The following is a 133,012-nucleotide window of genomic DNA, read 5'->3' as shown; positions in this document are numbered from 1 at the left end:
AGTGAACTTCAATTAATTAATTATAAAAATTGTAATGTGTTGAAAATTTTAACCCTTCTAATGACTTTTTTTTTTCAACGAACAAAAGGTTCCAGCCAGAACCAGGTGTTTCTGGTACACCCATAAAACTGATGCACATCCGCAAACAATGGATGACAAAACTGCTTCTTTTGGCCCACTGGGGGTTAATTTACACTTCAAAAAGATGACTTGATGGGACGCCGGACATCTGTGCAGCAGCACAGATGTCTCCAAAGCTAATGTTAGCATCCACAGTATATATTTCTTAAGGATTTCTTTTTTTTTTTTTCAAATAAGCTACAAAACTGATTTTTGGTTTCTGAAACATTTGAAAGCTGGATGGGTATAACAGCAATCTGCACCAATATGATGTTGAATAAGCTAAATAAATGAAAAACAATAAATATCTCTGTTGTTGAGAGAATGGTTGTATGCCATGTTGGACTGGTGACCCACCTCCCGTCCAATGAAAACCAGCATTAGCCCAGTAAAACGAAGACTTTCTATGGAACTATTGTGACTGCTTGGGAAATTTTACACCAAAATATGAACACAAATTAATTTTTGGATATTTTAAGTCATGTGTTGCTCTGGAAAGCTTCTAGTAAATAACCTTTTAGATTTATTGGACACCTTTGGTCTCGTTAAGTCAGTGAATGGCCCAAACTGGAGGTATACTGCCAGAAAATGATATAACAATTTTTTTTAAATACATTGATAACTATATTACAGATGATATTCCATATTGAATTTAGCCAATCAAGTATATCACTTAAAGAAAGTGTTTCTTTAACTTTCCTTTATCACCAGAATAAAAATTACATTTTCCAAATTCTTATCACATGTATTTTATTTCCCCTTTATATTTATATTCCCTCTTTATTAGTATAAGAGGAAATCGTCCTTTTAAAAATGCTCAACACTCAACATTTCCATTGAAGTAATATATGTCAATATTTTGATTTTTAGTTACCATTTTGTCCAAAATATTGGAAAAAATCAGATTTGAAGGGCTTTTTGAATAAATCTACATCTGTCCATATATAAAGCGTTTCTCATCTGGGTTTAAAACATATCACAGAAATGCCGTTTAAGGGTTTTTACTGACATGTCTTTAGCAATGGATTCTGGGAACAATGTTTTAATTGTGCTTAAAACATTGGGCAGCTCTGCAGTAGTTTATGTCCTACATCTCTGATAGGAGGAAAGGAAAAATGTACTCTGATAGGAGTCCATGTCATCCAGCTAAACCCCTTTGTTTGACTTCTAGAAAAAGTCCAGCATCACAGATGTAGGTGTGAAATGGACCTCAGCCTAAGATCTGGCTCACATGTCAGTGCTGTGGTTAAGTTTCTTTCTTTCAGTCGAGGCGGCTGTCAAATGTTAAGCCCCTCTGCATATACGCCACCTCGCGACAGTGATCCACGCTGTTATCACATCATATCTGGATTATTGTGACTCTCTTTTTGATTGACATTAGCCAAGCCGTCCTCTCACATACACATCTGGTAAAAAAAAAAAATGCTACTGCACAATTTTTAACTTGTACAAGCAAATGAAAGCACATGCATGTAGTTACAACTTCCCTTTACTGGCTTCCTGGATAATCCACTTTGGATTTTATTTATTTCGTCTTTAATTCGTTAAATGGTCTGCCCCTTCTTATTTGCCTGATCTGCTTCACCTTTAGATGCCATTGTGTGCTCTTAGATCAGCCGACCTCATGGTGTTCACTGGCATTTTATAAATCCAGAGGAAACGGAGCCTTTGCAGTTTTGGCTCCTAAAACGCGGAACGAGTTGCTGCTGCATGTCAGGCAGGCTCCATCGCTTCCTGTTTTTAAAGCTCTTTGAAAAACACACTTTTTCTCCTTGACTTTTAACCTGGTGTACCAGTGCTATTTTTGATTTTCTATGGCTCATAATAATTTTGAGACAAACTGTCAAAAAGTGTCCTTTGTTAAGAATAGTAATCTGTGTCCTAAATATGCAATGTGTTTGACAAGTTTTTAAAACTGATTAGAAATGTTCTTTGCCCTGGTGACACGGTGATAATATCATGGTCATGAATTTAGTGTAAAAAAAATACCAATATTTGTAGTAACTCCATATATATTCTTTAATGCTCTTAGTTTTAGAGAGAGGCATTGATAGATAGTTATGACTAGGGCTGCATCTTACTGGGAAAATACTAACATTACCATTTTTTTTTTTCAAATAGTGCAACATACATTGTGACATGACAAAAATACATAAGTTTTCAACGGATAACCTCCTAATAGCACCTTAGAATATGCTGCACTCATGCCACCTTTTTGTGAAAGCATGCTTCTCTGTATTTTGGAGTTATTCTTACTGTTAAGGCTGCATAATATTAGAAAATCTTATGATAATGTTAGTAAATATTGCAATAAGGATATAAGTTGCCATATATGCCTATTTTCTTCTTTTCTCTCCTCCTCATCCATTTCCATCACTCTCTGACCTTTAGCAGTGCCATTAGTGTCTGGTGTGAACATCTTCTGCCATAAGACTGTCCAACTGGATAAATACTACATTAGCATGAAAAATGCAAGTTCATAACACTTGGAATGTATTGGCCAATAGTTATTTCACTCCAAACAGTCCTTTGCAATGAGAATATTGCACACATTGATGACGATGTATTTGAGGTATACTGTGCAGCGCTTCTTTTAATCAAACTTTATCTTTTACTGCCTAATAAAACTTTGGATGTTCATTCTGAGTTCCTCTCAGGATTCTCCTTTAAGTAGTTAAATTGTATGCTTGTTTGTTTAAATAACTTAATTATTAATAGAAGCAAAGGTGGAGCAAACCGTTGCTTTGTGCCAGGGTTTTTGAACAGCTTATAATACTTAACTTGCTCTACACTGGACTTAATTACTCACCCAAGACGTCACACCAAACATAAACATCACTGCTACAGAGATAAATAGCCAGTGACCTGTAGTATTCAACCAGCCCCAAGTGCAGTGGAAGTATTTCTAGCAGCAGACATGGGATCGCGCAGGACAGTCCGTCCATATATATGAGGCTTGACTGCAACACTGGATTAAACATTAAAACTAATCTGAAGTGAGCTGCTTAGGACAAACTGTCAGTACAGGGTTAATAAAAAAAAATCTTAAAAACAATCATCGTTTTCATGTGTTTTTGTAGTAAAATGACTCGATTCTGTGAAACTACGTCTCCTGTTATTTCCAAGCCACTCATTATGCAGCGTGGCAGAATGTATTGATAAAATCAATGTAGTGGTAGAAAGGTTAATGTTCTGGGTTTGTAGTCGACGCATTAAACTGGGCACAAAACAGTTAAACCTGCCTGTTAGCATCACACACTACCATTTCCAAATTATGACGCCTGCTCATGCGCCTACAAGTTTTTGTAACATTTCACATTTTTAGCATAAAAACACGGTGGAGCGCCCAGCGCACCTACCACCAGGCTTAGCAAACTTTCTGGGGGAAACCCTGAGTATTCATACGAAAAATACCCAATGCAGCTCTGACAGTTCGGTACACCTGTACCAAACAAATACAGAGCTGTTTTACCAATAAACATCTGAACAATGTTCATGTGCGGAGCCAAGTGCAATGCAATGTTCTGAAGAGCAACTTTAACAAGAGTCCAAAACAAAACTCCCAGCAATGACTGAACTCTGCTATTAGGAAACGTTATGGTTTCTCAAGCAGCTGGAGAAACAAAAGTGGACCAAGCCAGAACTTTAAGCCATGATATGAATCTTTCACAGGTTTCATAGAGCCCCACTTAACTGAATCCCTCACTTGAACATGTCAAGATTTTTCTTGACAGAAGAGAATTGGCTAGAATCAAAACAATATGTATTATCTGCATATGATCTTGTACGTTGAATTGTCTTCCAAAAATATAAAAACCAGAATAAGACGAATTACATACTTGGCTTGAAAAATCAAATAAAAGTTTTCAGAGCCTTAGATTGTGTTCATTCCACTTCCTTTAGAACAAACTATGTGCTGTTCTTGTATCTCTGGTGATTTAGGGGTTAGAGAAATGAGACACAAACACACAGAGGAGTTTAAATTCCTCCAATCCTGCAGGTTTGCATCATTTGAACTGGAGAAGGTGGTTCTGTCTGTCCATTCAAAGCTTAGTACTCGAGCTGCTTGACATGCAAAAACCTATTCTTCTGATTCATTCAAGTGTCCCTCTTAATACGGGTTCCTTCCTGCTCGCTCGCTCTCTCTCTGTGAGTCTGCGTGTGTGTGTGCCTGTCCCACACAAACTCACTCCTTGCCAGTTTACACATGTTCAGCAAATACTGAAGCAGAAGAATTGATTGCAGGTTCGTAAAAGTGAATAAAAGGACATATTCTTTTTCACAGCCAACTCTCTAAATTAAATCACATAAGGAAAAATGTACTGTACCTACATCACTTTTTGAGAAACACCCCAAAACGTTCTGAGTCCAGTGTCCTGTGACAAAAATAAATAAATCTGACCACTTGCCTCATGATTACGCAGATCTGCCTTTAACTCAAACAACCAGGGAACAGACAGGAAGATCCTGTTAAAAAAACAAAAATGCATCACAAATTACATTCCAGAACCCAGATATACTTTGTCTTCAATTAAAGGAAAACTGTGTTTTATATTTGAAGAACCAGGACACATAATGCCCAGATCAACTCTCATACACAGGCTTGTTTTTCATGAGTTCTGATTATTAAAAAAAGAAAAAAACTGAGCAGGGCTTAAGCAAACTTGGCAGCTACTCAGGACCTGCTGCTTCCAGGCTGCAAAAGAAATTGAGTTCATTGAGGACAAGCTGACAAATGCACCAGTGGATCAAATACTAAGGAAATAAATGTGTTATGTAAACAGACTAATTTAATCATTTGTGCTGCTTATATCTAAGCTTGAAAAATATGTTATTCTCACCTTAACTGTTTGCAAATAAAACAGGTGGTCATACAATTTGTTGATAATTAACACGACATCATACTCGTTCGTGTAGAATGTAAAAAAAAATTAAAAACTAAGAACATTTGGAGAAACAAATCAACCTTAGATAATGAATGAAAATGCTGTGGTGGACTGAAACAAAATGAGTAAAGAAAAGAAAATTAAAGAAAAGAAAGGCTTGTTCTTTGTACTTAAAGGCCAACTGGAAGCACACACAGATACATATGAAAAAACAAATAACCAAAAACAAATAGAAACTGTACTGTACATAACACATAGCATAGATTATGAATTCAATTGTTTTCAAATAAGTACAAATTGTAGGGGTTTCTTTTATGTTCATGACAAAACAGAATATTTTCAAGAACGTGGACAGTTGTGGAGAGAATGATTTGTGCAGTGATGGTCATAGAGTCCAGCAGCTCAGACTATGAGTACTCTGTGCACTTAGGATGCAGCAGCCAGTGCTGTAGCTGTGAAATGCCGGGAGTGGAAGACATTATTGAAAAGGGCTGTCATGTTTGCTAGAGTTCTCCGGTCTCCCACCGGCTGCAGTGGATTGAAGGGACATCCTGGGACAGTTAACTGGAAACAAACTCGATTCTCATTAGGGCCTAATTCAACCTTAAAGGTAAAGGTAGGCTTTGATTTGTGTTACTAATTTTAAAATGTTAACATTTTGCAAATTTGAATATTCCAATTCATTTGAACTTGCATTTCTCTCACAGGATAAAGGAGTCATTTGGATGCGAGAGGACATCAAGTCCACCAATGTTTTTAAACTAATCATTAATATATTATTCATAACTTTAAAATTCTACTTGTAGATCTTTGACGTTGCATTAATAAAGCTAATCTGCAGTTATCAGGTTAAAATGAGTTGAACAAACTTGTAAAAAATCAGCACAGAAGTCATGAAATATCAAAAACTGATATTTCTGTCTCTTACAAACCTGCCACTGAAAACAGCCTTTTCAAATCTTCCTTACTGAATTGTTTTTTGTCGCTTAGTAAATGCAAAGCTTGGCTTCAGAATTCACCAAGTCCACGTTAGTGAAGTTGTCATTATTGTAAGAGCTAGCCCAACATAAAAACTGGACATTTTGTGTGTTTTAGGAACTGAGCCTCATTCTGTCGTGACTTTTATTGGCCCCTCTGGGACATTTTATTACAGAATGATTGGAGACACAAAACTGTGGGGCTGAAGAGCTTTGAAATGTCCCATCTTTATATCACCAATGTAAATTTCTCCGATATCCTTATAGCAGTTAAAATGTTCACATTGAAAGATCACTATAGGAAAAAGCTATGTGCCTCCAGGCTGATCCTGCAAATGGAAGTAAACCATTTGCTGTGGCTTAAAACCAGTTTATGTCCATTTTTTGGAACCCACCCCCATGTCAGACTGAAATATTACAGCAAAAATGCCCATTTATGGTTGAGTTTAGTCTGAACAATATCCCTTTGGTTGTCACAGTGTGTCCCATCATCCTCAGGAATGAAGATCCATATTCAGTTTTTCCTCACAGTTTTACTTAAATTCAAGATGCTTTTATAATATTTTATACTTTATTATATGTATCCAGTTACCTCCAGTGTTTTCTCACAAATCCAATCAACATGTGTATTTCCTAAGTTCCTCTTATAATTCTTATAATTGATTGATTTCTCTTATTCCTTATTTTTATTGCTTACATTTGCTTGTTTTATCTGTTTACTTGATTTCATTATTCTGATCATTTCATAATGAATTTCCAGCATTTTTTCTGAACCGTACATAACTTCTGTTTCGCCTCGGTCAGTTTTATCCATCCATCCATTTTCTTCCGCTTATCTGGGGTCGGGTCGCCGGGGCAGCAGCTTCAGAAGGGAGGCCCAGACTTCCCTCTCCCCAGCCACTTCTTCCAGCTCCTCCGGGGGATCCCAAGGCGTTTCCAGGCCAGCCGAGAGACATAGTCCCTCCAGCGTGTCCTGGGTCTTCCCCGAGGCCTCCTCCCGGTGGGACGTGCCCGGAACACCTCACCGGGAGGCATCCTCATCAGATGCCCGAGCCACCTCAACTGGCTCCTCTCGACGTGGAGGAGCAGCGGCTCTACTCTGAGTCCCTCCCGGATGACCGAGCTTCTCACCCTATCTCTAAGGGAGAGCCCAGCCACCCTGCGGAGGAAACCCATTTCGGCCACTTGTATCCGAAAGTCAGATCCGGTCAGTTTTAGAACCATTTTAAGTTGCATTTCTCTCCATTCTTACTCTTGTTTTTGGTCTGAGTGAAGCTTTGACAGATCTCCAGCCCACTACTGCCCCCCGCAGGTCATAAACAGTCACAGCTCAATTCCTATTTATGCACTGCTCATTTCTAGACTCAGTGGGGCTTAAAGGCTACAGAGCATAAAATAAAATCTCTTACCAAACCAGCTTGCTATCACCTTAAAAACTGAGTCAGAATGAAGAGCTTCCTGTCGAAACAAGATGTTTTCAGAAGGACAGACTGCAGCTTAAGTTTCTTCACTGAAACATTTGAAAAATTCAATCAGGAAACTGTAGCTTATCCAATATGCTGCTGCCAGACACCTGAATCAACACCAGGAAGATGAATTATCTCACACATGTTCTTAAATCTGGACTTCAGTTTACCCAAGAAAATATTTTAAAATTATGATGTTGGTCTATAAAACACTAAACATTCTTGGGTCAAAATACATTTCTGGGTTGCTGGCCAACCGTGAGTCACGTTGACATGTTTTTAGATGTTTTCACTAAAGTTACAGTATAATTTAAACTAGTATGAATAAACTGAAGCAGATAGGTGAATAGTTAAGAGAGGGTCAATATTTCTGTCAACATTTCTTGCCCAAGAACTACTGGAATAGTACTAATTTTGACAAGTGACAGATAATTTCATATTACTTTGGAGCCTTATATTTAATGGACATGTTTCAAAAAGACAAATGAATTATATGCACACATAATGACGGATGTGTAAATTAGTGTGAAACGTAAAACGCACAAAGCAAGAGTTTACATCTAAATCTCACCTTAGGCTGGGAAGAAATTGTTCTCATTACAGTTTATATTAAATATACAGCAAAAAAGCTTCCCTTGTTTAATGAAAAGCATCCAAAATTTCGGAGCCCATAGGGGACATGGAGGATTTATTTTTCTTTTGCGTTACCTCCCAATACTTTTATTTACCTTTCAAAACTAAGTTATTTAGTTTTTTTCTTTTTATTCCTAAGTTGTTTGACACAACCATGATGTGTCAACACCATAACTGACAATTTACAAAACTTTGATGAAATTTTGTGAAATAAAAGCTTCATTTTGGTATAATGTAAAGATTTCATGGACCTGATGAACTAGAACATGATGTAATTCCTTCAGAGTTACATCATTAAATTGAGGTAGTTTGGCTTTTTGTCAACTCCGTCAGATGTCGACTCCCATCAGTTTTTGTGACTTTTTCAGTGAAATTGTTGACAAATCTCACTTAAATGTGCAATTAATTCATTTGAATGTATTTTACATAAATTTCATTACTTCACATGTATCAAGTTTTTCATTTTACTCACTAGTTTGTCACCACCTTCAGATAGACTTTTTATTTTTTGTTTTAAATAATTTTTTTTTTCTTGAGAAGCATTTGTCTGTAAAATGAGTAAAATGTCACTAATAGGGTCATTAAAAATTATTTTTTATTTATTTTTGTCAGATTTAAAAAAAAAATTGCAACTGGGAGCCTGTACCTTAGCATCTTTACATTTCCAAAACATTATTTGTCATATTTGAATACATAAGGTTGAGAAATAACACACAAAAAAGGAAAATTAAAACCCATTTTGTCCCCATTCTCAAGAATCACTGAAACACGTTTTCACTGAGGCTCTTTAAATGTGTATATATTTAACCGTTGTGCGGGCGAGGACTGAGGCAACTGATATAAGTGATATGGGTGTGGGGTCGGTTGGACCCCATTTGTAAACACAAGGGTTAAAACTTTTAATTTATATCCGTGACCAGCAGACCAGCAAATATTGCAATAAGCATATTGTGAGGGAACGCAAAATAAACATTTTTCCTAATGTCCCTAGAGGGCTCCATACAACATAAAACCAACCTCGCCGCAATATTGTTTCACTGTAAAATTTAAACCATATGGCTAGTATGATGTCTGTGAAATTTTCCCAAAATAAGGTCGGTGCCTACGTAGCTTGCAAATTCAGAAGTCTAATAACTAACAACTACATGTGTAGTATAATATTTGCATCTTAATATACACAAATTAATTTATTTATAAATAAATAAATGCAGCACTAAAATGTGAGAAAAGCATGCATACCCAGTAGAAATTTGTCTACAGAACCAGCAAAATTTTGATTGCTAACCTCTAATTAGCCCGCGGAAGGAAGCGTCAGAGGCGGAAAGCCTGAATTTATTCACCCTGTAGGTGGTGAATAATAGAGTCAAACTGGGTCAAGCTTTTCTTAGAAACAGCTACAATATACATTTATGCTATTATAAAGCGCTTAAGTGCGCACTTTTACAAAAATACACGTCTTTAATTTTTCTTACCTGAAACACCTGTGTCCCGTGAAAACCTGGGTGGGAAACCCAGACGGTGACACTTGGCCCCGCCCCCTCGCTGCTAAGCTCGCGAGGTAATTCGCTTTCTTCTGAATATCATAATATAAAAGGAAGAAACAATTCATTTCTGGTACAAAATTACCTTAATAACGACCTTCCTGCCCACACTTCTCAGTGAATGACTGAACAGTAGGAAGCGTTTCTGGGTTTTCTGGACTAGACCTGATTTACACATAGTCTCTGTTAATAGACAAGTTAAACTATCTTTGGTTGTGTCAGCTAGACACCGTCTCTGTGTCACTGACCCAACATTTTTTTTAATATTTAAAACTCAAGACAGTTTTTTAATAGAAAAGCAGGTTTGCGAATGACTTGTCAGAATCAACAGACTTGCTAACCGTTTAATTAGAGACATCTTGTTATTGTTACTATTGGACTAGCCAGTTCTGATCCCCCCTCCCCCTATGGGCTTAAAACTACTCAGAATTATTAAAGCTATACATTGTGATCCATATTAATCAGTCACTGAAAATTTGTTGACTGCTTATTCGTGATGCTAATATCCAATTCCACCACATACCCAAGGTGCTCTGTTACTGTTGTCACACAGTTATAAAGGAATTGGAAATGGTCAGCAACAATGCTGCAACCACACCATTACAGCATTACCACTTCTACAGCCACAAAATTGGATACTTTACAGCTTGATAGCTTTCTGAGCTCTTTGGGCTGGTAAACAACAGCATTCTTCTTCTTTACAACAGTAGAGCAGTGTGTGTCTGTTGAAGAAAGAGCTCTGCTGTCTCTACTGGTTTTCCTTGAAGCCTGTGGGATGAATTGTTCATGATGGAGAGTTGTTTGCTGAGTGACTTCCTGTCCCTTACTGATTCGAATGTCTCCAGGTTCTGTCCAGTGATTTTCTGGCCGTACTGATGAGTTTATTGAGTCTGCTGGCATCTCTTGGCAGTGATGCTGCTCCCTTGCAGCAGATCACAGTATAAAAGATGGCACCTGCCTGCCAGCTCAGACTGGGAGGACATCTCCAACATCTCACTGCTTACATTACAGAAATGAGGTCAGTGTTAGTGATCCTGCAGCCTGTTAAGATGTACAGCCAAGTACTTCTATAACTTTACATGACAATTGCTGCAAATCAATTTGCAGCAATTAAAAAAAGTTGGGGTTGAGCATTAGCACATTAGGCTTCTATTTGAAACAAAATACAAATCCACCCGATGTTTGGCAAAATATGACGGTGTATTAGACTGATTATAGGTATAAAATCGTGGGGAATAAATTTGTCAAAAATCTGGAGATTAATCTCAGAAATTAAAAAAAAAATTTTGGAAATTTATAAGATTAAAAAATTTTAAATTTGCAAGAAAAAAAACTCAAATATTTATTCATTTGGATCAATTAATCTCAGAAAAACGTGGAAATTTTTTCAAAAGTTGAAAATGCTCATCTTTTGAGACTCAGAAATGTTCATGTATTTCTAGAAAATTTCTGAGATCAATCTTAAAATTTCTATATTTTTTCTAGCAAAATTTTGGGTTTTCAAACCAAAAAATGTCCCAGTTTTTTCAAATCAATCAATTTCAATCTAAAAAATGTCAGGTATTTTCTAGCAAACTTAACTTTTGGAGCTCAGAAATTTCCTTGTTTTTTTTTCTGGACCATTTCTGAGTTTTATGGCAGACATTTACTCCTCCTCTTATTTTTCTATCTATAATAGGCTCTCATACGCCATTGTAGCAAAACCCAGAAACCGTGAAAAGTTTCAGAGGGACCCTTTTAAAAAAGTCTGAAATACAACTATCCAGGACTGCTTACAAAAATTTAAAAAAAAACTTCATTCTTAGAAGAAATATTTAAACAACAAATGGCAAACAAATACTTTAAAGTCCTGTCTTCAAGTTCAGTGATCCATCATCTCCTGAAGTTCTTTGGAGCTAAATATATATTCTAGCCGTCTCCTATTATACTTTAAGAAATAAGTTATTGGTAATCAATTATGCATATTTTAGGTTTCTGCAGCTCAGACTTAAGCCAACTTAAAGCATAAACAAACGCTGATTTCTTCTGAAGCTGACTGCCTTTCATGCATCCTGCCACCTGTGTTTAAAATAGACAGAGGCATAGAGGGATGTCTCACCTTGCTTTTCTTAGCACTCATCATATCCGATGACACCTTCACTCCCAACACCTCTAGCATGTCTCATCTGCACTGTGTGTACGCTGCTGTACGTGCTCCACATGCATCGCTTTCTTACTTAATGTGTTGACAGGCTCTCTCTCAGAAATGAGACTTGCAGCGCCACAAATAGGAGTAAATACCTTATCTACAGGTGGGTGAAATTATGTGCCATTTCTGTTCATCTTTGTTAAGAGCCACAGTTGAAGGAAAGTGTGGAGGCTTTTAAATCTCAGGGTTTTACATTTTTTTAACCTGATTTTCCCCAGTCTTTTTCAATTTGTGCTTCATCTTTTACAAAGAAAACATTTTGTTTTCATATGAACGGACAGAGGGTATTCTTATGTCTTATCATTATGTAATTCTTCAAATATGGTGTTATAATCCCAACCCCACATATACAAAAACAATCCCAAAATGGAACTCGGATCCTAGAAAAACATCCTAACCAACTTATTTTTGCTCCAGTTTGTGTGTTGAAGAGCTTCTGGGATTTGCTAAATGTTGTTCTAACTACCGTTAGCAGCAGAAGATCTCGATAATGTATTCGTCGGCTTACTGGTGCCAACATGTTTTCATTTTCCATATCCAATGCTGCAGGTGCATGTTTGCCAACACCCTGTAAAGTAGCATGTGTGCTGCTGATGTAATAACATACCAACTTGTTGGGGTCAGATAAAGAAATCTCACTTTCTGCAAAGAAGTTTGCAGTTATAGAAGTCCTTGGCTGAGCAGCCTAGACAACAACCACACTGACCTCATTTCTGTAATGTAAGCAGTGAGATGTTGGAGATGTCCTCCCAGTCTGAGCTGGCAGGCAGGTGCCATCTTTTATACTGTGATCTGCTGCAAGGGAGCAGCATCACTGCCAAGAGATGCCAGCAGACTCAATAAACTCATCAGTATGGCCAGAAAATCATTGGACAGAACCTGGAGACATTCGAATCAGTAAGGGACAGGAAGTCACTCAGCAAACAACCCTCCATCGTGACCAATCCAGTTAAAGGTCAAAGCAAGGATCACCACACGTCGTCTTGAGCTGTGAATTCACCATAGCTTTAAATCATTTCTCAAACATTAGTTCCGCTAACGTTATTAATGGAAGCTAACGATAAAGCGCTAGCTTCAGTTCAAATGATACATACCCTTAAAAGACTACAAACCTGGAGCACCAATTTATATTAGAACTTACATGTTCTATAATGTCCTTAAGAGTTTCTGTTTCTGTTCAAATTTTGCTCTCTACTCTCCAAAGTTTTACTTTGTTTGTGAATTTGTCTCGTTTGAAATGCTACCGAGAGATGGGGAAGAGAGGGAACGAGAAAAGAGGAAATGAAGCTTTCAGTCGATGACCAAAACCTGAACACAGATGTCTATATTCATTCAACTGAAAACTTAGCTTAAGGAAAGCTAAGTGTGCAAACATTTTCAAAAGTAGCTAAATTGCTAAACAAAAAATTAGCTGAACTGTGCCTATAAATTACTAAGACTACACGATTTTATGCTTACATAATATATAAAATGATTTATATAATTATTACTCTATTTATATATATGTAGTCTAATAATGTAGTCGACTTCCTATTAGTTGGTGCCAACAGTACCCATGCTTTCAGACACATTGGTCAAACTGTGTGTATAAAAAGGTTATTTAAGGACAACCTCATAAATAACCTCAGTGCTGCTTATTGACTCCTCCTGTGTAGCAGCCGCAGGGTTTGAAATAGGGCGACATATGCCAAGTGAGCTGGCAAGGGGAACAATGCTCTCAGTAAGTTCCTCAGTAATATGTGCCATGAAGTGGTGGGAGGAAGGGCAATTTGAAGAAGAAAACTGTGAACCGAAAGGCCTTAGGTAATGATTTACGGCCTTGGCTTGAAGTGAATTTAAAATATATTGAATGCATCAGTCCGCTTCTCCTCTGACTGGGAGCCAAGAGACTCCTTTTGCTGATTGAGAGCTGGCCTAAATGAAAAATTGAGTGCTGCGCATCAGGAGTGATTTTGGTGAGAGTTCTTGCACTGCCACTGCTGCTACTGCTTTGCATCCTTCACACCTCATTTTCCCTTCATTCCTCGTTGGCTGCCTCTCAAAGAAAATAACTTTGTCGCTGGAGTTTAGTATTTTTATGAAAAAGACGACTTCTTGGAAGTGATGGCATGGGGCAGTTACCAGGCTTTTGTGATATAGAAAGCAGATTCTGGGTCATTAAAAAGGGTTACAGGGTCAGATGTATCCAGCTTGTATCTGTTTCTTTCTAAATCTACTGTCTGCTGAGAGAGGAGACATACATGAAGGGATTGACTGGTTATAATGAGGCTGGGTCTTTACAATTAGTCACCTGCATTGGTATTAAAGTAACCTGCATCTTAAAAACAAAACTTAACAAAAAGGAGCAGTGACGACTCAGTGAGGGAGTCGTGGATTCAGTGATGCGGTGAAGTTCAGTTCATCATGCCGATGGGCATCAGCGTTTCTAAGAGAACCCAGATGATTACATCCGGTCATTAACTTTGCAGAAATCTCTTATATGGAATGCGTGTGGAGACAGTGAAAAGGAAAACTCAAGAAAGTGGTCTTATGATTCTTGTTTTCTTTGTGGATATCCCGGTGCAGTGGGCTGGGCTGCACAGTGGCACAGTTGGTAGCAGGAGGGTCTTTTTATTGGGTCTTTATTCATGAGGTCTGCATGTTCTCACTGCTCGTGAGTCCAGGCACTCCAGCTTTGTCCCACAGTCACAAAAATTCACTGTTGGGTTAATTGGGCTCTCTAAATAGTCCTTAGGTATGAGTGTATGAGTGAGTTTATTTGTAATACCTTGTGGGGACCATTTTTCTGACACATACCAAGCTGTGGGGACCCACTGTGGGGACTGAAGCCTGGTCCCCACTAGGGGAAACACTGTTTTTGGATCAGGGGTTAGATTTAGGAATGAAGTGTGAATTGAGTTTTGGTTAGGTGTTAGGGTAAGGCTGTAGAAATGAATGGAAGTCAATGGAAAGTCCCCACAAAGATAGCCACGCAAACGTGTGTGTGTGCGTGTGTGTGTGATGCGATTGTCCTGTCCAGAGTCTACCCCACCTCTCACCGAATGACTGCTGGAGATATACACCAATGTGATGATGTGCAATGTTTTTATATTCTTCTGGCAAAAGCTTGTGTTCTGCCATCCATGTAGATAATAGTTTGATACTCACCACTCACATAGGAGTTGTTGCGTACTGCTGAATCTGCAACAACAGTAAGGTGAAGATCTCGATCCATTTGGGCATCTTCAGGATGTGCCGGGGAAACCAGTTCAATCCATTCAGCCCCTAGCCCCATGACATACAGGACGTAAAGAATCTCCTGCTGACAACTTGGTGCCACAAATCACGTTTCAGGTTCTGGGTGAAGTCCTCAATGGGTTTTCAGATAACTGATAATTCAAAAGCCAGACTTGCTGATTTTTTTTTTGTCTGAAAAGTTGGGAAATCAAGCAACAAAATCACATCCAGACATGACCTTCTCTCTCATGGCAGGTCAAAAGGAGGCACTGGTTGATTTTCAGTCCTTTGTGGAGGTAGACAAGATCCGTTTCTCATGGAAGTATTGGCCAATCTACCAGAGTTAAAGAAATTGGGCCGATTTATCATCGCACACCTAATAAAATCTGTAGCTGCTCTACGTTACACCAGAGGAGTATCCGTCGTCGGCTTGAGCTTGTAGTAAGCTACAGGAGAATGAGTTTTAATCCAGCGTCAAATCTGCAAACACACCGGATGAAGAAGAAAAATACAGACCTCAGCCTGACTAAACAAAAAAACTCGACGAGTTCAAGCATCACTGTAGGGACATCTTCACGTTCCCAGTGCAAAAGCATGGCTCATTAGCACATTAAACCCAAGACCAAAGATAGAAGTTTCCCATGAAAAATAAACTCAGCAGTCTGCTCTGCTTATCCCTCTGGGCAGCCGATCCAACAGCCACAACACATCCAACCACGTGAGAAGAGATTTATGCTCAACATCAGTCATTACCACTAAATGGTGATTAGTGGTGCTCCCACTGACAGCCTAAAGAAGCACATCTCAGCACTTTCAGCTGCGGCTCCTGGGCTTCCAGTAATGAAGCGGCCGCTCTTATTGTCCGTCCACCGATGGAAGCCGTGTTTGGCCCAACTGCGTTTCCATGGAAGTGCCACCTTGAGAGACTCCCTCACCCATCCATCCCCTCTCCTCGCCTCAGTCCCCTCGTTCTCCCACCAACGTTTCTCACCCCGTCTCACCCCTGTGTGGCAGCGGTTGCTGTGAAACACCAGCCGCTGGGCTGGCACGAGGCCCAGATGGTATTGTTCTCCACAAACAACTTTGATGTGAGCATAAAACACAGGCCAAGCAGGGCAGGGCTCCCAGAAAGCGCCTTTAAACGCTAAACGAACAAGCAGCGGTTTGGAATCCCTTCTTTGCCATCAGCTTTTCTCAGACCGCACTATAAAGAGGTCATTGTTGACGGATATTCAGTGCAGGGAGCCGTTAAAGACCCACATGGAGAAAGAGGTTGAAAAAGTGAATGTGAAGAATGCCGGGGTTTTTTTGGTTTTTGGTTTTTTTTTACAGGACGGCTACGAGTTTTCGGCAGTTTGAACATGAATTGGTTTTTGCTTTTGAGGGTCTTTGGTCTGAATGAGCCAGCAGTGCAGCTGCACAAGGCCAAGATCCCGCTGCATGTCTGCAGGTTTATTTGCTTTTTTTTTTTTTTGCTTCGCAGCCTGAAAGTGTAAACACGAAATGCTGAGTCAGCTGGAAAGTCATGTCTTTTTTAGGAGGAAAAAGAACAGACAAGAAAAGATTATCTGAAATCATCTGTTGTGGCACAGCAGTGGAACCGATTCAGTCCTGATTTATTTCCAAAACATTAAAACTAGGAACAAAGATAAAATGACCAGACATAAAAGACATATATTCTGTTTTCTATAAAGATCAGTTTAGTAACATGGAGGGTTTTACCCCCCAGAAAATTAACTGCTTTTCAGGGGGTTTTCTCCCCATTTACAACTCACAGATGTTCTCTATCCAATCGGACTCACTTTGAGCTAATTTTGCAAAGACGACTGAGCAAAGAATTTCAGTCTAGGGTTGTGCAAAGCCAGTAAAGAAGCAAACCTGCACACACAGAGATGTAGCTGCAGTTATATGCGATTCTATAAAATGTTCTCTCAGGGGGACAAAATTCAAACCAAAAAAAAGAAAAATCTCTAGAGATTTTCAACAGTTTAAAAACTGTTGCACACGTTTCTGGATTTAATGATACGCAATCTGGTTCAGTCTTCAGACAATGTCCTGGAATTACTAACTGCTCTAGCTCATCATTCCTTTGACTAAAATCTGATCAGTTCTATAGAATTGCAGCAAAAGCAAATGAGGCGAATTAGCAGAGTTTGCCAATGTCTGATGGACACATCAATGTAGAATATTGTCTTTCCTTCCTGGAAGTTTAGCTGTTAGCATGCCATGACCGTCATGCAGTAACAGCGTCTTCAGAGGTTTCTCTGGATTTGTTCCAAGAGTGACTGCTACTGGAGCTCCTTCCTGCCCACAGTGACTCTTTGAAGATACTTGGATGATATGAGTTATGACATCTAATTTCCCTTTGGGATGAACAAGGAAAGTTTTTTTTTATTAAACTGAAGTAGTTCATTGTAGTTAAAGGGTTTATTAGCTAAAAGCAAACAAAAAAACAAAGGAATTACATTAAATTGTTATTCAGAGCTTTCCAGGTTTTCATTAAATCCAGAAAAGTCATCTTTGAAGGGGTAAAAAGAGTAAACCACCTTTGTAGCCTATTATTAACAATTGGGGTTGGTACCTGCAGGAACTTGGAGACATGGTATAAGAAGAAAACATAAAAGAATATTTTTAATATTAGACTAATAGGAGGATTATCATCAGTCTCCAAGGAAGCATTCAGCTTGGGTCTTAGACAGAATTTCAGTTTGTTCTTGGACAAAAGTGGCTTTTTTTTTATTTTTATTTTTTTACAAAGGCATCAACCACAAGTCGTTACCTCAACATGTGCAGGCGCTCTTACAACCACCTGCTGCCACTGTTGGAAAAGCTCTGCACCGGTGGCCACAGCATTCCTCTCAGCAGAAGAAAGACTCTGAACTCCAACACGTCTTGAATTCGTCTCTTCTGCGAATTGAAAAAAGTCCGAATAAGTTAGAAAATGGTTCTTTACGGAGCAACGATGACATGCACGAACATTCGAACTCGTCTTGGTCGAGTCGCGGTTCAAACATCGGCACACGTCGCTCTCCGTTCGATGCATAATCAGATTGTGCGTTTGCCCCGTTAAAACTGCAGGTCATGAAATGGGTCCATATGTTGGTAATTCTTGGTGTAGCTGGAAAAGCAGTTCAAAACCACTCATTAAGTCAAGTCTATCAGTATCATTTAAACGGCCTCCGTTTCCACTCTATAATCAGCACCGCGCCTTGCTTCGTGCCCCACGTCAAGTCAATAGAAATAATGAGCAAAATGAGGGGACGCCACAGCCCCCCCCCAAAAAAGATAATTAATGCCTCATATACATTTGCAAGCCAATAATGTCCACTTAAACATGCATATCTCTCCACATGGGCAAAGTCAAAGGTGGTTACACACAAACCAAAAGCACAGCTCAGCAGATGAGGACTCCAGCTTTTCTTTTTCCTCCTCTTTCTCTAAACAAGGGTGAAATGAGGACAACATACAGATCTCCACCTCATGTTACTGGCTGGATCTTATAGCGGCAGTTAAATTCTATCACACAGCGGTGGGTTATTGATCTGCAGATAGATGCGGCCCACCGCAGGGAGGGAGTGTCGGGTGACACGCCGACTGCAGATGCTCAGATAAACAGAGATCAGCCAACGGAGGCGGCGTGAATTCCTTTAAGCTTCAGAAAAACCTCCATATATACGAGAGAGAGAGAGAGAGAGAGAGAGAGAGAGAGAGAGAGAGAGAGAGAGAGAGAGAGAGAGAGGCGCTGAAAGGACGGGGAACTGATTGGCTGTTGAGGCTTAAGTTGCATTTCCAGAAAAGACAATTATAATAAAAACATTGCGTATTAAAAGCAATAGTTAAGACCCCCGTTTCCTAGGTGCTCAATGTGTGGCACGGGGGCCATTTGCAGACCCTTGACGCCTTTCAAAAATGACTCAAATTTGGCCCACAGTACAACTTTTATTTTCAATTTGGGAGGAAAGGTTATAAACTGAAATCTCATCAAAATGCATTTTGTAAATGACTACACTTTCTGCATCGTTTTGCAAGGACAAAATCTATCCAGTTCCCAACAGAATGATCTAATTTCTGCTTTTATTGCTCCAAACTGACTAAATTTGTTGCCATTTATTTTCAATAAACGCCTGACAAATATTCCTTTTATTGGGGAAATCTGCAGAACCCTTAAAGAGGCAGTATTGTGTTAAATCTACTTATTTGAGCTTTAGATAATGTTATTCCCTCATCAAAATCATACCTGGAGTGTTGCCTTGATTATGGTTAGTCTCCCGTGGCAACCAGTCTGCTGTGCAAAACACCTGAGTGGACCAAGCCCCGCCTTTTTTTTCAGTCGTCTTTTTCTTTCCGTTGAAGTTTGTGGTTGGAACGCAACAAAACGTGAAAAAGATGGAGAGGTAATTGAATTCTGATTGAAGTGATAGAAAATCAAAGCTTGAGCAAAAATCCTGGCCCGACTCCGTTGCTCTACATTCATGGAAATCCAACAATGGACTTAAAATTTGAACTTGGCTGAAATGATTTTTGCATTTTTACTATTTGTGCCAGAAGCCGTTTTGAAATTTGTGTTTCTCTCTGTGTGAATAACTTGCTTCTAATGAGCAGCTGTAGAAAACTCTACTGCTCCTCTGGAAGAACCTATAGGAAAATACAATCAGAACTTTTACTTACCTGCCAAACGTCTGTGACCACAACGAGCAACGGCAAAGGACGCAAAATAAAGATCAAATTGAGGCAAAACACAATCGTTTAGTTGGCCTAAAAGGGCCATAAATAAAATTTTTATTCTCTCAAATTATTAACAAGCCACAGGAAACCTGCGGCCGTCTACCACAGCACTTAAAACATCTCGTTCTGGCACAGTTCACAAAGACATGAGACCCATGTGAGATCCTCGGAGACATCTGAAGGCTCTCCTCCTTACTTTCTTAGAAAAATAAAACATGGTAATACTGTACCAAACAGGTGGCAAGAGAACCGGAGGGTTCATTCCACAAAGAGGGGCGGGGAGGGGGGGTTTCAGAAAGGATTATTAATGTGGCTAGGGAAGCTTGAATCAAACAGCAACGACAATATTAACTATGAAAAACCTCGAAGCTTCTTGTATTTTTTTTCTTATGTTGCAAAGCTGAAGCACAATGTGATTGCTTTCAACTCTTCTCACAATACTGTTATCCCTCCCCGCCTCATCCTTCCTCTACTGTTCTGCTTTAAAAAGAAGTGTGGAAATAATATTTAGGATGATAAAACCTATAGCAGCAAAAAAATAATAATAAAGAGTAACAGAAGAATAACGGCGAGAAGCGAGCGGCGACCCCTGGGCTGAGAAGGAAGGCGTGGGTTGACTGGAGGTCCGTGAGGGGAGAGGCGGCGCGGCCCGAGCTCATCTCCCCTCGCCGGGCGCCCGGCCGACGGCGGCCATGATGCGGCCGAAGCGCTCGCACAGCTCCAGGGTGGAGTAGCTGGGCAGCTTGGGGGGATCGTGGAAGCTTTTGATCTCCGTGGAGCAGTCCAGCAGCTTGGGCAGGAAGTCGGTGAGCTTCTCCTGGAGGTTGGCTGGGAGACAGAAAGGAAAAGGCGGTGAGCAAAACATCGGGCTGAAATCGCGAGCTAAACATTTGCGGATTTCTGCCACGCGGAAGCCGGGTGAGGTCAGTGGGACTGGACCGGACTGCTCTGGGTGATAATGCTCTGCCTTCTGCTTTTCATGAACAAAGGACAGGAAATCAGACAAGCAGCTCTCTGGGGACAGATAAAAACTCCAGACGCTTCAGTCCAAACTTTCCCACCGACGGTCCAGAGCAAAGTGGCTTCTGGATCTTCACCCAAACATTTGCTTCTGTGAATGAGATGTCTATACGACTTGTAGAAACAGACATCTCTGGAACTTTCCCCCCCATTTTTCTCAATTCATAACCAAATCTTTATTGTGAGATCAAAGTCACCTGGTGATCAACCAACAGTAAGTGGAAAATAACTGAAATAGAAGGAAAATAACACATGCGATGTTCCCCAGGGTTGAATCCTTGGACCTCTCCTATCTAATATCTACATGCTTCCACTAGCTCAAGTTATAAGAAATACGATTAGTTACCATAGATACATACGCACATGGTGCACAGCTCTACAATACGTTGTCACAACGTAACTCTGAACCCATCCAGCTACTGAACACATCATTAATGGCATTTGCAAAACTTAAAAGCGGATGTCAGAAGATGCTCTCCATCCAAACCTCGCTCAGCTTCAGCAAAAACTTTACAGTTGATTGAGACAAACCCCAGATTAATTCTGCGGGTTCAAATTCACGTTACACTTTGTGTTTAAACAAGTTTTAAAGTTCTCCTTTCACCTCGACTATGCAGCATGTTGTGCTGTGGTGTTAAACAGGAGCATCTCAGCAATAAACTTTCAAGTCCGTGGAGGTAACATGACAAATCGAATCTAAATCTTTTTTGAAGTGGAGTAGCTTTTTTTTTTTTTTTTTTTTTACAGCCTTTGTGATGTTTTACTGTAAATCATCCTAACTGATGGTAAAAGTCCAAGAACTGTGCACATGACGGATACAGCCTACAAATCACTGCGTTAATCTGCACAGCTGAAAGTGTTTCAGATGGACAGGAGGGCCACGGTACGTCAACGCTGATCCAAAACCTCCAAACGTCTGATCCCCGTCTCCTGATCTTGCTTGCCTCGTTTGTTCTGAAACCGGATCTGCAACCTCCGCCGTCTGACTAGTCAGACCTCCAGAAGTCATTCCCTGGAGAGCTCACCTTCCATCTCCTGGCCCAGGTAGGAGCACCAGCGGTTCCTCATGTCCTCCACAGCGAGCAGGTCCTTCTCGGCCTCCTGCGCCAGCAGCAGGGGGATGCACGGCACCACCAGCTCGTTCATGATGCCGAGGCCCGTGCTCACCTCCGGCTCCTCTCCGGACTCGAACATGGCAGCCGCTTGCTCGTTCAGTTTCTGCGGGGAGGAGAGAAGCCGATGAGTTCAACACAAAAGTTTAACTGGGTGGATAAACGGTTCGAATGCAACCCGGCTCCGACTGGAGTTTAAAAAGAGTTGCTTTAATGAGAGCGACGGGTGACGCTCCTTCGGTTTCCACGGAACGAGGGAATGCATTTTTTTTGTTGTTTTTTTTTCTGCAACCAGATGGGTTTCCGAGCAGCTGAGGTTGTATTTGTTTGGAGCGAGAAGAAAGCTAGTGGTGTTCTTCAAACCAACTTCACTGTCATTGAGGACACCGGCGTCTTTATGGATCCTCTGGATAATATGCAAGTGTTTTAAGGGTGACAGTGAAGAGGTTCATCCAGCTGACCAGCAATGTGCAGCAGCTGCTGTACTCCATAAAAATCAGCCTGTCTCTCAATAGGGATATGACTTCTGGTTATCTTAGCAGTAAACTACGACTCAAGATTTTTTTTTTTTACACCTTTATTTTAAGCAATTAAAATAAATCAAAATGTGTTAATCATCAGACATGATCAAAATGATTTTAATTGTTTGTGGTGTTAATTGAGTCATTTTGGTTTTTACTGAGCTCATTTTGGAAAATGAAGCCCTGAGCACTTCAGGAACGTTGCAAACACATGGAGCCAATAAAGCAGAGCAGGGGTGCATCAAGAAATTAGCCCCTAATTTCCTTAATTTTGGGAGATTGGTGATCAGCCGATATCGTCCACTGACCTCATCTACTTCGGAAAAGGCCTAAAAATCAACCACGGTTCTCCGGGTCACGTCTGAACGACTTCAGTATCGGTCAAAATGGGAATCAGCAGGACAGGCTTATCAAAGATCAGTAGTCTGCGATCAGTGCACCTCTACCTGGGCTACAGAGCTCCATGCAGAGTGTTGGATTGGTCAAAAGTTTGTCGCTGTGTTTAGAACTCAATAAAAGAAATGAGAAAAAAACACTTTAATGTCTCCATTTGTCAGTCTAGCACAGAAGAGCTCTGCATTAAGCCTGCTAGCAGACAACAGGGGCGGGGACACAGCAGACGCCGCCGTCCTTCACAACATGCGGACAATTAAATCCGGCGTCAGTTTTTAGTTGATGATTACGCTGATTAATTGCTGTGGCTCTAATCCGAGTGGCCATATCATTCATTTAACAAAACAGCTTTTTTAAATATTACCGACAGGCTCTAAATGTGCTGGCTTTACGTCACCGATGGAAAAGAGAAACGTGAAATCCGATTGTTGTACAAGAAAAAAATGAAATCTGAACTTTAAGCAGCTGAACAACGAAGGAGAAAACGAGGCTGATTCACTTTGTTAATGTTCGCAGTTTTTTTCTTTCTCCCTCCTCGTCTCTCAGAGCCCCGTTTTATTTTGTCTCCTCCTCGAGATGTTTTTCATTTCCTTTATTAGATTTGGGTCTGAAGCGGGTCTTGAAATCCTTGCCTGAATGCAGATACAAGCTTTTTTTTCTTCTTTTTTTCTTTCCGTTCTTGGCCCCGGAGCGTCTTGTCGTCACACACAAACTCGCTGACCTCCTTCTCCGAGGAACGACCCGCTTTTCTTTTTCTCTCTCTTTTTTTTTTTTTCTTCCTGCGAGCCAGTTTGGAATAGGGAGCTGCGGGGCTGGATTTGCAAAACGTCCAAGTCCATTAACTGTGTCAACGTTAGCTGTGTTTTCGATTAAAACAAGAGGTGAAGGTAAACAGCTGCATGGACGGCGTTCTGGCCGGGGATCTGAGCTGACCGGCCGGGGCGGAGGTTAGCTGAGGACGCGCTTGTGTCTCATGGTAATGTGTTTACACTTGCTGGGCCTCCTGCTTCCTATTCCCACTACAATGATTACATTATGAGCACAATGCTGGTGTAAGGTTACCGAGTGCAGCAGCAGCAGAGAAGGAGAGACAGAGAGAGAAGAGGTTCTGAGGACGGAATGGATCGGGTTGAGGGAAAAAAAAAAAAAAACCCGGCCCTGACCAATAATACCGGAGCGCAGGCCGTTTTGTGGGGGAGAAATGAAAAGAGGCTCACATCACGATGCTGAAAGGATTTTCATCAGTCAGTATCAGATTAAAAAAAAAAAACTTTCTGTGGAATCTTTTGTGGGCTTGAAGCAAGCCAAAGCAATATCTCACTGAAAGCAATCTGATTATAGTAACCAAGCTCATCGCTGAGGGGGTGGAGGGAGGGGAAAACATCCAGCTTTGTTAGTTTCTGCTGAGTCACTTTAGCGACGGAGGTCTAATAGGGAGGAAAGGGAGTAACAAAGAGGAGGCGGGGATCATAGGTATGAACTATTTGACACGCAGATTTCAGGGAGAAGATGACGTCCTTCGATTGCAGTAATGTTCCGAACGGGACGGAGCGACAGTGTCTCACCAGCAGACACTCTCTGCGGTGATAACCCAGCAGCTCCTCGTCGTGTCCGCGGTACAGGCCTTTCAGCAGCAGCTCCCTGTTGTACTGGTACGAGTAGATGAGGTACATCAGGGCCTCCACGTAGCTGCACAGGAACACACACACACACACACACACACACACACACACACACACACACACACACACACACACACACACACACACACACACACACACACACACACACACAGAAATACTCCGGTCAGATAACAACGCTGGATCAGAGAAAACGCTGGAAACTAAAGAGAGATCCAAGCGAAGAACTCAATGACCCCAGTCTGCACTGCCATCAAACTGGGAGAGGCAATGACTGTGAAACGGTGCCCCCTGCAGGAGAAGCTGGGACGAGACACTTTGCTGACCCCAGCACTCCAACGTTCCCATTACATTCTGGTTTGTATTCTGTCCTAAAGCAGGTAAACTCAAGAACTGTCTGCACTTTTTATTAAAAGAATTTGTAAGAATAAATACAAAATAGTGACAATTATTTCTAGCATATTTTTTAAAAAAGCTTAAAATGGTCAGGCTTTAAATTTGTAACTTGACAAAACCCCAGATGGGATGGAAAAGAGACAGAAGGCCAAAGACCAAGAAGAAAAAAATGGAGAGTAAAAGAAAAAGAAAAATTAAAGAGAAAAAAAAATACGGAATGACAAAAAGAATGACAGAAAGAACAAACTAAAATAGGCAGAAAGGCAAAAAGACAAAAACCAAAGAAACAAAAAAAACTAATAAAAAGAAGGATGGAAAGAAAAGAAGAACAAAAGAATGAGGAAAAAAAGAACAAAAGACAAAAGAAAGACTAGGCAGAAAGACAGAAGAGATTGCAAACTGTGTCGAGAATATTTCATCAATCATCCATACAGTTTCAGAAAATAAATCCTAGCCGTTTTTAATATTTTATCAATTACTTCAAAATGTTCTCCAAGTTTGGACTGAAGCAGATGCCATGTTAGAGTCTAGAGTTTTAATTTGGAAGTGTACGGTGACAGTTACTGAACCCCGACTTGTATCCGACTCAGTGGCTTTGGTTTTTGATTCACTGCAAAGAAATCAGAGAGAAATCCGAGAGCAGTTCAGCGTACTTTGACTTCTGGAACAGCTCCAAACCAGTCACCATCAGCACCGTTGTCTCTCGGAAGTTCCTGTAGTCCTGGTGCCACATCTGTCAAAGGAGGAAAAAGAAAAGGTTCAAACAAATTAGATTTGTGGAAAACAATTACGGAAAATATTCTTTTAAAATACAGTGGAGGATCCAAGTGGCATGTCCAACACTGCATCAGGCTCCCAGAATATCCATGTGACTCCATATTGGTCAAAACGAGTAATATTGGCAAAAAGGGAAGAATAAAAAACAGCTAGCAAGAGGAGAAAAGAAAGTTAAACAATTTAATTTTGCTGTGATGACACTTGGTTATGTTTGTATTTGGAATGTATCCGTTTTAATTTGCATTTTATTTTTTTCTTTCAGATTCGATTGTTTCTCTTTGCTTTTCTAATTGGTTATTTTGTAGATCAATATTTCTGTTTACTAGTCTGCATTAATTTCTTTTGTATGTACTATTGTTATTAATTTATAGTTATTATAACTAAGAATTTTTTTTAATCCTTAAAATCACAAAGTCTTTAATACACAGAAAAATCTAGACCGGGTATCTTTGATCACAAAAACCACAATTAACCAAAAAAAAAAAAAAAAAAACCTGTGACGTGGCAAACCAAAACTAAATCAAAGTAAAAAGCCATTTGTTTTTTCAGATATTCTAGGTTTTAGCTGTAGATAGTGAATTAGATTGAACACAAACTTTTTCTCCCCCATTTGTTCATTTTTGATTTTTCCATACTCATCCAGACTTTAAAATCTTCGGCATACAACAAGTGGAACAGGCAGAAAGTCTCCTACATCACTCCATGCACATCCAGCACATGAAGTGCTTTAAAAAAATTTTGTTGTATATTATACATTTGTATCAACTCAATGGCTGGTATTCAGGAATAATTGTTTTCTCATTTCAAGCAGTGTGAAACGGTGAGATGGGATTAAAAAAAAAAAAAAGTCACTTCTCACCTCATATTCATCCATGTTGACCTCCTCAGGCTTAATCAGGTCCAGTTTAGCACGTGCCACTTGCATAATGCTCTTACATCTGTGAGGGAGGTGGGGGTGAGAGGAAGACGAAGCGGTGTGAGCAGCGAGACGCTGAGTCATGGCGAGGTACTATACCAAATGAAACGGTCGGCGCTGCCCCAAGGCCCCAACACGGCCTAATGAATCACTCTTAACTGCTGAGAGGAGAAGTGAAACGCTCCTCCGGAGGCTCCTATTGAGGCCACATGCACGCATAAATCTAATTATCTTGCTCAAAATAGAGGAGAAGGGAGAAATCAATTTTGTGCTCATGAATATGGATTGAGGCCAACATGCACAGTGGAAAACTTTTTAAGAGATAGCTAAGCACAACGCCCCCAAATGACTTTAACAATGCAAGAGATAAAAAAAAAGGGGGGGGGGGGGAGTGAGTCATTTAAAAAATAAAATAAAACATTTAAATAAAACATTTCTATACACATGTTTTTCTAGATTGCTTTACTTCGTAGAAGAACTGTTCATGTAAACATGAAAATGTGGCCTGTGCTGACAAATCAAAAGGACTACATGTGCTCTGCGAAATTAAGGACTTTGCTGCCCTCTGCAGGACGGAAACAAAAACACAATGTTGGGTAAAACTATTAAATTAAACCTGCATCTACCAGCTTCCTTCTTTATCCAAGCTCGGCATCAGAAAGTATCTTACGTTTTATCAGCGTGTTAATCTGTCTGCTTAGCATCATCACAAAGTATATTTAAGCTTTGAGGTTATAGTGTGACAATGCATGGAAAAGTCAAGAGTGGTCTGAATACTTCTGCACGGTACTGATTTTGGAGAAGTGCAATAAGATTTGAATCCATGGACCTGAACAGAGTTGTGTACCTCTCATCAAAGGCGAGGTTCCTGTCAGCAAACTGTGTGAGCAGAGTCCTCTCCAGGATCTTTTTGGGCGCCTCGTTTTGGATGAAGTAAACGATGACGTGGTGTAACCTGTAGTCCAACTCGGGCGGCGTGTCTTCCTGGGCAAACCGCAGGAGACGGGCGTATTCCAGCTTGATGGCCTGACCAGAGACAAAGCACAGGAACGTCCAGGGTTCAAGCTCAACACAGCAGGGGCCCACCGCTTCTCTCCCAATTTGGGAAATGACTAGGGGTGCACCGATTGCAGTTTTCTGGCCGATCACAGATCTTTACAAAGCCTGACCATACTGATTTTTTTGTTTGGTCTGAAGAGTTGATAAGTTGGCAACAGCGGGGTGACAATTAACTGCACATATGCCATCTTTCATGGCAGAGCAAAAGGCAACAGTGGCTGATTTTCAGACTTTTGTGACAGTAGAGGAGATTGTGGATACAAATCTGTTTCACTTTTAAGTATTGACTAATCAACCAATCGCAGATCTCCCACAAGTAAGGGGATTGGAGCCAGCTTCTCGGTGCACCCCCAAAAATCACAGAAGCCTTTCACTCTGATGCCATATAGACGTAAAATCAGCAAAACGTCTGCATTTAAAAGCTGTTAAATATAAATGTGTGTTTCACATTAAGGATTTTATCTCCATTAAAGGGTTGAGAGGTTTATGGTTTAGGTGAATCTCAGTAAATTAAGGTATCTTGAAGCTAATCTATTTCAGGAATTAGATTCAAAAGGTGAAACTAATATAAAGATTAATCGTACACAGAATGATATATTTTGTAATCATTATGACTAACGGCTGTCCTCAAAATTCAGTTTCTTACAGAATTAGAATATTTCGTCGGATCGATGAAACGGATAACATGGCCTATTTAAATCACGGTGAAGGCTGCTGACTTAGCAACTATCCAGCAGGAAATCTGACACCCTACAAGGACTCATGATAAATTTTACCGAACAATAAATTGTCCCAGAAATGATTGGAATAAATGACAATATTGTCATTTTGAGACCATCGTCAAGGAACATTTATTTTATTTGGTTGAAAGAAACATGAGGAAAACAAGCATGCAAAAGGAAATTTTTGAGCCCAATTTACTTTATCATGCAATTAATTTATTGCTTACATGGCAGCCTTAGCTCCGACTGTCGTAATCCTTACATCAAGCCACTCCTGAACCACACAACACTAGAACAGTCTTACCCGAGTTCAGGAGAAACTAGACTGTTGCTGATTGGCTCGAAGTCCTTATTTTAGATTAAAGTAAATGTGTTTAATTCAGGGTGCATTGACACCAGATTCTGTTCCGTCCGCTTCAACTAAACGGACCAAAAAAGAAAAAAACCCTGGCCCACCGACAAACCGAGGTTTTGGTTGCAGTGAAAGCCGGTGCCGTTTGAATGAATGTATGTAAATGCCAAGCGGACCGGAAACTGCTCCGAAAGCAGAAAGTGGATGATAGCGCGTGAGATTCTAGGTAAAAACAACCAAAACAAACGTGCAGGTCCAGCGCTAGAAGGAGAAACAGCATTTTATCAAAGACAGAAGACTAAAACCGCTAAAATCTGACGACACTCCGTTTTGCTAACATTTTGGTCTCCAATCAAACCTAGTCTGCCGGACTATGAGGTGTGAAAACACCTTTAGAAATCAAGTTTATCAAGGCCACCAGGAAATGATGCTGACAAGCACAATGCAGATATTGATTTTTTTTCCCCACTCAGCAGGACTTGGCACCTGCCCACACTGCCCAATGTACAGCAAACCTGTCTGACCTTACCCCACAGAGAAACTCTATGAAGCACTGAGACTCCTGACCCAACGGATCAGACCCAATGGAGTGTCAAGCTGATCAAACACTTCAATAGATCAATATTTCTGCATTTCAATTTCTAAAAAAAAAAAAAAATTGATCATACGTAATATTCCCATATTCTGAGAAGCTGAATTTTGGACTTCCGTGACTCTGGGTGGAATAAGTCATTTTATCGGTTCCACATTTTGATTTAAGTCACTGCGATGAATTTACTGTGTGATGCAGAAACGATCATAAAACAGGAGGTGAATGGTTGCATGACGTGAGAGAGAGTGCAATGAAGAGAGGTATAAGGAGAAATGGTACCTTAAAAAAGGCTGCCTCAGGCCCGTTCTTTTCATATATGCTGCTGGATTTGCCAATGGCCATAATAATACCCTGCATGTTGGGGGTCATCATTATCTACCCAGAAAGCAGGAACCATGTTAAATAAAATATCATTCAAGTGAAATATGATTAAATATACACGTTTCATGGCTCTCAGGCAGTGCAGTAGAGCCTACAGGAGTTAGGACATGCTATTGGTTAGCCAGCACCGCATGCACGGTTAGTGACGAGGAAGGACCACAGCCAGTGTGTTCAGGGGCAGGATGCACGTTCCTCAAAAAGGATGGTGTGTAAAAACCGAGGCAACTGACGTGGGATGAAGGTTGAATCTTCCTGCTGTCTCAGAGTGACACTCAGTAGGAGCTTGGCAAATGTTACAGTAAGATGGTGGTGTAGCGGGGTTTTCCCATCAGACCGTCAGTTTCCAGAACAACACGCACGCACGCACGCACACACACACACACACACACACACACACACACACACACACACACACACACACACACACACACACACACACACACACACACACACACACACACCACACACACACACACACACACACACACACACACACACACACACACACACACACACACACACACACACACACACACACACACACACACACACACACACACACACACAAAAGAAGAAAAAACTTGTAAAAGCGCAGTGCAACCCTGCCGAACCACGCAGAGTGTAAAAGACGTTTGGGGTCTTATTGACCCTGTGTCTCAAGACCGCAGGAGAGTTAAAGAAAATCTGAGATTTAAAAACAAACTAAGAACATAAAGTCAGTGTCGTGTGTGGGATCTCTAGTCAGATCATTCAAACTGATTCACATGAAAAGTCCTCGCTTTTTCCTTCTAACAGCGTTTTGATCATTTCAGGGTGGACATTCAACCCAGAAAACTACCTTAGAAAGGAGCATTTTGAATTAAAGGGGACGTTTTGTGGAGGGAGAGTACTGAGCATTTTTTCTTGGATGCTTTTTCTCAGCATTATATCAATTCGACTTTTCTACAGTTCAGATTTTAGAATTTGACAGGGTTTAGTCGGTCCGAGTTCTCTAAACATCCAAACACCCCATTCTACTGCGGTATGAATTAACACAGGAAAACAGTCAGACAACTCAGCCAGCTACTAAATAGTGAAGAAGAAAAAAAAACAACCAACCATCCTTTCTATTCATCTTCCATTTAGTTGGAGGCTAATGCATGACCAATAATATGTTTTATTTTTGAGGCACACCAAAGTAGACAATTGGAGCAAAAGACATAGGAATCCACAGCAACCTCCCCTTCTGCTGTAATTGATCACTAAAGACAGTACTTTTTCAAAATAATCACAAATATAGAAATTGTTCGGGGCTGCTGCTGAATACATCTGAATGGTCCTGATCCTTGTTTACACTGCAGAAACTATGTATTGTATGCTCCAGATCCATATTTGGTTTGAAGCACAATTTTAGTGCAAAATGATCCTTTATTTGGCCCCCAGGTAGTAACATTTCTTTGTATTGACATCAAAGTGACAAACTGGAATCAATGTACAAACTTCAGCAAAGGATATTAATTACTTAGGGATGCAGAGATATGAAAATTTGTGCCGATGGCGATATTAATGTTAATGTTATGGCTGGTAATTGATATTAACCGATATTATATACATTTCCTTATCCTTTCAACATTGCAAAATGACCTGATCCTCAGACATTGCTTTTCTGCTTCAGTTAAACACCCGACAATCTGGCGCTAAATCACTATCGCATGATAAAATAAGCATCACATGATCAACCTCCTACGCTCCAGAAAAACAAACGGGAACAAGATTGAAGTCAATATTGGTCGTTAATATCTTATCAGACCAACACCATTATGTGTTGACGACAAACGACAACAATCGGTTAACGTACGTATCAATGACTGAGGAACAAACACGGAAATCAAATTGAAATTAATCCTATTTTTGCTCTTTCTGTAGCTAGACAGAATCCTGTGCCTTTAAGAAATGTCGCCACCGTCTCCAAAAACAAAATTGATTCTATAAAGAATTGCAAAACCTACTGCTGGGAATTCTGAATCAATTCAAATGCTCAAAAACCTATTTTGAAATGAGTTAAGTTGCATGTCTTTGCTGCTCCCGATTGCGAGTAAATTGCATCGCATTACGTATCCCCCTGGCCGCCATAGAAAAATTATTTGATACTTTTTGACTAAGAAAGGGCCAGATAGCTAAGCACAAAAAATGGTGCACAAACCTATTTTTGTTTTAACACAAACTGATGGGAAATCTTCTAGAATAATTTTAAATAAATGTTTCTTTACACCGTCTTTTAATCTTTCTAGTCACAATTTTAAAAAAATCTCTGGAATTTTTGAATAGAAAAACTGGTTTCTGAATTGAAAAATTTTTCTGTATCGAATTGTGACAGAATCGAATCACTAGACGCTGAAAGATTTGCACCTCCAGCCTGAAGCACCAACACCAATTCAAGCAGTAGCTGTAGGAGGAACGAGCGTCTTTGTGTCTGTGTGTTTACTTTACATAACCAGTCTTACCTCGGCATCAATGCGGAGGAAAAATAAATAAATAATGAACACTTAACAGCCCAGGATAGAATAAGACTTCCAAGACATAAAAGCTGAAGAAAGCAACATGAAAACACTCCCCCAGAGAGGCAACCGGCTTCCTGCCACAGAGCCAAAACGCAGATTGGCTGAAGTGGAGATTTTTCATGTGAAGGCTTTGCGGACAGGGCAACGCAGGGTTAGTGTTAGTGTCAGTGCGAGTTTTCAGCCTGATGCCAAGTCCTGAGTCAGTCAGCAGAACAAAGTACAGCTCAGAATCATACATAGCCACGTGAAGAAGAGGCACATTAAACAGCCTTTTAACGTCTGCGAGCAGGAAGAGACGGGAGAGAAGCCGAGATGGAGCTGCAGCTACCTCGTCATCATAACCCCCCTCCTCTGACTCAATGACAAAGGTGCCCACGTGAGGAATGGCCACCTCTACGGTGCGCTGGCAAGGGGCCTCGGCCTCTTTAACCTGGTCAGAGGGAGGGGCGGGGCTCATCTGGGCCTCAGGCTGAAGGGCGGAGGGAGGGGGGGCTGACTGGAGAGGAAGTGTAACAGGTGAACAGGAAGGACAGATGAAAGGACAAGATATGTTAGATGGAGGAGGGAAAAATAAAAAATTTTAAAAACTAGGTGAAATATAAGAATGCAGCTCTCATAATTTGAACACATCCTCAGTTGCAGCCCAATTAAAAACTGAAAACTCATATTTCCTCATCAATAATAATGTAAGATTTAAAACGGCTCATCAAACAGCCCTGAATTTTAGTGTCCAATATGGCTGCCGGGGATACGGAGTGTAGTGAAAGCTGCATATACACACTTTTTATTAGACGTTATAATGGTCTGGAATTTGTGACACCAGTGACCATTGTGCAGTTAAATATCTGTATATTATTTTTTTAGTGTTGAAGACAAACAGTGGAGAGAAACACATTGTTATCAGCTTGTGTTGCAAACAGCAGCTGGAACGAAAACAAAGAGAAAATCCACCGTTTTCCAACTAGAAACTCTGGAATGATGAGCAAAACTGGGGAAAACAAGGAAAATTCAAATATACCATGAGAGGAGCTGGATGTGCATTAATCATTAATTGCTGTTAATTAAGGTGGTTAAAAAAACGATTAAAAATTTCAGAAGTTAACTAAGGTTTTCTTTGAAAAATGATTGAAGTGAAATGCCTTTTAGCTTCAGAATGTTTTTATGTACAGAAATGAACATTAGACTTAACTACAGTGCTCTTCATATTCATCTACTGACAGCAAATAACATTCGCTGAAAGTTTAATGGTTAAAAAAATAAAAATAAAAATGACAAACTTTGCAATTTTCTATCACATCTATTTTGCTTTGGCTAAAAAAAAGGTGCTAATCGAGGGACATGAATTATTGCCTCAAATTGCAGCAGCCGTCTTCATTTCTATGCCAGCTATATTTTGCGGAGTCTTTAAAATAAAACTATCTTAGTACAAATCCCTTATTCTGCTTATAAACATTTGCAAAACAACAATAATTTTAATGTTTTACCATCTAATCCAGACCCAATTTAAAAGCCAGAAGTTCAGTGTAACAGCTCGAAATGAGAGGAAAATGTAACTTTGAAAACAAAGTAAAAACTAAAGATCTGAACACAATTATGATGTTATCTGCTTTGATTTATTGAACCATAGTTTGAGGTTTTGTCAGAAACATTTTTTCTCAGCATGGAACTAAAAGACTTGTTCAAACAGAAATCTATGGAAAAAGGAGTTTCCTTTTCTCTTCCCCCCCCCCCACCAAGCCAGGCACGGAAAATCAAAAGGAAAAAAAAATTCCACACATTTCAATGCTGTGCAGGAAACCTGCTGAGTATTTATTTAACCAATATGGTGAAACACTGGTTATTAAAACCCACACACTGTGTGTGTGTGTGTGTGTGTGTGTGTGTGTGTGTGTGTGTGTGTGTGTGTGTGTGTGTGTGTGTGTGTGTGTGTGTGGGTGGGTGGGTGGGTGGGTGCGTGCGTGCGTGCGTGTAAAAGTTTTTATTGATAGTGGATTTTCTCTTTGACACAGACGTTGCGTGTTAAATGAGGGACCTGAAATGGAACGTTTTGGTGAAACGCGACGTTTCCTAGAAGCTTTAGTCGCGACACCGCCGCCCTGCAGCCCATACGTACAGCGTTCAGCAGGACCTCAGGGCTCCGGTCCTCCTGCTCTGCGGCCGCTCTGCTTATGGCCCTCTCCGTGTCCTCCTGCAGGTGCTTGAAGTCGCCTGTGGGCGACGGCTGCTCCAGGTACTCCGGATCCTGCTGGGCTACTGCAGAATAGCAACAGATAAATGAGAGTGCAGTAGAGAATTGGCTTAGCAAAAAAAATAAATAACTGAAATAAGGAAGCGAACAGACTGCGTAAGGTAAAACTCTTTTAATAAATTCCTAATGAGCGTTAATTTCAAATCCGCTCTGATGAGTCTCATGGCGCCTACCAGTGTTATCTGGAGGGCTGGATTCAATGCTCATGGGTTGTGGGGAGGAAGTGGAGGTGGAGGTGCTGGACAGGGCTGCAGACGCAGCTGCTGCAGCCAGAGCCAGCTTCTCCTGCTGGGCCTTGCGGGCCTGCATGGCGTCCCACTCTTCGATCTCCTTGTCGAACTGCTCGTTGTCCTCCTTCACGTACTGCTTCAGGTCTGGAGGCAGCTTGTCCATGCCGCTCAGGATCTGGCCCGTCTCTTTATCAAACTCTTCTGCAAAACAGTGGGGTACTGATCATCATGTGGGAAAAAGGTGTGAAGCTTTATTAAATAGAGAAAGTCTCTATGCATGCTCGGTCTAAGGGACTGTCGTCAACAACAACGCTTGCAATTGTCGCTACGCGCCCATCCGGGGGAGGGGGGGTGTGAATGCTACAAGTTACTAAATGTGTTGCCATTGACCATATAAACACGCAAATTTGACATTTTGAAAATAAATTTGCTCAATGGAAACATGGATATTTTTTTAAAGAAACTCTAGTTTTTTTGGCAAGTTTCGCCACTGGGATGAGGTCGTATTTGAATTGGTTTATTTCCCAAAGCTGCAATGAAAATGACTTTTTTTTTTGGCATCACAGAAATCATGTAATCAACAACTGGATGTTGCTGGTGGCGCAACCCAGGAAGCAGAAGACAACAGGAAGTAGTTGGAGGATCATGTTTTTTAATGACTTATTACGTAAACAAGCGTCTGAAGTTCTGATGCCTTGGAGTTTTGGTTGTGTTTTTTTTTAATACAGGAACAATCTAGAAATGTTCGTCAAACATGACACCAGTGCTGATTGTACCTTCTATGAGGAACGGCTTCTTGTCGTTAATGTACATGAGGCAGTAGGCACTGGCGTTGCGGTAGCCTCCAAACGAGTCCCTGACCAGCTCCTCCCACGACGACTTGGTGACCGAGATGTCGTTGTACTTCATCCAGCAGCGCTGGTGAGGATCGTAAATGTAGGCCCAGTAGTGGCCGGCGTTAGCCTGGCCTTCATGGACCAGCACTGCATGAAGCCGGTATGGAACCTGAGAAGAAGAAGAAAAAAAAAAAGCCAAGGGCGTTAGAAATGCAGACGAGAAAACGGAGCGTCAAGCTGATAAGGTTTTTTTTTTCTTTTGTTTTGATTTAAAAAAAAAACTCTACTCACCTGCATCATAGATTTGTCTGAGTACATAAGCTCAATGGTTCTGTGGATTCTGGTTATACTGCCCTGTAGATCTGATGAGAAGAGCAGGACGTTAATATATTGCGATAATTTAATGGAACACGCAGCATAAAGTTTTGTTAGGAATATGGATGCACCGATCCACTTTTTTCAATTCCGATACAGATGTCCGAGGTTTAGCATCCACCGATACCGATCCGATACAGAAAAATGGTGCTGAATTGACCTGAAATGTTTCAAACACACATAAAAGCACTGCAATACATTTATTTGATAATTCTCCAACAGTACAGCACACTTGAATGCACCAGTCACAAGCTTGGTCAAACATGTAAAAACAGCACAATTTGTCAATGAAATTAATTGCATAAAAGCCAATTTAAAATAAACTAACAAAAACAAAAGGTCCACTACCTTGGTCAAATATGGAAAAAATAAACTGCAAAAAAAACCTTTTAAATGGTTCAGAAAATGCAACTGGGAATTCTAAATATGATGTAAAATAAATAATAAAGTGACGTCATAGAATTAGCCTGAACAGATCTACCCTTATTGTCACCAATATTCGAGCTAGAATTTATTATGGACATTGGTACCGACATAGATATTAATATTGGATCGGTGTGTCTCTAGTTAGGAAGCCGCGACGAAGACGTGACGGGAACGTACCGCGGGTGTCGTTCTCCACCTCGCTCCTCCAGCGGTGTAAGCAGCCCTCCAGCACCCTCAGCTCTTCTTCTGTGATGTGGCGCGGTGCGGGGTGCATGGGGAGGTCGGGCGGCAGTCGAGACTGGGTGAAGGGCTTGTGCACAGGAACTCTCTGCTGCTGGGCTGCAGGGGGCGCCGCGGCGGGAGCAGAAGCAGGGCCCGAACTCTCCTGGGGAGGGGCAGTGTCCGGCTCAGCTGTGCTGCTGGGACGGAAGGAAACAAACAACCAATAAGTCTGAGCTTTATGGAAGAGGAGCAAAATAAAAAAAAGTCATTAACTCAGAAGCGTCTATGACTTGATCCTTTTTCCACATCAAGTGTTTGGATGAGGAGTTGAAAAAATGAATATAAATCAATTCAAAACTGTTACATAATTTTAGTCCACACACCAAAATGCGCATTTGCTTTGAAGTAGTACCCACAGTTTTACTTTTAAAATTGTACTTCCTTCTGTTATTTCCGTCACTTGAGCTTAAGAACCTTTGGAAATTAATGGGCAATAAACTCTTTCCAGCTCTAAACGTGACTAATAGCATTTCTACTAAATCCTTTAGTTTCAAAATATTTGATTGAATAAACAATTATTATTATTATGTTCTCTAGCCTTCACTTTATATAAAATTCTTGTAGCTTTTTGTGCCACAAAGGTTTAGTGTTGATTTTATATGTGCTGCCCCATATTTCTCCAGAGATAGAACAACAAATAAATAATATAATGTTGTTGATAGTTTATTTAGAAGTTTAATACTTTGGCATAGGTTTTTTTAATGCATTTTGTACGAGACGCTTTAAACCTGAAATCAATAGAAAATCTGTGTATTGAAAAAGCAATACTGGCATGAGATCTTTCTCCAATCTGACTGAATATAAGAGACAAAAGGAAAAACTTTCAGCCTCCACAGGCGCAAAGACCCGCAGTAGTAAAAGTAGCAACAATTTTTAAGCCCTTTTGTGGTTTTGTGCGTGTGCAAAATTGTTGAAAACCCAAGTTATTTTCTTTACTGGTTATCAGATATGCAACTACCTCCATTCTGGTGGTTCTGTGAAGCCACAGAGCCGCGACACAGAATGAGCCAGAATGAAGTAACACACAGATTAGTATTTAGGGAGGTTGTGTTTACACAAGGCTTCTCCCACATCAACGTTAATACTAGCAGGTTTAGACTGTTTAAGAGCTGAATCCACAGAGTTTTCATGTGAACTTTCCAAATGGTGCCCAAACAAGCTGCCTGACTATAATTGTAGCTAAAAATGCATTTTAAAAGTGATTCTTCCTAAATGTTTTACAGTTTTTGAGCAAATTTTGTGGAAAAATCCCAATAAATCCCTGAGAGTTCAATAAGCAATCAGGATGTTTTTTGGAAACCACATCAATGACGTTCATTCTAAGAAAGCATTTGCTCCACCCTCATAGAAAACTCTGTTGGAAAGCAGTTGGAAATAGTGGTTGTTTAGTCATCTTCTTTTGGGTTTGCCTGCTTAAAATAAATTCCATACTTTAACTCTCCTTGAGTTATGAGAAGTAAAATCCATCCATCCAATATTCATTCAACCCATGAATATTTCCCAAAAGCCAAAACCCAGTGTGCTGAAAAGCGCCTCGGGTTTTTTTTAGCTGAACTTGCCTCGGTGGTGGTAACTGTTGCCCTGTCGTGCCACCAGGGGGGGCTGATGTGTCTATGTCCTCCACTGGGGAGGTGCACACTGGCTTACTGGAGGCGAACTCCATGGCATACTGGAGGACATCTGCCAGAGGAAACCTCTTGGGGCCTGAACCGTAACTCAGATATCTGAAAGGAAACCGAGGCGAGCCATGATGGAGGGAAACACAGGAGGAGAGGGGGAATAAAGGGAAGATGATGAAAGCTTCCAGTCAGAGAGAGAAACCTCCGCCCAGGGCTTTCTAGGGGAACTCTGCCGACCTTGCTAGGGGTCAACAGGTTTTAGTAGAGCGTACCTCTCCAGGCGCTGCTGCAGCACCGTCAGATGCTCCTTCAGCCTCCTGATCTCCTCCCTCTTGATTCTGGTTATTTCCCTGTTTCTGTCCATGTATCTGAAGCGCAGAGCAGGATTTATTTACAATTACACTTCATGTCAGCAAACGGTTTAATAATGGTAAATGTTAACATTTCACCATCACCTGTCCATGTAGAGCATGGAGGGAAACTCCAGCTTGTTGTGGATCTTCTCAGGTCGTCCCAACGCCTGATTGAACTCGAATCTCGACAGTTCAAAGGTCAGCACGGGAGGGAGCTCCGTGAACCAGTGCTGAAAGAAAATGTCACATTAAGGTGATTTCGCTTTGCTGCTGTATATTGAAGGATAGATAAAAGTTTAAAAAAATAAAAGACAACTTGCATATGTCTAAGTGTCTTTACTCTCTGGAAGGAACAGTGGGATTTTGTAAAGAGATGGTAATAAATACCAGAATTACTTTTTAAAAAATACACACATTTCCTCTTGTTACCGAGTGCAAACAGTCTTGGATTACTCTTTAAAGCAACACAACTGATTTTTATGCATTAAACATCGATATAAAAAATACAACAATGTTTCCTGCTAAAGTGAAGTCTGTCTTGTGATTGTTGCCCAGTTGCTGCATCGTTCTAAAGTGGAATAAGCCCTGATATGAAGGTGGAGGCTTTTAAGTTCACAATCTGTCTCACTGTTGGATATTTCAAATATGACAGGAAGTGGCTCTTAAGCTATTGCTGGACTCCATCAGCACAGTAAACCAAACATTTGTCAGGCTGCTGGTAATAACCCAGTTTGTAAAGCAGTGATGAAGCCCTGACCATAAACGGAGGGAATCGTGCATTTTCCAGTCACATCCTCTGGCAGATGTCCTCCAGTATGCCATGGAGTTCGCCTCCAGTAAGCCAGTGTGCACCTCCCCAGTGGAGGACATAGACACATCAGCCCCCCCTGGTGGCACGACAGGGCAACAGTTACCACCACCGAGGCAAGTTCAGCTAAAAAAAAACCCGAGGCGCTTTTCAGCACACTGGGTTTTGGGGGGGGGGTATCGCCTCCTACTGGTCCGGCATGGTAGTACAAGTATCACAATGCAGCTTCTCTCATGATTAGTTTTTTTTTTCTTGGTTATGTAAACAATTACAATTTCTACTGCAAGTCTTACACATGTTTTGTAATTGTATCTAAAGGTTGTATTAAAAACTGTCAGTTATTTAACGCTAAATCGTACAAGATGATACATTTTGCATTTGGTGGTTTACATTTCTATGCTGCTTTACAGGAAACCGTCTGATCCGATATGATGTCAAAGGAGTCGTCTCTACTACACCCCACCTCGGTCCCTCCACCCAGTTCCACAGGGCTGTACCCATCTGTACCTTGACCTGATAATTAGCTGCTCACAACTGCTCTGGGATAGTGAAGTGAAGACTGTGTCAAAGCAGAGGGCAAATCCAAAATAGAACAAGTGTCACAAAAAGAGCAAGGGCTTTGGAAAACAATCTGACAGATTCCTTCAGCTTTTCAGTTTCAGCAACTGAGCAAAGGAAATCATGAGAAGAAATACAACCAGCTGGTCTAGACTTAAACCAACACTTATAACTGCAGCATAATGGATTGTCCCTCAGCACAGTTATGAAAATAATAATGTCCACCTTGTTTCATCTCTTACCTCCTGACCAGATCTGGCAGAGTTCTCTGCTGAGTGCAGGGACTCGATCTCCCCCTCCACCATCGCTGCCTCCAGACATTCATGGAGGTCCTTGAAGCCGTTCACCTGCAGGGGGTACTGGCCAAACATCTCTGTGTTCTCAAACTTTTTCCCTGAGGGATTCCACACAGAGGAGACGGATTGTACGTCATCAGACTCTCTTAGTAAAACTAGTCCAAAACTCTAGCCTCTGACAAGGGACGATAAAAAAATATATATTTTTCCATCATAAGCAACTGACTTTTTATGCCTTTCAATGGCTGATCACTTTTTTTTTCTAATCTGGATACAAATTTTATTGATTCCAATAGAGTTTAACGTATACAGTTGAAACCAGAAGTTGACATAAACTGAATAGTCTTGATTTTAGCTCGGTTAGAAATACTGAAATTATTTTTGTTGTCTAAATGCCACAATGACGACAGAAAATGTCGGGTCCGTTTAATAATTTCTTAAAAATATGTTTATATACAGAAGGATTATGTCTTCTGGTTGCAACTGCATTACTAAATAAAAAATAAAAAAAAGAATAATGCAAAATAAAATTATTTGTTCCACTCAAACATGCTAGCATTTCTGGAATCATGCAGCGCTGGAGGAGAACGTGTTCCCTGCAGCTCCACAGCTGATTCTCTTCAAATCCTTGGCAGTTAATCTGCATTTTTTCCCCCTCTCCCTGCACTGCTTATGACTCAATAAGACATTCTGCGACTACGCCCCAATAACCTGGCAACTTCTTAAAGAGAATTTTGAACTTTTCTGAGTAAATCTCATCTCCTCCTTTTGCCCATGTTAACTTGAGGGATAGAAGCCACCTAATAATTATAAACACCTGGGTGTAGAGTTGGCCACACCCTCCCTCGTTACCTAAATGAATTTCACCAGATATGCTCCTTCATCCGGCTTGAATTTGGAAGACATTGCATAAAAACAACAAAGCAACTGCTCGTCATTAATGTAGCAAAAGCTATGCAGAAATCATTCAGGGACCTTGCTTATATTTCAAACAACAATAAAACTTTTTTTTTTTTTATCAAATTCTTAATATATGTTTCACCTGGTGTCTGATACTTAAGTTGTGATTCCACCGGTACTTCCAAAACTCCTGAAGGCCGGCGGTGAAGATGGAGCAGCTCTTATTGAGATAACTGGACTGGTATTGTGATGGATCGTTTCAGGATCAACTTAAAAAGTAACAATTATCACCGAGTGTCTGTATTGTCGTTTTATCAATACCGTGAAGCACGCGCCACATACTGATATCAGTCCAGCCAGAAAAAAAGAGGAGGGAGCGTGCTAGCAGACATACAGATGAGGCGCTGAAGGACATTTTGCGAGCAGCAGAGTCCACAGACCCGGCTTCTGGTGGCTCTGGGCCAGCGTGTCGTGCATAATAAACACAATGTCAATCAGCCATCAAGGTCTTCCGCGATCAATGTAACTGCTCTGCTGTTTTACATGGAGCTCATCTCATTAAGACAAGGGCACCTTTCATTACTGGGGGCAAGGACTCGCCTGCTTTGTGGATACCGACATCAGACCCCACACCAAAGCTCTATTTATGTCCGATTCTTTACTATTACTGTTTTAAATTAAAAACTCGCTCTCACCTTCTAACACACCCACGGCGAGGAAGCGGCCGTAGAAAAGCTCCACCATCGGATTCTTTGGCTTCTCTCCCACGCTGTAAAAGAAATACTTATTTCAGAAAACACAAGCCTCAGCGTGAAGCGTCTCCCTCATTTAATCGCCCAGCACCACATCTGCTTGTTTGAGGTGAAAATCGGGGCAGATTTCAAACATTCGGCGATAATTTAGTGGTAAAAAAACGAAAGCATACGTGTGCAGTGAATGGGACAGTTTGAATAGAAATATTAGATCTTCAAAACCTGAATTGCTGGGGTGGGATTGTTCACTAGGGGTGCACAGGTTGCAGTTTTCAGGCTGATTTTGGCCTGAAAACTGCAGGCCAAAAATTATAGACTTTTGTCTAAGTCTATAATTATACGACAAATTCAACAAGTTGCCAACAGCGGGGTGACTGTTTTTAACCCTGGCAGACATAACTTGGGTGGTTTTAGTCCTTTGGCAAAGGTAAGATCAGATTCACATCCAGGTTTTGGCCGATCTCGCAAAATTAAGAAAACTGTGGTGGATTTACTGGCGCACCTCTGCTGTTTACTGTTCAAATTTAAATATCAAGCACCGCATTGTGAAGTAGCTCCGTTAGTGAAAAGCAACTGAATCTTCTCACGATAGCAAAAAGGAATCTAACACTAGAGTTCGACTAATTGCTTATTACACTGAGGTGCGTGTTTGGAGTCAGAAGAAAACCGCAGCATAAAACGAGGCAGTTGTGGGTTTGTCACTTTATGTATCCTCAAACTTTAATGTATTTTATGTCACAAGTAAGTTTGCAGAGGTCCATCGTATAAAATCCTAATAAAATAAAATGAATGTTGTGGTTATAACGTGACAACACGTGAAAGGGTTCAGGAAGTATCCGTCACCACGGCAAGGACAGGTTACCTGTCTTCCTCAGCCTTCATCTGGAAGGCGTCCTCCAGCCAGTCGAGCAGCTTGTGGGTGAACTCGCTCACATCCTGCTGTTAAACACACATACACACACACACACGCGCGCACACACAGGTAAACATTTTCAGTATTACCCTTATAACCATCAAACCAGTGCAATCCCTGTGCTTTACACAACGTCCATCAGCTTTCGAAATAAGACGACTCGTCTTTGACAAGGAGTTCACAGACTGGCGAACCTCACAGATAACCTGCATTCCCTGAGGCCTGCCCCTCTCTCTCTCTCTCTCTCTCTCTCTCTCCAAGTCGTCAGTATCAACTGGTAATTCGGGTCAGTGCCTATCAGACGCGGCTAAAACTCAGGGGAGAGAGGAGACTGATGAGCAGAGGCCAGAAGTCGACCTCACTTTGCTTCTGCAAAAGTGCTGGCTAAGAACAAACGGCCAAGAGAGGAGCAAAACGAACAGTTATGCGCATTTAACGTGTTTGTCAAATTCAATGATGAAGAGTCCTGTGAGGAGGAAGAGTTCACAGGGGATGAAGATTAATAGTATGTAGATTAAAGAGGTTAAGTGTACTTGCTCCAATGAGAAGCACGAAGCAGACATGAAGCTTGTAGCTGCCGCTAACATCGTTTGAAGGAAGTTGTTCCTTCCCACTGTCACCACACGTCAATAAGAGGAGGGAAGGATTTCTGGAAAGTTAATGACTCCTTGAAACTGGGCTTATGGAAGACGAATAACTTCTTTTAACAATTGAAATAATAAACTGGGCCTAATTGCATTTTAAAAACAGGGTCAAACTGGAACATATGTAAGTGAATTTGAAGCTATCCACAAGCTGGACTGATATGATAACATATTTATGTTTATTATTTAGATCCTTTTGTGTTATAATGTGACTTAAGATGAAAAAAAGAAAAAGAAAATTATGGACAAACCTGATAGAAAAACAGTGTTTCTTCAGTCAGAGCTGAAGATCACCACGTACGATAACTCTTTGATGAATTTTCGATTAATATGAGTTACAACATAATTTAATTTCCTTTTGGGATCAATAAAGTAGTTTTGCATTTGATGAAAATTGGCTCCAAATAAATAAACCGAAATCAATTGGTGGGTTTTATTTAGGGGTATCAGAACCAAATGGGGTAAAATTGTTTTTGTAATGTGGATAAGTGTGGAAACCTTCAAGGCCGTGCGAAAACTTTTCTTACAAGAAAATCAAAAAGCAACACAAACACTGCAAGAAGATGCCTACGCTGGTTGCCATGGTAATTCTAAATATCTGATCAGAAACCAGGCTCTAGTCAAGTTTGCTTAAAACCTGTTGCTCCTCAGAAGACACAAGCTGCATCAACGCGCTGATCTCTGACTTGGCAGCTGGACAACACGTTGCTATGGTGAGCAGGTCATTGCAGAAAGAGGCTTACCTGCTGTGACTCACTGGATTTGAAGGCGTCTTTGAGGATCTCCACTGCCCGGGACGGATCCACGTATTTCCTTTTGGAGCCCACCATGAGCGAGAACAGGTTCCTCAGTTCTTGCATAAAGGGCAGATTTCTGTGCTCCTAAGTTGTTGCAACACAAGTAGGAGAAAAAAGAAATAAAAATCAATCAATCGATTAACATCTTAATCTATCAAACTAAAGGTATGACAGGATTCACTGAAAATTGAAATCGAAAATAAATAAATCAGTGCTTTTCAATCACATCTTGTGATTGAAAAGCGCGTAAGAATAGAAAACTAAGGAGAGAAATGGTACTTCTTGCGAGATGAAACCGTTGATTTCAGAGTCTGTGTCGAACTCCTGGATCAGTGCTAGTAGTAGCAGAAGTGGTGAGCGTTTTCTGGGGATATTTTTGGGTCCATTTGTGGTTTTGGAAGCAGTTTCATATTTCTCACACTGCATATGACTTTCTACAGTCTTATCCCTCGTAGTGCCGAGTTTTTTCCCCACAGAATTCATGCAGCATCTTAGGGGTTTGCAACAGAAGAGAGCCAGTGGCGATAAATTTGCACTAACTCATGATAGATGCAAAAAAGGTAGTAAGTTTATATTAGCAGCTAGTTAGCGGTAGCCTCAACTGCCTCAAGTCGCACAACGCAATGAAGATGCCTGCATGTGACTCAAACTTTTGCCTGGCAGAAAAGTCCCACAAGAAGAAAAAAAAAACATAACATGCAAGATTAAATTTAAGCCCTGCCATTAACATATTTAAGTCCAAATTACATTTTCTAAGCAAATTTAAGGCCTTAATTTTAGATCTGGATAGCAGTTTTTTTTTAAGATGAATCAGAACAGACAAGAGAATGAGACACTGCCATGGCGACATGAATGCAGAGTACAAAATAATACGGGTTTAAAGTTTTCACATCACACGTTTGCTTTAATCAGCTAGAATCCAATAAATATGCAAGTGACTATAAAAACAGCATTCCTCTGGGAGATATATTAAATTTACAGGAAATTAAGTCGACTAAAATGCCGGACAAAAAGTCGAGAAAAACTCGATTAAAGGTGACTAAAAGGCAGCTAAAACTGAATTGAAATTTAGTCACAAGACTAAAATTACATTTCAAACAAAGCAGACCATCCGAGAAAACAAACTGTGGTCGGTTTAAAGCGGACCAAACAGCCTGACTTTCCTCCACTGGAGGGAGTGAGGAACAGGGGGAGGCCGGCGTTGCTGATGTAAGTCCAACACACCAACAACCTCCAGCAATCTCACACGCAAGCAAAGCGCCAGTGATTAGAATGAAGGGTGTCGAGATGAAGAAGGGTCAGCCCCAAATTACGTTTCCGTAGCAGAGGATTAGATCAGATCAGCAGCAGGCCGACCCTATAGGACCGCTCTCTGGAGCCGAGTGTGTGGTTAAAGTAATTTACTCTAATCCGAAAGCTGTTCCATCATGGATACAGGATGTGAAACGTTCAGCCGACATGACCCAAGCGGTGTCCCCAGAACCCAACACAGCAGCTTCTGAATTGTGGAACTCCATCCGTCTCCACAGGAACTGCTAGCTCCAGTTAAGAGCAGCTGTGCTAACAAAGCTTAGAAGATGTTACTTCAGCTTCACTTCCACGTTTCAACTCACCTTCTGGTTGCGAGGCAGATCAAGGACTCTGGCGGGTGGCGAGTAGTTGAGAACCAGCCTCTGGAACTCCAGCAAGTTGAACAGAGACTGGAGAGCAAGAAGAAATGAAGCTGTGTTAGAAACGTTCCACGTGAAACATCAGCAGCTGTAGAATTGAGGATGCAATGCCATTGGCTGAGAAAAAAAACAAACTAAAGAGCTTTAACACAAAAACAGGTAGAAAAAATACCTTCTACAAAGTGTCTTTATTCCAGATATGTTTATAAGTCTTGGTTTTATTCCAAATTGAGTGTAATGCCTCTAGCGACTGAAATTTTCTTGTCCAAACCACATCATCCAGGTCTCCAAACCTACCCTGTTTATCGTCAAGCCTGAATTACCACAGGGACATTTGATAATCATCTTTCAACCTTTTAATATTTCGTAATACTTATCTGTTAACATTCATTTTTCCATCCAAAAATCTACTGATTCATACTTTGAAAATTTTTCAAATCCGATGTTTATCTCCTTAGAAACACAAGTAGGCGTTTCTGCTCTAAGACAAAAATCAGAAAAAAAAACTGTTGGTGTTGAATTTCTGAATGAATCAATGTTTTTCAGTTTTTGTAATGTCTAAGCCAACACTTGTTTCTTCTGTCTTCATATTGTTCACTCCATTATATACTGCACTAATTATGCTTTGGAAAGTTTTCTTCTCACTCTGAGCTGAGAACATTTTAATAATATTGGGAAACTGTTTCCTAAATACACATTTAAAACTTTCGTTCTGAATTTTAGTCGAGATGTTCAAATTTAAGGAACAAATTGCACCATAATGAACAAAATAAAGGAGTTGAAAGCAAATAAAGGAAAATGTTAAACCTCTGAAAGAACAAAAGAGGAAGCGCTTTTATTTTACCCAAAACTATCCTTGTGATGTTGCAGCTAGCTTATCAGCGAGAGAACAAATAGCTTATATATGAAGAGACTTTCATGTGGTAGTTATTCTGAAGCTACAGCTAGCGTGAACACATCGTTATGAGCCATTAACGTCCCATAATCCCTCAATATCACTAGCTATTAATCAAGCTAATCCTTTTGCAGTAAAACGTGCAGCAGCAGAAGTCTGTGGCTGCGTTAAAGAGTCGATTCTCAGACCAGGACTACAAGTCTAAAGTCTTGTGGATTTGCTTGGGTTTTTGCCACTTTTGCTATGGTGACTTATGAGAAAACACAACTTCTTCTATAGCATTACTGCAGTTATACAAGAAGCCCCACTGCCAAGCATTTGTACGCTTAATTTATTCACACGTCATCTTTCTATAAAGACTCATCCGACAGCGCTCCAAAACAACAATACACTAAACAGTGCGGCTAAAATATTGATATGTAATTAGATGGAAAGCAGAAGCCGCTTAAAAACATTTAAATTGATTTTCTCTCTGCTGCGTCAGATGTTGTGCCGTAGCTAATTATTGTAGGTTGAACCGTGGTGGAAGAAAGCTGGAAAAATGCTTGCTACCGATTTATTTTAGGACGTTCAATAGTGGGGCTGATAAGCTGATCAGAAGTCAAATAAGTGAGCTGCAGGAGTTCATGTCTGTCCCTTTACGTGTCAGTGACTCATGAAGCAAAAAATAAATAAAAAATTAGATTCAAGACTCAAGTTTTATATACCTTTGAGAAAATAAGCCAAAAAGTGTAGATCTCTTGAGATTAAGGTTGTCCCTTTGGGGTTGCCATTGTGTATTAAATTGACTGGTTGTCTTGGTAACATTAAGCAGAGTCCACATGACTTCAACAGTAATACCTCGGCTCTAACAGATATATTAGACAATAATAGATTTAACTTCTACTGCCTGCGACCACACTTTGATTATTTTATAGCACATGTGCCAAACTCAAGGCACGTGGGCCAATTGCGGCACGCCATAACCATTTATCTGGCCCTCAAGACTCTATAGAGTGATGCATAAAAAGAACTTCAAAATGCACTTAAAAATTGTTATATCAGTCAAATCAAATCAGTTTTTATTTGTATTGTGCCAAATTACATCAAAGTGAAAGGATGCTAAAGATTTCATTTAAAAAAAACTGTTGTAATGTTTTAACAGTTTGTTCATTGGTAGTTTTATCAATACATTTTGCCACAACCTACTCTTTGAGGAAACGCATGATCTTGACGTGGCATGAAATGAAAACGAGTTTGACACCCCTGTTTTAGACAGATCTTACTATTAGTAAGATAACTAGAGTTGAATGAGTTATTTTAACCACAGAAAGCAGAAAAGAGTTAGATACTTCAAACACTGACACATGAAAGTACTGATCAAATCTAATCTGATAAATTAGTGAAATTACAGTGGTATGTCGTTGTGTTGTCTTTGGAAGGTTGGGACTTTTTCTCTACCAGGAAAAAAAAAAAAGGAAAAATAAAGTTGTTTACTTCAAAGTGAGCAGGTCAAAGCAGTGCCGTCTTCTTAGCCATATGGATAACATTACAGGCAAAAGCCAAGCATCATGTGATGGTGTATCCAGTGTTCATTTGGCATATTTCAGCTCAGATCACATTTTACCACCAAGTCCAGCAGCACATGAGATGTGATTAACCTTCCCTGGATTTCTGACATTATAACAGCTGACATAATTCCAGTAATTAGAGTTTCACATCACTACAACCCCATGGAACTAAACAAGAATAGATCAAACAGGATTTAGAAGAAAAAACAAACACACACACACACACAAATGTTTTTAGGTTTTGATTATAGTATTTTCAGTGTGAAGGATTCCAAGACTGAAGAGAAATTAAATTACTTCTGAATTTGAAAGCAAGGTTGATAAAAGGGGAAACCATGTTAGCAAATGTAATGCCCTGACAAAATATTTCCCGCATACATCACTGGCGTTAATGCATTTTAATATTGCCATAATACTCATTAAAGGGGCAAGATTATGCGTTTTCCGCACACAAGTATCATTTTACAGCACAATCGTGTAACTATGTCATCTCCATTTGTAATAAAAATGCTACATATATCAAATTGGAACTAAGAACAAATTTGACTATAATTTACCGCCTTGAAATTGGGCCTCTGCCCCTTTAAAAACTCCACTTTCAGGAAGTCATAGCTTCTCCATTAACCCTTTAACAAAGCTTTTACTACCGTTGTGCTGAGAAGTAGCTCCCAACATGAGCTCAGCAGATGAACAGTTCCACCTAATTGCTGCTGGCTAGTGTGATGGAGCTGAGTGGGGGATTTGCGGTACAGAAAGCTTGGAAACTGCAGCAGCTCCGAGGAGGAGCTTCGTAATTTGAAGGTGGTACTTGGTCCCACCAAGCGTTTTCCACAGCTGAATGGTTGCCATGAGAGACTAAAGGATTTCTCAAACATGCACGAAGGAATCAAGGCAAAACTACAGGTATGTTTTTGATGAAGGAATAACAGTATAACATAATGTCAAGCTCAACAAAAAAATTTAAAATGAAACAATTTTATTTAATACTGCCCCTTTAAGATATCTCCACCACCACCAAATATTCATACAACAGGCTGAAAAATAATTGCAGTTCCTCCTAGTTGGAATATAATACTCATCAAACATTAGGTATTACTATTGCAAACACTTATATTATGTGGATGATGCCATTCCTTTTTGTGCAACTCTAGTTTGGACCAATAGTTTACCTGTATGACAGCACTGAACCAGCAGGTATTGCCGACGTTCTTCAGACCCACTGGGCAGCTGTCTATCCTCTTTCTGTCATGTGGGTTGGGCGAGTCGCTCCATACTTCTGTGTGGGTACGCTTTAGACTCGCTTTGTTCTCTGCTATGCTGGCCTCCAAAACCCTACAAGAACAAAAACCAGGAAACATAAAAAAAAAAAGTTTTTGACTTTGACAACAGAGCTTTTCATAACAGTTTTATTACAGTTCGTCTGCTAAAATTAAAGGGAAAGTCTAGATTTTTGGAGTGAAGTTCTATGATGTTATCAACAGCTCCTGTACCTGATCCAAAAAGATGGCGTGTTACTGTGAGTTTGAAGGTGAGACTAACATCTAGTCAGACGTATTATTGTTTTAGTTCTTTTTTATTTATTAAAAACAACTCAAACTGAAATTGTTCCTGTCAACAGTCTACTCTTCAGACGGTTGTTTAATTTGTTGTAGTTTTCTCCACCCATCAGCAATCATGCAGGTTACACCAATCCATCCATTTAATCAAGCTAGGATCATTTTTAAACAACAATCACAAGACCTGCAAACGGCAGAGTTGACATTTTAGCCCAAATTTAACCTTTATCCGACTTTCACACAAAAAATCTGATTTTTCTTTTACAATCGTATCAAGGCCACATATGTCGGGACGTTTTGATGATTTTAAAAGCGACTTTAGTCTGAACAAATGTCACATATAATCAGAAATTAACATTGGATGTTAATTTCTGCGCTGTCGGAAGTGGCGAAATTGGCTGTGAATAATGGATGAAGCGAGTTTGGCAGATCTTGTGATTGCTGCTCTACTTGGTAATTATGGGCTAGCAGGTTTCAGCCACATGCCTGTGTTCAACCAACCAAACACAAACTTTTTTTAAAACATAGACATAAATGTTGTGAATTATAAATGTATTTGATAACTACACCAGTACAGCACACTTAAATACACCAATAGCTTCACAAGTTTGTAAGCATGTACAAAAAAAACAACTTTCATTTGTTCAGTCAGTTTTTAGTAGCATAAACAGCCCATTTAAAATAAACAAAAAACAAACTGACAAAGAATAGGCTGACTGCTTGTAAAAAATAAACCGCAGCAAATAATTCAGAAAGTGCAATTAGTAATTTTAAATATGATGTAAAACAAATAGAGCATGACATCGCTCAGAGCACAAAGCATAGAGTTAGACAGAATAGAATCTCCACTGTCTTTGTCCTGAGCTCACCTGCTGATGGCCTGCTCCTCATCAGTGATGCCCGTCTCCCTAAACGCCCTGCTGGACTCCTCCAGACTGAGGGCGATCGCCCTCTGCAGGTCATCTTTATCGTCCCCCGTCAGGTCGATTACATCTGCAGCAGCAGCAGCAACAACAAAAGGCATCAAAGGAAATTTCATGTTCCGCAAAACGTTTGCACATATTGCTATTAGAGTCATCTTGGTGTGATCCCACTCTGAGGTAATGTGCTTACTTGTGTCCGCCTGGCTGCCGACGCTGATATATCTGTCGCTGGCCACCTGGGAAGTCTGGTAGTAGGTAGTCTCATCTTGCTGAGGAACCTTTGAGTTCTTCTCTGTTAAAAACGCCACGGCCTCAGCCACGTCTCCATTGCTCACCTGCAGTGAAAGCAAACAAACAAACAAAAAAAATAGAACGTTAACAGAGCAGGAAAAGTTAAAGACCTATTTTACACTTTCTATGTTGAATCAAATACAAACTGCATGAGATTTTGACTTAAGAGGGATATGTGTCGTTTTAGCAGTAAACTATAAATAGGGGGGGAAATGTTAACCCCGGCTTTACACAAACAGGGGGGAAGAGACACATTTCGAGAGAGAGCGAGCGAGAGAGAGAGAGAGGTGGCCTTTGCTTTGAGCCGTACCTGCAGAGCCTGCTGAAGCAGCTGAATGTCTGTGGTGCCTGTGACCTCTCTCAGCTGGTTTAGTAGCGTCTGCTGGTGCTGTCGAAAGAGAGAGACAGAAAAATGATTAAAAAATGCAGCTCCAGGCGAAGCTTGGCTGAGTTATTGGGTTGATTATTCTCTTTACAAATGGAAAACAAAGATGGGAACCAAAGAAAGTCAGCAAACTGTACAAAAATAACAGCAAAATGCCAGCTGGCAGCGATGAGCATTTCTAGTCTGTGATTTCAGGATGAACAAGTCATTCAGTCCTTACATCTTGTGTTCAACGGAAACCGACTATAATTCTTTGTCGTTACCAAAAGTCGATGTGTTGTTTCTGATTTGAAGCTGTTGACAGACAAGCCTTCATCGCAAGATGCTGCAACTCTTGAGTAATGGGAGCAGACAAGTTGGAGGTTTGGCATTTTGTACCTCTGGTAAGGCACAGACCCTTCAGTGGATGGGAAAGTTCGCTACATCAGAACATTTTCAGCAAATGTGTTTTTATCTCTCCGTTAGCGCATTAGTGTCCAGTTTGAGCATCTGCTGCTGTGAGACTAACTGGCTAAATATAACATTGGCATGGAACGTGTAAGTTCATAAGTTTTGGAGTAGACAAGCCAACAAGCATTGCACAGCAAATGACCAGCAAGTGAAAATGTACCATTGCTGTTGTACTGATTTATAACGAAATAAACACAAGGTTTTTAACTTAATAATCGCATTTTTAAACAAAGCTACATCGAGAAAATAAAACATTTTCAATAAAAAACAAGTTTTTGGTGAAAATTTTGGTGAAAAACCACAACACTGTGGAGTTAAATTTAAAGACGTTGTAGAAAACTTCAAACTGTTTTACAAACTAATCCACAAGCATTCTTTTAGCCGGAATACAGAAAATAATTCTTATTCTGAAAGAAGCAGTAATATTTGGGAAACATTTCACTTCATATTCACTGTTACAATATGAAGAGTTGCATGTACAAAATGTCAACATCTGTATATTTTACCCACCTAGTGTGAAACCTGTGCATGTTTGGATGAAAACAGCTGATTTTCTGGCAGAAACTGAAGAAAGACAAAGCTCTTCCTCCACAGCTTTCAGTCTCTCTCTGTTTTTAGTTTTTATAGTAACCAGGCTTGAGAAGCTCACTTCACACAGATATGTTGTGGGAAATGGACTCATGTTCTTTCCAACTACTGCTGAGCTTCACTGTCTTTTCCATCACAGTCTTGCTAGATACAGTACTCTCACCGCTACCCGTAACATTCATGCATCACTAATTCTTGTTTTAATGTAAAATGCTCTGTACCTACTGCCATCTAGTGGTAAGAAAATTACATGATTACGCTGCTAGTCACTGCTACAGCAGAGACACTCGAAGATGGCATTATTTGCAGATAATTCATTTTCAAAAAAATCTTTTAAAACCAATTACCGTATTTTTCGGACTATAGAGCGCACCATACTAGCACCTTCAATTAAATAAAATAAAATAAAAACTGGAAGCTGCTCTCGGTTTTCCACAAGGACCCAGCAGAGGGCAGCAGAGGGCTGCGTCCTACTAAATCTGCTGGATACATTAAGGACGCAGCACTGCGTCTCAAAAGCTGAACCATGGTTTTGTTCACACCGAGTTTACTCCTATTGTGCCAGATCGACAGCCCTCAACTTAAAAGCTGCATCATATGAGTTCAAAAACATTTCTCTGTCGTGCCTGCTGCTAGCATGATGTTTGTTCTAAATGAAAATTAGCGTGTTCTTCTTTGATTTACAATTTTGACTTCTAATGATTCACTTCTTGCTAGAGAGCCCCCTGGTGGTTGAAGAAAAATCCACAGAAAAGCCGAACCGGGCTACAATCTGCATGGTTCAAAGCTTAGGAAAAAAGCAGCAGCTTATAGTCTGGAGAATACGGTACCGCAGGTGAAATTGAATAATTTCCACGTCACACCTGACGATCACTCACGGCACACTAGTATGCCGCGGAACAATGGTTGAAAAACACTGATCTATGTAATTAACTAATCAAAATTTAAGTGTTAAAATCCCAGCAGTTGGTCTGATGTGTGAAACAATTCGACCTGCTAATCTCTACTGCAAATACTGATGTCCAGCTGAATGAGCAGTGCCTTTATTTATATGTATATTTTTTAAATAAAAATGATATTTTTATTTTAATAATAAAAATATATATTTTTTTTAAATAAATAAAGAATAAATTAAGTAGTAGGACAACCTTAGGAGAAAACATTTGTGAGTCACAGCTGTGGATCGTAGATCTAAGTCTCCAGTTGTTGGGTTGGGAAAATCTGTTTGTTTACACAGACGGTACAACTGGAAGGACACACAGCAAAAGGCGACTCTTGTCGCCATTTATTCTTGAAATAACCAAGTCAAATGAAGTGTGAGGAGAAGATTTGAGTTTCAAACTAGTTTACTTAAAGAAATCTAGCAGGAACGGGTCTGACTCTCCATACATTCTCAGTATCTGTTTATAATGGAAGCGAATTCACCCCTTTGCCAGAGGCTGACATGACAATGTAACTCTGTCAGCGTCAGAAAGATTGATGGATGCAGGTCCGGATGGAGTGGATGGTGTCTTCCTGATCAATGAGGTATGCTGTGGGTTCAGCCTGAGACAGTTTTAGGCCATGCCATCTACAACAGCAGTGACTCAGACATGCACACATACACACGTATTAATCTCAGTGAAACACCTTTGGCACCAGAGCAACACTGGGGCTCAGCAGAGGGTTACAGAGCAGGGTGGACCCAGTCTCTGTTTGGTTCTGTACCACAAGAAAACAAAACAACCCGACAGGAAAGTCCATTCCTATGACAGGTCATCACATGAAAACGGCGCTACACCCGACACTTCCTAAAACCCTCTGGACAATACAAACACTGAGCAGATTTTTTGAAATGCGTTAAATAATAAATAATAATAATAATAATAATAATAATACATTTTTGCTAATATCTGAAATCAGTGTTAGGAGGCGTGGTCTGCACTGTTTACAAACACCAACCACTAAAAATAAGGTGCGTTTTAAATGTCATTATTGTTACTCAAGTTGAAACTGCAGGCCCCGTGAAGGTCAGGGCGGTTTGTGTTACGCTGCTACTTTTAGGTTTGAGTCATTGGTGGAAAGCTTCCGTAGTTATTTTACCCCAAGTCACGTCAGATTCACAAGAAGTGTATGAAGAAGCAGGACATTTAACCGTGATTATGCAGCATCCAGCTGCACATAACTGGAGCGACAAAACGTGAAACCGGCGTTTCAACAACCGGAGCTACGCACGGCGGCCACGCTAAATCCCGTGAAAACACGGATCTAAAGCAACGGAGTGGACTCTAAAAGCACCTTGGTAAAATGAGAGCGTGATGGGATGTAACATAATAATGTGCCTTACCGGCTATGAACCATCACAAGCTTTGCTCGCTATCCGACTACTCAATCGCATCAGGGCTCGGCTGTATGCCGCCTTCGCCGTTGGCCACGCTTTGTAAACAAAGACATCAGCTATGTGATGAGTAACCAAGGAAACATTCGCACTCGTAGACGCAGCGTTGCTATTTATGCAGCACTGCATATATAAATACCACTGATTAAGGAAGCCCACCCAAAGACTCTCCAGCACAATTCCCGTTGGTTGAATTAAAACACGTATTTAATAAGACGACGAGGAAAAATACCATCAATAAAGCCAAAACAGCCACTGGGCTTGCTTTTCAGAAAAACAAACGGCATAGGAGTTTATTCTCTTTCGACATAAATTAATTTATTGTTTTATAAATGACACTTTGAACAGCAGCCAGCTTTCACAAAGACGGACTTGGCTCAAATTGGTCATAACACGGTCCCGTTAGCTTTAGCTATAGCTAACAAACAGCTAGCATAATATTGGACAGCTGCGTAGCATTGGGCCTTACTAAAGAGGAATTACTGAGCAGTTCTAAACAGTTTTCTTTACTATAGGTTGCCAAAAAACCTCATTAATCCGCAATTAAGTATCAGTCTAACTAACCGAGACGCAGACTTGCGGACTCCTGTTTGTTGTTGAGTCATAAAACTATGTAGCGATGCAGTTAGGCTAAAGTTAGCTAACCGTTAAGTTATCTTCTACAACAGGCTTACCTTCTGAGAATGCTGCTGGAGGACATTCTGCTCCACGGTCATGGCCGCTTCGGAGATAAATGCTGTTAAATTCAAACCAAGAGCAACAAAACACGCGCGGTACCCGTCAACTAAAAAAGCGAATTCAAACAAGACACTACGACGTCCCCTCCTTAATCAGCGACATTACGGCCGCCATGGCAGAGTGACTAGCGCAGCTCGTCAGCAGGCATGACAACATTGCTCTACGCTCGCGAGAGAGCAGGGATCGATTCTTCATGTCTGCCTAAACCGCAAATACGTCATTACCATTAGCCAGGGCAAGCAGGATCTGGTACATATTCTAATTTTTCTGCGGTCGGAGATATTAGCTAGATAAATATGCATTTAGCACAAGGTTTTTGTTTGTTTTGTTTGTTGTTTTACAGAAAACATTCCGTTCGCCATCTTTTCAATTATCTTTTTATCTTTTAAAATAAAATAAAAAAAACAGTTTTAAACTCATCAGCTGACTAAACCTTCTAAAGATTGTGCTTTGTGTTCTTGTTGAAGCCAGTCGTGCTCCAGTCAGCTGAAAGCACGGAAACAGTGGTCTATTAAAAGGAAAATTTAATTTAATTAATTTAATTTAACAGGCAGTAATTAAATTTGAAGGGAAAAGGAATGAGATACTAAATAAAAACAAGTTAATTGCTAAAACAGATTAAATGAACTGAACAGATCTGTTTTATAAACAGATAAAATGAACTTTAACTTTAAGAAACACTGGCAGTGACGTCCCGATTTAAAGGCTTCTGATCTCAGTTTGTCAAATTATTTCGAGTTGTTGAACATAGCTGAAACTAAACCTTGCTCTTCTTATTTCTTATAATCCTGAAAATACTGAGGACAAAGTCTCTGTTGGTCTGATATGTCAACAAGATTTCTAATAACTTAGCTGGGTGGCCATTTTTCCATTGTTTTTTTTTTTTTAATGGTGAAATGAAAAGTGTTTTAACTGATAATCTCCACCATTGTTCTTGGTTTTGTTGTCAACATTTAAATGTTTATTCTCTTAATTCCTTATCTTGAATTAAGAGAGAAGCTTCAGCGTAACACAGGTAATACCACCCAGATCCAATTTCCATTTTCTTTAGCGTGACAGTTGCCATTTGACCTCTTAGATGTTCTCTAGCCGTAATTACCATTGCTCCTTTTCTTGTTTTCTCACAATATTCATAGAGCACGCCTGAGGGGGAAGCATGCCGTGTCCTCTCAGAGGCAGGCTATGATGAATCGGTGAGGGTTGTGTCAGGAAGGGCATCTGATGTAAAACTTGAGCTGAAACAAATATGCAGACGACCAAAATGACTGCCGCACCGAATCGGTCAGGGCCCGGGTGATGACGACGGCCTCTGATGCCAACAGAGTCACAGGTCTGGAAAATGACAGTAAAAGAAAGAAAATGGTAGGAATGTTTGTGGTGAACTCCAGACCAGAGGAGAGAAGACAAGGGAATCCGGTGGTTATGATGTTATTCCCTCATCATAAGCATACCTGTAGCGTAGCCCTGATTCTTTCCTGCATGTTTGAGAAATCCTTTAATCTCCCTTGGCAACCATTCAGCTGTGCAAAATGCCTGGGTGGACCTAGCCCCGCCTTTGAGGTGCAGCTCCTCCTAGGAGGAGTTGGGAGCCTCGCAGAGCACCTTGCCCAGCAGCAATTAGCAAACACCTGGTGGAACTGCACACATTATGCTAGCTACTTCTCAGCGCAACACTAGTAATAGAAGATAAATGACACGGTTAATAGAGGAGCAATGTTGTGATGATTTCCTGAAGGCGCAGTCTCAAAAAGAGCAATATTTTTTTTAAAGAGACAGAGGCTCGATTTCAAGGTGTTAAATTGTTTTAAGTCATATTTGATATACGTAGCATGTTTATAACAACTGAAGGTAACATAGTTACTTGATTGTACCATAAAATTGCCATATGTGTCAGTAAAATACAGAATACAGCTTATTTAGTGCTTCATAGGACACTCAAAAACGCTTAAACAGAAGTAGAACTCGCTGTCTCCCTCTCCCCACTCGCTGAACTCAGTAACAAAAACAGAGTGTTACTCAGGAAAAAAAGTAATTCTTGGATTCTAAAAGCTGATCATAAAAGGTCTCAATAGTTTATGAGTGTGGCTATAACTCCCCCTGTTAGTGAGTCAGATTTTCTCCAGATGCAAGCAGCACGCCATAATATCTCTAATCCAGAAGGAATGGAGGGGCGAGGAGGGGGGTCCCTCCATTTAATCAGAATCACCCGACGAGCCAAGACAAAGGCGAAAGCCAAAAATGTCCGGCTTTGATCTGGGCAAGTTTGAGTCTAGGAAAATGTCAAAAACAAGCTGTTAAAAGGATTGAGTTCAGTTGGACGGCTAAGAAATCGTGACATGTTGGGAATACCGACGACCAAAACTCAGACGGCGAAGGAGAAGTCCAATAAATATGGAACAGAGCACAAGGAGAAGTCTTACACTTAACGCAGACGGGACTAATACGAGATACATTTGGTCTCGTTTAGCTTGAGAAATATGAATGCTATGTACCACTTTGAGTTGCACTGGGGCGTGTCGAGCACAGACTGAAGCGGAATGAATCCCAAGCCTCATCTGGAGATCCTTTCATTCGACAGGGGCAAGGAATCTGTTTAGAGTTGGTGGAAAAAAAGCGGATGGATGGAGCTAAACTCGGGGTAGCATTGGTAGAAAACATGTTAGAGGTCGAAAAAGAGGTGTAGGTTCGCCTTCCAGCAGGAGAACGACACAAAATATACAGCCTGAGCATAGAGGTAATGATTTAGATCTAAACAGAATGGCCCAGTCAAAGTTCATACCTAAATACCACTGAGAATCATGTTCAGACTATTTTGACTGGGCAAGAGTTATTTTGCAAATAAGAACGGGCACACATTCTTGTTTGGACTTGTGGCGACACACCCCAAAAGACAGGCGGTAGTCACTCAGTAGGGCTGCAGTGGGAAAAACACGCCACACCTTTCAGATTTTGGTTTGCAAAAAAAAAAAAAAAGAGAGATCTGAAAACCATAAATCATTTTCCTTCCACTTCACAATGATTTTCTACTTTAAGCAGGATTGCAACATAAAATGTAAGACCTAAAATCCAAAGAAATGCATCCAAGTTTGTGGCTTTAAAGAGACGAAATGTTAAAAAGCTCAATTGGACGTAGATAATTTTTACAAGGCGCTTTGCTTCATAATCGATTGACTGACTAAAGTCTCATCCCAGAATCTTGGAAACATCGATATGTTTATGTTCTGAAATTGTAAACATCTTCCCATACGGTAGACATTTTTTCCACACAAAGGCGCTCACGTTAACAGCAATTTAGTCTTTGGTTTCATTCACTGAACTAATTTTGTGAAAATAACACCACCTAACATACAGTTCTCCCAGCCCGGCTCTTATTATTCAAACAGAGAAAACATTCTTCAAGATGAAAGACACCCAGTTTCTGGCACTGAACTGGGTCACTCCTCAGATGTTCAGAAATCCTTGTTGTAATATCTAACAGTGACACAGTCAGAAGCCTTCACTGACGTGAACTGGGTCGGAGAAGTAGTGCAAATAAATATTAATGACATTCAGAAATAATAATAATTTTTAAAAAACAGGCAACAGCAGTGGAGGTCTGAAATACAAAACAGGATTTGGTCCACCTTTATTGTAAGTTTTATGTAAAATTAGTATTTTTTATTTATTTATTAAAAAACAACAAAATAACACTTCTGAAAAGAAAAGTGGAAACACATCGTCTCATTGAAGTCGGCGCCTGCTATTGCTCTCTTTCGTCAGCAGATGGCAATATTCTCCTGTGGCGCAACAGGGCGCTGGACCGCACTTGGACGAACTGAATATTCTGAATCACATAAGTCGTGTTATTTTTCATTTTTAGCTTCGTGGCTCAGTCAATATTTTTACGCCGAGAAACTAAATGAGCTCTAACCGCTCACTGCAGGTTCCCGAGATTCTCCTCACCGCCTGAGGAGACGCACCACGCACACACACACACACACACACACACACACACACACACACACACACACACACACACACACACACACACGCACGCACGCACGCACACGCGCACGCACACACACGCGCGCGCGCACGCACAAGGGCAACAACCTTAGAGCAAGAGGTTGATGTGTTGGCGAGAGAGAGAATCTCTCAGGAACCTGATCAGGAAAGCAACAACGTCGATCAACCGGCGCAGACAAACAGCGATGCGACGAGGGAACACTAGTTTGTTGAGGATCAAACTGGATCCTGAAAGTTAGCCTGAGGGCTGTGAAGATGACAGCTTCAGCCACACCGGGACATTTCAAACCCACTTTCTTTCTGCCTGACTCAATAATGCCACATCAATGCTGCCGCATCTCATTGTTAATGGCTTCTGATGGCAGAGACGGCAAATGGCCATTTTGTTAGATTATGAGAAGAAAGAAAAACATGCATGAATATAGTTGTGTTAAAAATAAATGGGTTTGCTCCTTATATATGTCTTCTGATTATGCTTTTAATCACACCTAAGTGTTTCAGAATACATTTTAAATGTTACATTTTACTGACTCGCTGCCAATGGTTTTAGACACTTAAAGGTGCAATGTGTAGCTTTTATTTTTTTTTAAATGTTTTGTTGTTGTTTTTTTGTTTTTTGTTTTTTACATATTTGTTAAAATTATCATTATGCCATGACTGTATAATGTAACACTGATAGTCTGTGAAAAACCTAAACTCCTCTGCCTTCTCCCAGTGCTCCCAGAGCACTAAGCACAGAAATATACCACTTTGTTAGAAACACCCAATCAGAGCCAGGGGGAGGGTCTTAGCACCGTCAATCACTCTCAGGTCTCCCTTGCTCTCTGCTAGGCTAAAGCTGGCTTACCACAACATAGCCAGCCAGAAATGCTAAGGCTAGTTAGCATGGCCACCGATGGTGGCAGACAAACAGTTTTGTTAAGTACATTCAGCAGCGCTTACACGAGGTTGCTCGGCAGCTCTAAGACCCTCCTCCCGGTTCTGATTGGTTGTTTTTGACCTGGAGTGATGCATTTTTGGAGACCACAATAATAGCACTGAGAGTTTGATTTTTCCACAGACTATTTCATAACGTACTGTCACAACATAAAGACAGTTTTAATAAATATGAAAAAAATATATTTTTGTAATATATCATACTGCAGATTTAATAGTAGTTATTTCTGCCCATGGTGGCACAAACATTTCTAGGTTTAGAGAGAAATTTCTTTTTAATACAAAAAGTAATTGCTCTCTAAACAGGTTGGTTTAGAGAGCTTTTTCCGTTCAAAAAAATTTATTTCCGTTTACTCCGTTTACTTTGTTATTGAAATCTGTTGGGGGTTTTTTTCATTTCAGAGTAAAAAAATAAATAAAACAAGAAAAAAAACTGACAGGGACAAATATATTACTCTTAAGACGTTAATTAAGACGATCTTCATCCCAAGATCAAATTGGAAAACAATTCAGGATCTTCATACAAGCTCCAGTCAGCATGCTGACTAATTAAAGTTCATGTTGAATATTTAAAGTTCATGACATGACAGGGAAGATTAAGGATTTTCCTACCACATATATTGAAGAAGATATTGATGAAGATATTTTTTAAAAAAAGGATTAATTGAAGTTAGTATTTTATCTCACCTTTCTTACAAATATGTCTCAAGGTTCTCGGGAATATATCAGAATTTGTGTTCATCAGCTTTTCACATTCTTTCCAGAAGACAAGTCCAGTCCAGTCCGGTCCGGTCCGGTCCAGTCCAGTGCCCAGCAGCCATTTCTTCCTTAAAGACATAAACAAATGAAGAAAACACTAAATGTAGCTCCCATTGTTTATTTCCCCTTCCAGAAGCATTTCATTTTATTTGAATTCAACAGCTCTATGACAAAGTGCCTCAGGTTATTGACTTGAGCCATTGGCAAAGCTGCGACATCTCAAGCCTTTCCTTTCACACTGATCAAGACGGTGAAATATCACGTTTCCATTGCAACAGCAAAAGAATTACTTTCACTCACAGATGCATTAATGGGGTTTGTTTTTCTGCTCTGACATTAGCTGCAGTTTGAATATTCCTTCATTTCAGCTAATGCATGCTTTGGATAGCAACCAGCTCCTTGGAATCCTGCAGCAGAATAAAGCAGGAGGAAAAAAAATGACCGGATCAGGCCAAGGAGGACGACATGCAGTCCTTAATTTTGTTGAGTTTTAAGCAAATGACAAAAAAAAAAGGTCATCATCTAACTTTAAACTAAACAGTTTCTGTTCTTTGGCAGGTAAGCAACTATTTCCTTTTGCTAAGTGAAGTGCAAGAATATTTGAGAAGTTTTTTTAATCGCTTACTTTAAATAGTTTAAATACACTAAGATCACTACGCCTGTAAGCAAAAATCGCAAAAATCCGCAGCGACACGATTTCTTTATCGACATGAGTGACTGAAAGCTCACTCAGCAAGGAAGAAGTAAATACTCTAAAAGCAACGTAAAAAGACAACACTGCAAAAATTCAGTCTTACCAAGTATTTTTAGCCTAGTTTCTAGTCCAAATATCTTAGTGAACTTGAAATAAGAGGGCTGCACAGTGGTGCAGTTGGTAGAGCTGTTGCCCTGCAGCAAGAAGGTTCTGGGTTTGGTTCCCGGCCCCGGTCTTTCTGCATGGAGTTTGCATGTTCTCCCTGTGCATGCGTGGGTTTTCTCCGGGTACTCCGGTTTCCTCCCACAGTCCAAAAACATGACTTTCAGGTTAATTGGTCTGTCTAAATTACCCCTAGGTGTGAGTGTGTGTGTGCATGGTTGTTTGTCCTGTGTGTCTCTGTGTTGCCCTGCGACAGACTGGCAACATGGGTGACCCTGCCTCTCGCCCGAAACGTTAGCTGGAGATAGGCACCAGAAACCCTCCCAACCCCCTTGATGGACAAGGGTGTAAGAAAATGGATGGATGGATGGATGGATGAAATAAGACAAAACTAACTTACAAGTAGTGTTTTTAGCCAGATAAAGGAGTCTGTTTTAAGTAAATAATTCCTTACTATTGATGAAAAAAAAATACTAGTTCCATTGGCAGGTTACTTCACTTACAAGACATGTTTCCCATGTTGTAAGTTTGTTGTTTTTTTTTCTGCCAATGAAACCAGTTCGTTTTTACCAATTTTAAATAATTGTTTACTTAAAATAAGCCTTCATTTCTTGCTAAAAAAAAATTACTTGCAAGTTAGCTTGTCATGTTTCAAGTTCACTAAGATATTTGCACTAGAAACCAGGCTAAAAATATTTGGTAGGATTTTGTGTTTTTGCAGAGAAATTTTCACACATGGACAAATACTTTAGCTTTTGGAGGCGTGTCATTTGGGCTGATGAAACTAGAACTTGACTGTTTGCCCATAGAGACCGTCATAACTGTGTGGTACGGGTTTTGTAGGATCATATTGTGGTTGTGTTTTGCTGGGCGAGGGACCGGTGCACTTTACATAAGCGACAGCATCATTAGGAAAATCGTATTATGTGCAAATACTGAAGCAACACCTCAAGATGGCGGCCTAGTTAAAGCTCTACAATGAGCAATGATCCGAAGCAGACCACCAAATTAGTTACGCCGTTTTTGGAGCATCCATCACAAATTCAGTTCAATTCAGTTCAAAAGCAGCTGGAGCCACGGATCCCGTAGAAAACGTGGGCTGAGCTAAAAAAAAGTGTGTGTGACTAAGCTAACCTACAAACCTGACCTAGTTGGACGCGCTGTATCATGAGAAAAAGGGGGAAAAAAATGAAATCAGCCTATACATTGTGAGGAGCTTGCGGAAGGCTGCCCAAAACATCCAACCCAAGTCGCACACTTTGAAAGAAAAACTCTACCAAATGTTGAGGAAATGTACGCAAACTTCTGAATTTGAACGGGTCGACTGTTTGTATTTAATAAACGACGACATCTTGGCACGCGTCTGTCCATTATCATCTCTGGGTGTTTAGGTTTCAATCCCTTTGGAGTTCTTTACTATTGTCTAAAGGTTTTGCCATATTCACTTCTTCTCTCTGTGTTTACTGTTGTTGTAAACGTGTTGCCGTATCTGTTTTGTTCCTTAGTGTTTAGCTTCTGAGTTTGTTCTTGTGTTCTGATCTTTGAGCGTTTGGATTTATTTCTGTCAGGTCAATGTTAGTCTGTCTCCTCTCGGTTTGCGTTTGATTATTCTCCTTCCCTGCCTGTTTGTTCCCCTCCACAGCTGTTACATGTTCCTCTAATTAAGCTCACCTGGATCCAGTGTCCACTCTCTGCCCAGCATACAGGCTCACTTGTTTTTTTGCTTTTTTTTTTTGTTGTTGTTCTTTGCCTTTTTCTTCAGTTTTTCTGCTTCTGCTTTTAGTTCCCGTTTTCCTCGTCGAAGCCCCGTGCATTTCTTTCCTGTCCACTTCATTAAAATCTTCAGTGTTCTCGTTCCAAGTTCATGTCTGGATTTTGGTCAAACTCTCAACTTGCAAAACACGATGCCATCGCCTCCTAAGTTTAAACAGCAGCGTCACAAAGACGTCAGCTTTTCTTTTCCTTTTTTCTTTCTTTCACCAGTAACAGCCACTTCCACGTAATTTCAATGAAAACTAACACGAGGTTAACAGGAACTCAAAACACAGTGGATTATAATAATCGCTGCAGCAGCAGAATGTCACTATCAATACATCAGTCATATTCAAGTATTTTTTTTCTTCTTCTTCTTCTCTCTCTTCATCAAGGCCCAAGTATTTTCATTTCTTGCCAATTTTCTTATTTTTCCTCACAGGATATTTATTCGTCCTGAAGCACGAAAGCACAAAAAAGCAACGAGGAAGCTGGAAGCTTTTTGCCTTCAGCCTGAAGAATGAGACCAAATATGAGGTCCAGGTCTCCAGACCTGTCAGATAAGAGTGCGTTTTGCAGGAAATGACAGAGTCACACGGAAAGACGGCTCCAATATCCCCCCCCCTCCCAAAAAAAAAAGCGGCTTGTAATGCTTTGGTAAGATGTTAATATACAATACAGAAAATGCAAACACGCAGCAGGCGTCGCAACATGACAGGAATTACAATTAAGGAAGTGTTTTTGACCCCCCAAAAAAAAAAAAAATAATAATAATAACCAACACTAAACAATCAGGATTGCAGGTTTTCTCTTGTCGGTGTTTTCAGTCTCACAATGCAAGGTGTGCATTGATTTTGTGACAGTGTAAGGAATGAAGCAGTTAAACCTTGTCTTTCTCTATGTAGGGCATCCTGACAGAATCATTATTTTCGGAAGATTTTAGTAGGTTGTTTTTTTTTTGTATTCTTTTTCCTCTTTTTTTAAAAGCTTTTTAGGCTCTAGTGGACTTTATTGATCAGTGAATAGACAGGAAATGAGGAGAAAAGAGACAGAAGAAGCAGAAAGGCAGCAAATGACCCGAGAGGTGAGCATTTTGTGTCCTTCCTATAAAATCTTCACCATTTAGTTTTTCCTCACAGGTTTCTGCGAGAAAGCACATCGACACCGACTCATTCTCATCCATGGACGATGAGTTCAGCGAACAATTTCCCCAAACATGGGCGTCACGTAGAGAATGTCTTTATTCGCTTAATATGTAAATGCCAAATACCAATAGTCATATAGACTATCTGAAAGCATAATATTGATATGTCAAAAATGCTTAGTGTGTTTCAGCTTAGCAACCAACATGTCCTATACTGGTGTACAAGTATATAGGACATGAATTATGTTCAATGTCCCGATCCCGTGTGAAAAATTATTTTTATAATTATATATAGTTTTACAGTTTATTTCAGTTTATAAAGACCCGACGAGGGCAAAATGAAGACAAAAACAAAGTTATTAAGGGCTACAACCTTTTAGCAGAACTTCATATCAAATATCCTAAACTGTATTTTTAATGTGTCCACTGGAGATGTTAAAGATGTCCTTTATTTAGGGGGAGGGGGGGGTCACCTAGCTTAATTATGTCCAACAAACACACAAACTTTTTTCTGGTGGAACGGCGGTCAAAAAGATGAAGAAATAAATATAATTTGGAACTGCAGCGCGTCTTGTCGAGCACTAGAAAAGAAAAACAAGAGTGAAGCAGGAGTTCTGCTGAGAGCAGAGTATGACCCGCTGACGTTTACACTGAGTGGAAGACGTGAGCGGATCCTCAAGCTTAGTTGCGTTCGACTCGTTGGACTCGAAATGCAGCACAAGGTTCACGTCTCGATCTGGTGCAGACCAGACTGGTTGACACTGAACTGCCCTTTCTCAGTCTACCGGGGATTTCGAGAAATGTTTACATGAGAAGTTCGTGACCCAGCAGTTCAACCAGTGTGTCACGGTTTACAGGAAACTGGTGGTAAATGCATTTTTCCCTGACGTCGACGTTGGGGGTTTTTTGGGGGGGAGGTGTGGGTGGTTTGCATTAAAGTCTGATTTTATTTTTTAAATAAAATAAAATTAAAAAAAAGATCAAATTAAGGACAAAGTGAGGACAAGAGCAAAGTCAACCGTCTCTGAAATCATCCTTGTCTACAGGAGAGGAAGCAGCAAGACGTCGGTCTTCACCAACTGAAATGTTTTTGGGTATGTAAGCAAGACCTGCAAGGAAAATGGACCCTGGAGGAGATAATGGACGCTGGCAGACAGGAGACTGTCATTGCTGGTCCCCCCCCCACCCACCTCGCCCCGCAACCAGTTTGTAAAACATTTACCCTCGTGCTTATCTGACATGGCAAATATCTTCCATGTCCTTTCAGTGGCAGCCAAAATCCCTGGAGCTGACAGCCTGCGTGGCCGACCTCAGGGACTCTCGCTCATCATGAATATTACATTGGGCCTGTTTGCATGCTTGAACATGGACATCGGCTAGGAAGCGTCACCACGACGTTCTCAGAGTGACTTGCAGCCGTATTCACGTCCCTAGAGCTCCCCCCCCCCCCACCACCACATTTTGTCATGTTATAACGACAAACTTCAGCGTAACTTGTAGGATTCGACATAATGGGCCGACACAAAGTAGCATTTTAAAGTGAAAGCAAAATTATACATGGATGTTTTTTTTACTAACTAAGAACAGAAAAGAGCGGTGTTCGTTTGTCTTTAGCACACGAGATTTAATAAATAGAACCACCTTTCGCCATAGTTACTACAAACCGTTTGGAGTATTTCAATACCAGATTTTCAGATTTAGAGACTGAAAATTTCGGACAAACATGATTGAAATTATCGATGTACAAAGCCACAGGTTGGCAGCTGGATTTAGGACGGCGCCATGCTAACACATGAGCACGCTACTTCCTGTTGTCCTTGTTTATGGCTGCCGACTTGCTGGGAAGTGAACCTCGTCCAGGTTTTAAGTCTACAGCGGAGTGTTAGAACAACACTAATAAAAAATAAAAAAAATTCTAAAAAACTAAAATTACGAAAATAAAGTCGCAAGAGGACAGAGAATGTAGTCATGAGAATTAAGTCTGAGTACATTGAAAATTATTTCAACTTCATCCCTGTAATTAATTACATTTTTAATTTTATGGCCCTAAAACTCCCTTGTACAAGTCTTTTGCAGCCTCTAGCAGTTTTTTCTCCCTCCGAAGATCCACCTCCATCCATCTTCCTGAGTAACGCTTAGCCCTATTCCCCCCTGTCACAGATGAAAAACAGCACGCAGCATGACGCGGCCACCTCCGTGTTTCGTCATGGGGGTTGGTATAATTAGGGCGACGTCCAGCAGCAGGTTATGATCTCATCCGGCCAGTCCACCACATGCTCGCTCTGTCCGTCTACACGGCTAGTTGCAAACGAACAAAGTGAACTTCTCATGGCTTTCTTCTCTTGGCCATTATGCCATAAAGGCCACGTTTTGAAAAGAACATGACCTTTACTTACCTTGTTACCTCTTGGCTCCTTCTCTGATTAATGCTCTCCTTGCGCGGCATGGCAGCTTGTAGGAGCTTATCCATGTCTTAGTGGGTTTGTAGATTTTTAGCTCAAGATGTTTGGTGTTAAAAGATGTTGAAATGTTGAGGCGACGTGGTTTTCTAACCTAACTCTGCTTTAAGCCCTGACCCGTCTGCTGCGCTCTTTGGTCACCGTGATGATTTTTCCTCACTAATGTTCTCTGACAAAAACCTCTAAGGTCAAAAATAAAATAAAACAGCTGCATTTACGCTCTGATTGAATTGCATGGGAGTTGATTTGCGACAGTGGATTTCATCTAAGGGTATCCAAGTAAAGAGCTGAATACAAATTGTTGCATGTTTTGGGTTTTTATCGCAAAATACGTTAAAACTTTATATTTCCCTCCCAGTTTACAACTACACAACACTTTGAGTTGGTTAATCAGATAATTAATCAGATGTGAAGGGGGGGGTGAGGTTGTGACACCTGAAAGAAAGAAAATTTAAAAAAAAAAGGACTCAAGTTTTGCTGTCACATGAACGGGAAACCTAAGAAGAACGGCCTGGCTGGCTGAGACGGGGCGGTGTGTGTGTGTGTGTGTGTGCGTGTGTGGCGGAGTGTGTTGTGTGTTGTTGAGGAGTCGGGAGCAAGCAGGTTGGTACAGCTGCAGGCAAACAGTCGATCCCGTGTCCCCGGGAAACCAAACGAGTCGGGTCAGGGGCCGAGAGGCCGCGACCCCTCGGGTTGAGGAAAAGACTTCACAAAGAGGTACATCTTCAAAAGCCCGGGGCCCCGGCGGGGAGAACCAGGCGCCAGGTTGGGAAAATAACCCGTGCTGACCTGTTTTCACGGTGCACGACTCCCCCCAGGTGTCTCGCTCCAGCCTTCTCCTCCTTGTTGTTGTCGTCTGCTCTCTTCAGCTCCCATCCAGCATCTGCAGCAGGCATTGCATTCTTGCCAGATGAAGTATGTTGGGAAGAAAGGAATGCATCCATGTATTCTTCCTTTATTACTTCAAATGGGCTCACAAGGCCCATAAAATGCTAATTAAATCACAGGACTTTAAGTGTGTGTGTGTGTGCGTGCGTGTGTGTGTTTGCACAACGTCTGAGGTCCGTTCAGAGTTCAAACCCTTTGGAGGAGAGAGGACAGCGATCACACATCTGCCAGCTTTGTTTTCCAGCACAGATTGCCATGACAACGCAAGGCGGGCTTCATATGGTCTCCATGTGAATAAACGGAGCACCTGCTGGGAGAGTCCATCATTAACGACTAATCGACAGACATGCCTGGCTTACTGAAGGGCCCCGCGCGTTCCCATGTAGATAAGCCCTCGGCTGCGCATGCTAAGTGCTGCCATTAAGTTGTTTGTCAAGAGAAAAAGCTGTAATGTCAGGAAATAGTTTGTTGGGGCGCCCTCGTGACTACGGAGGGTCTGTTATGGGGGACTTCCGAAGTGCCTGACCTAAACACGGTCGAGTCGACGGCGGCCGGGGCGCCTCACATCCTTTCGGCCTCCCGCCGAGGTCAGGAAATCAAAGACAAACGGCCGATTGTCAAGTTTTACACCTTGACCTCCGCTTAAACCCCCGCGCCTCCCCTCCTTTATGTTCGCCGCCGCTTCGGCAATCGGGAGGAAATCGAGAGGTTAGCGGCGGTTCAGCCGTGATAAGAATCTTGGAATGGAGAAGTTCATGGAGGGGGAAAGGTTACCGAGAGTTTAAAGAGAGAGAGAGAGAGAGAGAGAGAGAGAGAGAGAGAGAGAGAGAGAGAGAGAGAGAGAGAGCAGTCAGTCATGGGGAGGATTAAATAAGAAGAAGAAAAAAAAAAGGGGGGGGGGAGGACTCAGCGCGGAGGAACTGCGCTGCGGTTTCAAAAGTGCACTGCAAGACAAAAAGACGTCTGTTTTGCTCGCTGGACTTGGCGTTCAAAGCCAGTTTAAAGGGGGAAGTCAGGCTATGAACTCATCTTCACCTTTCGAAAGCCTCACGCTAAAGCCGTTTCTCCTCAGAACGACACGCGGAGTCGTCGGACTCGGCCTCTTCCGTAAGCGCTCTGTAAGCACAGAGACGTTACAGAGTCGTAGTGAAAGATCCTCTCCATCAGGGTCAGACACATCCTTGGACACTCGGAGCACATCTGGTGACCTTTTCTGCGTCCTCCCACCGGTCCGTGTCTTTCCTGCTTTTTGTTGAGACTCAGCAGCCAGATCAGGAGCACGAGACGGTTTTTTTTTTTTGGGGGTGGGGGGGCAAATACAGGACATCCTCTCACTTCACTTTAATAGGGCGGTGTTTGATTACAGGAAGTGCTGTTTGGCTTTGATGTCCTTTTAAAAATAATAATAACTTTTAATATGAGGCCAGAGTCATTGATGGCGGTGCTCAATTTCCCTAATGGTTGCTTTGGTTTATTGAAATTCGATGGAGGAGTAAAACCACACACACACATAAACAGGCTTTATATGTATAAAACCCACGGCGAAATAAAAATGAGACTAAAATAAATAACATAATATTCTGGCTTTAGTTTTAAAAAAAAATTAAATACAATAAAATAGAAGCAACAATTGAAAGAATGATGAGGAATCACCATTTATGGTTTAACTTAATTAAAACACGTCTAAATATGCAAATGTGCTTCCAGTTAAAAGCAAATGTGATATTTTGAATATTTTTTTAAAGTGCAGTAGAGAGTGCTGTTATCGGAATTAGCTTCCATACCTGTAGCGACAGCAACTGTCACAACACAAAGAGTTAATATTTTTAATAACTCATAATAATGGACAAAATGAAAAAAATGAGAGTGGTGGACAGTTAATGACGTCACCAGATCAGCTGATTTTATAATCTTAAAAAAACTCAAACGGAAAACTGTATTAGTGGATATCAGGCATCTCCACTAGTGTCACAAATGTTTACAGCTGTGTGTTTTTCTCAGCTGAACAAATATGGAGCAAGATAACTGTCAAAAAGATGTGCCGCACACATCATTCCAACACATCTCACTCCATTAAGGCTCCTTTTACAAGCTAATATGGCTAATCCTCAGCAAGGTGGAAAAATCTTTCAACTTTTCACAACGGCTCCAACTAAAACAGTAATATGTGTGAAATTCAACACCAATTTGTCAGGTGTTCATTTTCTACACCCTCACAAATAAACTGTGGCGTTTATTCCTGTCCTCTCAGCCTAACAATGTCTGAATCACCTAGGAAGTTGTCAGGCGTCAGCGTGTGAGATCGCTCAGCTGCGAGTCCCCACTGATCGTTTCCAAAACACTACAAGACCTGGAAGAAAGCTTTGTGGAAGTGGCAGAACTGTCACAAAATGAAAATGTTTACTCCTCTCTCAGCGGAACTTGAGCTGATCAGGTGGATTGACGCAGCCTGGAGCAACATAGAAGTTCTACGGAGTAATTGTCAAAAAGACGTGTGCATGATTTCGCACGCATCTTTTTGGCAGTTATCTTACTCCATCGTTTAGTTGCTTACCCGCATGAAGGCCATTTTTTCTGTATTTGTGAGGACCCTTATTGGTAATGTAGACCCCCATGTCTCCTCTTCTTGTACTCGATTATGCTATCTTGGCTTCACTTTAAAAGTGATTTTTAAGCAAAATTAACAGAGGGCTCATGCCATAGAATTCAAAAGCAACAGGTTGAATATAAGGGGGAGCAGGAGGGCTTCACCAATTTGAAGAAATAAAGTTATAACTCTTCAAAATGTACAGTGAGTTAATGTTTCTGGCTCTTTATCCAAAACAACTTTCAGTTTCTGGCAGTTACTCAGTAATACTCTGTGTATTTAACGGTGCAATAACAGTTTAAAGTTTCAAAACAACAAACTTATGCCAAATCCCATCTGTGCAGACTTGATGCTAAAAAATAGGATAAAAAATGGCTGCAAATACAAAACAGTCATAATTTAGTCTTTTGAGGTATGCGTTACTAAGGCAGAAGATCCAGTTGTTCAAAGAACTAGGAAGGAACTGTTTGATGGGGATGTAATACGGCTGAAAGGCAGACCAGCAGTTGTTTATGTAGATGACTGGATCTGTTAGGACTTTCAGCGTGAAACTTCCGCCGTACAATTCCTATGTTTTTACGTTTCAAGAAAACTGCAATCGGTGCAACCCTAATTTAGCTTGGAGAGGCGATTCTGACTGCGGTCTGGCTACAGCAGCAGACAGCCCGACAGGCTGCCTTACTTGTTAAAGTACAGAGTAGAAATGCCGCTACTACAAAATTATCTACATTTTGCCCGAGTGTATACTTTAAAATGTTATAACGTCACAATTATTTTTTTTCTTCACTGCATTAACAATTGTTATGCTTTTCATTTTTTAAAATACTACATAATCATATGCAAATTTGTTTCAAATATTTGTAGGACACGCTAAAAATACTGGTGAGTGTTATATATTTACTCAAGGTTAGCATATAGTCAGAACCTCAGACCAGCCCAGGGTTAGCCAAAACAACGAAAGTCATTGGCTCCACTTTTACTGTCGCTACATGAGGTGACCATTCACCCTTAATCAGGCAAAGGCATTATGCGACATCTAACAAACTCACTCAAATGTTGCTAAAGCTGATTAATTCATACAGATGCTCCTTTTCAGTTTTAACCATTAGATACTCCAACAGACAGTTATAAACCATAGTTCTGCTTGTAATGCCAGCACATATGCTCTCTGGTGCTCCTTCTAGTGACCCCAGGACCAAATCATGTCCACATCAAGCAATTCTCTCTGAATTTATTCTTTTCTCCACAAAATAAAAAACTGCGGTAATTTCATATTTGTGCTAAAGCTTTACCAAATGTTTCAGAAAAGAACTTGGAGGAGAGCAAAAGTGGAAAAACAGGAACCCATTCATAACAGGTCATGCATTTTAGTACTTTATTTTTGAAGATATCAGTGCAAATGAACACCAAAAAATGAAAACATAAAAAAAATGAAATATCATTTCAGATCTTCACATGAAAAAGAAAACAAAAACAAAAAACCCATCATTTTATATATATATTTATATATATAGATATATTTGCTGCTACAAATGTATTTCTTAGATGCACAATGCAGATCTATGATTGTACGTCAATCCCCCAACTAGAGCCCCATGCTCATTCACAGAGCTTTTCGTTAACCAGTAACAGGAAAGAAAGAAAAAAATTAAAATCACAAAAATATTCAATCCACATTTCTTTTTCACACCTCCCCCATCCCTCCCTCCCTCCCCGGCATCCCTCCCCATCAGCTTGTTCAACAGTCTGCTGTTGTTAAGGGGCTGCTCAGAAAAGCCGACCTTTTTGCTCTTTGATTCAAGAAAAAAAAAAAAAAAAAAAAAAAAAAAAAAGAAGACCTATTTTAAGACTTGACATTTTCCCCCATCACCAGTAGGGATACACAGGTAGTTCCCATGCGTCTGCATGCAACAGGCAGCAGTGAGGAGAGTCAGACATTATTACACAACACAGCGCAGGATAGATTATCATTTACCACATAGAGACACATGCAAAGAACAAAACAACCAAAAAAGAAAAAAAGAAAAACAAAAAAGAAAAAAGATGGGCATAGTATCCTCTGCCTTCGTATGTACACTTGTACGCATATAATCAGTATTTACATTTCAGGGCATTAAAAACTAGGGCAATATCTTTTTCTTTTTTCTTTGTTTTTTTTAAACATTACAAAATAGTCATCTTCCATACTGAAAGTACTATTTACACAATTTATTTAACCATCGTGAAAACGTAGTAATAATTGAAGACGTATGTCAGAAGTATATGCATTAAAAAGACCACAAGACCAAATGAACAAAGCAGAGTGAACTCAACCGGAAAGATTACAGTACGATTGAAAAAGTAAAGAAGCTAGATACCAGGTACCCTTTAAGACAAAAGGAGTCTCGGTGATTAGAGGGCGGGTCGGGCGCGTGTATCCAGCTGCTCTGACAACAAACAGAGTACCTGTGGTCTTCTCTCCATCAACATGCAATTCTTTTCGACGGGTTATGAGTAAGAGAGATCACCACCGAAATAAAACATGTGATGCAGAGCACAACGGTTAAGAAATTATGACAAAGAAAAATCACAAATTACCAAATTCAGAAAAGATAACAATACTGATAGTATTTTTCCCCCCCATTTCATGCTGTTAAATTATACTATAATAAAATAAAATAAAATAAAAAGGACACAGAGGGCTCAGTTTCGATAGTGCACACTCCAGGTAGTCTTTTATATTGCATGAAAAGAAAAGCGCCATGTGCATCACACTCAAACTTCTTTGTGTGTGGATCACTCTCTCTCTCTTTTTTTTTTTTTAACCAGGATGGCAAGATAAGTCACTCAGACAAAGCAGCCTTTTTTTTTTCTTTTTTTTTTTTTTACTGTTGCTCCAGAAACCCGTTTACACAGCGTTGCTCAACTGTAAGCGCCACACGCTCTCATGTTGACCCATCTGCTCAGAACTGCACAATCTGCAAACACATTACCCTGAATTTGCACTGTCGAATCTCGCCCTTAAAGGTTCAGCACGAAAAAAAAAAAAAAAAAAAGACAGAAGGGGAAAAAGCAGAACACAGTGAGTGAATCTCCACTGATGAAGTCTTTTCCCCACAGCCCTGAATTCTGAGGAAAAGCAAGACAAAAGCATTCATAGTGGCACGACCTGGAACGGAGGGTACTGCAGTGTGGATCTATCGTGTGCGTCGTTTTAATTAGACCACTGTAACTGTCTGAGAACGACTTTATCTGAAATCCCATTCAAATTTAATAGGACTTTATATTTCTGACAGATGTTCTGATCGAGAAAATAAAAACTATCCACTGAGCTGAGCACTACAGGGTTGTTTTTTTTTGTTGAAATCATCAATTATAAATGTTGCCTGAAATTTATCGCATAAATGTTTGATGCGAGGCAACATCCAGAACGCAGGAAAAACCGATATGTGTACACTTTAGTGATAAATAAAATGTGTAACGCAAAAAATAATAAACGGGGACTTTACATTAATTAATGAGTGCAAAATATTGGTGGATGTGTAGGGGCTAAAAAAAAAAAAAAAGAAGACGTTTTTGGATCAGTTAGGCTAAGACGGACCACTTTTTTTTTCTTTATTTTTTTACCATTCCACTTTGAAGCTATTTAAAATTGAGACAGCAATACATTTTTTCAATCAAATCAAAAACAAAAAAAGTGAAAAAGTCTTTTTTTCCATCAAACCAATTTGGCAAGGTACACAAAAAATGAAAACAAGAAGGAGTCAATGGACTTGATTCCACTTTGTATGTTTTTGTAGTTGATACAACTGTTTACTGGGACGACTGGCTCAACCCCTGGCCCTCATGGCTGTGCTTGTCATTGTGGGTTGGTGATTGAGGGGTGGAGCTCAGGCTGCGTTCATAGGTGTGCATGTCATTGACTGGCTCCTCTTTGACTCTGACCACAGGTCGGGCTCCTTCTGCCTGGTCCGGCGCCTCTTTCCTCAGCTGGATGTTGCCCTTCTGCAACATGTAGTACAGGATCGGGTTGGAACGTGAAAGCCGCGGGGAGTCCGGGTTCGACTCGCAACCCTCGTCCATGCCATCGTTTTCCTGACTGCTCCATCGAATGGGGCTCTCAGGCTCCTGTTTGATTAAAGTAGGGGGCTCTCGTTTTTGCGTGGCAGGCCATGGAACCGGTTGGTGGATCCATGGAGTTGGGCGGATGGGGTTGTTGCCTTCAGGAGGGGTGGGCAGTGGCCTTAGATAATTTGGAAGCCCTGAGTTGAGGGAACCATGGGTGTGCCAGCTAGGCAGGTGGAGGAAGTTGTGATTTTGTGTATGCTGACTGAGAATGTTACCATTGGCTTTGCCAGTGGTCTGCAGGATAGAGGGACTTGGTCCCTGTCGCGGCTGCTGGGACAGTTCCTTCAGACAGTTGTCGGAGAGCAGCAGCTGTTTCAACACGTTGAAGCCGCGGCTCTCTCTGGTAAGGGTTTCACTCATAGGGCTTCTTGGTGGAAGCTCCTCCTCTTTTAGACTCCTCTGCTGCTCAGGGTCTGCCTGAACAGTAGACGAGGCAGACATGTTTGCGTTACCACTGTCCACTGCTCTTGGACAACTGATGCTGTTCAAGCTGTCTGTGTGTTCGGAGCAGAGCCGTCTCCTTTTAGGACTGGGGTTTGGATAGTCCCTATGCTCCTCTTTGACTTGTCTGGATTGTGGCTCCGGCTGCATTGTTGCAGCACTGGAGTAATAGGTAGCGGTCTGTTGTTTAAGCAGCTGGCTGAGGAGGCCATATTTCGCTATGACCTCTGCAGGCCTTGGTTCCGTCTTCAGGTCTTGCTGAGAATCGAAGAGCGGGCTATTCTTCCCGTAGGAACTCAGTCTCTTTTTGCCGCTCAAGTCCTCCGACTTAGTGAGGGATAAGCCTACATCCTCCGTAAGCTCTGATTTTATTTTGACATCCAAAGGGGACCCATTAGAGCTGTCACAGAGTATGGAGGCAGTAGGGCTCCTCTCGAAACAGCCGCCCTCCATTTCAGCACTCCCGTGTCCACTTCCACTGGGTCTGTCTTTGCGGCCGGCTGTAGCACCAGTTGAACCGGTGCCTAGAAGTAGCTGGAGCACAGTACGTCTCTCCAGAAGGTTCTCAATTTGTGAGGAAGGCGGGGAAGGTTCCTTACGACTGAAAGGTGTGCTACTGCCTGAAGCTCCATCGGACAGCGGGGTAGGGGTGGTCCTATTGACAGGAGTATTGAGTCTTTCCAACAGAGCATGGGGCCTGCTGTCATTGAGTTCCTGGCTCGCCCCTTTTCCAGAGGAGATAGGTGGGGGTGGGGAAGTCGTGCCACACTGCGCCAGATTTTGTAACAGTTTACTGGCACTGAAGGCAGGCTCTGACGCTTTGTCAGCAGGGAAGGTTTTAGACTTACACAAATCAAGTGGACTGGACTGGACATGGGGAGAGGGGTATGAATATGGGGACAGTGCAACACCTGTGTCACGACTAAGTGAGTAGACGGACTGGGACGGGCCCGCAGGCCTTTCAATTGGGCTCTTTGTTGGACCCTCTTCCCAAGAAACTGATCCCTTTTGTTGATTTCGTGACATGTTGGCCATAGTTATATCAAGGGGCGAGTCTTGTCTACCTGTGCTCTTATTAGCCATCTCATTATTTCTGCGCTCAAGAAGAAGTTGCATGAGTGTGACCTTGGGGTGGGATTTTAGGTCTGGGTTCATTTCAGGCTCTTTGTTCTTGGACACAGTTGATCTAGACGGCTCTGGCTTCCATTTGTTTAGTAAGGATTCGGTCAATTTGTCCAAGGAAGAAGTAGAAAAGGAGGAGGAAGATGACGATATTGGATATGAAACAGAAGAAACAGCCATAGAGGAAGGAGAAAAAGATGTAGTGGGAGGCTGGGTAGGAGCTTGAGGAGATATTGTTACTGGGGGTGAGGAGAATGCGGTGGTAGAAGAAAACATGGAGCTTGAGGAGGAGGAAGGGGGTGTACTTTTGGGCCCTGTGTCCTGTAAACTGCTGCGGCCTCTTATCGAGAGGTCAATGGGAGAACAACTGGAGTAGGAGCTCTCTGCATCACTGCTGTCCTTGGTGTTGCCCCTCTCATGGACAGAGCACTCGCTGTCTGATGTGACTGAAGAAGAGCCACTTGGTGGCAGAAGTCCACTGATGTCCTCCAGGTGCCCATTCTTGGTCAGTTGCTTCTGGTTGTTGTGGTTGTTCAGCAGCAGCAGGAGCAAGCTGCTGCACGTTTGGGGTGGGCGGGTTGGACGTGTGTCAAAGCTGCGCTTCTCCCTGGTAGGCAGGCTTGGAGCGTGTGGGGGAGTGGGTGGAGAGTTTTGGCTGTGGCCTCTCTGCAGCGAGGGGCTCTGAGGATTGGTAGCAGCAGTTCGAGGGAGTGTCGTTGTTATTGTGGCTGTCGTCATTCCGTTTTGAGTCGATAAGGAGCTTACTGTGTCTGAAGACCCCCCCACACTTGGTGGCCTTTTGTCCTGACCATGCTGCTGGTTTGCCATGGCGGCCAGTCTTTCACTGGCAGATCTTCCTGAGAGCTGAGCTTTGAGGGCATGCTCTCTGGAGTATTGCTGGAGGTGAGCTTCACTGGACAGCAGGAGGGCGAGTTGACTGCAAGCTACGCTGGGCTTGGGTGAGGGTGCGGGACTAGAACGGATTTTAACCATGTTGGCCACGGCCTTCAGACGTTCTGCACAGGACACAGAGTCGTTTGCTGCGGGAGCTGCAGGAGGCGTGGCACTGTGTGCTGACCTGGGGGACTCAGGAGGCCTGTCCTGACTGTGGCCCCGGCGGCTGTAAGGGGTGGTGTTGTGGTTCTGAAGTTTGCTCTTCCTCATGAGGCCTTTAAGGCGACTGGAGGCTGTGCCGTAAACAGGTAGTGGCTCTTTATCTGTAGCTGGTGCCTTGGATGGAGAAGAACACTCACCAGTGGGCTTATTAGAGTGCTGAGACATTGCTACACTCTGAAGCCTTGAGCTGAATGACTGAAGCAAAGACGCCAACAGGGTGCTCTCTCCAGCATGGGGAGATCCCTCCAGGGCACCATTTTGCAAGGTTCCCACTTGGCCATTCAGCTCTACTGAAGGTGAACTCATTCTCTGGTTCCCTGGATCATTCCATGCTCCAGAGCGCAGCAACCGGGCCTTCTTTAGGTGTTGCGAAGAACCTAGCTTGGGTCCATTAGTTCCAGCCTTGGGTACCATTGGGTCATGGTTTGGTAGTGGTAAAGGCCCACCCACTTTATTGCCCTGCTCCTGATTGCTGTTGGAAGCCTCGGATCTCCCACCTGCCGTGGCCCCAGGCCCGGCCACCACTGGATGCATCAGTAAACCTTCCAGATAAGTTAAAACAGCTGAATCCTTGTGTGTCTCAGGGCCAGGCTCCTCCCCATGAGTCATGTTCAATACTCAGATCCCTTCTTATAGCTCAGCAATGCTATTGGTAAATGATAGCTGTCCAAGTCATCTGGCTGGCAGTTGCACGCACTTTTAGAAACAAAAAAAAGAGGTTGTGATGTTGCAAAGAGTGAGTATAAAGGCTTAATTAAGGGTGCACTGGCTGTATGTGATCCCTCTCTGTGGTTGGCTTAGTGTGGTGAAACAGCCACCATGGCTGGAGGGAATCTGGTGCAGGCGAGCCTCCAAGGCATTGTTGTACGCCTTTAACTGCTACAGGATCCCACAAGGCCCACCTTCACGCTCACATGAGTGGCAGTGGCGAAGTCAGTGGGACTTTATCACAGAGATGTTGGCGTAATCCATCGTTGTTGATATCCAGCGTGTCTGTCCTTCAGCCTGGCTGTTGCTCTGTCAGTGGCGCCTTTATGCTTTGCAGATCTCACAGTGTGTCGCAGGGTGACCTATAGGAGTGAGGGAGAGGGAAAAAGAGGGAGGGAGAGGTGGTCGGGGGGAGGGAAAAGAGGAGAAAAATAAGAAATCGTGTGAGAAGCAAGGATTTGCAGTGCACTATATCACATTCATTTCCCCACCTTGTCTGCCATCTCTGTTACTTAGCAACATTTCAGACTGACTGCACACGGCTCCTTCTCCTCTCTGCACTCTTCCCTCACAGCCACCCAACAGATTAGGCTTGATTAGATCCGAATTGAAAATTCAAGCCCACTACCTTGAAAACATTCAGGTCTTGAGCAGCAAGCCTCTCCCGGCAGCGTCTTTCACAAGTGAAGGGCCTTGTGAGAGCTGTGCATAATTCTTTATGCAGGTTGTCATTTCAGCGGATTATCTCTCTCTACCACCTCCTGCCTTCTTATGCACTTGAGTTACATCTCACACAACGCAACCCACGGTCTCAGTGGAGCAAAAGCCAACCACCCACCCACGTACACACCAGCAAGCATTTAAGCGCTCAGGCTTAAACACACCAATAAGCTTTAGAATGAGGACCTACAACAAGGTTCACTTGGAAGATTTTATGTACCAGGACATTAAATTTGAGGTGAATTTAACATGGACATAATATTAGGTTAATTCAGGCTTGCCAAAGCACACACATGAAATCAAAAATCAAATGGAATACAGATTTATTCTAACAACTCTGGTTGTAGGAATTGAGAATGTGCTTAAATCTAAGAAAGAGTTAGTTTAGGCAGCTTGCTGTCTAACACAATCTAAAAGAAAAGACATCGACAATGGCTTTCATTATTTAGTAAGGTAACAAGATTTTTATTTATTGATATGAAATTCCATAGCATTTTTCGTCAAGTTGAAGATGAACGTATATTTTCATGTTGAGGCCTGAACCTAAAGGGGAGAACTTCAACCTTGGTTCTCTGCCTCGGTATTTAAGACTCGCATTGAAATAAATAAGGAAGCAGCTCTCGACTCCTTGCCAAGGTGGCCGACAACCCCCACTAATATTAGAGAGAGACAACTATGGGGGCACTGTGTGTTGAGTCAGAAAGTATACCAAAGATTTATAATTGCTGTGAGAGTAGCGCAATTTGCTAACTGTTAGCTGCTAAGGTTAGCATACGCTTCACTGCTTTCTACCAGTGTTAAGCTAGAGGGCTGTTTCTAAATGAGTTTGGATTACGACTAATCTCTGGTTCACAATCTAGAACAAGATAATTCTACTTTATTTCTTTAAAAAAAAAGAGCTTAAGATTGATGAAATCTTTATTTTCTCTTTCTAATAAAATAACACGCATTTGTAGCCTAATCCTTTTTTTTGCCATTAGGAACACTTCATACAGAAACAAGTAAAAAAAAAGAAAAAAGCTGCCAATCTGGAGGTTAAACAGTACAATGCTCTAGCAAAACTATAAAAAAAACAACAACCACAACAAAACAATTAATTCAAATAATAAAATAGAGAGAAAGAAATAAAAACTACAGGCTAAAATTCATGATAGCTTAAGATCAGACCTTCTTTTTTAATTTAGCAACATGTTTCAACACATATGGATCATTTACTGGGAGAAATCCTCTTCTCTGTAACACACAGGCCAAAATGATAATACAAAAAAAACTTGATTCAAGCCAAAAACTTAAAAAAAAAAATATTAAAGTGTATTTTTCTCCTTTTTCAGATGTCAGAATGCTGAAATATAAATTTACTTGCACACATAAGAGCATGCGTTTGTGAGCAGGGGTTCAGTGTCGGCTCATTTTCTAAGCTTCAGTTCAAATTCCTCTGTGACATCAGCACTAAGTGTGTTTAGCAGAGATAGAGAGACTCTGACTCTTGCCTGTTTTCAGAGTCTACCTGTGGTTCTGCGTTTCCAGATAAATGCGGTCCTTTAGCTTCTCATATCTGCTGTAAGAAGATCATGGCACCTGATCTTAGATTTGTCAAGCTACCTGCAGAACTTCTAGAAAAAGTTCCCTTTCGCAGAAAACGCCAAAATGACTGTCCACGATACACTGAGGAATCATGATTGGGATGCACCTTATGCAGAAGAACAGTCAGGTATGAGGCTAATTTTTTCGTGAACGAAGAACGTATTGGCACCTCAGCTAAGCCTGGAAAAGTTGTGTTAAAAAACTACAGGAGTCCTGAAAAACATTTTAGCCAAAATCCTTAGGCATAAATAAATCTGTTTGGTCCTGATACAAAGAGCCACGTTTGAAGAAAACATATCAGCACAAATACCGCATACTAGTTGTCAGAGAGTGTGGGGGAGGGCTAATGATCCAGACTAGGTTAACAGCTGCAAAACTTTGGTAACATTAAGTTATGAGTTCCTTGTAATGCTAAAGTATCTTAGAGTCAAATGTGAGGTCATAAGACAGCTTATATTTGTTTCATGTCAAGCCAGGACATGAAACAGGATCAGGACAGCAAATATAATCTGTAGCAAAACTGCTAAAGAAACATTTTATGAAAGAAAGAAAAAAAGAAATACGGCATTGCAATTGGACAGGACTGGTACTGAAGAGCAACTGAAAAAAGAAAAGCAGAATTTTGACATTAAACTTTTTTTCCACTGGCCCCAATTCTCTTCTTAAAATAATAATAAATGACTCTCAACAAACTTTAATACAGTTTAACAGGAATGTGGCCCAAAACCTTGAGAAATTCAGAAGATAACGCCATGCTATTAGTGGTAAAAGCAGTTTGACAAGTGTTTCAGACAGCTCAGCATTTTGACGTTGTTCTTAGAGGAATAGCGATATAATGGAAATATAACATCTAGCCTCTATATTTATCTTATCTGGTGAGGACCAGATGAATACATCATGACATGACACAGAAAACTTGAGCATTCAAACAGGGGTTATGTTTGAATGCTCAAGAGAGAGATATATAAAACATGCATAATGCATAATAACAAATGGGCCTAGAAAGCTTATGTATTAGGATACAAGAGCAAAAAACATGAAAGGACTTGACTAGCGTGAGGGACGTTCACTGGTAAAAACAAAACAGAAAAAAAAACAGGTAGAGAAACAAAGCAAGGATACGTCTATAAAACAAGTTGTACTCTGCTGTCAGGTGCGTGTGCGTTTGCACAGACATTACAGGTTGGCTCGGAAATTGGGCGGACTTGTCACAGCACACCATTGTCAGGAGGGCAGAGTCAGTAACACCGGGGTGCACGTCGTGCCAGTTGCCATGACAGTGTCAGCGGTGCTGCCCTGGGAGACCTCTGCTCTGAACCCTGTCAGCGTGGTTTCCGTGGATACAGGGTGCCTCCGACAGTCCGGGCTGCATCTCATAAAGGTTAATTAATACAGAGCTTCCACTTCGGCTCAGCAGCTGTCCTTGTCCTGTCCCGACGCTGTCCTCACCTTTTGCGTCCGCTAAGCAAGCCGGCATTGCAGGTCACATAGCAGGACAGCAGACCTTGTTTGTGAAGAAAGGCAACAGAAAACCTACTTAGCCCACAAGCTTGAACGTTTCACAGGGAGCCGAGGAAAGGTCAAAAGCCTAAATCAGCCTTCCCATCTCCGAGGTCAAGGTTCACAGGGTGCCACAGGATTAGGTGGTGACAGCAAGGGCAGCGAGGAGGCACAGTTACCGCCACCTTGAAAACGAACTGGGATTAAACACTAGAAATAAACTAATTATCTTAGTTTTAAATCTGAGTAGCAGGAGGGAAACAATCACGTCGACCTTTTTAATGTTTTCTCAAACTAAAAGTTCACACGCCGAGTTTCTTCAGGCTCGGACAGCAGTGAAAAGAACGAGTCCACCGAGAACGCTCCGTCACCATCGATTACAGTTGAAAGGCCATCTCTGAACTGCTGACCCAAATTTGGAAATGACAAAGAGCCGACCTGGTCACCCTGGGCCATCTGACGTCTGCCGTCATGCTAATCTTAGCTGCACTGGATTAAGACTATTTTCCCGCCGGTGGGTTTAACACTGTCCTGATGGAATACCGCTAATGCCCGGTTTGATCAGTGCAGTCAACATGTAAACATGTTTACGTTGGCAAGGGCTTGGCAAGATGACTAATATGCCAGGACTGGAACGCCTAGTGAGCAACAGGGTCAAATGGAAATGGAAAGGAATCACAGACACGCTCTCTCTGCTGCTGCCAGAGAATCTTGGAGTCGCGGTCCACCTTTTTTGCCCAAAGACATATTCTAGTGGATATTATACCACTGCAGTACAGATGTTCCTACACAACTCAACCCTTACATTTACCAATTACATTTATAAAGTTTTCCATTGGTCACTCAGTTTTTCTTTAAAAATTTTTTTTTGCTAATTTCCAAAGAGACAACTCAGGATTTTTAAGGTGAGGTTCTGTTAAGTTGTGATAAGCAGCTCATATCTCACCTGGAGACACCACAAACTTTGCATTAATCAAAAAAAGAGAGGCCAACCAAAGCCAACTTCTAACTAACTTAAAACAACTAGAGCCAAAAACTTTAGATTTATGTGAAACCAGCTTTAATTTTGTCACCATGCTTGCACCGGATGGCTCTTTAACAATAGGTTGATAGTTATTTAAATTAGAAATATAGGATTGAGGCGGTGAACCTCTGATGATCTTCCTGAACGAAGCAAATACTCGGAATGGACGTAGTAAAGTGTTTCGAGTAAGAGTAACTGATGTTTAAGTAGAAAACAGTGGAGATTCATGGTTTATTATTCGTAAATTAATTGTAGAAAATTCCCCTAATTGCACATTTATTTCATAAAGCACATTTTAAAAAGCTGAAATACCTCAGCGCAATGCTAATTGATACGCTACAGACTAGTGTTCACAACGTAGCTGATCTAAGGGCGCAATTAATTTCCCTCGGCGGTGATAGGCCGTTCCAAGAGTGGAAAAAAAAAACTGTAGCGCTACAATGGTTTACACCAGTGTTTCTCAACCCTGGTCCTCAGCGCCCCCCTGTCCTGCATGTCTTAGGTATTTCCCTTCTGCCACACACCTGAATTGTATCTCTGGGTGATTAACAGGCTTCTGCACCACTTGATGGTCATGCAATCATTTGAATCAGCTGTTCTGGAATAGAGGCACATCTAAAACATGCAGAGCAGGGGGGCATTGAGGACCAGGGTTGAGAAACACTGGTTTACACTGTAAATACTAATGTATATTAATGTATATTTGGAGTACAACCTTTTAAGAAAGGGGTTTATAAGTGTTTTAAGAGGGGATGTCTCAAATATTTGTGAATTTTAGCTACATGAGGGTAACTGTGGTCTGTGGCGCATTGATGATTTTAATGCTGGCAATTGACAAAATGTAATGTCTGTTTCTGGCTTCATAATTGGTGACTGTATGACAGGTTTATGGTGTTTTTATTCCTTCATGATGTAAAACACTTTGAACTGCTTTGTTGCTGAAGTGTGTTATACACATAAACTGGATTGATTGATTGATTATGTTTAGTTTGGTAATGAATAACCACTAAAAAGTGCCAAAAGGTCCCTAAACTATGTACTTTATTGATTTTCAAACGGCTTTACTCCCCATTAGATTGTGACTGACTGAAAATGTTTTACACATTCTGTACGCAGGTTCACATAGAAAGATAATTGGCAGTGCTCTGCCTCCTACCTCAGCTTCCTGTGTTAATAATCATGATTTTCAGCTTGAATAACCGCACAATGCGCGCTCGAGATCGGAGTCGTTTTCAGACAACAGGAGTCTGCGTCAGTCTCGGCCCGTCTTTGACCAGAGGTCTCACATACTTCAACTCATAACATTTCAATAAAACTTAATTTTACAAAACATAACAATCCCTCTCCGATTAATTTTCAGCCTAATTTCTACCCTTGTCAGTTAAGACAATTTGGCAACTGAGCATGTCAAAGCAGAAATATAATTTTTCTGATCAGGTATTCTTCTGTATTTTTGTTTCTTCAGACAAAAAAATAAAAATAAAAATAAATGGCAACCAAGAGACAACATTTTTACTCTGAATAAAAAACATAGGGGAACAAAAATCTCCACAGTGACGAATGTCTGCTAAACACCTGACCTTAATATAGGGGGAGCTGTCCTCTGTACCGAACCACTAAAGCACACGGCGCTCCACCTCTCCGCGCTGAGAATTTGTGATGTGTGCATTACTATTACATTATCTCCGCCGCTGTATACATTGCGAACGACCTTACACATCTGTTAACATGTCATCTCAATGGTGGTGGCGCCCAAAAAGCCTGACCTCCACCCTTCCTCCCCCCACAGCGGGACACCACGGCACAAGCGAGCAGCTCTACACTTTCTGTGGTGATTATCCATTATCCTTGACAATGTCAGCCAATGACAGAGCAGGCACCGTTCTAAAGTGATTTTTACCCCTACAGTCTGCCACGCACACACAAGGGGGTGGGGTGGAGGGTAGTGATGGGGAGGGTGCGGCTTCATCATCTCCTGGCTGGTTGATTCTTCATCTGTTTCCCTCTCCCTCTCTTTTCATTTCAGTCCTATGCTACTTAAGAGGCATCAGCAACAGGAAAGGTCACTGCACTCCAGCCAAAGAATAAGGTGCATGTTAGCAGCAGAGGGCCGGCGTGTATGTGTGTGCATATATTAGAGGTGTGACTCGATTAAAATTTTAACTGCAAAGGTCTTTAATTAATAATCACAATGACATTTTAATTGGAGACCACATATTGACAAGTTATTGAATAAAGAGACATGTCAGCGCAACAAAGATATTTTAATCTGATATTTAGGTTATTCAGTCATCAGATTGGTGCAAAGTGCTATTATTAATGCTGTTCAGCTTTTAGGTTTTTCAGGATCCCCATTCGTAGAACGTCTAATAAAAGAGAAAAACTTCTTAGAAATATGGACATCTCTGCTTGCTGCAACATGTTTAGCACCGAGATGCTATTTTAGGCTTGGAATAGCTGTGCAGAGAGGCCATCTCCTTTTAGCACAACTTGCACACAATAGTCTTTTCCAGCATTCCATCTGATCGTTTCTTGTAGCAGAAATGACCCGCAGCGGGCCAAGAGAAGCCGCTTTGTCGTCCATTGCTGTTGTTTGCTTGTGTGGCAGATTTATGGCTGCACCAGGAACACAAAGGTTCAGACTCCAGACTATTTTAAAATGGTTTAAAATGCCAAAATCTATGTAATCAAGTAATCAAAATTAACTCGATAATATTAGCTTGTTAGGTCTTTCATATTCTATAGACAGCATAAAGTTTCAACATTCTGCTCAATTAGCAGATTTACTAAAAACTATTACTAAAATTAGCAATTACTTTTTCCAGTCAATACGTCTCCTGTTGTTCAGATAAGATAATCAAAATATCAAATAAATGTAGGAACTATTAATACAAAAATATGCTAATAAATACGCTTTAAATTACATCTTCAGAAGTGGAACAAACTGCTGCTGTTCTGTTTTAGCAGAAATTAGATGATGTTCACATTTACTAAAGGTTAACATACGGTTAGAGTGTCATGGTGAAACTCATCCATGACATTCAGTGACACTTTTCGATGTGAGCAATATGACTCACCGCCCAGGGTGTCACTCTGAAAGGGGCAGCCAACAAAAAGAGATATAAAAATAGGTGTCTTCCCAGGGAATAGTGAGATTCTGATTAAATCCTAACGTGGAAGGATGTCAGATTTTTAAGATTGTGTTTGATCATCTTTCGGACTGGAGTCACACTCACCAGAGACTCTTTAAAAGTTTTGCCACCTTTCCTAGCCAATATAAGCATGACCACACCTGCTGCTAACACTCTTCTTTAATCACACAAGAACTTAGTTGCTAAATGACCTTCAATGTCAAGAGTGGTAATCCATTTAAAATGTATGAGAGCAAACAAAAGAATTAAGTGGGGGTTAGAGCCGAAGCAGCAGCAGACAAAGTCAAGGTCATTCATCCCGCCAAGACTCCTCCACTTGATGCAACAGCTGGTGTCCATGCAAAGCTCTGGGCGTTAATAAAAAGTGACAATGCTGCCTGAGCGGTGTGTCTTCCTAATGTCTGACACCAGCCTGGCAGATGTGTTCTCCCTGCATTTAAGGGGAGTCAAGGTTAAAGGAATTTAAAAAGGGGAGGCAATGCCTAAACACTATTATATCATGTAATCTGCAGCCTAGCACCGCTGCACACACTCAACAGGGTAGCTCCCTTACACATGCGGCGTGACCGCTATTTGTAAATTCAATATGGCCTGACATGATTAAATAAGGCAAAACATAAGCTGCCGGACCAAATGCGGCTGCTCCAAGACCTCCGCGAGCGCGTTGTGTATGCACGCGAGTGACGGGAAGGTGGAATTAGAAGCTCTTGTTCAACCTTGAGAAAAGGTAAACAAGAGAGCAACATGCCACCGAACAGCAGGGGAGCCGGAGCAAGTAAATGTTTCTGCAGATAAGTCAATTGGGACAAAACAACACCTGAAAGGGAATACGCTGAAACATGCATGCCCACACAATGAGAACTAGGGCGCTGTGACCCATTTCCTTTAGACACACTGACTAAACAAGATGCTTCACACACACACACACACACACACACACACACACACACACACACACACACACACACACACCCATGTGCGCACATTGAAACAGATGGATGTACAGCATCACAACGGAAATGTGATACATCAGAGCTGAGAAGTCGAGATAGCCTGGGCTATCTACTGAAAAAAGAAAAAAGAAAAAAAAAACCAACAGAATCCTTTGACGGGGTTTGATGACTAGTTTCTATCGTTTAAGACTTTGGCCTAAAAGAGGACCTGACTGCGAATGTTCTTGGCCTGAATCTGGCCTAGCATGAAAAGCGCGGGGGCGGATTTTAACCTCATCTGAACTCATCAGTACAAGGAGTTCTTGAGGTTGAGAGAAGGGAGAGCTTGAAGGAATTCATCCACGCTGATGAGTCATCTAACCGTTTGAGCGGCCAGCTGAGCGGCGGAGGATGGAGAGATGATATCACTGCGCTGTATCACAGACCTGGACACACTTTCACCGCGCTCTACATGCCTAAACAGGTCAGAGTAGATGGGCTTCCAAAGATGTTTGCGTCCATAGTAAATATTTGTGTGCCATTTGGAAGACCCACCCAAGGGCCATTTCCTGAGTGGTTGAGAATTAGTGCATCAATTAAACGCACACACGCACGCACACACGCACGCACGCACGCACGCACACACACACACACGCACGCACACACACACATACACGCACACACACACATTCCCTCCTAATGAGCCGTGGCTGCCATCAGTCCACACCTGATCCATTTCTACCAGGGCTCTGAGGTAATCTTATGCTTGCATCGCAAGTCTGAAATGGCGCTCATTTCCCTCCCAAAACAACATGCATTTTCCATCTGTAAACACGGGCCTGCAAATAGGAACAGCTGATTGCCCCGTGGCCAGCATGCTAAAAGGCAGAGTTGGGCCCTTGAAACTGACTGCAGTGGTGATGTCTGAGGGAAATGGGCCACTTTGCAATTGAGATCAAATGTCCCACTGTCAGGCTGCCCTGAAAGCTGGATAAAACCAGCTAAAAAACCTTGGCCTTTAATGAATCATTTCCATAATATCCCTGGCATGGCTCCTAAGGAGGCCATTGCTGTGAGTCAGCAAGATGTCTGGCTTTATTGGGTTAAAGAGAGTGCTGCTCTTTTCTTTTTACTGAGGGTAACTCGGGATGGTTTGGGAGTGTTATAGCCGAGCTGCGCTGGATGTCTAAGTGATGGAAAGAGAGGACGACGTATCTCTGCTATCATTTTGCCTTTCATAATGCTCTCATTGACCTACTTTCTGGTTTAAATCATCCTAATGCTTGCTTTGGGTGGGATTGGAGTATTATATTACAGGGCACCATGATATGTGAGGGAATATTCCATTAGAATCATCAAAAACACAGTGGCTGTACCTTCCCGCCTGTCATCTAGAACACAGCCTGCTTCAAAGTTAAACAATTAAATGGATCTTTTGGAACAATTATGCACTTTTGACCCAATAAAGCACATGACAACTGTGTTTTAACTTTTTAATGGAGAGTCTCTTTCAAGCAGCACTGCTCTATTTAACAGAACTTAGTTCATGCCAATAACCAGGAGACCTGGTGCCTGTTCTGGTGCTCAAACAGAGGAAGGTTCTGCTCCAGACGTCATTATCTCCACAGTGTCATCATCTAACTCAGTCACCATAACTTTTAAATTAAGTTTGCACCGTGAATCTGTAAACTGCATTGTGTGGGGATATGCTGATCTCTACTCTGATGTTTTTCTACAGGTACGAAGTTACAGATGTAGTTTCTCCAGGCCATTTACTTGGACCATTCAACTTGTCTCGGTTCATAAGCATGGAAAGTGAACTCCTTTGCAGTATTATTATTGCCGTTTTCTTCAAATCATCACCAATGCAGACCAAAACATGAGACAAACCAAAGCCATGTCAGGTGGACTGGAATCTATATATGAAAGAGTAAATTGATAATAGTAAACAAGTAGTGATGATCATAGTCCCTGTCTAATTTTTAACTCTTGATACCTTTTGGTGGCTGCAGCTTGTGACTCGGTCTGCTCCAGTGTGGCGTGTCACTACAATTTCCAAGACTATTTTCTGAAAAAGAAAAAAAAAAGAAATTTGTTCAATCTTTATGCATTCTCAGCATGTAAAATTTATTACAGTTCATGGACTTTTTTTTTTTAAAGGAGTTTGTTTTCCCTGAATGTTGGCATGTTTAGAGAAAAAGAACTGTCAAGTCAGCTGATCACAAGAGCAGAGATAAGGAAGAGTGTAGATATTAGCTTCTGTATGCTAAGACAGTTTCCGCTGTGTATTTAAGGTGTATTTAGTATATTAACTATTACAATAGGCAGTTATAAGTGTTAGAGGGGGTCTCAAGCATTTGCAGATTATAGCTACGCACAGGTGGCCGTGGTCCCTAAACCCCATGAAAACTTGATATCTACTTTACTTAAATGACATAGATTGGTATCAAGCATAGAATTAAAACAACTTTAAATTAAGAGTCATTTTATTCAACCAGTTTCGTTTCATTTACAAGTATACCAAAAGTCAGAATTCAACTTTCTCTTTTACCAAAATGCGCACTAATTTTGGAAGCAGAATTTAGTTTCCCAACAGGGCCAGTATGATAGTATTGGAGACCAGTTATGTACCCTAACAAATGAAAGATTATACAAATTAGTCAATACAGGCTTTATTTAGCTAAAAATGTGCACATTTCATCAACACAAGTAAAGCTACAGTGTTGCACTTAGCAACATGGTAAGTAAGGGACTGATGCTCCATCATATTCATCACTTTCAAAAAATACTTATATTTTTTAAATCAACTGTCCCAGATTTTCACTCTTCCACCACCACTAGATTTTCATTAGGTTATAAATAAAAGATTTGCTGGTAAAATGAGTTGACACGGCCATCATTAGAGCTACCATCCATTTCCCACTAACACCAGGCAGAATAACAATGAACATAGACTTATATACATATTGACTGAACGTTGCACAGGGCGGTTTTGTAATGAGACTTTCAAGAATCAACAACTCAAGCCTGTTGCATCCTGTGAGTAAAGTTAGGATCACAGAACCAGCAAGTGACAGCAGAGTTGTAGGTCGTATTAGAGAACTGAAGGTTCTGCAGGTCGTGGAAACGGCTTCGTGACCTGCTGCTCCAGCAGCTCAGAGGCACAGCAACGGTAGATTCAACTTCAGCCCGGAAATTCAAACAAGGGATCCACATCAAATGCATTGCAAACCATCCAGATCACTATCAGAACCCCAACATAAAGTGTCTTGAAAGTACAACTGGTTAGATACGCTGATAGCATTGACCCAGGGTTCAGAGAACCGACTGAACTGAGATAACCTAACAGGCTCTTGCTCAAGATAGCCTGATAGGTCACACTACTTTGGTTTTCCGCATACAGGATGAAGTAATAATTTAGCCGTAATTCACAACAAACATCATCATGTCGCTATTCAAACTACATGGTTTCAAGAGGAGAAAGATTGGAAAAAAGCAGAATCTTTGCAGTTTTTTTAAAGGGTGTAAACATGACTCTTAAGTTGCAGCTGGATATTCTAAGATCAAAATATTTATTAATCTGGGAATGTCTAATTAGCAATGTTGGACATCTAAAGGGCTAACCACTCAAATTATAATCCTCCTGAAATATAACTGAATTTATAGCCTACTACAAGTTGTGATTGAAGTAAACATGCATTTTTACTCTTTAATAAAAAAAAAACCCTAACTACAAAGATATGCATGTTTAATTGGAAATATTATCAAATCACAATCCTATTAAAAAGTATGTTTTTCTCTGTATGGATTTTAGCTATGCAGTGCATGCGTGACTGTCTAATACTTAGTGTTTTTCCACTGTGAGCATGTCTTCACTAATTATGCTGAACTAATAAATGCACCTGGGCACTGTCAAAAATCATATGGACCCAACCTGTTATACCACCTCAACATAAAAGATCGGTGTGTTTTCACATTAAAACTCGAATAAACAAAAGAATAAATTATTGCTGGTATTTGCATATTTGCCACTGATGCACTGCAGGCTGCAGTGAATTCACACATTACGTTCAGTACCTACATATAACAAGGAGCACAAACATGTGAGCTACAATATGAAGGCCAGGGATTCATGTTGGTTTTCCTAATAACAGAACTTTCCTCAGATAACTAGCCCAGTATGCCATTTCCGACTGAACCTCTGAAGTTGGATTTGGTTATTTGTGAGAATAAAAATTGTTTCAGTTTTAGAGCGTCCATGTAAAAAAAAAAAAAAAAAAAAGAAGAAGCAAGTCATCTTTCCATCGGCCAAGTCAGAGTTTACCTTCATATCTCCAGTTTTAACTTAAAGGAAACTGAAATATTCTTCTAAACATCATAGTTTCACATAAACTACTATTCAACTTTTTGGATCCAAAATAAAAATAAAAAATTTGAATTAAATTAAATTAAATTAAAAAAATGCTTATATTGAACCTAAAGAGAAGTTAAATGTTGTAACTCATATCATTCAATAATATGATCCTGGCAAATGATGATTAATAGACAGTTTGAACTTCCTCCTTGTCTTTCTGATCTCTGGTCCTGCTCTGCATTCATGAAGCCTCATTTTCAACTCCTCAGGATTTGGGGTCATAGTTCAAGTATCATTTGGAGAAGCTACTCAGCTGCTCCCAATTAAATAAAATCAATATCTTGTTGGTACTGTTACTCAATATAAAACAACAGTCCGAAAGTAAAATAAAAGGTAGTAGTGAAAATCCTTCCAAAAAGGGATTTTGCTGCATATTCATATACAATGATTGGACCCAAACTCCTGACTGAATCAAAGGTACATACACAACAGGGAAGGAACTGACCGCACCCACGGTACTTTGTAACTAAACTAGTGTAACCTTTAAGAATTTTATCACAATAATAAATTGTGTTGACCGATGTACTTCATGGCAACAGAATTGCTATTAAAATCATCGTCATTGAAGACATCGACAAATCACAGCAGCCCTAACTGGGCATGTGAACAAAGTGATTAGCCTATCATCATACACTGGACTAATCCCATCCCCATTTTAAAGTTGAATACAGTGAACACAGTTCTCTTTCCACTACAGATCTTGCAGTAAAAGCATCAAAGATCAGTCTCTTAAAAGGCGGTGTGAACTGTGAAAGTGTTTCTGCCAGATTTGCACCAAGATATCAGCTGCTGACTGCAATCAGACAAATTTCAACCTGATCAAAAGCTGAAACATCTGTTAATTTTCTGATCAGTGAAGGCACCATGCTAAATGCTACAAGGTCACGCTGACAACACTCTGGTGTGAATGCGGTTGCTGAGGGGCGGGAAAAAAAAGGACCAACTTGCGGCTTCATTTATTCCATGTAAGCACACACTCAGCACTAACATTGTTAGACACAGTCTTTGTCATTGGAGTAGCATTATACATAAACTAAATGTCAAACAAACATCTCTTAAACTGCCCCACAGATGGAACAGTCGGAGGTTCAAGCTCGGAGAGGAAATTCAGTCGTGTTTTAATAATCCGTCCATGCTGTGGGGAAGGAATCAAGAGTTGGTGGACTTCTACATGTCCAGATCAGAATATCTATGAGGAGCTCGTCTGTCAATCAATTTAGCGTCAAAGAAATATTTTAGAAAGAACACAGGGCTACAGTTTGAGATCGTCAGCGTACACTGTTGCCTTCAGGCACAACACACTGAGTATTAGGTTATTCTCTCTCTACACACATCTGTTCAAACTCCAGCACTTCCCAAAAATAAACAGAAGCCTTTAAATTTGGCCATGTAGACATCCTGGCAACTCATCCCTGGTCAGGTTGGACACAGTTTGCTATATGTGAAGAATAAATGCCTACACAGATTGCAGGTGGTGGGCTGAGATGTGTGTGTCTTTGTAAGTCCGCGGAGTTAAGATAGAATTTTCGGAAAAGCAGTTTATTGAATTACTTGATTATTAAAAGGAATTATTCCACAGAATACTGAATTAAAAATGTTAAATGGCTACAGTCCTAGTGCAGATATATCTGTTGTCCTTATAGAGAAGTACAAATTGCGGTATACCTCAAATGTCTTCCGTCCAATAACAGCTATTCTGTTATAGCTGCATGCATGTACGGTAACTGAGGATTATGAGACCGACTGTAGGTGTGAGTGTGCGTGTTTGTTTCCTTTATCCCTGTGATGGATCGTTGACCTGTTGAGGGCGTACCTTGCCTCTCACCACAGGACAGCTAGGATAGGCTCCCCTGCCTCTGTGACCCTGAACAATGCAAAATGGGTACGAGAAAAATGACTGCATGAAAATGAAGAAGAAACTGTCCTCTGTGACATAGCTGCTTTAGTTAAAGGTGAGAAAAGTAGAAGTGCTGATGAACACGGGCACACAAGTAAGTGGCTGTCCCTTCTGCTCGTCATTACTCACAGTACGTCTGGTTTTCCATCTAAGCAGACATTAATTGTCATTAACTGCCTTCACCTGGCAGCCCAGGTGCAATCAGTCCCCAACTGAGTAGGAAGAATGAAAACTGGCAGAGCTCTGGAGTAAAAACTCCTTTGCTTTTCGGCGTGTTTTGGTGGACACCATGAACTTGGTTCAAGGGTCGACGAAACTGATCAGGTTGCATTTTCCGTAACCAAGAGAAACCCACTAATTGTCTGAGATGCAGACGAGCATGGGGCCAAGGATTACAGGAAATGAGTCTTCCCTCTCTCGGTCAGCCACTGACCATTAAATCAGACAGAGACAGATGGACGAGGGCAGCACCCAACTTCCACAGTCATTTTGCCGTAATGAAGAAGATCAAGAAGACAGGGAGAACTCTATCAGATGGTAAACGGGGGGAAAAAGTGCTCAGGAGAGAATCAGAACAAGCTACACCAAAGGCAGATGCTAACACACCTTTTGTGCTGCAGGTTGGGAGGTGAATGCGGACACACATCACGCTCCCGTACCTTGTCATCCTTAGCCATGGAGGCTGATACAGGTAAAATGCAGTAATCAATTTGCTCTGCTGGCAGAAGCGCTCCTTGAGAATACTAATGAGGCATCCCACCACCCTCTGCTGCCCCCATTCCCCCTTCTCGTTCACCTTTCTCATGACTTGACACCCCCTTCTCCAAGTGCCCCAGACCTGACCAAATGCTAAAGGAGGGCGGACTGTCTTCTGCACAGATAACTGCTGCCACTAATCAAGCCTACGTGCAGTGGGGCGTGGGATTAAAAGAGCTTGCACAGCTTGACTCAGGCACTGAATGGCGTTTGGCTCTCGCACACACGCACACAAGCTGGCGCGGGCGAACGCACTCGCACAAGATCTAAATGAAAACCCAACGGGGAAGGCGGCACCGTCTTGTCCTAGAAAACGCGCATGTACACAGGAGCCGTGGACGAGCAAACAGCACAACAAGGTCAACTTAAAAGCTGCTGTTAGGTGAACATTCTCGGGCTACAAAAGGAACACAAGCACAAACACACTCGCGCGCAAGGAGATTAGATCTAAATTTACTCCGCCAGTCAGAATGGGACTCGGTGGTGAGCCACCCATCTCTATAGCTCTGAACACGTCACGCAGGGGAGCTGCAGTGTTGCGAGCATCTAAAGAGGGAAACAGGAACAAACTTGACTGGGAGTTGACGGGGTCTTAATTCCCGTTCGGGTTTCATTTGGAGAGATGGCTCACGAGGTGTGTTTTGTGTGCGGGTGAGGAGGGGGCCTCTGCTACATATCAAACACACTGTAGAAGCTGAAACAAAACTTCCTTAATGCTATTTTTATTTTTATGAACACACAGAGACTCTGTTTTTGAGTCAGTGCAAAGTTTCTGTTAGTAGAAGACGTGGGCCAGGTCCAGGTATCGTGGCATACCAACATCAGACGGTTACAGTTTCAACATATTTTCCGTCCCAAGTTGAGTTTATGCGTGTAGCACATTTCAGCGACAAGAAAGTTCAAAATGCTTTACATCATAAAAACATCATACAGTCATCGATTATGAAACAAGCAATAAACATTACAATATGTAAAATGCCATCATCAAAATTACTGTGCAAGTGCACATCAAATATGTTGATCAATGTTCCACTTGCTATTAATCAAAGGCAACTCTAAACAGGTGGGTTAAGTGTCTCTGAAGGTTCAGAGACTGAGTCCTTCACCACACCCAGATTTCGGGGCTGATCCCTAGTTTCTAACAGTAAAGTTAAAACTGATGTGGCACATTTCCTGCCTTATAATGAGCTCTCTGAGAAAACATTTCGGTGACCAGAGGTATTTAAATATTTCTGAGCACATAAATCAGTGATGGTGAGGAAAATACAGGAGCTCCATCTTTCTCCATCACAGGTTATGTCGTTTGGGAAATTAGGAGCTTCAAGTCTGTTGATAGCTTGACTGATTAACCAGCTAATATTGTATTGTTTCACGTGTGTTACTTTATATACTGCAAAACCATTTAAAAGTTTAATAATTTGCACTTAAAAACTACTTCTAAATGTAGAGGTTTGTTCTTTCAGTCAATGGTAGGAGCACAGCAAACAAATACATAAATAATCTGAATAGCAGGTTCTTAAAGTACTTCCATTTCAAAATGTCATTTTCCAGAGTCAAGATTTTTTTCTATAACATAATGAAGTAAAAAAATGCCATAGTTGGCATTATTACATACTTTTTTCATTATATGATGAAACAAAGTGATTGTGGTGGCTTATCATTCGCCAGTGTGAGAAAGGGCCATTTCACTATTCTTTGGCATCTTGACAAACTTGGATCAGTTAAAAGTCTACACTAAAAATTATCAAAAACTTGATGAGATTATACAAGATTAAATTCAGATCCTTTACATCTCACTTTGTGATTTATTTTCTAATATTTTCTCATAAAAAATGATGATTTTACATCTAAAGAAAACCTTGTTTAGCCCGTTTACACTGAAGCCTCAAAATCTCCATTAACTCTTTCAGGTGTGAAAGGGTTGTGTTTGTTTTAAAACCCATCAGTAAAAGGATTTAAAAAGCCAAAAATGTCCTTTTTCATTTGAGAGTGAAAAAAATACCAAAATGATTAATCAATTAGAAAAGAAATCTAATTTGTGGTGTGGCAACCCAAAACTAAAGGTGCTCAGTGGAAAAAAAAACAAACATTTTATATTTCCAGACATCCTGACTTTTCCGCTTCCCATGTCGGAATGAGAATAGGCAGTCTGGAAAGTCAAACTTTTTCACAATGCTAACTTAATTTTTTCTGTGTTTCCAGACTTGGAAAACTGTTAAATAAGGGGGTGTAGGAATCCCACAAATACTCAAGTAATTCAGGTAATCGAATCTATGCTTGACCAGGTGTTTCCATCCTTTTCTACTTAAAAACCCCTAAAAGCATATGCTTTCCCTTAGAACAAGAGGACACAGACATACTTGTGCACATCCTGTTTCCACCATCTACAGTCAATCTGTTTATTATAAACCAGAAACCCTTCCAAGGAAATATCCTTTCTACAAAAAAGCTAGAGAGTCACTTTGGTTTTAAGTAATTCTGTCCAGAGATGAGCAGTCAGGATGTGTGCAGCACCAACTTTAAAGGCTTTTGTTTATTCTCAGACTTTCTCTGACTTCACCTAAATTTCAGGGCACTGAGCTCCTCCTTGATATTCTAGGTTGTAAAGGATCCAATCAGAGATTTTCCGGGATTCCCAGAAGGACTTTATGTAATCGAGTGATTTGAGGAATCACGGAAGAAAAGGTCGAAACGGAAGAAATAAATGTTAGAATCGTAATTATCCATTTTGAGTTTTAAAATGTGCCATTATTAGTAATAACGTGTGAAATTTTCTCATCCCTTAAGAATCCTATGATGGCCGAACCTTCTGCATACATACAGAAATACTCGTACTCACCCGCAGCAGCAGGAAACAACGCCACCCAATGCATCAGCAGGGATATTTCATTATGTACATAACGAGTACCATTAATCGCTCTTAACAAGAGGACACAACCTCACCTTGGCAGTCTCAAACGCGCAGCAGGAAGAAGGTGGTGATGATGGTAAGGGAAGGGGGTGAAGGGGAGAGAAGGGAGAGCGGGGGCATGGAAATATCTATAGTGCTGAAAGGAATTAAAATTCACCACACTCAAGGACCTGCTGCCTCCTTTTGACCGAGCACATCGCGGCCCGTGGGCGTGTGGAGGCGAGCCAGCAGTCACACAGAAGCTGCTCGTCTGAAAGGCGCATAAAAGAAGTAGAGAAGAAGAGAGGAGGCGCAGAGGAAGAGGAGGAGAAGGGAAGAAATAAACATGAGAAGAGAGAAGAGCGCGGTGGGGGGAATGCCGCAGTGGGGGCTCGTGCCCTTGACACACTGACTTGGGTTCACTTGAGGGAGGGAGAGGCATGGGGGGTATTGTCATGTGGCATTTGTCATTTAAATGTCTGATCCTTCTCATGTCTACCTAACCACCTTCATTCCAAAAATTTTTGCCCACCTTTACTTGACCTTATCCCTTCCCTGACCTGGAGGCATCAACCAATCGTTCCCTCTGCTCCCCCGCCTTTCTGCAGTACCAGTACCCCATCCGCCCCTCCAACCCCCATGGACTCCTCTCTCTCTCTCCATCTCCCTCCCTCCATCCATACCCCTACCCCACCCCCCCAGCGGCTGTGCAGCAAGGTCAGGCGGGTCACCGTGTCCTCATCTGTAATCCGCTGCCATTCGTCAGCAGCCCTGGCCCGGGCTGGAGGAGTGGGGGGAGAGGCAGCCGCTCCGACGAGGGGAGAATGCCCAATTAGGCAGCTGTCACACACACACGCACACACACACAGCTTGGTACAGCAGAGCAGGAGAGAAGGAGGGAAGCTGCAGAATCAGCCCACTGTCCACAGACGTGGAAGGGGTGGGGGGTGTGAGGTGGGAGAAGGGGGTGTGTACAGGAATCCTTTCAGCTGTGAGGGTGTGTGTATGTTTCTGGTGTGTATTTGGAGCAGTTGGACAGGGTCAGCTACAGTGTGGACATGTATGACTGCTATGTGTGAGCTATGAGAACAGGGACTTCTGAGGTTACAGCAGTCATATAAAAGGTCCGGGCCACACCGCTCTGATCCCAAAGCAGAACAGCGTTCTGCTTTCGTCAAAGATCTGCTATTTTCTGAGAGAATCGTGGACACAGACACAAAACTTCCCCATCCTAACGTCCAACAATCCCTTTTTTTATGTATAGACACACACTAACAGCAGGTATCAAATGGGTGACAAATATTCCATAATTGGACCATTCATCACCGGCAAACACATCTGTTTTGAGTAATGGGAAGAGTAATCAGCAAAAATGATACAGAGGCGAATCCACGCCAGGCAGCAGGAAGATTTATACCTGAGCAATTCAGGACTCAAGCCTGTACGCATTGATTGTTTAGTCTAAATGCCTTTGCGTTTAATCAAAGGGAAGAGTCGAAATGGTGGCATGCCAGCTGGGTGATGCATGGGCCTGGCACAACTAACCGTTAACCATGTAATCTTACGCAACTCTGAGAAACGTGATGGTGTCAGCAAAAGTCATCACCGTTGCTTTTGTGAGGAATGGCTGGATGAAAGGACCAAGGCTTTCCATCATGACTCATTGGGAGTTTATATGCTTATAATAATGTTAATTAGCACAAGGCACGGGCTGATTAATGATGTTGCGGTTTAAAAAAAAAAAGTTATGGTTACAAAATCACTGACAGCTTTATAATCATCCCATCATCCTGAGGTTTAAAGTTCTGTTAATGAGATCAGCGTGATGGGAGTCAGTATGGATCGTAGAGTAAGACACAGCTGCCCCTCCTCCACATGTTGCTGCACATTGCCGTCTCGCTGACTATTATTACATAATTATTTTGGTTATTTTCTGGATTGGCTGCCTTGGAACTGCCAGCCACTATATGGAGAAATTATTTGTTTTCTGTGAATAATTTAGAGAACAACCCAAACCGCTGAACCGCTAATAGACAGGGTTCCACTGTATAATAGTAAGAATAAATACATTATTTCATTTTATCAAAGATTATCAGACAATTAAAAAAAAAAGAGAGTAGCAGTATTTAATAATCCTTTACCCAAATCATGGCAGTTTTATTTACAGTTAGGAGATTCTTTAGAGAAAAAAAAAGTGGGAATCTATTTTCCCTCCTACTTAACAGTACCTCTAAATGTCAAAGTTCAACAGGGTTCACTGGAGCTTCAAATCCAGCTTTGAGTGGTCAGTGTTCAAAAGGATTGCGTCACCGGAGTTAGGGACACTTATCCAGCAAATCCCGTCTGAGTAGAAAGTACACTTCATGGGGACTTAGGCTAGATGTCACCCAGGCTAGACACACATGCTCCTCTACCCCATTTTCCCCCGGCGACTGCTCCGAGTAGAACCCGCGTCCCTGTCCGACATCGAACCCACACACCGTCACTAAGTTTGTTAGGACTGTGGAAGAAGAATACAGCTTTCATCACGCTGCAGCTAGAAACCCATCACTTTATCGCTTCGAAGGTACACCTATCCAGTCCTGTAGTCCAGTCTTGTTTATACAACAATCACCTATCAAAGTAAAGTCAAGATCTTAATTTTCATCAGACATTACACTCCCTTCACTTTGAGAGAAACGTAAACAAACGGTTATGCTGAAAAAGTAATTATGTGTAGAAAAAAAAACCTCTGTAATGCCACTGTTATACGAGTGCAGACATGGATGGCTCCAGTGGGCAACTTGTGCTGAGGTGGCTTAATTAGCAGTCTTGGTTTTTTTTTGGCCATTTTGCAGAACTATTTTAGAAGGTGGCTTTGAGATTCAAATGCATCGCAGTTTTTCCGAGAATATAGTGGAAAGGTTTTGTGGGGCCAGGTGTACTTTCAAATTAGCCAGGTCCTCACAGTAAAGCATTTCTCTGCTACCAGCTCCTTATTTTAAAGAGAAAGGATGCGTCAAAACACATCAAAATCTGTTTCAGGTATTAATTTAGTACTTTGAGACACATACAGTAAATTTAGATATGAGAAAAGTCCTCATGGTCAAAAAGTACAGTTTATTAATTTTTTTAAATACATAAAACAACACCAGGTGGATATCTGATTCTAATTCCAACAATACCAACATCTGTTTGTAGTCTAGTCTGTATGATTTTGCCAGTCAAAGGGGGTTGTACAGACATGGTTTATGTGACTGATTTTCAAAAATGAGTATAATTTAATTTTCACAGATTGTAGATGATCGTCTTTCTGTTCTTCACATTAAAAGAGACTGGTGTAGTTCCTGGCCTGTCCAAGTCATGTGACCTGTTCTGTGAAGAGCAGGCCGTAGAAGGCTGCAGAAAGCACTATTTATTAAGTTTTACAACATGCAGATCGAAGTAGGGATGCACTGAAACGAAGCTGATATCGAAATCAGACACCAGTATTGCTATTTTTGCCAGAATTTTATATATTTCTCTAACCTTTTGACATGTGAAAAACAACCACAATGCTAACTTTGCCAATTTTAATCCTTGATATGTCATTTAAACGTCCCACAATCCAGCGCAAAATCAGGATGACTGTCACATAATCAAAGCTCTCCAGAAACACAAATGGAGAGGCAGAAATCAATATCAGTTGTTAAAATTGGACAAGTTTTATTCATTCGACCGATACAGATATGCTTAAAAAAAAAGACCAACATCGGCTGATGCCGATGTTAATGCTGATATTGTGAATCCCTTTTTTCTTTTTTCAAAAACTGCATCTAAAGCCACATTACTACATGGTTCGTCCCAAATTAATACATTATCAGTAAGAGCTAAACGGGGGTTTGTTCAAGACTGGAGGTCCGTATGTCAAGTTAGATAAATGATTAGAATCTCATGATAAAACAATGTTTCAGGAGATGGATGGTCAGAAGAGCAGTGTTGTGTTCAAGACCACCTAACCCGAGACCAAGTCAAGACCGAGGGAAGTCGAGACCGAGTCAAGACCAAGACCAGCGCGCCCCGCGCTACATGACACAATATGTAAAATATGATCGAAATTGCTTCTCAAAATGATCTGAAAGATCCATATTCCCATAAAAACACCTAGATATTAAATGCTTAATAATTTTACCAATATTAAATATTCCATCTCTGTGCTACAACGTGTGATGGTCTCTGCCATCACTAAAACGATAACGCCCTGGGCATTTGCCCATATTGTTCATGTAAGAAACAATCACTGTCTGCACCATTAAACATAGCAATTGAGGTAATGCCCTGACGGTAAATAACGTTCAACTATGAACACTGACCAAGGAGCAACAAGCAAGAAGTAACCAAACAGAAGGCGCTCACCTTGACTGTTTTCACCCTCTCTCCCGGTACATGAAGGCAGGTAGTCTGACACCATGGCAGACATTACAGCTGCCACTATGAACAAAAACAATCAAAGAGCAATGTGCATTCTGTGCGTGCTCTTTCGTTCTTGAGTTTTAGTTATTTGTTAATTTAAATATCAACGTACATAATTAAATAAAATAATGATGCAGTGTACACAGAGTATTACAAGAACAAAGAATGGGTGCTCTGTCAAGTCAGATCGTCATATGCTTAGCACGAACTCACGGTGTTCTGTCAGATCAGCATACGTTGTCAGATAGTCATGCGCTTAGCTCAGACATGCATACGCTGTCATTACCATATAATTTTATTTAATCAGCAACATAGAATCGTGACGTAGATCATCATACACTTTGTTATTAACAGTTATATGGCATCCTGACTTAGCGGTTAAGTGGGTTATTGAGTTTTACACGGGCGTGTGTTATAGTTGACTGCAGCTGTAGCTAGACCCTGCTTTAAATACACTTTGAAACCACGTCAACGCATGTATAGCTATCTAGTTATCATATTATGTCATATTATAAACTAATAAAATTTAATGACTTATTTTTGTCATCACTTGTTGCGTATGCTGAACTGACAACTCCTCTGACGGTCGGACTTCTCAATGCGCATGCACAGGCATGGTACTCACTGCATGTATGCTATTCTGACAGCATATGGTAATCTGATAGAACGACGGCTCTCAGTGAGTGACACTCCAGTGCTATCTAATAAGTAAAGAGCCGTGGAGAAGAATCGACTGTTTCTGAATGTCACATCACTATATTGCAGACTTTTGGACACAGCGTTGTCCCATATATGCGACAAGTCAGTCAACACCTCCGCACAATAATTCAGGCATTGAGTGACTTTTTTTCATCACAAATGCTTGCGTCTCTATACAGCTAGCTTTGCTAACATCATGTCAACGGAGCTTACCTTCTTTGAGCTAATTTTCTAAGTGACGAAAAATGTTAAGACGTAGTCCCCACCGCCTGTGAAAGCGAAGCGATGTTGGGTTAGCTGTGGCCATCGGATTTCTTATGATTTATGCAGCGCTATTATATTACTGACGATTAGACAGACATTTTCTGCCACTGAGAGAAAACTACTACGCATGTCCTGGAGAGCCGCGTGTGAGTGAAAGGTGGGGAGGGGGAGTAACAGAAACACGTAATTGCTTGGATTTTAATCGGTGCGTTTTGCATCCACTGAAAACAAAGATGTTAACAAATAAACTGGACAGTATGCTGTACGTTTAGTGACATTTTCACAGTTGCGGTCTCGACTGGTCTTGAAATAAAATGCAGAGTCCTCAGCGCCCGAGACAAGACCGAGACCAAATGCGGTCGAGTCCGAGACCATCAAAAAATGGTCTCGAGACCAAGACCAATATCGAGTACCACAACACTGCAGAAGAGTTACGCTTTTTTAACCAGGATATCCCCAAAGTGGAACCGCAAAACAAGGGTCCGTTGGGGACAGAATATCTGCTGCTGTCAAGATGGAGAAGTGTCTGGATTAGTGAGGGAAGCAAATCCTCCACAATCATCACACTAATGTAGATCATGTAGTATTGCTGCACAGTAGTGTTTTAACTTCCTTCTTGCACATGGAGTTTAGCTTTGTGTTGACAAATGCCGAATCTCAAATAAAGGAACTGTGTCAATCCATTTTCTATAACTGCTTTCCTTGTAAAGTTGTAGAGATGAAGATACGGTTTCTGACACACAAAAAAAAATCCTGAAACAAGCATCTGTACTTACAACTTTATGAAGAATTCAGCGTATTGTTAGCCAGCTTTTACACACTTTTATCGCCTTTTGAAGTCTACAAAGGGACAGAAATCAACTGAATCTCCAAACTTCTCAAAAGCTAAAACGGTCCTGAACTTTGAACTACGAATCAATATAATAATACTATGACGCCAAGTTAAACACAAGGTGCTATTAGGTTCAATACAGTCACAGCAAAATCCCTATTAAGCCCCACAGCCTCACGACAAGTCCCCCCTGGGTATACTTAAGTAATTTCTGTCAGGCTATATCACTGCACGGCTCCACCCATCTCCGCAATTGTTATTATAATGACTCAGTGCTTTTTCGGCCAGTTCTCGCTCCGTTCTCCCTGCTCTGAAAGTACCTAAAGTGCTCCCAAACTCTAAAGATTGTAATCTGGGATGTCATATTGATGCATAGCCTGAAGCGGCTCCATTAGTGGCCTGGAAGACTGACTTTGTGGACTCCAACAATGATTCCGCCTGTACTTTTTTCCATCTACAAGGAAATTTAGATGATGGTATGGCTATTTGTTCAACTCCGAAAAAAACAAAACAACAGAAAAAAACAATGTCTTGTTTATGTCCATCCTCCCCGCAAAATAATTATTATTCTCTGCATCCACATTGAGTTTCTCGTCCACTACCTGTGTGCTAGTGTAAAACAACAAACTAAGTAGTTCTTCTGGTTGCCTGCTGTGAATGATTAAAGTTGCTGTGCTACAAGAGGATGACGTACAGTCACGGCCAAAAAGAAGAAAAAAAGGCTCTGTAGGACACTTGCAGGTCTAACGGTGTTCCTGCCGATGGAAAGTAAGACATAAAAAAAAAAAAAAAGACTTTTACAGTTCAGTTCACTGGCACAAACACGGACTGCAACGCAGGTCCTCAGGCTGTAGGCCAACCCTGATGTGTACAGCTGTGTGCTGCTGTTAGACAAGACATTGCTGTTTCCCAGTGTAAGCTGATACCAGACTGACCAATAAAAACACACGACCAGATTGTGAACAAGAAAGAGGAGGGGCTTCAGTACTATCCTATAAATCCTCTTTTCTACTGATGTTTTGGTCATTTGACACAAAGCCCAACTCTGTACCTTCAATACTTTTACAACAGTTTGCACATTGAACTGTTTCCATATTTTAAAAAGCTACCATGTTTCTCTATTTGTTGGCAAAACCAAAAATGACGTGTTTGTCGTACCGTATGAATGTAATCATTTTAAAGGTGGCAGGTAGACCATCCTAATTGTGGTAAAGGGTAAAAGAGGAGGGAAAAAGGAACAAAGGGCTAGAGATGAACCGACATGAAAATTAGTATGCACCTTTTATTAAAAAAATACTTTACATATTTGTTGAAAGTGTCACTATGATGTGACAGTACTGTAGGAGACAGTCTGTGGAAAAATAAAGTGAGCTCCTCTGCCAAGAGGAGGGTCTTAGCGCTGTTATTCAATCTCATGTGCAAGCTGCTCGCTCCCACTCTACGTCTCCCCCTGGTGGTCTCTGCTGCACTATAGTGTATTCCCGACAACACAGGCTAAAGCTAGTTTTCCTTTAACAGTAAGTTGTTTTTCTGCCATTAGTAGCGAGTACATGAGGTTGACTGACAGCACTAAGACCCTCCTCTTGGCTCTGAGCATTTCTTCTGACGGCATTTCCTCAGATGGCAATACTAGCTAAGGGAAGAAGTGGAGATCGATCATTTCAGTTTACCTGTCTCATGCTGTCACAACATGGAGACAGTTTTATCAAATATGTTTTATCAAGTGGCATACTGCTGCTTTAAACCACAGCTGATGTCTGCTGCAGGATTGATAACTGTTTACAAGACATACTGCATACGGGCATACTGTCCTCCTGACTGTTTACATACAAGGAATTGGCAAAATTCTGATCACATATTGGCTTTCTGACTATTCCTTTTCCCAGTAAAACAACTGCTGCTTAAATAAGGTGCCAAAGGGTGGGGAGCGGCGTGGGCGAAGGGATAAAACCAGAAAATGAGAGTCGGTCCAAGACTTGAGTCAAAGCTTTTAAAGATGAGCTTCATCTCTCTATTAATGTCTACTCCAATTTCAATTTTTTTCTAGTCAGTATTATTGTGTGACAATTCAAAACAAAAGTACAATACAATCCATTTTGAACAAACAATGATCCAAAATGCCAAAGTGGAACTGCTGGTTCTCTGTGGTTCGGAAACCTGTACTCAGCACTTCTGAGCTGCACCGTTTTCTGTAATGGAAAATGGCCTGGGTGGATAAAGCTTTGTGGGTCAGACATAATTAAGATGCCGAGTAATTGCGCCAACATGTTTATATTCACATTACAGGAGCCGAGCTGCCACTGGAAAACGGCGTGCCTTAAAGTAAGAGCAACAGTTAAAAACATTAAACACCTGGAATATGCAACCAAAGCCCTACTTTCCCCTCTGAAAACACCTGCTGCTGTGTGCATTTGGGCTGTGCAGCAGAGTGCGCTCTCTGCAGCCAAAGCCTGATGGCAAATTCCACTGGGTCGAAACCTCACCTAACAGCTGAAACAAACGCTTTCTACAAGATCGCTGTTCCTTTAAGTTTTGGACCTTTTCTTCTCTTCTCTCCCACCCTCTCTAGAGGTTTTATCACTGTGACTTTCCTCCTCCATCTATTCGTTCACCCTTTACGTCTCACAAAAGGGTTGGCTGGATGTGTGGCAGGCAACTACAAAGCAGCTAGCCAAGCATCTCTTGGCTTGGTGCACAGTGAATAAGACACTCTCATTACTGCCCTTAAAAAGCTCTTGGCCTGACGAAACCCATCGCGGACACCAGACAGATACGGGAGTGTCACAGGAACAACCGAAGGAGTTAAAGGCGACTTTCACCCCAACAACTCAATTGGCATTCGAATGTGTGTGTGTGTGTGTGTGTGTGTGTGTGTGTGTGTGTGTGTGTGTGTGTATGTGGCTGATGGCTTCTGCACCCCCGCCACCACCACCCCTCCCTTCCCGTTCCCCTTTCCTGTTCCTCTTTAATGTCACAGGACTGGCTCATATGACCTTGAGCGACAGCGTTGGCACGGCAAGAGCGAGAGTTGCCTCGCCTGCAGGCGCCCTTGAACTGGATCTGCAAGACAAAAAAATAAAGAGCGTGGGGAAAAAACCCTCTCTCACAGGCTGATAGACATCTCTTCTCTCCCCCTAGCCCAATCGCCTTACCCCTTTCCCACCTATCCCTCCCTTCTTTCTCAACGACTCTGTGATCCAATCTGTGCCACTCGTTATCTGCTCTCCCCGGTGGAGAGGGATTTATCGGGATGCTGTATCTTTAACCTCCCTATCGGTCCGAGATAGAAACAGAATTTCAAAATGTCTGACTGGAGCGTGTGGATTTATTTTTAACCTCCTACTCCCTTATGCGCAAGCTCGGTGCCATTTCGGGGAAGGGGATTCAGGAGGGGGCCAGGAAGGGGCTGCTTTAGGGAATACACCTGTGCGATGAGAAGGCCCTTCACAAACGTAGGTGTTGTTTGCCGTTTGGAGAAATTCCAGACCGTTTTCCTGCTGCCTGTGCTCCGAGCCACTGGCACACGGTGACCCGCCGCAGCTTCCAAACAAACACCCCGACCTCTGCCCTGGGGATGAGCACGGTGCTGGGCAGCCAATCAAAAGGCTCCCGCTCAGAGAAGGGGCGGCGACTCGGGAGAGTTTGTTTTGACAGGTTGATGGTGATCTGCTGGGTTCCTCTGAAGACCTCGGATTTTCTAAAGTAAACACTGTAGTCCATAGTCCAAAGTCTCTGACTCCACTCTGCACTATCAAAGTCAGCTTTCTGCCTGAGAGAGGAGCGCAATTCAGCGTGAAAGCACAAAGAGGGGTTTTATTGGCAGGCAAACACTAAGGCACCCTCCCTGGAACTGAGACGCAGGCAACCAAAGTTCAACTAATACAGTCAATATTTGCACTGCCCTGCTCCAAGCAATATGCTCAAAAATAAGCCTGAAAATTCAGACATTGTTAAAGATGTGTGCACATCCCTTTGTTCTTTTTACATGATGTCCAAGGATAGTAGTCTGAAAATATTACATTCAATAACTGTTCAATTTTAGTACCAGCTACTTTATTTTAGTAATAAATCATACTAAAACTCTTATTAGCCATGTTCATTGCAAAGTACTATAAAGTTGATATGTTGTATTATTGATGAATATAACAAACTGTTAGAAAATGTGGGGTTACAGTTTTTGTGTTGGAGGGAGTATTTATGTTTATATCTAGCTTTTAGCTGCCAATGCTAATATGTTAGCACTAATGCTAACATGCTAACAAACATTTAACAATGAGGCAGTTGTCGTTGATCAATGGTAGTATTAGATGTGGTTGTTAGGGGAAAGATCTACATAAAAGATTAACCAATTAGCAAGAGTTTGGAATCGGCTAAAGACTCGATTAAAAAAAAAAAGCATCTGCGATAATTGCTGCCACCATTTTCTGTCAACAGTGCCTACGCAGATTAAACAAAAGTATATACTTTGATGGGCTTTGTGTGATGACATTCAGGATCCTATACATTAATGCACAAGTTAGGATAATATTGAAAATCCTATTATTTTCTCTTAAATTTAAAATGATTCCCTCTGTCAAAGAAAGTGAAGGCCGTTCTCTCTTTCATGAGTCAAGTATAGCCAATAATCATCTTTTAAAGAAAATGAGGAATGAGGAAATTCCTCCTTACAGAACCAGAAATCAGTATCGGCCAAGAAAGTCAGATTGGTGCATCTTGAGTTTTTATCCCTCATTTGGAACTGAATTCATTGCTTTTTCGTTTTAACAATTTGATTGATAGCTTGATTAAGTGCATTTTAAAAACTGCTTGTAGCTGTTAAACCCACATAATTTCTACTCTGAAATATTAAACTCTATATCGTACCCGCATTCTAACCTTAGATATGTTTATAAGCAGAAAATCATCATAATTAACAGAAATAAAGGCTTAATAACTTAATTTTACGTGGAATTAATCTATATTTGTTTCACTTAGTTTAACAAATTTATTGAATATGTATCAATTTTAGTCTAGTAAAAAAATAAAAAAAATTCAGTGGGCAAGAACAGCAGTCACAACAAGATTAAATGAGTTAAGTTTGTTATTTCTGTATGATTTATAGACGCGGTTTGAAGAATTAATGATTGCGTGTAAAATTTAATTAAGTTCATGCGGATTAAAATCTCTGAATGTAGCCAAAATATAATCCTTGCCTCAAATCCAGGTTAAACACAGATTTAACATTGAATCATGATGAAATCCCGTCTACCTGTAGCCTCAGCAGTAAAGCCAGGTATATCGCCGAGTCGGCAGCGAGAGATCATATTATCAATTTCTGTGTAAACGCCAAAATATGATACGTTAAGGTTATCTTACACCTGCCGATGCCTCGTATGAAACATGTTTTCCAGATTTTACTCCGGTGGAATCGTTCGGCGGAAAGCTGTGAAGTGGCAGGTAAAGAAGAGTCTTAAATCACTGCACTTTTAATATTGACTGCGCAGGCGGCGCCGCTCGCTCCTTTGTACCCTTTGTGTCTCAGACAGACAAAGCGGGATAAACACTGGGTTTGATCTCCTCCTCACAAATAATTGCACTAGCTGTTATATTGAGCTAAGACCTTTAGAACTGAAAATCGCAGGCTTATTCAGGCGTCGGGGTCTACTTATGGAGCAATGCAATTTTCAGGCAGCAGAGCTCACTCATATTTCACTATGTGGAACAAATCTGCCTGTAATGAATCTCTCAGGACACTGTGGTGCTTCCACAAACGACTCTGTGTTGTGTGTTTTTCTTCTTCTTTTTTTTCCTTTTGGCTCTTCTGGAAGGGAAGAGCTCTACAGTAGGCCCTTTTTAATATTTTAGCACATCTCCCTGATATGAAAAGTAGATCCCCGGCCTTTGATGGGAGCAAACACGCTCGCGCCAATTAAGTGTTTGTGCCGTTTCTGCTTTTTTTTTCTCTTTTTTTTCTATATTAGTCTCAGCTGATGCTAATCGCATTGGTTTCGCTCTGTTTAAAAACAGCCTTATTAGCCGAGGTGTCGCGCTAACAAACAAGGCATGATATCCTGAGGTGAGGCTAAACGTGGCGGGGGGATCGGATTAGTGGCGAGAGTCCGTGTTGGTCCGCATGTCCCGCTCTCCTCTGGGCCCGCAGTGCCGGCGGGCAGCAGACCTGTCGAATGTTATTCTTAGCCCCAGAACTTCATGTCTCTGCACCAGAGCCCCTTAACGCTAATTGCGGAGACTGCTCGTGTCGATCAACGGCGGCCTCCTGGGGGGGAAGTGCACGCGTGCCGTGGCCTGTCTCTCGTTTGCGTGCTCGAAGGTGAGGCGAGTCTGGCTGGAAACCGGTCAGGACCAGAACTCAGCCGCTCCAGCCAGTTTTGTGGTTTCGTCAAGATTTTTTATTCTTTTTTTTTTTTTTTCTTCCTTTCTTACTTTCCTGTCTGTGTGATGGGGAGCCACCACTGTGCCTTGAGCAGATGGTTTCCAGCAGGTTTGCTTATGACATGTGACAACAATACATTTTCCAAAGGTCTGGATTAAAGACAATCAGAATGTTGGTCAAGAAGGAAGTTAGAATTGAAATGGTGTATTTGGTAGAACAATTTGCATGCATCCTTTTAATAGGACAACTCTCATCAAAACCCATTGATCATAGTTTATTGAATATGACTGCATATTTGGACTAAAACTAAACATTTTGGACACGTTCATAAACAAAGAAGTGTTTTAGTCAACATTGACAAGCAAAATAAGGAGTTAGAGCTTCAAATTTAAATATCCCAACTATATATCCTCTTTATTCGAAGAGCTACACAGTGTGTGCACTAGTAATGGTTTTATTGTTGATGCAGTAAAATTAATTACTTTTTTTTAAATGGTACAAATAAAACTCCTACCTTATCTACCTCTGAGATGTTCTGTCAGCGCTCTGCCTTTGTTTTACAAGCAACTGAGTCACAGAGGTACAGCTGCTTTACGAGGGTGTACTAGTTCGGCTAGAAAAGGACGATTCTGGAACACTGACATGTTTCTTTGTCGGCAAGCTGAACGTCGACTCAGGTGATCTCAAAAACGCATCTTGTCGTCAGTGGCACAGCCTGTAAAGATGCTGCGGAAACATCTGCTAACAAGCTGAACATTTAATGGGACTGTTGTTAAAGATGTGCGTCGTTTTCATCAGCCGTTACATTAAAATATGGTCATGTGTATTCCTCTTTAACACTGTTCTGCCAAGTCAGGGGTTTTTAGTTCTCAAGCAAACAAAAATAAGTTAGGATAATATTACTAAAAACTATGACAACAACAACAAAATAAATTGTCTTTGTGCTACTAGAGCTGTTTTTCTGTTGTAGAAAAAAACTGGGAACAAAACTGTGCTATTCTTCTTTCAGCCTACTGACAGGCAGTGTGTAGCAACAGGTGAGGCGGGGACGGCTTCGTTCACAGCACTCCACTCACTCCGACACTTTAACAACATAATGGAAATGGTCCCACATATCGAATCCTGACTGTTGATCTCAATAATAATTTTCCGTTTTAAGGAAAATAAAGTCTGACTTGCGCCAATTTTCAACTCGCATCCCAGGCCCTGACACAGATAACATAAAAAAGGGGTCATTACAGCTGAATAAGCAAATATATATATGGCTCACTTGTAAACCGCAGTTGAACTTGTTCCAGTAAATAAACTGACCTGAATAAAGCCAGGCAAATCTGGGAGAAAGCCGGATATATTTAGAAAAAAAGAAAAACAGCCACCGGTGTGACAAAGAAGTGAGAAATGTGAAAAGAATCTTTACTTAAAACCATGTGTGGCTTGGGGTTTGAGCTTGTCGGGTCTGACTGCAGTAATCAAACGCTATTACTGGAGACTGAGCGAGGGGAGGGAGGACCTTAAAGGAGGTGGCAGTGCTTTAGAGACTCTGCTCCACTGTAAGGCTTATACTATGAAGGGTTTTTTTTTTTTTTTTGAAGTGAAGTGCGAGGCTGCAGAGAGAGGAGAGACCTCGGTGCTCAGCTTGGGGCGTATAATCTATGGTTCATTTGCAGCTTTTCTCCCCCGGTATGACAAGCCGTTTACAAGACGTAGCCTCTGCCGCTGACCCAGTTCTGAGTGGCTGCGTCTCGCGACAAGGCCCTGCCTCCCCATCAGGCCCCGCTCCTCGTCTAACTGACGATAACACCGCCACCCTCTGCCTCCGTGAACTGTGGGAAAAAAAAATAGGTCGCCCTGACCCACTTTTCTTCTTGCTTTCTTTTTTTTTTCTCTCTCCCTCCTTTATCCCCTCCCTAAGATCGTGTGAGGAGCTCTGCAGAGCGTGATCGAGGGAGACAGTAAAAATGGGGGGAGGGAGGGAGGGTGGTGGTGGTGGGGTGTAAAAGAAGAAAAGAAGTTTTAAAAAAAGATAAGACGGACACATGAACTGCTCTGTGATTGATCCCTGCATTCTGCCTCTGGATTAAAGGAACCCATATTAGCTGACCTGGTGTATTTTTGGCAGGAGCCCCTCCCACGCCTTGAAACAACAGCCGATCCTGAGGGGTTAGCATCATCTGCAGAGTCCATCTCCAGGTTTCCATCTCTCATCCTCTACATGGTCATTATCTCGTGTCTCACTCGAGACGTCTAAATGAGATCCTTTGCTTTTTTAAAACACAAGCGCACACACACACACGTCATTTAACACCAGCTAAGGTATGACGTGTCATCCAAGTTGAAAAATTACGAGCCTCTCCTGGCTAAGAGAGGTGTTCCAGGGCTAAGTGAGCCATGAGCTGCCCTAATGCTTGGTAGCACGACACTGGCCCTCTTTAAATTCCTCCATGACGGTCAGGACAGCACATGATATATCTGAGATCACACACACGGTGCTCTCATGCAACCACTTCCTTATCCGAGCCGCGCTCTCTCATTCACCTCTTATTTTTTTCTCGCCCTCAGCCCCCGGTCTGTTCACCACATCGCGCCCCTCTCTCACAACCGCGTTGACTCTTTCATTCATTCAGGATGGAGAGTTTGTTCCGCCGGGGGCCCGTCTGGATTTCTCGCCGCCTCCGACGATCGTGCAAAACGCCTAATCAACGCGCACCTTCCACTGCTAATTTAAATATTAATTCACCTGCCAAAAACCATCGCTCATCACTCAACGGTGCCTGGCTGTTGCTAAGCAACCTTTGTTTAGTTCCACTCAAGAGCTATATTTGTAGGACTCGGAGTGACATTTAATTATTACCTTTTGAGAACCTTTATAGACTAATTCAGCAATTCTTCTTGAGTTTTGGAAGCTTTTTTTTTTATGTGTCACAGTTGCTCCCAGGCACTGGTTGCTCTGTATTACACAGAGTCACACATCTCTCTCTTCTGTAAGCAACACCTCCCTTGTGCCAGCAACATGCAGGTGTTGTCGGAGGAATACAAGGTTTTTCGTCTGCTTTTTCAGCCAATAATTTGAAATTTCTACCAGTGCTGCTATAGATTTAACCAAATACACTGTAGTTTTCTCCACAGTAGCACAGTAAAACGAGTGTGTCAGACAAATAAGGGGAAACCCCATGTTTCCTCTCTGTGTCATGTCTTAACATGTAGTATAACATACAACTGTGACAACCAAGATGACGGCTTATCAGCTAAAATAGTGCTAAGGGCTTGTAAACTTTGGTGTAAAGTGTATGTGCCTGGAAAATACATAATAACCACCCTCAATGCAAGTTTCACAAATGTTGAGCAACTGCATCCAGTGGTGGCCACGGAAAATTTTCGGTGTCCCCTCTCTCTTTCTATGAAATATCCTGTATTGCTAGCTCGAGTGTGTACGTCAATCGCAACAGTTATTTGCCAGGCCCATGGCCTTCTGCCACAGAGAGTGGCATGAAGACCCATTAGTAGAAGCAAGCCTGGGAAAAGCTGGCGAATCCGACGGCTGCAATCTGGGAGCAGAGTCACCAAATGACTGTGGTGAACACAACAATACATGTATCTGCACCTAAACCATCCTGTGCTGCTTTCAAAACAAATTTAGCTCTGCCTTCTCTCAATGCTAAATAGAAATAACCAGTTAGAGCCAGGAGCAGGGTCTAAGCGCTGTCAATCATGCCTGTGTGTGTGTTTCTCACTGCCTGGCACATTTAATTAAAATCATCCATGCCAGATTTTCCACACATTAGCCTAATATTGACAAAGTTGTATGCACATTTGTAATAGAAACACAGCTAGTGAAGATAACTACAAGGTATAAATTAGGTCTTACTGACTTCCACTGTGAAACAAAACCCCAAAATTTGCTAACATGTCTATGAACAGATCATGCAACTGGAGGCACAAACTTCAGGCCACATCATGCTCAGCTATACTCCAGTTCAGACTACCGTGGTATTACCAATGATCCATGAAGATACATGAGAAATAGACAAAGATTTCAATTCACCACTCAAACATTTTTTTTTTAAAATCATCAACTTGAGCAGAGTCTTCCATCCAACAGATTTGCACATCAACCTTTCAGTTGTTGATTTTGGCACACACTTCCCAAACAGTCAGTGTCGCTGGTGAGAAAAATTACACTACTCCATTACAGGAATGGCCGCAGAAGCACAGTCCTACAACACCAACAAAACCCCTGTTTTCATCTGAACAGCTTGAATTTGACCAAAACAAGTGCAAAACAAAAAAAAGGGAAAGAATAACAAATCTAGATGTTACTTAAAAGCTGCACAAATCAGTTAACCTTCACATCCATGGTTGATGCATTCTGAAAAATATTTGTTTGGTCCTCACATTTTCTGTGGCTGACAATAACATGAAACAGCTGTTAATACTCTCACTGGTGTTGTGTCTTTTCTTTTACATGCATTTGTGCAGCAAAATCAATATTAGAACAATATCTGGTGTTTTAGCAGCAGTACTTGTCGTATAAAAACAGTGAGATCTCTTCTGTTGTTTTTCTGTTAAAGCAGAGTTTTTCCATCTGCTCCAGATGGTTATTTTCCCCATCAGGCTTTCATACTGACCCATGCCTACTCAGCAAATGTTTTACAAGTTTGTTACATTGATCTAATTAAAAGGAGACATTCCTTAAACATTAGAGTGCCGCATGCTAGCGCCTCCCCATCAAACAGATGCCACCATCTCTGTGTGTTCTTGTGGTTCCTGCTTAGCGTTAGCCACAGTTTGACACGTTTAAAAAGCAGACGAGGGTTGACCTGCCTCTAAACTCTCACCATCTCCATGCTAAGCCCGCTGCGTGCTAACGGTGACCCGGCGCTCTCAGACATGCTGGTGCCTTGGAGACAGCCATGAAGTCCTCTGCTACACTTTCCCATGTTGCCGTGTAAGCGCTGAAACTGCTTTATTTTCTACTTTGTGTTTTAAAGCAACTAATCTGGACAGAGGAAGAACAAAGCAACTATTGGATGGAGGAGAATGAAAGTCCTACTTTTTTTTTATTATTCTGCGGGGGTTGGCAGTGATAGTTCCAGTTAAGGGGGCGGATGTAGGTCAAGCCCTGCCTCTTCGTAAGTACCAAGGTCAATGCTGAATGGAAGGGAAGGAGGCTTAGACACAAAGAGGCCCTGGATAAAGCACATTTGTCTGGCTCCTGTGCCAATGTTCGACTTGTAAACACGGTTATACAAGCACCTAACTCCTCTATGATAACCTTTGGTGTGATCTCAGTGCAACAAAACAGAATCACACGTATTACACGAGCTTCTTGAAGCTTCCACCGTTAGCAGCTGAAAAGGACATGTGGGTTAGTAATGTGTCAAGTGTCTTATTGGTCGTAGGGCACTTACACAAGAGGAGCACCTCTGGCTGGTCGAGTCTGAAAATAATCAACCAGTTTATACTGGCTACTGGTTGTTTCTACTGTATCTGTATGGCTCATAGTTTAACTGAACAGACAGCAACTGGTTTACTGGTTTTTGATCTCACAACCTGCTGCCGCACACAGAGTAGAGGTCTAAAGCCCGTTCTGTAGTGCGTCAACAAAGCTGAACATCCAGCTGGTCGAAACAAGAAAGGAGCAGGATAAAAAAGTCTAAATTCTTTGAGGTTGTTTAAAACAGGGGTCCCTAAACTTTTTCATGCCATGGGACCAGAAAAAGCACTAACTACTGCCTGGAGACCCTCTTTGCAAACTAGCAGTACTACAAAATATACAAAGAGCAAACTTTTAGAATGTTTTTAATCATTTTTATACTCAATTATTGCATTCATTTAGCATGTTGCCTCAAACCTTTTGATTTTAGTTGACCATGCTATGCTAGCGTAAGGAGAAAAGTAGTTTGGTAAATCTGACTGGCAGCCAGTCAGAAAGCATGTCCAATAGCATTTCAATTAAATTATTTTAACATATATTTTATAAGGACTGACATGTAGATGAGCTTTTATGATAAATAAAAAAATATCAATATTTTCTGACTGTATTGGATTTTTTTTTTCTCTCATCTTCCTTCAAGTTTTCAGAGGACCGCTGAGAAACACTGGTTTAAATTTTAACTACATGACTTAAGTGTGTTATTACTCTAAATTTACAAACTAAAATATTTATTCTATTAACAACAGCAGAAGAAAAATAGTGATGTGATTTGGAATGGAGTGCACCAATATATCGACTCTGATTTCCTTAATTTTGGGAGATCAGCAATTGGCCGATACTTACATGAGAAACCAATACTACCAGCGGATTTTATCCACCTCCGCAAAGACCGAGCAGGTCATGTCTGCATCTGCGTAGTTAATAACAGTTACCCTACTGTTGCCAACCACTTTTGAGACAACAAAATTCATAACTCAATACTCTGATTGGTACTTGTCTAGATTATATAAATTAGGGATGCACTGACATGAGAATTTGGGCCAATATCGATATCCAATATTTACTAATATTATTATAATATTACCGAAATTTCATTAGCCTCTCAAAACCTTGAAAAAAATAAAAACATCACCGCTGATTCTCTGATTCAGTTAAAATCCCCTCAATCCTGCAATACAACACTGTCACATGACCAAACAAATATCACGACTCATTTTTATCGGGCCAATAATGAATTGTTGAAAATGACTGATATCAGCTGATATCAATATTAGCGCCGATAAACTCTGCATTCCTAATGCACATGTAAAGACAGTCAAATAATTGAGCTTAGAGGAATATTTGCAGAAATCAGATAAACAGCTAGATGCTGACTCCCCAACGCAACCTGTCATCAAATAGACTTACTTCCTGTGATCATTTTGCAAATGATAATTTTATCCTGCTTTAAGTAAAGTTAGGATCCTTGTAGCAAGGCATAAACCACATAAACCTGAGACTTCAAAAATGGGTGGTTTTGTTCAGAATTTGTTTACAGAGTAATAATACGCTGCATATTGCCCAATTTTAGACTTTAATTAGGCCAAAAAAACAGCAGAATTAATCACTGATTTGATTTTCAGAGCATAAAGACACAAGATATTTTGAAAAGGTCACTGACACTGTAAGGAAGAACTGCTATGTGGGTGACCCCCGTCAGAGTAGTTGTATAAAGTTAGCTTGGGTCTTGATACACCCAGGCATATGGTAAACATATCCATGAGGCAGAGATGTGAACATAGTAGCATAAAAATACTCTGGGGCAGAGACAGCAGGGAGCTCTAAAGAGAGACAACGAGCCAGTGAGATTGAAACAGCAGGGCAGCTGTAGAGTGTCTAAGTGAGGGAAGGCAACTGCAATAACAGGAATCCAAGCGGCCAGCTCACTCTGCACATGAATCATTGTGCACAAGAAATGACCTTTCCCTGACATATGCTGGTTTAAGTGATTGAGAACCGAGAGGATGACTAAACCTGCTCAGTTCGTCACCGCAGTCGAAGCAGGACACAGGATAGCGGTGGTGGAGCTTAGACAGTCGGGATGCGTCTGGCGCGACCTCAACCCCGTTTGACCGTGGAGTGATTACCAACTGAATGACAGCCCCTACAGCTACACATAGCCCTGTGGCGAGCGCCCTCCCCCCAACCCTCACCACCACCGCCCCTCCCTTTATCCTCATAAACATGCAAGGTCAGGAGAGAGGATAGCGGGTGAGGCTGGGTGAACGGTGTCACATGATTGGATCTCCTTCTGGAGAGTTACTTAAAAAGCCTCAGCAATCAGGTCAAGGTCAGGCCTTAATGCCAAAGGAAAAGAGAGAAGTCTGTAAATGCGTGCATGTGGAAGAGTGCATAAATAGAGAGGAGCTGGAAGAGGTGGAGTGTGGAAGGCAGGAGAGAAGGAGGAAGGGAGGGGGGGTCCACTCACTCTACACGTTCAGCAGTCCTGGGTCCTTGATAACTTGAAAACAAGTTATGATTCTATTAGCCATATTAATCTTCCCGCTTAGTAGACACTTTTATTCAAAGTCACTTACGCGATTATCACTCTTCCACATCTCTTTTCATTTCTGCAGCTGGATATTTACTGAAGGAATCCAGGTTAATTGCCTTTGCTCAAGGGCAGAGGGTGAGCAGAGCATGAGCCAGCAATCTTCTGGTCACCAGTCCATTTTCCCTAAGTAATAGGTCACACGGCTGCCTCCAGTCATCAGCCCATTGCTCTCCATCTCTTCTCAAATGGCTCCTCTCTGCAACCGGGAGCCTTCTAACACAACTCTGAGAAAGCTTTAGTTCTCAACCACAGTCTCTCTGTTTACTTCCCACAGTGAGAACTGTGGTGCATAACACCACCTCACTAATGGATTTACAAGTAGGCTGGAGCTTCAATAAGAAGGACAGCATGTTTGAGAAACTCACAAGAGCACTTGAAGGGAGACTGAGGTTATGCCAGATGACCTCGGTCCTTCCTCTGTGGCAAAGGAGTGCACTTATGTTTCCATTGAGACACTGATTTAGACACTGGTCAACCATGTTTTACCAAAGAAAGTGCAATCAGCCATTTAGGTGTGCATTGACAATATGCTATGGCAATCTGTAATTTGAGAATCATTACAGGGAGATCGTTTGCCTCTCTAATGGAACATCTTGTTTGATGATTGACAAATCTCCACTTGGAACAACTCAAGTAGTGAGGCCTTTCACAGGGAAATGCAGTGGCATGCTCCTCAATGAAGCGTTCTGACAGACCATCCGAAGCGTTGACGTGTTACTTCCATTCGCACAGGTACTCCTGTTGCCCGGCAACCATTCAGCTCATCACTAGTAGCCAAAAAGTTACACAATACTAGATGAAGCAAACAGAGTTTCTAGAATGAAGATGTAGCATAAGTGTTGGTAATGAATGAACACGTTGCCACAAAAATGTGAAGGTTTAAGGTTAGTTAAGGGTTCTGGGTCAATTCCCCTTTGGCATTTTGCCCTGGCCTACTTCCACACCTGTAAACAAACCATTTTGTAATTCATCAGCCAGCTACATAAACCAGCTTTCACCCACTTTAACTGTGTATTGTTTTCTGAACATTTTATATTACAACTGTTTGCAGTGATCCTATCTGGGCCAGTCGACTCAAACATATGAAATTATGACCTCTCAACAAACCAAAATAACACCCTGCTCTTAGATAACATTTAGTAGAGTAACATATCCACATTTGAAACAAGCACACTTTGAGTAGACTAAAATGCTCTCTGCATGGTCGGGTTGAATTGCCGAAATCAGCTCCTATTTTCGCAGTTGCGTGACGAAAATTGCATCATTTTGTTCTCAGCCTCATGTTGCAACTATTCATCTTCTAGAGGTCAGTTTTTCACCCTGAGAGCAGGATGGATAGTTTTGAGGAACAATTGTCTGAGGCCATGAGGAAGTACCTAGTGTTGGACCAAAACACTAATCTCCCTCTGTCCGGTTCTGGTCCAATGGAGCGGGCAGACGCTGATGACTCCTGTCCTTTTCTTCACCCAACAACAAAAAAAATAAAATGAAATCATTATTTCCTCCACCGCATGATCTTGTGAACTACGTTCACAAGATCATGCGTCGACAGTTCGACTTCAGCCCAATTATGCAGGGCCCTGAATTAAATTACAAAAGAATGTGTGAAAGTTCCATTTTAGGTGGGTAGAAAATCCTGAAATTGCTGTTGGTACCAAACATCCTGTGGCGGATTGCTCCTCTTACCTTTCCAGGTATGAAATGATCAAAGTAGGGGTGAAGTGACCAGACCCCATTCCTTGGAAATCACCCAACACATTCACTCTCATTTTAGCTGAATTGAGCTAATCTTCACTTTATTCCCACTTTAAAGAAATTCCAGAACCAGAGCCCTCAATCTCATACTGTAATATACATGCCCTCTACTTCTCTTCCACCTCCTTCTCTCTCTCTCTCTGCTGTCGTCCTGTGCAATATATCCATCATTCATTCATAAATTCTGAAAACTCCTCTTTAGTTAATTGCCTGGGAAAATTTAATTTAAAAAGAAAGCTTTTAAAAGAGAAAGATATAATTAAGTTGCAGGGATTTCTCTGCCCGCTCCTTGTCCGGGAGGGGTGGACCGAGGGGACATATGCCGCGAGCCGTGCTGCTCTGCTCTACACCGCTCCGTGTCAGGGAAGTCATACACCCATGTTTAAAGCAGAACGTTACGTAAAGCCTCCCCCTCTCTCCACAGGCTTACTGCACCAGACGCTATGTCCTTGCCTGGGCTGCTCAAGGTTCCCAAAAGGACAGGCTGCTAAGAAGTTGGGAAGGACAGGGCCCTGTGATAGCCTGCGAAAAGAGAGGGTGGAGGGGTTGGGTGGAGAGCTGCTGCCTGTGACAGCCTTGGACTTTGAATTCAGCGCCAGACAGGCTCATGCATCAATCCCTCAACTTGCAAAGACAAACCACTAACCTTGACGAGGCCAGGGACTCTTCAAGAATGAGTGGCATTTTCACTTAGCTGCAGCTTCTCGTTGGCACTCCAGCCACATAACCTGGTTAAAATAAGATCCAGTTGGATAACGGTCGACCTCACCCTCTGAGCTTGGTGACCCTGTGTTCTGGCCTTCAGCCCTTAGGCCGCTTAGGTACACGGCAAGGACTTTTGCAATAATGCACTTGGATGCAGCAGAAATAGTTTTTTGTAGAGAAGGTAGCGTAGCCTCTTCTAACAGATGAACAGCTACAACAAAGCCCAGCATAGATTTAATCACATACTTGCACCCCTAGACAGCCACAACAAAAGCTGAAAACACTCATTCCTCTGTGAGAAGCAGACATTTTCTATTACATGCACATCCAGGCTTGGCAGGTCTCCTATCTGCAAACGTCTGTCCTCTCTTCCCGATACAGCCGCCCACTCTTTCGCGGCAGTGACACTGGCCTGCTTGTGGCAAAAAAAAAAGAAAAAGGGACCATTCCCTTCTCTGACTGCAGTATCCTGACTGGGCTTTCACCATGATGGTAGCGAAACCTTCCTACTGCACCTCTACAACCCTCAGGGCAGCAGCTCTGCTACAGGAGCAAGTGAAGCAGAGAGAGAGAGACAGAAAGAGACAAGAGGGAGTCAGCTCCAGTTCACTCCACTAGTGTGACCACTGTGGTCCGGCCAGGAGAAGTCAGGTCCTCTCACGTCACCCAGGAGGTTCGCCGTTTTGGTCTGCATCTCAACGATTGTCACCAAATGTAGGACAGGAGGGAGGTAAATGGGTTTTGGAGCTGAGCTCATAACTCTCGATATATGCTAGCTGCAGCAGCAATCCCTCATTGATCAGTAAACTTTGGGTTGCACAGCTGCTCGACTTGAAAGGCGGCAGGGCTGTAACGATTCATCAAACGATTTGAGTACCTCAATTATTAAAATTCCTCAAGGCAAATTATATGCCTCGAAGCTTTGTTAAATTATGTTTTACTACGTAGGGCCATGAGTTCCGTCCCGATGACTGCTTGTGTTGCGCAACGCCCTCATTTCCGCCAATGAGTTGTTGAGAAACGCTAAGTACTAATGGCATAGCATAGGGTGACCAAACATGCTGTATGTGTTTCTGAGTGTGACGAAGGTGCCAAAGATCCCGCCGCTCACGTAAACACAAAAGCTACTAATGTTCTGTGCAAAGTGAGAGTTCATCTATTAAATTGATGGAAGTGAACTGTGGAGACTAAAACATTTAGTCTACACATTATTTTTATTAATCGACTGATTTCAGATTTTGTTGATTTAAATAATGAGCTGCTTTTATTATGGGTTAGTTTTCTAAGCTACAGAAAAATACATTTTAAGGATGCACAAATATGCAAACCAGTATTAATGTTGCTGTTATGGTAGTATTTACCAATATTTTATTCAATTACTCAATTGTCAGAATAATCGATAGATTACTCGAACAGCCCTAAAAGGCAGTTGTACTTTAAACATGGGATTTATTTGACCAGCAATATCGCCCTCGCTAGTCCTCCTTCCCTTTAGTGGGTGATTTCAGCAGGGTCTAAATAATTCACAGCAATTGCAATCAGCAGCAATCAATCGGTGGGGATAATTGAAGGGCCTGTCATTGCGTCAAGGCCAAGGTGAAAAACGAAGGCAGAGGAGTGGCAAGCTGGAGGTGACGCTTGACGGAGGGCGTGGAGGAAGAGGGAGGAGTGTCACTCTGATGAGGCCGGGTTAGTGCAGGTTTCAGGGGCCACAGAGGAGGAGTTCATCTTTCATCCACACATCTCGTCATTCCGCCTCTTTATCTGGGAGCAACGGCTGTAGAGAGGCATTTAGCAGCTCCTGCCTTGTCATCAAAATGACTTCCATTGACTTTGGTTGCCTTCTGTTTCAGGCAGATACACCTGCAGGAATCGGAGCGATTGTCTTTGAATGAGGCAACGCTGACACAACTGAGAACCCTTACTTACAGCTCATCATACGAACAGCTCACAACACAAAGACACTAAAAGTGACCATGCTGTGATCTCATAGTAGAGAACAGCATAATTCTCAGGACGGTTTTTTTCTTGTCAACTTATTTATAACCAGGTAAAATAATACTATATAGTTTTGAAAGCTTTTCTCTGAAGAGCTAGCAGAGATGCTCTATGGCCAGAGTAGGTTGAGTTTCAGCCTGACAGGACTCGACTGGTCCTGCGGCTGGTCCGAAAGCAACCCAGTTGTAAAGTGAAAGAATGTAAACAAAGCGTAAAAGTAGGGGACGTTAAGTGGAAGTCTTAAATGAACGATTCTACCACTAAGAAAGCAACGGACCAATGTTTTCGTCCTTCCTGTTAAAGTAAGCACTTAAAGGCCAGACCACCTGTGTTGGCCCTTTACCTTCACATGCCATAAAAGCCATTATGATATGAGAAGCAGTGCGTAAAAATTTGTGGCGGGAACCGATTAAAACAATTGCAGTGTGTGTAATTTATTAATCGCAATTTTAATCAAAAACTATATCGACAAATTGGTAAACATTTTCAATTCAAAACCCCTTTTTGCTGCTAAATTACTGAATAAAGACATTAATGATATAAAACATTCATTGTTTTTAATCTGTTATTTAGGTGATTCAGTCATCAGATTGGAGCAAAGTGCTATTATACTCTATGAGCTTTCAAGTGTTTCAGGAACCGATAATCATTCATAGAGTTTATTTCAAAATGTGGACTGAACGCTGACATTAGCGTTGGGGACGTCTGTGCTGCTGCAACATACTTAGCATTAAGATGCTATTTTAGACTTGAATAGATCTAGTGACAGGCCAACTCCTATTAGCTCAACTTGCACACAATAGTCTTTTCCAGTGTCCCATCAGATACATTTTTTGAGCAAAAATGAATCTCCAGCAGGCGAGGAACAGCGGTTTTGTCGTTCTTCACTGTTGTTTTCAGATCTCGCTTGTGCATCAGATGTGGCTGCTAATATTTTTCTTTATGCTGCCACTCAAAAATAACCATTCAACTCAGCAACATTATAGAACCAAAGCTGTGGCAGAGTTCATGCAGAGTCGGCTTGTGTTAGCTTTCAGATATCACGCATTCGAAGTCATTTACTGTGAACATTTAAGGTTCACATATTAGCCATGTCAGGACGCATCGAGGTTTTAAAAGGTTCCAAAATGTCCTCCTGCTACCACCCCGACAGCTCTGAGGAAGTGCAGGAGTGATGGGGAATTTTCTTTTCTGTCCCTCCCCCACTTGTTGCTCGTCACTGTTGTTGAGCCGGTTCCAAAACTAAGGGAGATGAAGCTGTCCCTCTCATTTAGAGGATGCCGTTTCAAATCTACAAATTGCAAACTAAAAGCTGCAGGTCTGATTCGCAAATGGCTGCAGGCTAAAGAAGCAGCTACACTGATAATCAACCAGCTAATATCAGCTCATTATACTCCAAGTCTTCAAAAACCACAGCAGAAAGTGATCAAAATTTAGCCGGCGATAAACAATAATGAAACCATAACAACAAATAAGCTTTCTCGTAAATGTTGCTTTCATTTTACAGAAGAAAAAAAAAACAGATACTGTGATACATTTTTGCTTTAAATATTAACCACCGTTTTCATACCACAAGACTAACAGGACTTTAAGTCTGTTAGATAACTGAGGATAGATATTGCATTTCCAGAGGAAAAAAGCATGGATTCAAATTAACAGTAAAAACATCAGATCATCATTAACTTTTGTCTCGTTAATCTGAGAGAAATGCTTCAATCCCAATAAGAAATTTACAGCCTAATTGCTGTAAACACCATCTCCGCCCAATAACGGCGCTCTGCACCAACTATTGTTGGGGAGTGTTTACTGAATAAACAATAAAACCATTTGGCTGAATGGACACTCCAAGTGGATATTATTGAGCCCAGACAATTAGAGAAATGAGGCGGCGGCCTAAAGGTCTGTGGTTTGAATCCCCAGAGGGCTGACAAAAGCGCCGGCCCATAAGGAGATGAGAAACTTACTGCTGCTCCTCAACAGCCACAGTCAAAGTGCCCTTGAACAATGTTCAGTGGCCAACAACACGAGTGCTGGGCATATCCCAGGTCTATAATAAATCAAGAACTCTGCAGTAAATGCACAACACTTGCTCTGGTGAAATATACATTAATCCTATCTCCTCTCTTGCTTCCAGAGGATCACAGTCGTCAAAAAGCAGGAGACCACCCGCTTACAGGAGACTGATTGTTCGATATCTGTCGCTGAAATCAGCCACACCGGAACACGCCGAAACCCTTAAAAAGACAGAGTAGCAAAACGGCATGAGATTCTGTGTTTTCATCACACCTGCATGACCACGAAGACGTCAAAACACCCGACGTTCCCACGACGGCGGCAGCAGCAACAGCAGCTCTAGTTTTATTTGATGGCAGATAAGATTTTGCTGTGATGAAAAACAGCCGGTACACAAGACAGACAAGTGCAGAGTCCAGTCTTGTGACCGTTCAGCAGCCTTCACATCATTTGCATCGGGTCATTTGAATGTTCTCTGCTGTTGGTTGCAGGTTACTTACTACACGTCACTCACCACAGCAGATGGTTCAGGCAAATCAAGCTCGTCTGACACGCGGGTTTACACTGAGCTACAACACAGGGGCCAGGAAAAAAGAAAAAAGAAAAAAAAAAGGTCGTTTTGTCGAGCAGCTTTTGCATTCAGGCTGTGTGTGGAGGTTTTAGTAATCTAAGGCAGCAGAGGACGAGCCGAGCTACCTTGAACATCTTGTGTGAGTTCAGGTCAAATAATTAAGCAGCTTAAATGTTCGACAAAAGAAAGGCTAAAAAGGCAGACCTCCAGGCGCAGACGGGACTTAAAAAGTTGCACTCTTTTTTTTATTTTTTTATATCACTTCAAATTTGTTGTGAGTTTTTTTTTGAGCTGCAACTTACTTCTGAAAGAACTTTTTCACTCAACCTGATGTTACGACACATAAATTATCCAGTAAGCAAGGTAATTTAGCCTTTTAGAGTGTGAATTGGAGTTGTACTTTGCCCTGTCGCTTGCAGCTCTGAGAAAACGTCCGGCCCTGACCTCTGCCTCCGCACTCATCCAAAGTCCACTGAAGTAACAATGCCTACGGAGAGTCCGCTGCAAAAGTCTCACAGCTGGTCAATGACCATAACAGAAAAAAAAAAAAAAAAAAAAACTTTAAATCTTTGAAATCAATCAAAATATATCTGACCTGATGGTACAAAGGAATAGATTACGCCAGAGAACCAACCGGCTGTTGATTATTCTCAAGAACTACGAGGGGAACAGACAAAGGTTTCCGACAAGAAGACATGGCAGGGGGGAGTTTAGGTAGCAAGAACAAACTAAATCAGCATTAATGAAGATCATTAGCAAAGTCATGTTTCCAGACCATGATGGACCAAAGGAAAGAATGTCATCTCAGCTGTGTTGGGAGATCTGTTGTAGCAACAAGTCTATGCAACATTTTGTAACAATCTCTACCACAGTGTTTACTCTCTGGTGCCACTGTTTGAGCTTCTGGCTCCGGTTCCCTCCCCCGCAGCTCCGGCAAAGTGAGGCAAACGTGTAAAAAATAAAAAATAAAAACTTTGAAAAAAAAAAAAAAAGGTAATTGGGGAAGGCAAAAAAAAAACATGTGGTGAAAGTACTCTGTGACTTACAGAATACAGTTTTGAGCCAGTTTGGTGAATTACATTCCAACGGTGTACACTCCAGTCATAACTAGTCTATTGTGTGGGTTTTATGAAAGTACCGTCCCACACTGAGCCCTGATGTTGTTTGTTTTTCAGTTAAGGTGTCTGTATTATGTGGACACAATTATGTGTCTGTATTATGTGGAAACTCAAAAGTAATATATTATTTCCTGAATAGTGAATGAATCATTCATGAGAGCATTTAGCTTGGACTAAGATGACTCAAGCTGATCTATTTTCAGATCAGTTTGAATGGAAGTCACAGGGAACAGAAGAGCTTTTCAAAAGGAAGCCAGATATGACATGACTCTTTATTTGGGCTGCGAGACAGCAAGAGAGAGCAAGACTTTCAACGTACAACAGGAAGGCCAAAAAGAGTACAGCTAAAGTACTCTGTGTGTCATAACTAACAGATAATTTGGAAATATCAGTTAGGGATCCCTCTACAAAACACACAGAAAGCTATTTATGTAACGCTGACTGTGCTACAAACTAACATAAGATGCTATCGCCATTTTCTAAGCAATTCATGTGTTTGAATCCCCAGAGGGCACAAAAGCGCCGGCCCATAAGGAGATGAGAAACTTACTGCTGCTCCTCAACAGCCACAGTCAAAGTGCCCTTGAACAAGTTCAGTGGCCAACAACACAAGTGCTGGCATATCCCAGGTCTATAATAATCAAGAACTCTGCAGTAAATGCACAAACTTGCTCTGGTGAAATATACATTAATCCTATCTCCTCTCTTGCTTCCAGAGGATCACAGTCGTCAAAAAGCAGGAGCCACCCGCTTACAGGAGACTGATGTTCGATATCTGTCGCTGAAATCAGCCACACCGGAACACGCCGAAACCCTTAAAAAGACAGAGTAGCAAAACGGCATGAGATTCTGTGTTTCATCACACTGCAGACCACGAAGACGTCAAAACACCCGACGTCCCACGACGGCGCAGCAGCAACAGCAGCTCTAGTTTATTTGATGGCAGATAAGATTTTGCTGTGAGAAAACAGCCGTACACAAGACAGACAAGTGCAGAGTCCAGTCTTGACGTTCAGCAGCCTTCACATCATTTGCATCGGGTCATTTGAATGTTCTCTGTCGGTTGCAGGTACTTACTACACGTCACTCACCACAGCAGATGGTTCAGGCAAATCAAGCTCGTCTGACACGCGGGTTACACTGAGCTACAACACAGGGCCAGGAAAAAAGAAAAAGAAAAAAAAAGGTCGTTTTGTCGAGCAGCTTTGCATTCAGGCTGTGTGTGGAGGTTTAGTAATCTAAGGCAGCAGAGGACGAGCCGAGCTACCTTGAACATCTTGTGAGTTCAGGTCAAATAATTAAGCAGCTTAAATGTTCGACAAAAGAAAGGCTAAAAGGCAACCTCCAGGCGCAGACGGACTTAAAAAGTTGCACTCTTTTTTTTTTTATATCACTCAAATTGTTGAGTTTTTTTGAGCTGCAACTTACTTCTGAAAGAACTTTTCACTCAACCTGAGTTACGACACAAATTATCCAGTAAGCAAGGTAATTAGCCTTTAGAGTGAATTGGAGTTGTACTTTGCCCTGTCGCTTGCAGCTCTGAGAAAACGTCCGGCCCTGACCTGCCTCCGCACTCATCCAAACCACTGAAACAACGCCTACGAGAGTCCGCTGCAAAAGTCTCACAGCTGGTCAATGACCATAACAGAAAAAAAAAAAAAAAAAACTTAAATCTTTGAAATCAATCAAATATATCTGACCTGATGGTACAAAGGAATAGATTACGCCAGAGAACCAACCGGCTGTTGATTATCTCAAGAACTACGAGGGGAACAGACAAAGGTTTCCGACAAGAAGACATGGCAGGGGAGTTTAGGTAGCAAGAACAAACTAAACAGCAAATGAAGATCATAGCAAAAGTCATGTTTCCAGACCATGATGACCAAAAGGAAAATGTCATCTCAGCTGTGTTGGAGATCTGTAGCAACAAGTCTATGCAACATTTGTAACAATCTCTACCACAGGTTTACTCTCTGTGCACTGTTTGAGCTTCTGCTCCGGTTCCCTCCCCCGCAGCTCCGCAAAGTGAGGCAAAAAAAATAAAAATAAAAACTTTGAAGAAAAAAAAAAAAGTAATGGGAAGGCAAAAAAAAAACACAGGTGAAAAGTACTCTGTGACTTACAGAATACAGTTTGAGCCAGTTGGTGAATACATTCCAACGTGACACTCCAGTTATAACTAGTCATGTGTGAATTTATGAAAGTACCGTCCCACACTGAGCCCTGATGTGTTGTTTTCAGTTAAGGTGTCTGTATTATGTGGACACAATTATGTCTGTATTATGTGGAAACTCAAAAGTAATATATTTCCTGAATAGTGAATGAATCATCATGAGAGCATTAGCTTGGACTAAGATATCAAGCTGATCTATGTCAGTGACACAGGGAACAGAAGAGCTTTCAAAAGGAAGCCAGATATGACATGACTTTATTTGGCTGCGAGCAGCAAGAGAGAGCAAGACAGAGCAAGACTTCAAACGTACAACAGGAAGGCCAAAAAAGTACAGCTAAAGTACCTGGTGTCATAACTAACAGATAATTGGAAATATCAGTTAGGATCCCCTACAAAACACTCAAAAGCTATTTTAGACGCTGACGTGCTACAAACAACAACTATCATTCCAAGTACTAATCTGTAATGAGCTGGTATATAGACAATACCTGTTAAAATGTTTATGAAGAACTTGTCAAGTACTGCTTAAATTATTACATAACTTATGTCATTTGATTCACCATTTCCAATACATGCTATTCTCATTCTTGCACCCATTTTTAAAGTTAAAACCTTCTGTTTAACAGATTTTATTTATAGATACTGTTCAGAAAGGGACATTTGCATTTTTCGTTTATATTCGTCAAGGCTGCTGTAATCTCACTAGCGGCTGCTGGGACTGGCTGGCTGGGCCCCTGAAGAATCGACCCCACTGACATATCCCAAACGGACATTACAGGGTTTAATAGCTTTGTTAACCGTTTTAAAGGTAATTTAGTCATTTCTGTTGCTTGTGTCTGAACTAGAAAAACAATATCACTCAAAAACTCTTAATAAACGCATCATAAGAAATAACTATGTTTTGGAGACATTATTGTCAAGATACTATTGTTTGTGTGAAAATATGTCATGCACTCACTGCTATTCTGAAATCTCCTGGTTGACAGCAGGAATGTGGTTATGTTTGAATTTACCTTCTATATTTTTAGATCATTTGTTTATGTAATGCAGTGTAATGCATTCCTTCTAAATTAAATAAAGACTTTCTGGTCAAGCCTCACAGTCTGGTGTAAGTTAGTTATCCAGTCTAACTGCTTTTCACTTCTGTTGAAATTTGGAGCTGCAGAAAAACAAATGACTCAAAATTGTAAAAAAGAAAAAGTCATTAACCTCAAATTCTTGGAATTCATAAATTATCTACAAATCTACAAATAAATAGATTTATTCCTGTCTTCTGAACTAAAAACAGCTTTAAAGAACTTTAATATAGAAGAAAGAACAGCAAAAATATATTTTTTAAAAATGCATTCTGTCATGTGATCAATCACGGTCACTGTTGGGTTCAATAGGCAACTTTAAAATAGTTGTATGAATTGCAGAATGCAACAATGACCATGCATGGACCACATTTTTAAAAATTCCCAGAACAAAGTCTGTTAAGGTCCTTATTTTACCTGTATACTGTTTAGAGATGCAGAACTCAATCAGGGATTGGAATTAGACAATTTCTTTTATTTGGCTCTGGACTATGCTCAGCAAGGTCCAGTGCTGAAAATGCCAAATAATTGAATTCTTATTCATTAAATGCACCAAAATTAAGAATTACTACCATTTAGAGTCAATAAAGAAATTTACTTTTCATTTCTGCCTTATTTTAAAATGAATAAGGATTGGGGGCATCTGCTTCCGTGCATAAATGGAAAAGAGGAAGCCTAAATTGGACTTGCCAGATCAATCCTATAAAATCGAAAATTAGTATCAGTCTGAAAAGCGTTTGCACTACTTATCTTGTACTATTATTTGTGATAATGCCTCTTTTTATTTGGTTTATTATATCTCCAGGAATAATAAACACTTTAATTATCAAGAAATTGCACGTAACAAATTAAAAGAACCGGAATAGCCGACTCTTTCGTGTTAGACGAGCCAAATGAGCCGGATCTCAAAAATGAGCCGGAATTCCCATCAGTGTAAGCTCAAACACACTTAGCGGGAGGCTTATAGGATATCCGCGGTCAAAATTAGTAATGGCAACTGTGTCTTCGACAAAATGTACTTACACACCCCTTCATAAACGTTTGCTTAATGGTCTGGTTTTAGGCGGAGAGGACCGGGTAGCGTAAGGCTGTTAGCTAAAGGGCTGGCAGCCTCACACAGCCACTTCTTTATGCAGCCTTGTCAGCGCTACTGTGCATGTCCATATGTGCCCCTGCCCACTTCAACGACACAAAAACAGCCAACCTCATCCTTAGCAAGAGACGATTTCAACTGTCATAGTGCTCCACATACTGTCGACCGAGTGTTTCCCCACCTAAACCAGCTTTTACAACGACAATTCCCACATATTTGGCAGTGCGTTCATGTGCGGCACGTAGATTCATTCCCCTACCTGCTCGTCCACCCAACAGTCAGCCGGAGAGGCGCATCGTTATTATTCGACAGGAGGGGAGGCAAATCCAATGAAAGCGGCCGCGACACTTTTGGCAGCAGGCAGAAATGGCGAAGAGGGCTTCTTGACAAAAAGAAGAAAAAAAGAAAGAAAGAAAGAAAGAAAGGAAGGTACAAATTTTGCTCCTGACTAAAAAAAAAAAAAAAAGCGATACCAATTCAAACTGCGACTGTACGCGAGCTGCGGTGTGGAGCGTGCAGTCTGTGGGAATTGTTTATTCTCGGAGTCCCCTCGCTGTGGAGAAGTGAGCGGAGACTGCCACACTCCTCCTCCTCCTCCTCCTCCTCTGACTGCCCCCGACACCACCCTTAAAGGAACAAGCCTTCGCTCTGCTGCTGCCCACACACTTCCACTGCCACAGGGAACAAGAATGGAGCGAACACTTTTCATCTTGTGCCCATTTCCACAGCTTACGGCTACACTGACCGCTCGGTAAAAAAAACAAAAAAAACACGAAGCCGTACGTGGTGTTGTGTGGAGGAATGGTGTTTCGGTGCCATGCAGATATATGCCTGCTGAGCATCATTTCCTCATACTGCCTTCAGCAGAACAAGCTGAAAGTTTAACCGAGTTGTTTTTACAGTGTTGGCAGTAACTAAACGCTGCATTTGTTTGGCTGTACTCAAATACACTGTCTATGTACTGCTTATGTCTCGAGCTCCAATTCACAAGAAATAGCACAGGAAAAAAGAGGCGGTTAGAATTCATACCCAACTTAACACAAATATACGGCCAGAGCAATGAAATTCATACTAATTCAATCCAGCCATATGGATTAGAGACAGTCTATTAGATACAGTCCATCATCATCATCATCATCATAATTCAATTATTAAATTATAATTTTTACCCATATTGCCCATCTCTTTGTTGACTGTTAAAGTAGCTGATTCCTAAGCAAATAATGTGGCGACAGCGGAAATGAACTACTTCTGACCAGGAAGAAACTTATTTATAAGTCCACTGAACTACAGCCTAAATGAGGATAGTTCATCTGTTTGTCGACAATTCAGGATAAACAGAAAAATAACTTTGTGAGAGATTTATTACATCCAAACAATTCTTCCAAAAAAAAAAAACAATTATTGAAGGTTTAATGTCTCAAATGTAGCATTTGTTTCAAACAATTTGAAGCTTTTTCCTTTTTTAGGTACGTTCCAGTCCGCATGCAACTTCATACAGTGGTGGTTATGTAGCAATTTGTAGTCTCCTAATCTCCAAGAACTGCCCTAAAAAAATACTAAAAAGTTCTACAAGTGGCTACAAATCAGTTTGCCCCCATTTCTTACCCACACGTTGCCTTTTCAACCCTTTAAACTTTCATAGCTTGGTATGAATAACTTCCATATTTGTCTGGTGACCCATCACTCTGCCAGTTTTCCTATGAACTGCTGATGAAGGATCATCAGCAGTTCAGATCCAGTTGAATCACACCTTCCAATGGATTTTACCTGTGCAATATCACTAAATAAATCATATTGTGTGTAGAGGATGTTAGCTTCTGTGGTAGTAGTAAGATGGTCTCCACTGTTTGTGTTAATGCACATTAAAATATATTTGGTGTTTGAACAATTAAAATAGGCAGGTAAAAGCATTTTTAAAAAATGATCTCAAGTTTTTGTTTATTTCAGCTCTTAGCAGGAAGCTGTGTTCCCTAATCCCCTGGAATACTTTTTTTTTTTTAATTCAATGAATGCATCAGCACTTAGACCTTCTACCAATTTTGGTGTGTAATTGCCTCAACAGCGTGTCTTTTCAGGAACTCCTTGTAAGTCCAATAAAAGCCAGATGAAGGTGGGGGGCGCATACTTTGACGTAGCAGTGGGAATAATTGGAACTGGTGCCCCAAAACTCAGAAAATTGGAACTAAAGATTAGCTGGGGGGAAAAATTATCAGTACATCTCTGCTCTATCCACCACAAGGTCAGTACAGCTGTTTTTTAGTGCAGCTGTAGCTGTAACAGCATCCATGTTTACTTCATGGGAAAGTAGGAGTATCCATCTAACTGTCCGTCTGACATGATGCATCATACTTGCAGAACTCTCAATGAATTCTGATGAGAATGATCAGTTTCTGACCAGAGGAAAGATTTGACGGCTCGTCTCAATGCGCCCGCCTTCGTACCAAACGGGCCTACTGAAATAGTCTTTAAGCTAAACAAAGTGGGAGGTGCCCCAGAGAA

The 133,012-nt window shown here is 41.4% G+C and overlaps 2 protein-coding genes across 7 annotated transcripts; both read right to left on the bottom strand.

The window, feature by feature from the left end:
- Positions 1 to 19,772: 19,772 nt before the first annotated feature.
- Positions 19,773 to 55,806, bottom strand: usp25 (ubiquitin specific peptidase 25). 5 transcript variants are annotated; one of them, XM_008428287.3, is made up of 26 exons: positions 55,570 to 55,806; positions 51,406 to 51,483; positions 50,995 to 51,139; positions 50,751 to 50,874; positions 49,495 to 49,657; positions 45,824 to 45,910; positions 44,157 to 44,294; positions 42,719 to 42,795; positions 41,800 to 41,873; positions 40,151 to 40,302; positions 38,645 to 38,772; positions 38,462 to 38,557; positions 38,130 to 38,294; positions 36,466 to 36,707; positions 35,779 to 35,849; positions 35,428 to 35,656; positions 34,595 to 34,852; positions 34,287 to 34,426; positions 32,502 to 32,669; positions 29,532 to 29,627; positions 27,375 to 27,553; positions 26,471 to 26,549; positions 25,488 to 25,567; positions 24,364 to 24,487; positions 21,798 to 21,990; positions 19,773 to 20,580 (listed from the first exon to the last, which is right to left on the bottom strand). In XM_008428287.3, exons 1-26 carry the CDS (start codon positions 55,609 to 55,611, stop codon positions 20,408 to 20,410), a joined length of 3,501 nt encoding a protein of 1,166 aa, XP_008426509.1. In that variant the 5' UTR covers positions 55,612 to 55,806; the 3' UTR covers positions 19,773 to 20,407. The 5 variants fall into 5 exon arrangements, with proteins under 5 accessions (XP_008426509.1, XP_017164150.1, XP_017164151.1 ...); XM_017308661.2 differs by having other exon boundaries at positions 36,466 to 36,704; XM_017308662.2 differs by having other exon boundaries at positions 42,719 to 42,792.
- A 17,015-nt stretch (positions 55,807 to 72,821) lies between these two features.
- Positions 72,822 to 132,280, bottom strand: nrip1b (nuclear receptor interacting protein 1b). Of its 2 annotated transcripts, XM_008428284.3 has the most exons (3): positions 130,770 to 132,280; positions 89,422 to 89,493; positions 72,822 to 78,875 (listed from the first exon to the last, which is right to left on the bottom strand). In XM_008428284.3, exon 3 carries the CDS (start codon positions 78,412 to 78,414, stop codon positions 74,812 to 74,814), a length of 3,603 nt encoding a protein of 1,200 aa, XP_008426506.1. In that variant the 5' UTR covers positions 78,415 to 78,875; positions 89,422 to 89,493; positions 130,770 to 132,280; the 3' UTR covers positions 72,822 to 74,811. The 2 variants fall into 2 exon arrangements, with proteins under 2 accessions (XP_008426506.1, XP_008426507.1); XM_008428285.3 differs by lacking the exon at positions 89,422 to 89,493.
- Between the last annotated feature and the right edge of the window lie 732 nt (positions 132,281 to 133,012).

This window comes from Poecilia reticulata, chromosome 14 (genome assembly GCF_904066995.2).
Source record: "Poecilia reticulata chromosome 14, P_reticulata-male-v2, whole genome shotgun sequence".
In the NCBI taxonomy this organism is placed as follows: Eukaryota; Metazoa; Chordata; class Actinopteri; order Cyprinodontiformes; family Poeciliidae; genus Poecilia; species Poecilia reticulata.
This window is presented reverse-complemented; position numbering and strand designations above follow the sequence as displayed.

Bases quoted from the DNA above. Each gene is read 5' to 3' on its own strand.
- nrip1b (XM_008428284.3), bottom strand. From the start codon at position 78,414: ATGACTCATGGGGAGGAGCCTGGCCCTGAGACACACAAGGATTCAGCT.
- usp25 (XM_008428287.3), bottom strand. From the start codon at position 55,611: ATGACCGTGGAGCAGAATGTCCTCCAGCAGCATTCTCAGAAG. The intron at 34,853-35,427 runs GTACAATCAGCA...ACTGTTTTGCAG, and splicing joins GAAGCCGTTCCTCATAGAAG to AAGAGTTTGATAAAGAGACG. The intron at 25,568-26,470 runs GTGAGAAGTGAC...CTCCTTTGACAG, and splicing joins TCAACATGGATGAATATGAG to ATGTGGCACCAGGACTACAG.